Raw genomic sequence first — 138,581 nt, forward strand, 5'->3', positions numbered from 1 at the left:
CAGTAGTACCTCCCTGCTCCTGTACTCAAATCCTCTCGCTATAAATGCCAGCATACCATTCGTCTTTTTCACCGCCTGCTGTACCTGCATGCCCACTTTCAATGACTGGTGTATAATGACACCCAGGTCTCGTTGCACCTCCCCTTTTCCTAATCGGCCACCATTCAGATAATAATCTGTTTTCCTATTTTTGCCACCAAAGTGGATAACTTCACATTTAACCACATTAAATTGCATCTGCCATGAATTTGCCCACTCACCCAACATATCCAAGTCACCCTGCATCCTCTTAGCATCCTCCTCACAGCTAACACTGCCGCCCAGCTTCGTGTCATCCGCAAACTTGGAGATGCTGCATTTAATTCCCTCATCCAAGTCATTAATATATATTGTAAACAACTGGGGTCCCAGCACTGAGCCTTGCGGTACCCCACTAGTCACTGCCTGCCATTCTGAAAAGATCCCATTTATTCCCACTCTTTGCTTCCTGTCTGCTAACCAATTCTCTATCCACATCAATACCTTACCCCCAATACCGTGTGCTTTAAGTTTGCACACTAATCTCCTGTGTGGGACCTTGTCAACAGCCTTTTGAAAATCCAAATATACCACATCCACTGGTTCTCCCCTATCCACTCTCCTAGTTACATCCTCAAAAAATTCTATGAGATTCGTCAGACATGATATTCCTTTCACAAATCCATGCTGACTTTGTCCCATCATTTCACTGCTTTCCAAATGTGCTGTTATCACATCTTTGATAACTGACTCCAGCAGATTCCCCACCACCGATGTTAGGCTAACCGGTCTATAATTTCCCGGTTTCTCTCTCCCTCCTTTTCTAAAAAGAGGGGTTACATTAGCCACTCTCCAATCCTCAGGAACTAGTCCAGAATCTAACGAGTTTTGAAAAATTATCACTAATGCATCCACTATTTCTTGGGCTACTTCCTTAAGCACTCTGGGATGCAGACCATCTGGCCCTGGGGATGTATCTGCCTTTAATCCCTTCAATTTACCTAACACCACTTCCCTACTAACATGTATTTCGCTCAATTCCTCCATCTCACTGGACCCTCTGTCCCCTACTATTTCTGGAAGATTATTTATGTCCTCCTTAGTGAAGACAGAACCAAAGTAATTATTCAATTGGTCTGCCATGTTCTTGCTCCCCATAATCAATTCACCTGTTTCTGTCTGTAGGGGACCTACATTTGTCTTTACCAGTCTTTTCCTTTTTACATATCTATAAAAGCTTTTACAGTCAGTTTTTATGTTCCCTGCCAGTTTTCTCTCATAATCTTTTTTCCCCTTCCTAATTAAGCCCTTTGTCCTCCTCTGCTGAACTCTGAATTTCTCCCAGTCCTCAGGTGAGCCACTTTTTCTGGCTAATTTGTACGCTTCTTCTTTGGAATTGATACTATCCCTAATTTCTCTTGTCAGCCACGGGTGCACTACCTTCCTTGATTTATTCTTTTGCCAAACTGGGATGAACAATTGTTGTAGTTCATCCATGCAATCTTTAAATGCTTGCCATTGCATATCCACCGTCAATCCTTTAAGTGTCATTTGCCAGTCTATCTTAGCTAATTCACGTCTCATACCTTCAAAGTTACCCCTCTTTAAGTTCAGAACCTTTGTTTCTGAATTAACTATGTCACTCTCCATCTTAATGAAGAATTCCACCATATTATGGTCACTCTTACCCAAAGGGCCTCTCACGACAAGATTGCTAATTAACCCTTCCTCATTGCTCAAAACCCAGTCTAGAATAGCCTGCTCTCTAGTTGGTTCCTCGACATGTTGGTTCAAAAAACCATCCCGCATACATTCCAAGAAATCCTCTTCCTCAGCACCTTTACCAATTTGGTTCACCCAATCTACATGTAGATTGAAGTCACCCATTATAACTGCTGTTCCATTATTGCACACATTTCTAATTTCCTGTTTAATACCATCTCCGACCTCACTACTACTGTTAGGTGGCCTGTACACAACTCCCACTAGCGTTTTCTGCCCCTTAGTATTATGCAGCTCTACCCATATCGATTCCACATCTTCCCGGCTTATGTCCTTCCTTTCTATTGCGTTAATCTCCTCTTTAACCAGCAACGCCACCCCACCTCCTTTTCTTTCATGTCTATCCCTCCTGAATATTGAATATCCCTGAATGTTGAGCTCTCATCCTTGGTCACCCTGGAGCCATGTCTCTGTGATCCCAACTATATCATAATCATTAATAACAATTTGCACTTTCAATTCATCCGCCTTGTTACGAATGTTCCTTGCATTGACACACAAAGCCTTCAGGCGCTCTTTTACAACTCTCTTAGCCCTTATACAATTATGTTGAAAAGTGGCCCTTTTTGATGCTTTCCCTGGATTTGTCGGCCTGCCACTTTTACTTTTCTCCTTACTACTTTTTGCTTCTACCCTCACTTTACACCCCTCTGTCTCTCTGAACTGGTTCCCATCCCCCTGTTGTGAACTAACCTCCTCTCACCTAGCCTCTTTAATTTGATTCCCACCCCACAACCATTCTAGTTTAAAGTCACCTCAGTAGCCCTCGCTAATCTCCCTGCCAGGATATTGGTCCCCCTAGGATTCAAGTGTAACCCGTCCTTTTTGTACAGGTCACGCCTGCGCCAAAAGAGGTCCCAATGATCCAAAAACTTGAATCCCTGCCTCCTGCTCCAATCCCTCAGCCACGCATTTATCCTCCACCTCATCGCATTCCTACTCTCACTGTCGCGTGGCACATAACATAACATAGAAACACAAAATGAAAAGTCAGCAAGTCAGGTGGCATCCATGGAAAGAGAAACAGTGCCTGCTCTGTTGTGTGCACTTTATGCAGTCCTGGGTAGGTCTGTAGTCCAGTGTAGTTTTATGTTTTTTTTATGTAGTTCAGTGTAGGTTTTGTATTGTTCATGTAGCACCATGGTCCTGAAAAACGTCTCGTTTTTACTGTGTACTGTACCAGCAGTTATGGTCGAAATGACAATGAAAAGTGACTTGACTTGACTTGACTTAATCCCTCATAAGAACTGAGAGAGACAAAAAAAACAAGTTAATCAAGATAGCAGAGAAGACAGGATAGTGCATTGTGTAGACAATAAGAATATTGGTGCTACAGTGAAATAATGTAGACTTTAGGGAAAGGTTAACTTCCATTGCCTGCATAATATCTTCCTAATGTTCTGGCACCAGAATGTGTGGTGATACTTGTGGGCTGCCCCCAGCGAATATTTAGTCTGTGCTGGTTGTTAACACAAACTTTGCATTTCCCTGATTTAAATATGTTAAGTAAATGAATTGGAATTGAAATCTAATGTTGTAAAGTATAAATAGTGTTGGCGCGTGGCCAAGTGGTTAAGGCATTCGTCTAGCGATCTGAAGGTCGCTAGTTTGAGCCTTGGCTGAGGCAGCGTGTTGTGTCCTTGGCACTTAACCACACATTGCTCTGCCATGACACTGGTGCCAAGCTGTATGGGTCCTAATACCCTTCCCTTGGACAACATCGGTGGCGTGGAGAGGGGAGACTTGCAGCATGGGCAACTGCCGGTCCTCCATACAACATTGCCCAGGCCCGCGGCCTGGAAACCTTCCCAGGTGCAAATCTACGGTGCCACGAGACTAACGGATGCCTATGAAAAAGTATAAATATTGTTGCATTGTCTGGGATTTCTTTGTTGATTTGCAGATTTAATACTTCAGTTCAATAATATTGCCTTCAAGGAACAGTTAAGCTCCTAGATCATTGACCTGAAACATTTTTTTCTCATTACAGCCATTGGCTGCCCTACTGAATTACTTCAGACATATAAACATATATATTTTAGAAAACTACTTACTACCTGTAGTTACTCCCATTTCTCTTGTTTGGAGGCTTCTGGTATTAAATTAAAACTAATGTAGTTTTATTAAAAGTAACCATCCAGAATTGCAAAACGAAAGTCTAAAGACTTTAATGGCGCTATTAAAACGCAATCTAAAATCTTTCCCTTCTATGAAGACATAGTCATGCATTTAAAGCAGGAATTAAAAAAATGTTTCATAATAATTGAACAGAGTTTAGTTGAATTTTGCTATAACTATTCCAAAGACGGGCGCTTTCGGTTTAACTGTGCATAACTTTAATTTTGGCAAACGTTAACAATTTTTTTGATACCACTTCACAAGATAATTAAAATTCAAAAAATGGAGTTGTTCAATTTCCTCTCAGTGCATCGGAAAGATTAAATAAAAGTATTAAATTAAAAAGCTATTTTTCTCTTAAATTGATATGAAATTACTTCCGAAAAATTATCTTTCTACTGTAAACTGATATAAATGAATGTCGTAATAATTAGCTATCCCCTAAGCCGTCTTTTGTACTAATAAACTCTCAGACAATAAACCACTGCATCAGCAAAATACCGCTACCGGCCAGCATGGCCTCACCCGGGACCACGCAACCTGCTTACTATTTCGCAGAACATTTGCGAGTAGTAAAGTTTATCAAATCTGCCCGCAAAAAAGTCCACACCCCTTTAAAGTCCACCTATTGAGAAGAAGATAAAGATTTCCGTGCAGAAACAATCTCGAGGTAGGGCATGATGGTAGGTACAATGAATGATTTCCCACAGTATATAATTGTCGCTTAATTCTACACATTTTGATTACTCCGTTGCATGCATATTTGACGGTATGGATTTTGTTGCAGAATATTAAAAATCGTGTGGTGTTCGATAACAACTTGCTGATGGAGGAATCCGCTTGCAAGTTGGCGTGAACTACTCACAGTAGATTGATGCATGCGCAATTAGAATGCACCAGGATTTACAAAGCCGAAGAGCAATTCTGAACACCCGGATTTCTGCTATTTTAAACGCAGCTGTTGGGGTTGTTTCTTCTCATAACCCAAAGTATTCTGATTCCGTGATCAATGGTTCCCCAAACCACAAGGTTAACAGGATGTTTCACAGCTTTTCACAGATGACGCTGCGAAACAAAATTCGGCACCAGTCACAGACGGAGATGTTGGGCAGGTGAGTAATTTTTTAGTTGTGTCTTTAGGAAGGAAGTTGTAGTGTGGCGAATGGGTATGAGGAGGGTATTGCAGGAGTTTGACCGAGAGGCAACCGCAGGCATGGCCTTGGGAGGCGAAGCCAGTGTAATCTAATATAGCGAAGATATAAGGAGATCGCATGGGAGAAAGCAAATGGAAAGGGCGCGGGCAGGAATGTGACATTGAACTCGTTTAAGCTTCTGTTTTCTCGTGATATTCCTGTTCAAACAGGAAGTATAAATTTATCCCAAACAGCTGTGTTTATTTGCCAATTATAGAAAGCTTGGCTTTAAACATAAGGCTCCATATTAAAAATAACCCAGACCAACAACTAACAAAACCGAGAGTAGCACAGGAAATGAACACGCGTGATTCTGATCGTTTACATAGCAATTCTTCACATTTATAAATAGACAAGCGGGGGAGGAGTTTACTGAATGGGCTTCAAGTACCATTCACGCTGCGCTTTACGCCACTGCAATTCTGCATGGGCACGATTTTGCCCAATAGTTTCCATGACAGTGCTCATCGACTGAAATTTTACAGCCTTCAATTTGATAAGGAATAGAAAATATTGCAATGCAACACAGAAAGGGATCACACATTCCTTTTATTTAAATGGTGAACACTTTGTTGTTACTTTACGCATCTATAATTCACTGGAATTCATTACCACTAACGTCTGTGGAGGCTGTCACTGCGTAAACTAAGACGGAGGTTGATGGGTTCCTGATTAGTGAGGGTGTCAAAGATTACGGGCAGAAGGCAAGTGAATGGTACTGAAAGGAAAAATAAATCAGACATGCTGGGACGGTGTATTAAACTCAATGAGCCAAATGGCCTAATTCTGCTCCTGTCTTATGATCTTATAACTAGTTATCTACCAATCCGTTTGTATTTCTATCTAGAAAGAGATTTATTAACTTCCTGCTTAGCTGGCATACTCTCCATCTTGTGAGTGGAGCAGGCATCAACTTGTTGCTAATTGCCATGTAACCAGAGAAATATGTATTAGCTTTGTGAGTTTCAAAACCAGCTGATAGTCAGAAAAATTGGAGAATTCATTTCTGCGTGGAGTGGGAAGGAAAACAGAAAATACTATATAGAATCACTGAAATTTATAATGGGGGGGGTGCATGCAGTCCTTTGCAGTCAATGTTTGCAAGAAATGGAACAGATTAGGTGAGGTTCCCTCCCCAGCTGTTGGGTCAGGGCTCCTAGTTACAATTTTTCAAATATTCGTTCACTGGGTAGGTTTCAAATGCACTGTAAGGTTCTGTTTTAACCACTCTTTCCGGTTTGAGTTCTAGAACCCTGGTACTCCTTGGATGAATGAAAAATCTTCCTCAGTCCCCTCTAATCCATTTACCAATTAGCATTAACATATGTCCCTTATAGAGTCACAGATGCATAGAACACCATTGCACAGAATCTGGCCTTTTGGCCCATCTACTCTGTGCCTAACCATTAATGTTTGGGAAATTTCCCCCATTTTTCCTTTTCCAACTAATTAATGTTCAGAAAAGGGGAAATCTTGCCTGACAAATCTATAGGGATTCTTTGAGGAAATAACAAGCAGGATAGACAAAGGAAAATCAGTGGATGTTGTGTACTTGGATTTTCAGAAGACCTTTGACAAGTTGTCGCATGTGAGGGTACTTAACAAGATAAGAGTCTCGTAGGTGGTATTACAGGAAAGACATTACATAGATGGAGCATTAGCTGATTGGCATGAGGCAAAGACTGGAAATAAAGGAAGTCTTTCTGGATTGGCTGCCAGGTAACTAGTGTTGTTCCGCAGGAGTCAGTGTTGGGACTGCTTCTTTTTACATTGTATGTCAGTGATTTGGATGATGGATTTGATGTCTCTGTGGCCAAATTTGCAGATGATACACAGATAGGAGGAGGTGCATGTAGTGTTGTGGAAACAGCAAGGCTGCAGAAGGACTTCGACAGATTAGAAGAATGCAGACATCCCACCTCTCCCGGAAGTTCCGGGAGTCTCCCGCATATGAATAGTGGCTCCCTGATGCCCGCAAATTATATATAATATCACGGAAATCAATTTTTTTGAGAGCGAGTGAGAGAAAGCAAGAGAGAGCACGGGAGTGACCGCGAGAGAGAGCGTGCGCGAGAGAGAGAGCGAGAGAGAGCGAGCGAGAGAGAAAGCAAGCGGGGGCGCTTGAGAGCACGCGAGCGACCATGAGAGAGAGAGAGAGAGACAGCGCGAGCAAGAGCGCACCATGGCAGAGTATTCCAAAAAAAAACCTACGTCACCCCAGACTACACTAAAGTGTACCCCTGCCTAATAGGGGTCAAAATAATGACAGTGTTGCTCACTGCACTGTTTGCAACAGTGACTTTTCTATTACCCATGGTGGGTTAAAATGTAAAAGACATGTTGAGGTGAGTTTAACAGGTGTCATTTGTTCATTAGCATAGCTAACGTTTATATTAAACTAGCTGGCCAGCTGCTAAGGAGCTACTCTATTGCAGACATCCCACCTCTCCCGGAAGTGTACCGCAAATTGATGGTGCTACCTCCCTGAAATGAGGTTTTGCAGGGTGGGATGTCTGAGAATGGGCAATGACATGGTAGGTGGAATACAGAGTCGGGATATGAATGGTCATCACTTTAGTAGTAGGAATAAAGGCACAGACTATTTCCTAAACAGGGAGAAAATTCAAAAATTTGAGGTGGAAAGACACTTGGAATTCTTCATGCAGGACTCCCTAAAGTTTAACTTGTTTGAGTCAGTGGTGAGGAAGGTAAATGCAATGTTAGCATTAATTTCAAGAAGACTAGAATATAAAAGCATGGAAGCAATGATAAGGCTTTATAAGGCATTGGTGAGTTCTCACGTGGAGTATTGTGAGTAGTTTTGGGCCCATTGACATTGGAGATTGTTCAAAGGAAGTTCACAAAATGATTCTGGGAATGAAAGGTTTATCATATGAGGATCGTTTAATGGCTCTGGGCCTGTACTCACTGGAATTTAGAAGGACGGTGGGGGGGGGGGTGGATTCACATTGAAACCTGTCAAATGTTAGAAGGCCTAGACAGAGTGAACATGGTGAGGATGTTTCCTATAGTGGAGGGGTCTAGGACCAGAGGACACAACATCAGAATACAGGGAAGTCCATTTAGAATGAAGATTGTGAGGAATTTCATTAGCCAGAGAGTGGTTCATCTGTGGAATTCATTGCCATAGGCAGCTGTGCAGGCCAGGTCACTGGGTGTTTTTAAGATGGAGGTTGATAAATTCTTGATAAGTCAGGGTGTGAAAGGTTATGAGGAGAACGCAGGAGAACAAGCTTGAGAGTGAAATAGATCATCCATAATCAAATGGCAGAGCTGACTCAATGGGCAGAATGGCCTGAATCTGCTCGTGTCTTAATGGTGTTATTAATCCACCTATTCCCTCAACCTGCCCTCCATACCCCTCCCATCCATGTCCCTATCCAAATTTCTCTTACATATTGAAAACTGATCCCACACCTATCACTTGCACTGGCAGCTTGTCCCATACTCAACCACCCTCTGAGAGAAGAAACTCCCCCTCATGTTCCTCTTAAACATTTCACCATTCATCCTTAACCCATGACCTCTCGTTGTGGTCTCACCCAATCTCTGTAGGAAAATCTGCTTGCATTTACTCTATCTATTCACCTAATTTTCCACACCTCTATTAAATCTCCCCTCATTTTCCTACACTCTAGAAAACAAAGTCCTAACCTATTCAACTTTTCTCTATACTCAGACCCGCAAGTCCTGGCAACATCCTTCTGAATTTTCTCTGCCATCTTTCAATCTTGGTACATCCTTCCAATAGGTATGTGATCAGAACTGGATACAATACTCCAGATTAGGCCTCACCATACAAGTTAAACTTAACATCCCAACTCCTGGATTCAATATATTGATTTATGAAGGCCAATGTGCCAAAAGCTGGCGTTAAAGCCCTATCTACCTGTGACGCCACTTTTAAGGAATTATGGACTACCCCATTCACTTCTTTTGAACTCTCTCTCCCTCCGTGCAATCCAGTGATCCAGTGTTACCTAGGGATTGCAGAGCACAAAAGTCCAGATTGCCCCCCCTTGCTTCTTTTAAACTCTCTCTCCTTCAACTCAATTTGAGGTCACCTCGGGACGGCAGCATGCAAGATGTGCTGACTGTTCCAGCTTGCTTCTTTTAAACTCTCTGTCCCTTTACACACTCTGGTGTTTCCTCAGGACTGCAGCGCACAAAATGTGCCGACTGTCCCCTCAATGCAATCTGGTTTCTGCTTATGACGGTGACACAAAAAGAGAAATAAATCTTCCCTATTTACCTTACCTAGGTTTCCCATAACTTTGTTCACCTTAAAGAGATCTCCTTTTAGCCTCCTTTCTTCCAATGAAAGCAATCCAGCCTGGACATTTTCTGCTCGGATCTATAATTCCTCAGCTCAGGTAACATCCTTGCACGTCTCTTCTGCATATTTCTGCTGCAAATTCTTTTAGGAGCATTTTAAAGAGAACTATACAAAATACTCCATCCTGTACTATAAAAAGAGTTTTCTATACTTCTATCATTACCTTCCTAGTTTGCCAATAAAGCCAAATTTTCTACATGATCTCCTATCCATTTTATGTATCTGGCCCTTTACTTTTGGGGATCTGTGGACAGGCGGTTCAAGTTCCTTTTAAGTTCTTGACATCCTGTCATTTATCATGTAATCCCTCACCTTTTTTTGTTCTCCTCAAAAACATTACCACACATTTCTTAGATTGAATGCCCTTTACAACTTCTACTGTATGTTCAGCTAACTATTCCGCAGATACAGTATTCCCCTGCAGCCTAGAACCGTCTTTCTCTCCAATAACATAATTTTCTTATCATCATCAAATTTTATAATCAAGTACACTGTATTTATATCCAAATCTTAATATATATTTAGGGCTGAGTCTTTGAAACCCTACTACCATCAATCTCATGGCATTAACTCTCCCTTTGAGCCCAACTCCTAGCTTTGTTCCACTGAGCTAGTCTATAATCCAACTAACACACATCAAAGTTGCTGGTGAATGCAGCAGGCCAGGCAGCATCTCTAGGAAGAGGTACAGTTGACGTTTCAGGCCGAGAGGTCTCGGTCTCGGCCTGAAACGTCGACTGTACCTCTTCCTAGAGATGCTGCCTGGCCTGCTGCGTTCACCAGCAACTTTGATGTGTGTTGCTTGAATTTCCAGCATCTGCAGAATTCCTCATGTTTGCTATAACCCAACTACCACTTTGCCTTGGATCCCATGAGTGTTCATTGCCATATGGCCTCCAACCAATTGGTGGGAGTAGTCAAGGATATTTTCAATCTCTCACTACTATGGTCCGAAGTTCCCACCTGTTTCAAAAGGGAAAGAATTATACCAGTGCCCAAGAAGAGTAGTATGAGCTACCTTAATGACTATCATCTAGCAGCATTCACATCCACAGTAAGAAAATACTTTGAGAGGTTGGTTATGGCTAGAATCAACTCCTACCCTCAGCAAGGACCTGGACCCACTGCAATTAGCCTGTCACCATAATAGGTCTATGGTAGATGCAATTTCAGTGGCTCTTCAAATGGCCCTAGATCACTTGGACAATACAAACACCTAGGTCAGGATGCTGTTCATTGACTATATCTCAGCATTTAATACCATCATTCCTACAGTCCTGATCTGATCGATAAGCTACAGAACCTGGAACTCTGTGCTCTGTAATTGGATCCTCGACTTACTAACTGGAAGACAGCAACTCTGTGTGGCTTGGTAATAATATCTCTTCCTCACTGATAGTCAACACTGGCGCACCTCAGGGATGTGTGCTTAGCCCACTGCTCTGCTCTCTCTATACCCGTGACTATGTGGCTAGGTTTGGCTCAAATGGCATCTATAAATTTGCTGATGATATAACCATTATTGGTAGAATCTCAGATGGGGATGAGAGGGCGTACAAGAGCGAGGTATGCCAACTAGCGGAGTTGTGTCGCAGCAACAACCTTGCACTCAATCTCAGTGAGGCTAAAGAGCTGATTATGGACTTCAGGAAGGGTAAGACAAGGGAACATAAACTAATCTTAATACAGGGATCAGAAGTGGAGAGAGTAGACAGTTTCATGTTCCTAGCTGTCAACATTTCTGAGGATCTAATCTGGTCCCAACCTATCGATGCAGCTATAAATAAGGCAAGGCAGTGGCTATATTTCATTAGGAGTTTGAGGAGATTTGGTTTGTCACATAAAACACTCAAAAACTTCTACAGATGTACCGTGGAGAGCATTCGTACGGGCTGCATCACTGTCTGGTATGTGTGGTGGGGGGGGGGGGCCACTGCACAGAATGGAAAGAAGCTACTGAATGTTGTTAAATTAGTCAGTTCCATCATAGGTACTAATCTCCGTAGTATCCAAAACATCTTCAAGGAGCGTCCATCATTAAGGAATCCCATCACCCAGGACATGCCCCCTCTCATTGTTACCATCAGGAAGGAGGTACAGAAGCCTGAAAGCACACAATCAGCAATTCAGGAACCGCTTCTTCCCCTCTGCCATCTGATTTCTAAATGGACATTGAACCCATGAACACTACCTTAGTTTTCTTTATATTATTTCTATTTTTGCACTATTTTAATTAAACTTTCTAATATATATATATTTATTGTAACTGGCTTACTTATTTTTTTCTATGCTATCATGTATTGTACAGCTGCTGATAAATTTACAAATTTCACAACATATGCTGATGATAGTAAAACTGATTCTGATCATTATCCGTCACTTTGTTCTAAAATCCATACAGAATACCTCAAACACACTGTCCTAATTAGGAATTCTTGTTACCTCCTCTAAATATTCATTCATTTGTCAGACCATTAACAAATTCAAGCTGATTGTCCCTGAATAATCTCTGGCACGCTAAATGCTGATTAATACCGTGCTTCAGAATTAGTTCCAATCAATACCCACTACTTATTTTCAGCCAACTAGTTTTAGTTGTGTAATTTTGCAAAGTTACCTGGGTACACTCAAATGTTAAAGTAGGTATTCATAGTAATTGAAACTGTAGTTAATTGTTTATTACTATCTCTATGTTCAAAACATATAACACATCACTGTTCTGTGAGTGTTGAGAGAGAAGAAACAGATTCTGCAGAAGATCTGCTTTTGTTGAAAAAATACCTTTTACATCTACACTGGGTTTAGTCACCACAGTCACAGTTCTTGGTGATTTGTAGCTGTTTATTGACATCACAATAACACAATTAGAAATGGTGACCTATGATTTGTTTGGGTTTACTTTGTAGATGAACAGCATGATAGACAATCAGCCAGGCCGTTGCTGCCATCAGGCTAGGTTGAACCACAGCCAAGATTCCTGTTTCAACTGCTGTCATCAGGTCATCCACATAGGTAAAGCTCCAAATACTTGGATAGATTTGATGGGCAATTTGTGTGTAAAAATTAAAGAACAGCGATGTCAATACACTTCCCTGCGGTAGGTTATAGCACTATAATTGTCAGCTGCTGCATTCTCCTCCATGTTCAATACTAAAGCAATTGTTTTCCATAAATAATTGGATTATAAAAACCAGCTGATTGTCTTCCATTATGTTGGAGGTCTTCCAAAGCAATGTTCAATGCTGCCAATGAGTCAATGTATGCATCACCAATAACAAGATTCTTCTTGAAGTCAGTTATGATGCATTGTATAAGATGGTGCACAAGTTGTCTGGTTTATAAGGTTATGAGTTGCTTTTTGCAATGGCTAAGAACGATAGCATTGGACAACAGGAAATTAGGAGCAGATGAAAACCTCTTAGCTTCTCAAGCCTGCCCTGCCATTCAATATGATCATGACTGATCTGCCTCGACCCTCAACTCCTCTTCCATGCTAGCTGTAAATAGCTATCAATCTCTCAATCTTTCAAAAATATTTACACCTCAGGATCTTATAAATTTCAACATAATCACCCCTCATACTAGAAAATTCTAAAAATAGATTTAATTTGTCTAGTCACTTTTGATAGGATAAATGCCAGGAATTTGCCCAGTAAATCTCTTTTTGACTACTTTCAATGTCAGTGTATCCTTTCTTGAAAAAGGGAACCAAAATTGTGCACACACTCGAGATGTTACCTCACTCACAGTATTTTCTATCTTCTAAACTCCAAGCCCCTTTCAAAACATGTTCAATAATGGTGAATCAGACTACAGGAAGGAGATAGAGAGCTTAGTGACATGGTGTCATGACAACAACTTTTCTCGCAATGTCAACAAAAGAGCTGGTTATTTCACTTCAGGAAAAGGGGCAGTGTGCAAGCAAAACACACAAAATGCCAGAGGAGCTCAGCAGGCCAGGCAGCATCTGTGGAAAAGAGTACAGTTGACATTTCAGGCTGAGACCATTCGGCAAGACGAGCAATATGCATGCTCTTGTCTACATCGACGGTATTGAGGTTGAGAGGGTTGAGAGCTTCAGGTTCTGAGGAGTGAACGTCACCAATGGCCTATCCCGGTCCAACCACCACCAAGAAAGCCCACCAGCACCTCTACTTCCTCAGGAGGAAGAAGGTACTTGGTATGTTCCTGCAGACCCTTTTATTTTTTATGATGCACTATAGAAAGTATTCTATCTGGATGCATAATGGCTTAGCATGGCATTTCTCAGAACGTGACCGTAAGAAACTGCAGAGAGTTGTGGACGACGCTCAGCGCATCACAGAAACCAGCCTCCCCTCTATGGAATCTGTCTGTACTTCTTGCTCCCTCAGTAAAGCAGCAGGCATAATCAATGACCCCACCCACTCTGGGCATTCTCCCCTCTTACCCCCACCTCCCATCAGGCAGAAGATACAAAAGCCTGAAAACACATACTACCTTGCTCAAAGACAGCTTCTATGCCACTATTATCGAACTCTTGAATGGACCTCTTGTACAATAAAATATACACTTTGACTTCACAATCTACCTCATTATGATCTTGCAATTTATTATTTACCTGCACTGCACTTCCTCTGTCTGTTTTAAATTTTATCCTGCATCGTTAATTGTTTTACCTTGTTCTACCCCAGCGTTCTGTGTAATGATTTGATATGTATGAATAACATGCAAGTCAAGCTTTTCACTGCATCTTGGTACATGTGACAATAAGAAACCAAAAAAAAAACAAAGGCCTAAACACCATTTGCCTTTCTAAACTCCTGCTGCATTTGTCTTAATTTTTTTTTTAATTCTTGTAAGTTTTTATAGAATAGTCATAAAGCAACATACTCCTTGTTAATCTGCAACTGGTTTTGAAATGTTTATCCTCATTTATGAACCCCCCTATAAACACAAGAGATTCTGAAAATGCTGGAAGTTCAGAGTAACACACACAAAACGCTATAGGAACTCAGCAGGTCAGGCAGCATCTATGGAATTGAATAAACAGTCAATGTTTCTGGCTGAGGCCCTTCATTAGGACTGGAAAGGAAAAGGGAAATAAACCAGAATAAGAATGTAGGGGGAATGAAAAGAGGAGGGACATCAGAGGGAGGTGGCAGGTAGGTGCAAAGAAGATAAGGAGTAACAGGGAAGTCAGAATGGGGAATGGAAAATGAGTGAGGAGGACTGACCTCCTCCTGCCGTATAACTGAGACACGTGCTCTTCTAATTCATGAATTCTGCTCATCCCCAAATTCCATCCTTTTACTGTTTGTGGCCACTCATAGTCTTCAGCTGCCAAGAACACAAACCCTTCTCAATCATCCCAATAAGACATTTCCTTTTTTCCCTACCTCTGACTTATCTGTCTGACCATCTCCTTCTGTGTTCTGTTCTTCAGTGGTCAACCACAGCCCTGTGAAGCCCCTTTAGATATTTTGAAAATGTTAATGGAAGTTTGGGTGGTGGGCTGGAGATAAGTCTCTACCAAATGAGGTGTAAGGCACCCCTTCACTCTGCTAGCCTACAGGTCACCCTTGGGCAAGGTGTAGAACCTGCTTAGCCCTCCCACCTCCCAAACTGTGTCCATGAAGCCATGGGAGCAGGTAATGGATGGTCGTATGAGCAGTTGATGCATTTCTCAGGTCCTGGATATGCAACCACTGATGCCAGGCAGACAATCTGTGAAGAGTATCGATAATGGTTGGGGTCACCCTGTATTGTAAAGACACTGCCCAGAAGAAGGTAATGCTGATGATGATGATTGGAAGTTGATGTTGAATGCATTTCCGCATGTCCCTAAGAAATCATGTAAATAATGTGATATTGCATGAGATTGGTAGCGGTGCTGGTTGGGCAGCAGTCCAGTGATGCAGGTTCAAATCCGTGTTGTGTGTGTGAGATTTGCATTTCCTCCTCAGGTGCTCTGGTTTCTTCCCACATCCCAAAGAATAAAGGTTGTTCGCTTAACTGGTTACTGTTCCATTGCTTTGTTTGGTTATACAGCATGTGTACAAGCAGGTGACAATACACTTAACTACTGTACAAATGCACTTATGCTAACACCATCTAGAAAACAAGGGCACTTATGTCAGAATGCTGCTTCAGGATTTCATTTTGGCATTCAACACTATTAACCCACAGACCTTGGTGAACAAACTCCTAGTTATTGGTGTAAGTACACCACTGGGTGTTGGGACTTCCAAACCAAACAGACCTCAGATAGTCAGCATGCTCAACTGCTGCTCCTACCCCCAGCAGTAGGAGTGCCCCTCAGGGTTGTGTGCCGAGCCCTTTGTTGTGCACTCTGTTCACACATGAATGCATGGACAAACACCCGAGTAATCACATTGTTTGGTTCACTAATGGCACAACAGTGGTGGGGCTCATCAGCAACGACAATGAGACGGCCTGCAAAGAAGAGGTGGTGCCAGGCAAATAAACTCTTCTTCAATGTCAGCAAGACAAAGGAGGTGGTTATCGAATTCAGGAGAACTTGCACCACACACACCCTTCTTTATATCGGCAGCACAACAATGGAAACTGCAAGCAGTTTCAAATTCCTAGGAGTGCACATCTCACGCAACCTCTCATGGTCCCAGAACACATCCTACACAAAGCTCACTAATGCCTCTACCTTCTGAGGAGAGCTGGACTATGTACATCTATACTCATGTCATCCTACAGATATGCAGTAGAGAGCATCCTAACAAGTTACATCACTGCATGGTACAGAAACTCCACTGCAGTGGACAGGAAGGCTCTATAACAAGTGGTCAAAACTGCCCAACGTATTACTCGCACAAGCCGACCCATCTTCAAGGAACGTGACAGAAACATCATGAAGGGTTTCACCCACATCACTTATGGACTGTGTGTCCCACTCCCATCAGGGAGGAGCCTATGTAGCATCCACACCCGGACCACTAGACTCAAAAACAGTTATCTTCCCCAAGCAGTAAGGCTGATCAAAACCCCCACCCACTAACTCACCCCAACCATCACTGCTTTATTATTTCCAGTCAGTCATCTATGTATGACACTCCTGTACCTAGTGTCACTTTATGGACATACAATCAGTCCATGTATATAAGCTATAGACTCATAGAAAAGTACAGCACAGAAACAGGTTCTTTAGCCCATCTGGTCTGTGCCAAAATAATTAATCTGCTAAGTCCCATCGACCTGCACTGGGACCATAGCCCTCCATACCCCTACCATCCACGGACCTATCCAAACTTCTCTTAAACGTTAAAAATCGAGTTTTCATGCACCAATTGCACTGGCAGCTCATTCCACACTCTCACAACCCTCCGAATGAAGAAATTTCCCCTCATGTTCCCTTAAAACTTTTCACCTTTTAGCCTTAACCCATGACCTCTGCTTGTTGCCCTCCCCCACCTCAGTGGAAAAAGCCTGCTTGCATTTTCCCTATCTATACCCCTCCTAACTTCGTATACTTCCATCAAATATCCCCTTATGTAGTTGTATTTATTGTGCTTTAAGTTATTGTGTTCTTTATCTTCTCGCGTTTTTTCTTGTGCAGCGGCAGATCCAGAGTAACAATTATTTCGTTCTCCTTTACACTTATGTACTAGAAATGACACTAAACAATCTTGAATCTATTATCCCTGATATAAAGGTGGCTGGTAGGAGAATCAGGACGCTGTTAATAGCAATACGTGTGTAGGAGATACGAAGGTGAATAAGAGGGGAATGGGATTGGGAGGATGATTCTAAGAGTCAACCTGGACCTGATGGGCCAAATGTCGTTCTACGTCATAAAGAAGTATGAATATGAAACTTTCTGTGTGCGTTTTGAGAGAATGTTTATGCACAGGGAGTGACTGAGTTGAACAGTTCAGACAGGCTAGATAAGCACATTAAGCAACAACAGAACCAGTTACTCTGCCAAATCAGGTAGGCGGATGAGGCTGCTGTCGAGCAGAAGCGCAAACATGTCAAACGGGCTATTCCTGTGGCCGTGTGTTAGTGAAAATATAAACAACGTGACGCCAGTATGCCCAACAGCGCGCTTGACAGTATGTATGTCGATCAAAACATACCTAAATGGAGAGATGAGGACAGAGTGAGAACGCCCTCACACAGTCTGCTGTGAATTTCCGCGTATTGAGCTGTAACAAAGACTGGGCAGCAGATGTGACAGGTTTGCAGTAACAGCAGACATTGACCTCGTGGAGATGGGTATGCGTCCTGCCAGCAATATTCTATTACCATTCTGCAGGAAGTGCGTTCTTTGCACGGTTTGTGGCTGAAATAATTTCCGGGATACATCCCAGCAGAGTAAGGTTAGCTTGGTATACATCTTAGTATTTGTTCTTATGTTGTTAAGAGGGCTCCGATGTGTACTTAATGTAAGGCGGAGCCTTCTGCAGGCAACCCATCCGCCTGCCAACCAGACGTTACGTCGGACTTTGCAAATCCATTTTAATGTTTAACTGTAAAGCAAAAACCATCTCAGTTCCCACTAATGAACTCGACAATGCTCGCATAGGGAGGCTGGGGGTGGTGGGAAGGTAACTTAGTTTGAACTAACTCCAATGAGAAACAAGATGCAGAAAAAAAACACGAACAAATTAATGTAATTCCTGTTTTCTTAATCATCAGGAAGCAGCATCGAAACTTCCTGGTACAGAGGAGAGAGTTTCAGAAAACGCCCGTGACTTTATGCGAGTATCCTGTCTGATCATGATGACCTGTACTTGTGCCCAACTCTGTGTTTGACAAACACTAAATACCAGCAGTTTGGCATTGGCTGCATTTGGATTCAAATTTCTTTCGAGTGTGCCAATGGCTGATGAAGAGACCCAGAGCTATTTCGTCTGGTCTTTCCTGTCCTGGGTCGCGACCTTCTTCATGGTGTTCGGGGGCGCGGCTCCTTACATCCCGCAATACCGCGAGATCCAAAAAAGTGGCAATACCGAGGGCTTCTCCACACATGTGTGCCTGGTGCTGCTGGTAGCGAATATTCTCCGCCTCTTCTTCTGGTGAGTGCCTACTTAATTCGCCTTCACTTATTCCTAGCTCCTGTTTTCATGTATAGTACAGGACGTGCTTTCTCTTCTCATCGCCACTCTGATCCTACTGGAGTTCTTCAAATTCAATGCTAGCAACTCGTATGGAGTGACTGTTGAGTCGTCATAATGGGCGAGCAAGATTGATCACAAAATAATTTCAGATCAGGAAAGTCTTTTGGACCATTTTAATCTTTAACACAAGAACACAAGGAGAAAGAAAGAAACAAGAGTAGCCCACTCAACCCTACATTCATTATGACCATGGCTGATCAACCCAGATATCGGAGGAACTCAGCAGGTCAGGCAGCGTCTGTAGAGAGAAATGAACAGTTGCCATTTTGGGTTAAGACTTTTCATCTGGGTACTCTGATATTCTGAGTTTCTTCAACAGTTTGATTTCTTTTGGTCCTATATCAGCAGTTGCTTGTGTCTCAGCCCCAGATGTCAACCCTTTCTCTGTGTCAGAACAAAAGTAAGCCCTAATAAAAAAAACCAAAAGCATTGCAGATGCAGAAATCTGTGAAAATAATGTGCTGAAAATACTCAGCAGATGAGGCATCATCTCTGTAGAGGGAAATGGTTGATGGGCTGAATGGTCATGGTTACCATTAGTGATGCTTGTGTGCACCTTGAAATACATGTTGGAGACCTATTTTTGATTTGATGATGGTACACAATCTTCTTTGTTCTTAGATAGTTCCTCATGATTAAGATATATTTGACCCTCTTCCGCCATTACGAGGAATAAAAGACTGTGTATGCATTTACTTTTAAGGCGAATGGCTGTTGCTTACATTACCACAGGACCTTGAAAGTTGACATGGTCCAAAGGTAAGGAGGTCCTGTGGTAATGTAAGCAACAGCCATTCACCTTAAAAGTAAATGCATACACAATCTTTTATTCCTTGTAATGGGGGAAGAGGGTCAAATATATCTTAATCATGAGGAACTATCTAAGAACAAAGAAGATTTTGTACCATCATCAAATCAAAAATACATCTCCAACATCTGCACCCGCACACACATGTGATATTATCCATGCTATCTTAAAAGTACATTTATTATCGGGTACATATATGTTACCATATACTAACTTGAGATTCACTTTCTTGCAGGCATTTCCAGAAAAAAAGTATTATAATAGAATTTATGAAAAGTGATTACTTAAACAAAGACTGAAAACCAATGTGCAAAAGAAGACGAAATGTGCAAATGAACAAAATACTGAGAACATGAGTTGTAAAGAGCCCTTGAATATCTGTAGGTTTTAGAATCAGTTCAGAGTAGTGATTGCTCTCAACTCCTTTTTTCTAAAATTATCTGACCTTTGAGTTCTCCCACTGCTTTATGCATTCAGACAAAATATCATTGTCTTACGCTCAACATTTAAAATAATACCAAGCTTTGACTTTGCGTACTCTTTCCAAGGCTTAATTTCATGAGTCACTTACAGTGGCTGAAAAATATACTGACATAGATCTATTTGCACATATTTGCTTCATAGAATTAACATAATCAGGCTCCTCTACTTACCTTGCGACATAATTTAATACCTTACATGTGATAGAGTCATATCTCGGTTGGTTTACTTCAAAGTCAAAGATGTCAAATTCTTGCATATTTTCCCCACAATTTATATTTCCTTTTGTTCATGGAATTAAGCATCTTAAACTCTTCATACAAAACAGAGATCAATATTTATAATCAAGATTTATGAAGTCATTCAGCACGGAAACCCACCAAGTTCACTCCTACCAGAAAGCAGTCATTTACATTAATGGTATACAAAACTATTTAATTCTTCCCACATTTCCATCACTCCCAGGCACCCACACACAGCGGGTATTTACACTGGCCAACTAATCTGCCGAAATACATATCCTGGTCATATGAGAAGGCATGGTAACACTTAGAGAAAACACCCATGGTCACAGGGAGAATGGGGAAAGCACACACACCACGCCAGAGATTAGAACATAGAACAATATAGTACAATACAAATCATTCGACCCACAATGTTGTGTCAAGCTTTTAACTTACTCCAAGGTCATTCTGACTCTTCCCTCCCACGTAGCCCTGTATTTGTCTTTCATCCCTGTGCCTACCTGAGAGTTTCTTAAATATCCTTAATGTGTCTGCATCTATCACCAACCATGTCAGTGCATTCCATGCACTTAGCACTCTTTGTGTAAAAAAAACGTACGTCTAATAACCCTCTATACTGCAATCACCTTAAAATTATGCCTTCTTGCATTAGTCATTGTTATCCTGGTTAAAAAGCACTGACTGTTCACTCTATCAATGCCTTTTATCTATACACCTCTATTGTCACCCCTGATCCTCCTTTGCTCCAAGAGACAAGCCCTGGCCCAGTCAACTTTTCCACATAAGACATGTTCTCTAATCCAGGCAGCATCCTCACAAATCTCCTCTGCATGCTCTGTAAAGCTTCCACATTCTTCCTATAATGAGGCGATCACAACTGAACACAATACTCCAAGTAACACACATCAAAGTTGCTGGTGAACGCAGCAGGCCAAGCAGCATCTATAGGAAGAGGCGCAGTCGACGTTTCAGGCCGAGACCCTTCGTCAGGACTAACTGAAGGAAGAGTGAGTAAGGGATTTCTTCCTTCAATTAGTCCTGACGAAGGGTCTCGGCCTGAAACGTCGACTGCGCCTCTTCCTATAGATGCTGCTTGGCCTGCTGCGTTCACCAGCAACTTTGATATGTGTTGCTTGAATTTCCAGCATCTGCAGAATTCCTGTTGTTTGCGTTTAAAAACAATACTCCAAGTGTGGTCTATGCAGAGTTTTATAGAGCTGCAGTATTACTTCATGGCTCTTGAACTCAATCCCCAGACACATGCCTCCTTAATTTCTGCGGCAACTTTGAGGGATCCGTGGACATGGACCCCAAGATCCTTGTGTTCCTCGACACTACGAAGAATCCTGCCATTAGCCCAGTGCTCTGCATTCAAGTTTGACCTTTCAGAGTGCATTGCTTCACACTTTTCCAGATTAAACCATCTGCCACTTCTCAGCACAACTCTGCATCCCATCAATATACTGCTGTAAACTACGACAACACCACCAATTTAGGTCGGTGGAGTTGTGAGATCACAGCTCAACATGCCAACATCATTGTGCCACCCAAATGCTGGAAAATGGCACTGAGATGGAGAGTCAAGTTTAACAGACAGGACAGCTCACTTGTTCTATTTGTTATGGTCTATGTCCTCCAATTAGTAAAATTGGCTTCTTTTTTTGTTCAGTCCTAACTTCTGGTGCTACCTCTGTGGAGTTTGCATGTTCTACTTGTAATTGTGTGATTTTCCTCTGTGTGCCCTGGTTTCCTTCCACACGTCAGAGACATGCAGGGATCAATGGCGCCTTCAAACCAGTCAGATTAGGCAGAAGGGGCTTATCAGCCATGGTTGGCAGCTCATCTAGGAGAAAGAAAACTCTGATCTCAAACCCCTGCTACCTTGTGGTGATACCCACTATTGGGAAATGCTTCAGGAGTAAACCCCAGGGAGAAATCCAGAGCTGGAGTCCCTAAGGCAGTGGTACGTTGAGTTCAACGGTGACTGATAATTCCTGCGATACCCCTAGTGCAAAATGTATTGGTCTCTGCCGTTGCTTTGGGGGTGCTGCATGGGCAATATAGTTTGCTCTCCGTATTGTTCTGTCCTATTTCTCAAAGAGCTAGGATGCATCGTCCATGGTTGACCCCAACTGACAGACACACACACAACAAAATATGTATGGTGTTCAATCACCATATATCAATCATTTTTGAAAAAAAGGGTATTCAAATTAATTGAAGTAGTAAACTCTTATTCACACTACCTACAAAGCCAGAATCAGTTTTACAATGTTATTCACAATATGTTCTTGGAGGGAGCTTGACAGAAGTATATGTTTGAATTATAAAGAAAAAAATCTAGTTATTTAGATAAAATGCCTTTTATTTCTCTAATCACCATTTTTATTTGTAATAGCAACACTCGTAATACATGGAACTCAACTGTAATGGGATAGTAGTATCTTGTTATGGTTTAACTGACAGAATAGGAAACAGCGAGTTATACAACTTGCAGTAGTGCCTTATTTAAGAAAAGAGACCTATACATTCAGTGGTCAATTTATTAGGTATCTCCTGTATCTAATTAAGTGACCATTGGGTGGTATGTTCATGATGTGCTGCTGCTATAGCCTGTCCATTTCAAGGTTTGGGGTATTGTGCATTTGGAGATGCTCTTCTGCATATCACTGTCGTAGTACCTGGTTACTTGAGTTACTATCACCTTCTTGTCAACTTGAACCAGTCTGATCATTCTCTTCTGACTTCTGTCATTAACAAGGCATTTTTGCCTACAGAACAGCTGCTCACTAGTTTTTTTTTTGCTTTTCGTACCATTCTCTGTAAACTGTAGAGACTGTTGTGCGTGAAAATCCCAGGAGATCAGCGGTTTCTGAGATATTCAAACCATCCTGTAAGGCATCAGCAATCATTTCATAGTCAATGTCACTTAGGTCTCATTTCTTCACCAGTCTGATCAACAACTGAACATCTTGACCCTATCTATGCTTTTATGCATAGAGTTGTTGCCACATGATTGGCTGATTAGATATTTTCATTAATGCTTTGTTTATTAATTCTTTTTTTTCATTAATGACCTGGATGAGGAAGTGGAGGGATGGGTTAGTAAGTTTGCTGATGACACAAAGGTTGGAGGTGTTGTGGATAGTGTGGAGGACTGTCAGAGATTACAGCGGGAACATTGATAGGATGCAAAACTGGGCTGAGAAATGGCAGATGGAGTTCAACCCAGATAAGTATGAAGTGGTTCATTTTGGTAGGTCAAATATGATGGCAGAATCTCGTATTAATGGTAAGACTCTTGGCAGTGTGGAGGATCAGAGGGATCTTGGGGTCTGAGTTCATAGGATACTCAAAGCAGCTACGCAGGTTGACTCTGTGGTTAAGAAGGCATACAGTGTATTGGCCTTCATCAATTGTGGAATTGAATTTAGGAGCCGAGAGGTAATGTTGCAGCTATATAGGACCCTGGTCAGAACCCACTTGGAATACTGTATATAAAAGTTGCTGGTGAATGCAGCAGGCCAGACAGCATCTCTAGGAAGAGGGACAGTCGACGTTTTGGGCCGAGACCCTTCGTCAGGACTAACTGAAAGAAGAACTAGTAAGAGATTTGAAAGTGGGAAGGGGAGGGGGAGATTGGAAATGATAGGAGAAGACAGGAGGGGGAGAGATGGAGCCAAGAGCTGGACAATTGATTGGCAAAAGGGATATGAGAAGATCATGGGACAGGAGGCCTACGGAGAAAGAAAAGAGGGCGGGAGGAAGCCCAGAGGATGGGCAAGGGGTATAGTAAGAGGGACAGAGGGAGAAAAAGGAGAGAGAGAAAAAGAATGTGTGTATATAAATAAATAAATAACGGATGGGGTACAAGGGGGAGCTGAGGCATTAGCGGAAGTTTGAGAAGTCAGTGTTCTTGCCATCAGGTTGGAGGCTACCCAGACGGAATATAAGGTGTTGTTCCTCCAACCTGAGTGTGGCTTCATCTTTACAGTAGAGGAGACCGTGGATAGACATATCAGAATGGGAATGGGATGTGGAATTAAAATGTGTGGCCACTGGGAGATCCTGCTTTCGCTGGCGGACAGAGCGTAGGTGTTCAGCGAAACGATCTCCCAGTCTGTGTCGGGTCTCGCCAATATATAGAAGGCCACATTGGGAGCACCGGACGCAGTATTTCACCCAAGCTGACTCACAGGTGAAGTGTTGCCTCACCTGGAAGGACTGTCTGGGGCCCTGAATGGTGGTGAGGGAGGAAGTGTAAGTGCATGTGTAGGACTTGTTCTGCTTACAAGGATAAGTGCCAGGAGGGAGATCGGTGGGGAAGGATGGTGGGGGTGGGGGGGGAAACGAATGGACAAGGGAGTCGTGTAGGGAGCGATCCCTGTGGAAAGCGGGGGGGGGGGAGGGAAAGATGTGCTAAGTGGTGGGATCCCGTTGGAGGCGGCGGAAGTTACGGAGAATTATATGTTGGACCCGGAGGCTGGTGGGGTGGTAGGTGAGGACAAGGGGAACCCTATTCCTAGTGAGGTGACGGGAGGGTGGAGTGAGAGCAGATGTGCTTGAAATGGGGGAGATGCGTTTGAGAGCAGAGTTGATGGTGGAAGAAGGGAAGCCCCATTCTTTAAAAAAGGAGGACATCTTCGTCCTGGAATGAAAAGCTTCATCCTGAGAGCAGATGCGGCGGAGACGGAGGAATTGTGAAAAAACTTACGCTAATGCCCTACCTCCCCCTCATACCCCATCCGTTATTTATTTATTTATGTACACACTTTCTTTTTCTCTCTCTTTTTTCTCCCTCTGTCCCTCTCACTATACCCCTTGCCCATCCTCTGGGCTTCCTCCCTCCCCCTTTTTTTCTCCCTAAGCCTCCTTGTCCCATGATCCTCTCATATCCTTTTTGCCAATCAACTGTCCAGCTCTTGGCTCCATTCCTCTCCCTCCTGTCTTCTCCCATCATTTCAGATCTCCCTCTCCCCCTCCCCTCCCACTTTCAAATCTCTTACTGGCTCTTCTTTTAGTTAGTCCTGATGAAGGGTCTCGGCCCGAAAGGTCAACTGTACCTCTTCCTAGAGATGCTGCCTGGCCTGCTGCGTTCACCAGCAACTCTTATGTGTGTTGCTTGAAATTCCAGCATCTGCAGATTTCCTTGTGTTTGGAGTACTGTGCTCAGTTCCGGTTGCCTCACTACAGGAAGGATGTGGAAGCCATAGAAAGGGTGCAGAGGAGATTTACAATGATGTTGCCTGGATTGGGGAGCATGCCTTATGAAAACAGGTTGAGTGATCTTGGCCTTACTCCTTGGAGCGACAGAGGATGAGAGATGACCTGATAGAGGTGTATAAGATCATGAGAAGCATTGATTGTGTGGACAGTCAGAGGCTTTTTCCCAGGGCTGAAATAGGGGTTGCCACAAGAGGACACAGGTTTAAGATGCTGGGGAGTAGGTACAGAGGAGATGTCAGGGGTAAGTTTTTTACTCAGAGTGGTGAGTGCATGGAATGGGCTGCCATCAACGGTGGTGGAGGCGGATGTGATAGGGTCTTTTAAGAGACTTTTGGATAGGTACATGGAGCTTAGAAAAATAGAGGGCTGTGGGTAACCCTAGGTAATTTCTAAGGTAGGGACATGTTCGGCACAACTTTGTGGGCCGAAGAGCCTGTATTGTGCTGTAGGTTTTCTATGTTTCTAACGAGTAGATGTACAGTTGCACCTAATAAAGTGTCCAAATCAGTGATTTAAAGCCAATTTTACTTTCTGGCAACCTTTATTATTCTCCCCTCTGGGAAGTTTGTCTCCATAGAGAATATGGTTTACATGTTGTTGAATATCCTTTGGTATTTATCTAAGTGATAGGAATAAATAGATAAGCTTTAAAAGTAACCGACAACGAGTTCTCCAGTCATAAGAAGTCATTAACCAACACCTATTGTCCTTGACAAAAAAGATCTTTTTTATTAAATTATTAAATGCCAATGAACCAGCAGTCTAGTAGATTTGATTCTCAAATTGAGGTCTTTAGTCTGCCCCATGCATATTAAGGTTGAGGTTGGCTAATTCAACAAAGCGAAGATGTTTGCAAAAATACACTTGAACCCACACAATCAGCACCTGTCAGTACCTCCGGTTGAACTTTGTCTTTTTGTGTGTTTTCCCCCTAGCTGTCAGTCTGTGGCGTTGTATTGCCATGTGCTCCTGTCCCTACTCCTGCTCTACTCCGGCCCCTGTATTACTAAGTACTCTGTCTCTCATCTGTTTCTCATTATTACCTGTATTGTTTCCACCTGTGTCTCATTGTGCTCCACCTATCATCTGCATCTCTGTTTATTGTTTCAGTCCTGTGGTTTCACCTGTTTGTTAAACACCAGACAGGATTGTGCGAGGAATGTCAGGAAGAGGAGTCAGTAGAACATGTAGTTTTGTGTTGTAGGAAGTATGGGAGACAGAGAGAGATGATGAGAATTAAACTAAGGGAGTTGGGGGTGCAGGAATTCACATTAAAAGGGTTGCTGGGCATGGGTGAGAGAGCACAAGTCCGGGTATTTTTAGCATTTTTAAGGGGTACAGGGGTTTTTTTTATAGGATATGATGGATAAACAGGAATAGGGTACAAGGATGGTCAAAGATGGGAGGGTAAAGTGTAGGGGTGTGTGTGTGTGTGTGTACACGATTGGGTGAAGGGATTTAGAATATATGTCCAGTGCACATTCCAGAGCAGAGGGTGGCGGTAATGCACCATTAAGCTGGATGCCGACTGCCGTAAAACAAGATACAGACAGACAGACAGACAGACACCTGTTTGTGGCCAGATTGTACCAGTGAATTTTCCTGAGCCTTTCCAGCATTCATATCTGTATTGTGTCTGTCTGAATCTCGACTCTGCCTGTCTTCTGATTCTGGTTTTTGGATTTCTCTGGATGTTTTGATCTCTGCCTGAACTTTGACACTGACTTTTTTTACACCTTGGAATTTGTTACTCAATTAATATCACTGTGTACACAGTAGTGGGTCTATGATTGGATCCCTGCTCCAACCTCTGACAGCACCTCTTGATCTACATTTAGCAGAGCTCTCAGATCTCACATTAGCTACCTGAATGAGGTTGGAAGAAAATTATCCTTAACTCTGAGGAACGGTGAAGTAGAGTGAGATTATGCCCAAGTTATGTTGGGTTTTTTTTGTTGTCAGCGAGTCAATGGATAAATTATGTAGACTAGCATAGAACAATTTTGCATTCAATATTTTGCGCCGAGACTCTTCATCAGGACTGGAGAAAAAAGATGAGAAGGCAGAGTAAGGAGGTGGGGGGGTGCGGAAGGAAGAAGTACATGATAGTAGGTGAAACTGGGAGGGGGGGAGGGATGAGGTGAAGAGCTAGGAAGTAGATTAGTGAAAGATAAAGGGCTGGAGGAGGGGGAATCTGATAGGAGTGGACAGAAGACCATGAAAGAAAGGGGAGGAGAAGGAGCACCAGAGGGAGGTGATGGGCAGGTAAGGAGATAAGGCGAATGGGAATTGGGAATGATGGAGTGAGGGGCATTACTAGAAGTTCGAGAAATCAACATTCGTGTCATCGGTTTGGAGGCTAACCAGACGGATTATAAGGTGTTGCTCATTCAACCTGAATGTGGTCTCATCCCAGCAGTAGGGGAGGCCATGGACTGAATGGGAAGAGGACGCAGAATTAAAATGTGTAGACGCTGGGAGATCCCGCTTTTTAAGGCGGACGGAGCATAGGTGCTCAGCGATGTGGTCTCCCAATCTATGTCAGGTCTCACCAATGTACAGGAGGCCAAACTGGGAACACCAGATATAGTAGATGACCCCAACAGACTCACAGATAGCCTCCAACCTTGTGGCATGAACACTGATTTCTCGAACTTCCGGTAATGGCCTCCCCCTCTCCTTCATGATGCCCCATTCCTATTTCCCTCTCTCACCTTATCTGCTTTCCTGCCCAACACCTCCCTCTGGCGCTCCTCCCCCTTTCTTTCTCCCATGGCCACCTGTCCTCTCCTATGAGATTTCCCCCTTCTCCAGTCATCAATCAACTTTCCAGCTTTTTACTTCACCCTTTCCCCTCCTGATTTCACCTATCTCCTACTACCTTGTATTTCTTCCTCCCCTCCCTCCCCCCCAACCTTCTTACTCTTGACATTTTTTTTCTCCTGTTTTGATGAAGGGTCTCGGCCCAAAACATCTTTTCCATAGATGCTGCCCGGCCTACTAAGTTCCTCCACATATTGTGCGTGTTGCTTGGTTTCCAGCATCTGCAGATTTTCTGTTTGTGATCAATTTTGCATTTATATTTTGGTAAAATATTGTGTAATAGGTGCAAATTACTGATAATATCACTGATTTTTTTTACTACAGGTTTGGAAGAAATTTTGATGTGACCCTCGTATGGCAAAGCATTGTCTTGATAATCACCATGCTGGCCTTGTTGTACTTGTGCTGTGATCTACAGCAATCATCCAGGATGAGCACCAGTATACACCGTTTCACAGGTCTGAACTCTCATTTTGATAATCATATCTCCATAATTATGAATAATTGACTATTTTACTTTCCAATGAAGAGAAGCTGTTACACATTTCCATGAACTTGTTAAAACAGCATAAAATGCTTTTTAAAATCTGTTTGAGTTGTGTTGTGTATGTTAAAATCTCTCCCTGTTCAGAATTGCACAGAATTGATTCAGATTAGTGTTCGTTTAAAATGCAATATTGATAGATTCTGATTAATTAGGCCATTGGTTAATCAGGACAGCTGCTTATATGGGACAACTTTTTAAAGAACAAAAATGAAATGACAAAATAGCTGGGATTTCCTTCGTTTACTTGGGACATTATGCTACTTAAGTGGGACAGGACATTGTTGCTGAACTGTTTCTAATTAGCATCTCTCGCGTTCACTTGTGTGGCCATCGGACACTACACCGTGCTCAGAGTGAACAGCTTTAATAGCTTTAGTTGCATGTGTCTGTTTTCAAAAACAGTGATTTCTGTCACTGATAGTTGGTGAGAAATAAGCAGAAAGACAATTCAGAACTGTTTTGCTCACCACGATTTCTAGCATTCAGGCTCAAAGATGCCAGAAATGGCTGGGAGCCAAAATGAAATGATTTCAATACTTCAGCAAGTTAGGAACTATGAAGAATTTGAAGGTATCAACAATCATCTTGTATGTTACAATGAAAATGATTTGGAGGATGCAGTCTTCGAAAACTAGTCCATTACCTGTACTAGGTGTCTGCACTGAATTTGTTCATTTACAGTCAATCAAAAGAACACCGCAGCGTGCATTGCATGAATTCCTCCATTGATAACTGTGGTTGGTTATCCATTTTGGCTGACAATGACAGGAAACCTGTGCAGGAGAGTTGCTTTTACTGGAAAAGCTGTTACACTGGGGCAGTGCCACTCTCTCGACCTCGAAAGTCCAGATCTAGTGGTACGAGTAGTCATCACAACCAGGGTCATCAGAATCAGGTTTATTATCACCGGCATGTGACGTGAAATCTGTTAACTTAGCAGCAGCAGTTCAATGCAATACATAATCTAGCAGAGAAAAATAATAATAAATACTAAACAAGTAAATCAATTACATATTTTGAATAGATTTAAAAATGAAAAAACAGAAATACTGTATACTTTTTTTAAAAAGTGGTTGTAAGCAATGACCATGACTTCTGCTTCATCATGCTCTTTGCTCTCCATGGGGTGTTGCAGAACCACCTTTTGGCCATTAGATCCCATTGTAGATCTCATCTGCCCAGTCTGCAGGAACCGACTTCACATGCTAGGACAGGTATACCCCTATCTCACCAAGATATGAGGGTGCCGTCACCTGGTTTAGCCTGCCTGTCGAAGCGTTGTGATTGCTGTTGCATGCAAGCAGCTACTTGAAGCCACAGGTGAGAGCTGAATGTCCGATGGAGCCCAAAGGTGAGTGAGCTGCCCCAGAATAGAAAAGACAAGCTGCTTCAGCAGAGGAGCTACCCCTCCCCCTGGACACCCCACACTCCATCGATATCTATTAGGAACTAATACACAGTTTTATAGTATTGTAGTGTAATTGGTAGTGTTCTAATTTGTTCTGTATTTCATTTAATACATATTTTTAATTAGTTAAATGGTAGTTGTCTTTTTTTATTCCTTTTACTGTTTCCACAAAGCTTCAGCTATTTGGGTCAAAATGTATGGGTCCTGATGTCAATTAACCATATCCAATTTAAATTCCAGATCTGTGGCATTCTGGCCTAAAGTATATTGTGTTTCTTTTGACTTGATGCTAATGCATGAGATGGGACATGCATACAGTTTGTTAGCTTTTGATGTTCACTCAGCCAGAATCACATTTCATATGACAGAAAGAATGACGGAAATCTGTAGGAGTGCTTTGCAACTAAAGATAGATGTGAAAGTTTTTAATGATATCTTGAGAACATTTGGTTTAAGCTTGGAGGAGAGTGGGGTGGGTTTTCAGAGTTTACGTAATTATAAACTATTTAGCCAGCTAAGAGATCAATAATTGAGGATCTACACATGTGACGTAATTGGTAGAAGAACTGGGGAACACTTTTCATCCAGAGAATTGGATGGGGGATGTGACTGGGTTTTTAAACAAAAAATCATTGATAGGATGTGAACTTAGTATGATGGGCCAAATGCCCTAATTCTGCTCTTATATTATATAGCCTTATAACATTATAAAATGCCCCAAGGTGCTTCACAGCAGCATAATCAGGCTGAATTTGGTCATGTACTATGGAGAACTATTTCATAAGTGATAAATATCCAGAACAAGGTGATGGATTTAGTGGGATATCACAAGAAATTCCTGCACCCAGAGCATGCCCTTTTCTCGCTGTTACCATCAGGTGGGAGGTACAGAAACCTGAAGACACCCACTCAGCGATTCAGGAACAGCTTCACCCCCTCTGCCATCCATTTCCTAAATGGACATTGAACCCATGGACACTATCTCACTTTTTAAATATATTGTATTCCTGTGTTATTGCACAATTCTTAATCTATTCAATATATGTATACTATAATTTTTTTTTTACGTATTACTTTAAACTGCTGCTGCTAAGTTAACAAATTTCATGTCACATGCTCGTGATAATAAACCTGATTCTGATATTGCAGCAGAGAGGCCTTGTGGGGGGGAAATGTAGAAAATGGGTGAAGGGGGTCTTAGTACTAATTAACGGAAGCTGTGGAGTATCAAAAGAGCCCAAGGTGAGAGTTGCTGCATGAATGCTTTGGAGTAGCCTAATTGGGAGGTGTTAGAGGCATGGATGAGGTTTCAGTAGATAATAGGCCAAGGCAGGGAGCTAGGCATTGCAATTAAAAACATACAGTGAAATGTGTCGTTTGAATCAAATCAGTGGGAAATGTGCTGGGCAGCCTGCAAGTGTCACTACATTTCCGGTACCAAAATAGTATACCCACAATTCACTAACCCTAAGTGTAGGTCTTTCCAAATATGGGAGGAAACCAGAGCACCTGGAGGAAATCCAAGTAGTCACAGGGAGAACATACAAGTTCCTTACAGACAGCTGTTAGCTGTGTTGTAAAGCATATTGCTAACCACTGTGCCACCACATTGCTGTATTGAGGATGAAACTAAGTATCCTTTATGAAGGAGACAGGATGTGTGTGAATACTAACAAAATTGTTCCAAAAGCACAACTGCAAATAGATACCTATTGTGAGGTAGAGTCACTTTAAGTGGAGATGAATTGAAGAATAAAGCAATCTCTTTTAGCAGTGTTCAAGCAGAATGAAAGGCTATGATCATTTGTATGGGTCAAGCTCCAATGACTGAATAGATGAGAAGAGCTCTTCCTATTAATGGATGGTTCAGAGATCAGGGAACACAGGTTTAAAGTGAAGGGTAAAGGAGAAAAGGAACATATAAGGAAAGAAATCATTTTTGCATACTGTAGCAATGGTTTGGAAGTCAGTGTGTGTAAGGTGATGGAAACATTCTCTCAGAGCTTTGAGAAGCAAATTGGATAGCCACTTGATAGAAAGTGATTACAGGATTTTTAGAGAAAGAATATAGTGGGACTAAATGGAGTGTTTTAAAGGTAGCTGTTGTGACTAGATGTACCAAATGGCCTCCACTGCTATATGAATTCTGCAATTTTATGCTACTTTCCCCTAAAACCATTATTGCATGTGCCATCATGATCATTTTGCAGGTTTCATTAAGTAAGAAATTCATACCGGTATGTTTCCCTACAACTGCTGCATGAAATAGCATTTGTAAAGAGCATATGGTTGTATACTGTTCCTGTGTGGGATCATGTTCAGTAGAAATGATAGTTCCAGAAAAGCTGCTAGTGTCTTGTTGAGGGGCGGGGGGAGGCGAGGGAAGCATATGTTTACTATTGTCTTTTCATTAAAGTGAAATATCAATCCTGTTAATTTAGTTAGTATAGCTCTCAAGTGTGGACAACAGATCTCTGTTAAAACATAAAAATGCAACACTGTTTTTAAACATAGTGTACACCTTTTATTCAGTTTTGCACTTTCAAATGAGTGGCAATATGCGGTGATAGGGCTTCAATTTTGATTTTAGAACTTTTCTGTACTTTTATGAATAATGCATACTTCTATTCATTCATTTCGATTCTGATTAAATGCAAGAATGTGTTTATGGAAGCAGATAAATCATGAAAATTTCCATTTAGTCTAAAAATATTTCACAGCTGTGTGTAACTTCATACAAATATTCATGTATTTGAATATTGAAGAAAAATCTATATTCTGTGGGAGACTGGAAGAGAAATTCTAAACATATTAGTTTTAATATTGTTCAGCTTCAGTACCTTAGTCGCGAGATGTCCTTCAATATGAATGTTAACAAAGGTAAAATGAAGTAGAAAGTGTTAATTAATTTGAAAATAAAATAATTAATATTTAATTGCATCCTACTAATTCAGTTCCAAAGAACCCATTGTAATTTCATTATCCATGAGTTTCAGAAATAATAATGCAAATACATATCATTTATCATTTAAATTGTCAATGGGTCGTCACTGGAGTGCAAGCATAGTACAGTATTCAAGGTTAGAGAATGTAGTGCACTGGCTTGTCCGCATCTCATGTTTAGGGATCTATCCTTTCTCAATCACAAACACTGTTAGAGTTTGATGTGCAGTTTTGAACTGCAGCATTAAGTAATGACCATTTCGACCTTTACAAGATGCCAATATACACTGCGTGTATATTTGCGGTCTTCTGCTGCTGTAGCCTATCCACTTCAAGGCATGATGTGTTGTGCATTCAGAGATGCTCTACTGCACACCACGGTTGAAATAACTGCATGGTTATTTGAGATACTGTCACCTTCCTGTCAGCTTGAACCAGTCTGGCTATTCTCCTCTGATCTCTCTCATTAACAAGCTGCCACTGACTGGATGTTTTTTTTTCTGTTTTGTTTTCGTATCATTCTCTGTAAACTCTAGAGACTGTGTGAAAATCCCAGGAGATCAGCACTTTCTGAGATACTCAAACCATTCCGTCTAGCACCAATGGTCAACGGTCGTTCCATGGTCAAAGTCACTTAGATCACATTTCTTCCCCATTCCATTGTTTGCTCTGAGCAACAATTGACAATTGAACTTCTTGACCATGTTTGCATGCTTTTAAGCATCAAGTTGCTGTCACACGATTGGCTGAATAAATGCCATAATGAGCAGGTGTACCCAATAAAGTGGCCACTGAGTGTTTGGCTTCAGTACCTCAGTAATGGGATGTACTTCATTTTGCCTTTGTTAACAGTTGTATTGATGTTAAAATATTAATTTCTAAACAGAACAATTAAAATTTAATAGCATCACTCAAGTTAATTTCTAAAGAAGCCATTGTAATTTCATTATACATGAGCTTTAGAAATATAATGTAAATATCATTTAAATTGTCAATCAGTCACCACTGGAGTGCAAACATTGTATTCAAGGTTAGAGAATACAGTGCACTGGTTTGTCTGAGTCTCATGTTTAGAGATATCCTTTCTCAATCACAAACACTCTTAGTTTGACGTGCAATTTTGAACTGCAGCGTTCAATAAATGACTATTTCTACCTTTACATGAAGTAGATATAGTTATAAGGCACATTAAAATGCATCTGGCTGTTCATCCACAGCTATAGTCATTTCATAGTCCATATGAAAACCTCATTGTGAAGTGGTTGGAATTGCTAATGATATCAAACCAAGAGGAAGAGGAACATTGATATCAGAGGGGACAACTCAGATGCTACAGGAATATTTGTAGAAACGAAGTAAAGAGACAGATCAATGGACTTTTAGTGTAGAGAAGGTTTAAGTAAAAAGGAAAAATAAGCAATGGTAGAACCATTTAAGGTTCAAGGTACATTTATTATCAAAGTGTATATGCAGTATACAGCTCTAAGATTTGTCTTCACCAGCATTAGCAAGTGGATACGGAAACTGGAGGACCATATAGTCTAAATGAATGAGTTGTAATGGGTTGTAGGACGTTCCCAGTCATTGTTATCTGGTGAATTATACTGTATCTTGAAGGCCAGTGTTATCCAGTGTTTCTCTTATATACACATAGATCGTCTTATTTCACGAGAATGATTCCAGGAATGAAAGGGTTACCGTATGAGGAACGTCTGGCAGCTCTTGGGCTGTATTCCCTGGAGGAGAATGGGGGTGGGGGGGATCTCATAGAAACATTCTGAATGTTAAAAGGCCTGAACAGATTAGATCTGGCAAAGTTATTTTCCCATGGTAGGGGATTCTAGGACAAGAAGGCACGACGTGAGGATTGAAGGATGTCCTTTTAGAACTGAGATCCAGAGAAATTACTTTAGTCAAAGGGTGGTAAAACTGTGGAATTCGTTGCCGTGAGTGGCTGTGGAGGTTAAGTCATTGGGTGTATTTATGGCAGAGATAGGTTCTTGATTAGCCAGGGCATCAAAGTGTATGGGGTGAAAGCAGGGGAGTGGGGATGACTGGAAGAATTGGATCAGCCCATGATTGAATGGTGGAACAGACCTGATGGGCTGAATGGCCTACTGCTCCTATATCTTATGGATTAGCTCATCTTTGGTGAATTATAATAAATATACAGAGCAGGGGTTCCCAACCTGGGTCCACAGCCCCCTTCTTAATGGTATTTGTGCATGGCTTAAAAAAAGTTGGGAATCCGTGATCTAAAGGGAGATCCTGTTGTAATGAGACTAAAGCCAGAGAAGGAATCTCCAGCCTCATTGCATGTGAGAAGTGAGAATACAGGTAGGACTGGTTATCCCTGGTATATAACACATGGATCTCCGTAGCATTGGAAAATCTCATCAGCTAACTGCAAATAAATTCCAGAAAAGAAATGCTTAAGGATTACTGGAGGCAGGAGGACTCTTAATGGACCAAAACACAACATTTTGCAGATGTTGGAAATCTTAGAAACAAACACAAAATGCTGGAGGAACTCAGGAAGTCAAGTAGCACTGATGGAGAGGAAGTAGCAGTTGACATTTCAGGCTGAGAACTCCTGATGAAGGAGGTCTCGAAGGTTTCTCCAGCATCTTGTGTGTGTTCTTAATGGACCAGCACTGGCAAAGTAGGTTCTTGCATTTATGAGCATTTTATCTCCCAAGAAGTTAATCTTACTGGAAATAAAAACCCTTGGGCTGCCTTGCATAATAAAGGTGTTTTTATTTAGAGATACAGAATTAGGGAAAAGGCTTGTTAGGGAAAATATTACAGCAGTGCTCAGGCAGGACAGATTAGAGGGCTTATCTACTGAGTCCTTATGGGTGGAGCTGAGAAACAGGAAAGGTATGGCCACATTAGTGGGATTGTATTACAGACCACCCAATAGTCAACGAGACTTGGAAGAGCAAATCTGCAGAGAGATAGCAGGCAACTGCAGGAAACATAAAGTTGTGGTGGTAGGGGATTTTAATTTTCTATACATTGATTGGGACTCCCATACTGTTAGGGGTCTAGATGGTTTAGAGTTTGTAAAATGTGCTCAGGAAAGTTTTCTAAATCAATATATAGAGGGACTGACTAGAGGGGATGCAATATTGGATCTCCTGTTAGGTAATGAATTAGGGCAAGTGACAGAAGTCTGTGTAGGGGAGCACTTTGGATCCAGTGATCATAACACCATTAGTTTCAATTTGATCATGGACAAGGATAGATCTGGTCCTAGGGTTGAGGTTCTGAACTGGAAGAAGGCCAAATTTGAAGAAATGAGAAAGGATCTAAAGAGCGTGGATTGGGACAGGTTGTTCTCTGGCAAAGATGTGATTGGTAGGTGGGAAGCCTTCAAAGGGGAAATTTTGAGAGTGCAGAGTTTGTATGTTCCTGGCAGGATTAAAGGCAAATTGAATAGGAATAAGGAACCTTGGTTCTCAAGGGATATTGCAACTCTGATAAAGAAGAAATGGGAGTTGTATGAAATGTATAGGAAACGGAGTAAATCAGGTGCTTGAGGAGTATAAGAAGTGCCAGAAAATACATAAGAAAGAAATCAGGAGGGCAAAAAGAAGACATGAGGTTGCCTTGGCAGTCAAAGTGAAGGATAATCCAAAGAGCTTTTACAAGTATATTAAGAGCAAAAGGATTGTAAGGGATAAAATTGGTCCTCTTGAAGATCAGAGTGGTCGGCTTTGTGCGGAACCAAAGGAAATGGGGGAGATCTTAAATAGGTTTTTTGCGTCTGTATTTACTAAGGAAGCTGGCATGAAATCTGTGGAATTGAGGGAATCAAGTAGTGAGACCATGGAAACTGTACAGATTGAAAAGGAGGAGGTGCTTACTGTCTTGAGGAAAATTAAAGTGGATAAATCCCCGGGACCTGACAGGGTGTTCCCTCGGACCTTGAAGGAGACTAGTGTTGAAATTGCGGGGGCCCTGGCAGAAATATTTAAAATGTCGCTGTCTACGGGTGAAATGCCGGAGGATTGGAGAGTGGCTCATGTTGTTCCGTTGTTTAAAAAAGGATTGAAAAGTAATCCGGGAAATTATAGTCCGGTGAGTTTAACGTCAGTAGTAGGTAAGTTATTGGAGGGAGTACTAAGAGACAGAATCTACAAGCATTTGGATAGACAGGGGCTTATTAGGGAGAGTCAACATGGCTTTGTGCGTGGTAGGTCATGTTTGACCAATCTATTGGAGTTTTTCGAGGAGGTTACCAGGAAAGTGGATGAAGGGAAGGCAGTGGATACTGCCTACATGGACTTCAGTAAGGCCTTTGACAAGGTCCCGCATGGGAGGTTAGTTAGGAAAATTCAGTCGCTAGGTATACATGGAGAGGTGGTAAATTGGATTAGACATTGGCTCGATAGAAGAAGCCAGAGAGTGGTGGTAGAGAATTGCTTCTCTGAGTGGAGGCCTGTGACTAGTGGTGTGCCACAGGGATCAGTGCTGGGTCCATTGTTATTTGTCATCTATATCAATGATCTGGATGATAATGTGGTAAATTGGATCAGCAAGTTTGCTGATGATACAAAGATTGGAGGTGTAGTAGACAGTGAGGAAGGTTTTCAGAGCCTGCAGAGGGACTTGGACCATCTGGAAAAATGGGCTGAAAAATGGCAGATGGAGTTTAATACTGACAAGTGTGAGGTATTGCACGTTGGAAGGACAAACCAACGTAGAACATACAGGGTTGATGGTAAGGCACCGAGGAGTGCAGTGGAACAGAGGGATCTGGGAATACAGATACAAAATTCCCTAAAAGTGGCGTCACAGGTAGATAGGGTCGTAAAGAGAGCTTTTGGTACATTGGCCTTTATTAATCAAAGTATTGAGTATAAGAGCTGGAATGTTATGATGAGGTTGTATAAGGCATTGGTGAAGCTGAATCTGGAGTATTGTGTTCAGTTTTGGTCACCAAATTACAGGAAGGATATAAATAAGGTTGAAAGAGTGCAGAGAAGGTTTACAAGGATGTTGCCGGGACTTGAGAAACTCAGTTACAGAGAAAGGTTAAATAGGTTAGGACTTTATTCCCTGGAGCGTAGAAGAATGAGGGGAGATTTGATAGAGGTATATAAAATTATGATGGGTATACATAGAGTGAATGCAAGTAGGCTTTTTCCACTGAGGCAAGGGGAAAAGAAAACCAGAGGACATGGGTTAAGGGTGAGGGGGGAAAAGTTTAAAGGGAACATTAGGGGGGGCTTCTTCACACAGAGAGTGGTGGGAGTATGGAATGAGCTGCCAGACGAGGTGGTAAATGCGGGTTCTTTTTTAACATTTAAGAATAAATTGGACAGATACATGGATGGGAGGTGTATGGAGGGATATGGTCCGTGTGCAGGTCAGTGGGACTAGGCAGAAAATGGTTCGGCACAGCCAAGAAGGGCCAAAGGGCCTGTTTCTGTGCTGTAGTTTCTATGGTTTCTATGGTTCTAATGGTAACAGCCCCAACAAGCCCATGCTGCTCGATTACACCAATGTGTCCAATTTATGTACTAACTCGTACATCTTCGGAATGTGGGAAGAAACTGGAACACGCAGAGGAAACCCATGCAGTCACAGGAAGAATGTAGAAGCACCTTATAGATGGTGCTGGAATTGAACCTGGGTCATTGGTGCTAAGCACTATGTTACCAAGACAGCCAAGTGCACGCAGACCTAAAGAGCCGCTCAGTTGCCTTACTTTCAAAGTAAATCCTTATGAAAGGTCTCAGCCCAAAATAATCAACTCTTTACTCCTTTCCATAGATGCTACCTGACCTGCTGAGTTCCTCCAGTATTTTTGTGTTCCTGATTTTCAAATCCCTCCATGATGTTGACTGTCCTTTATTTCATCCAAAAGTCTGCAAGATAGCGGCACGTATGTGAAACAAAGCCTTCTGCAATGCTGATTTTTAATTACTTTACAAATGGTCACCTTGTGTTTAGTGCCCGAGGTCCCCACTCGATTCATTTCTTCCTGTAAACTATATCATGGACTGAGTTTATTGATAACTACTCTCCTTACATGCTATGGACTTGGCTTTTATTTAGGTGCTTCTGAGAAGTACGTTGGAACGCTTTGCTGGATTAAAGAAAGTAATTCTTGGTTATAATTGGATTCAGTTTGCTTCCTTTAAGCAAGGGTAGTTAATCAGCAACCTGGCATTTGGAATGTAAGATTATTTAACAGTCAGAAGACAGTATTAAAATGATTATGTAGACAAAACAAGTTAAAAGGAAGTGACATAAACTCGAAATAGTTATAAAGGCCAGAGTTGAAAGAGGAAGGAAAGGCTTGGGATATGGCAGAAGAAGCATAATGATCACACCACACTTGTTGGGAAAGTTGATATCTGCAGTTTCTGCTTTCTTTTGTTTTCTGGTGGAACTGAGACATTATGACTTGCTTTGTAACTGTAAAAGTCAAAAACTCTGAACAAATGAGGTACATTTAAGATTTTTAATTACCCAGTGACTGAAAACTAAGGAATTAAAAAGAAATTGGGCCCTTACACCTGTTTTGGAGAGAAGTTTTTTTTAAACTAACTTTCTAAGTATCAATTGAGGCCCACAGTATCTGGTCTAAATTAAAGCACGTAGAGCAGAGTTTTGAACAAGTTCAGAGACAGCAGGCAAGGGAGTCCAGGCAGGACTACATTGCAAGTCAAATTCCACACAAGTAGATGTCAAATGTGTCCGCGTGCACTCATCCTGTTCTCCAATCCGACACAATCAAGAAAGAGGCTGAAGAGAGCTGGACTTTGCATATCTATACACACATTCTACAGATGCACTGTGGAGAGTATCTTAACAGTGTATGCTACAGAAACTGTACTGTGGTGGACAGAAAGTCTCTACAGTGGGTAATTAAAACTGCCCAATTCTTTACCCACACCAGACTACCTACTTTCAAGGACATGTATACTGAAATGTGTCAGTAAAAGGCCAGCAATATCATGAAGGATTCCACCTACACTGTTCATGGACTGTTTTTTCTTCCCCCCACTCACATCAAGGAAGAGGTATCCATGCCAGGATCACAGACTGTCAAACAATTAATTCCCTCAACCCATCAGGCTGATCACCACCTCCAACCACTAGCCCACCCCATGCCCCTATCACCACATCCGACCACTAACCCACCCTGCCACACCCCCAACCACCAGCTCACCACCCCCGCCACACCCCCGACCACCAGCTCACCCCTGCTTTATTATTTCCTGTCAGTCACCTTATGTACAGATCCCTATGATCTAGCATCACTTTATGGTCATACAAACAGTCTATGTACAGTATATAAACTACCTTGTGCATTTATATTGATTTTTTTTCTCTATTATTGTGTTCTTGTGGTTTTTTTGTACTGCATCTGATTTGGAGTAACAATTACATTGTTCGCCTTTATACTTGTGTACTGGAAATGACATTCAAGCTTGAATTTAAAAATCTTGAATCCTTTTGGACCTCCCTGACATTGGATCAAGACGAACTTTGTTAAGTACATATGGCAGCTGGTTTGCAATGGCCACCCCCCCCCCCCACCCCATTTAAAAAAAATTACACCCAGGTATCTTCCATTCCTCAGAAGTGGAGTAGAAGTAAATCCCCCTCGATCCAGAGAGATTACCTAAAGAGATAGCTTTCCCAGAATGAACTCTAGAGTTTCCCGCTCCAGTTCAGATCTTAGTCTTTATTAGGATAGTGACAGACAGCGGTTAGCCTGTTGGATCCTTGTCAGCTCCTGATAGAACAATCCATTAGCTTAGCAATGTCCCAAGCCAGTTAAACCTAATGCACAGGAAAGTTGACTTTGCTCCATTGTGACCTACACGACTATAGAGCTGCTTATTGGATAGAGGAGTTCAATACTATTGTAATTCAAAGGAACTTTTTAATAGAATGCTTAGTGGCAAATCTTTTTGAGATTGTTTGCCCAAATTGGCAATAATATTTTTAAAGATTCTCTCTAGTGCCATGGTAAATCTGAGCAGAGATTATCTTCGATTAATTAAGTAGTTATAATAATTATGAATCTCTATAAGGAAAAAGAATAAGTCCTGTTGTTTATTTACATATATGCACTGTTTTAGTATTAGTAAAGTATAACAGAGATTGAAATAAATGTCGTATTCTAGAAAACCTGTTCAAAGATTATTAGTATTAATCTTCTGAAATGACAATTAAAAAATAACAATTTCTCAATAGTATTGTTATTGTACCTCATATATATAATAAGAAATTTCAACATGAAATTATAAGCTTTGGTGAATATTCATAATGATCTAGAAAAAGAAAATAAATACAATTTACTCTGTGAGACTTTAGTTGCTACATTAACAAGGTAAATATCCAGCTTGTATTTGTTTATTCCAAAAGCTATGCATGTAGCACTAGCTTAATCATAAGTCTACTTCTAAAATTATATTTCACCAAATTCATCACTGAACACAATGATACACATTAATATGTCAATAAAAATGCTGTTCATATTGCTATTGCAAGATTTTTCCAGACCGTTAAGTTTCAGGAATGGAATTACAGAATTGCAGAATCTTATCTAGATTTTTACTCAGTCATTAATCAATCTCTTCAAATAGTTTTTTTTCTAAAAGTTGTCATATGTTTGCTTCCAAATTGAACTTTATTAATTAATCAATTACATTTCAAAATTATCCAAATCATTTCATTGCAACATTTCCAAATTCAGTTTGTCTAATGTTACACTTTTTTCTGAATTTTGTAGTTTCTTCAAATGAGCTGAACTTAGCAAATCTTTTTAAAAAAATGTTCAGTAGTTGAACCAGTGGTGCTCAAAAATTGCATGGGAAGACTCTAAATGTTTCTTTTCAGGACATGTTTTTTTTTTAAGTTTGGAAGATATTTAAATATGCCCTTTTCAACATCATGTTTATGTACCTCCAGTTTAATTTCAAAGGGTTTTATATTATCAAGCACTTTTGCCACATCCTTGTAATTTGGTGTTCAAATCACTAAGATGAGAGGAGAAATCAGTTTTAAAAAAAACAGTCTACAAATCCAGATAACGTCATTTAATTCTTGACAAGAAAAGTTTTCATTTACCATTTAAGCACAGAACTTCTACTAAGCCAACAGATATTGTTGTACATAAGTAGTAGAATTCACCCTTCTTGGTAAATTCTGAAATTGTCTTTTTTTTTGAAGTATTCCCAGAAATAAAATGAATTACTTTGGTTACAATTTTCATCACTTCTTTAAGGTCCTTAAGGCCAACTTTTGCACACAAAGCCTCCTCATGTCCTATACAATGAAAGCTTATTAGCAGATGTTCAACATATTTGGAAAACAGATGGACAAAACCTGTATCTTTACCAATCATGCTGGGTGCACCATCAGTTGTCATTGAAACTATTTTTGAAAGGTTAATTTGTTGATCAGACAATTCTTTTTCTACTGCCTTACATATTTCACTCGCTGTGGTATGTTCAGGTAACATTATCATGTTAACCAGTCCTTTGCTTATTTCACCACCCCTATAGAATCAAGCAGTAATAGCTAGTCTGGCTGATGATGCAGCAAGACAAATGGAAAGAAATCTGCCTGAACTAATATCTTCTGTTAGTTGTCCTACTATGCTTGTTCCCATTATTAATAATATATTTTTAACTGAGATTCTGTTCACCAATTCATTGAGTATTGTTTTGGTTTGGAAAACTGTCAAAATGGAAAAGGAGCTCACTCCAGCCCTGATGTTTCAACATATTCCCCATCACTGAGTACTTTTCCATGTTGAGCAATAATCTTTGAAACTACATAGCGAGCAGCAACTAAGTTGGAACACATGAAATAAATGTCATTAAAATATTTTCTTGCATTTTTCATTGTTGTTTTCTCAAGAAACGCATTCTTTTTGTTATTGCTCACTTTTATCACACAGCCATTTATGAACAGTTTGATAATACCATTTTACAGACTAAGTCCTGCACTCCACATTTTTGGAACAAGTGATGCATAGTGCTTTATCACCCTTTTCAATCATACCAAATCTTTCACCACACCACTCTTAAAAATCTCTGCTGCTTCTTCCACCATTTGAACATTCTTGTTTCTTTGCTGTCGTATTTGACATTCTGAACAAGTAAAAGAGTAAACACAATTTTAAAATATTGCACCAATAAACTTAAATGACATTGTTTTTACTAATATAAGGAAAATATTTATGGTGGTAAATTAAATATTCATGGAGGCGTTAAATGGCATAGAGCATTTGCCATTATTTTCACTGCCTCACAAGCTGATCAAAACCAATGTCAACTGGCTCAACTGTTTATTATCCAAATATGGATGTATGCACCAGCTCTGAAGATTTCAAAATGTATTATCCAGCGTCACGTGCTCTTGTAACCATCTAGCTGGTGCCAAGGCATTTCCTGTGAAAACATCTCCCTGCCCTCAGGTTCATTTGGCAATAAAGATAATCATTATGTACCTTTTAATTATGAATGAGGTTTAAAGAATCAAGGGGTGACACTCCACACCGCATGCTAACAAAGTTTTGGATGTCTCATCTTGAGCACACATGCTCAAAATGGAAAAGGAGCTCACTCCAGCCCTGATGTTTCAACATATTCCCCATCACTGAGTACTTTTCCATGTTGAGCAATAATCTTTGAAACTACATAGCGAGCAGCTATGGTTCACTACTCCTAGATCAGTCAATATTTATCCACTTTGAAATGATAAAAAAAAGAGCCTATATCTGCATTCACAATCAACTAGATTCATTGATCTACAAGAGACTTTTTTTTATGTCCTACCTGTATTGATGCAGCTATGAAGAAGGCAAGAGAGCAGCTATATTTCATTAGGAGTTCGAGGAGACTTGGTTTATCAACTAAAGCACTCAAAAGCTGCTTCATGGAGAACATTCTGACTCACTGCATCACTGTCTGATATGGGGAAGCTACTGCACAAGATTGAAATAAGTTGCAGAAACTTGTAAAAATAGTCAACTCTATCATGGGTACTAGTCTCCGTAGTATCTAAGACATCTTCAAGGAGTGGTGCCTTAGAAAGGCAGTATCCATCACTAAGGATCTCACCACACAGGACCTACTCCCTCTTCACTCTGTTACTGTTGAAAAAGGGGTACAAAAGTTTGAAGGCACATACTCAGTGATTCATGAACAGCTTCTTCCCCTCTAACATCTGATTTCTAAATGGACATTGAATTCTTGAAGACTACCTCACTACATTTTTTATTTCTGTTATTTTGTACTACTTAACTATTTGATAGACATATATACACTTAATGTAACTCAGATTTTTTTCTCTATATTTATTTATCATGTAGTTCATTGTACTGCTGCTGTAAAGTTAACAAATTTCACGACATTTACTGGTGATATTAAATCTGATTCTGATTCTGCAGCAGGAAGGCATCCTCATTAATTTAAAATGATCAGACATAACTGCAGGGCTGGTAGCTAGTTTTCATACTGTTCATCTTTCATGTTTTTTTAATACTGTGAAAGTACAGTTTATTTACAATGTATAATATTTTATTCATGGTGTGTCATACTACATTGTTGATAATTAGCTGCCTTCGAGAATGACAGTCATGTGAGAAACTCAGCTAGTGGTAAAGAAGGAAGAGGAGGGCGTTGTTTAGAAAGTCACACTACGTTGAGTATTTTGTAATCAATTTCCCTTCATTGCCTTTACCAAGGGGTAATGTTCTTTGTTCCACAATAAAAAAAAATCTGTTGCAAGTTTGTGTCTCTTGTTGTATCAGCACAACAGCGCATGGGCAGTATTGCCTGTGGCTGTAAAAGTCCCCACAGCTTCCACATCATGCTAAACTCTGCAATACCTTGTACAAGGAGCCAGTAGCAGCCCTGAAACTCCAATGATTTCCTGTGACAGAGTAAAGCAAGGTTTAAAAAAAAATTATTTCTGAAGGGTGGAGCCACATTGTCTACCAGCAGATGGACCATCTGCTGCCTTTGCAGGTGGCCTGTGACCACAGACAGGAGTGCGGCTTGTTCTTCCTGTGGTCACCGTGATGGATTTAACTACATTATTCAAAGCTAACAAGATACAGGCTGGTACCTGGCAGTAAGGGTCTCCTCTTTCTGACATTGCTCATGCCATTTGTCATGATGCCAATCGAGACTTTCGAATGAGGCAGAAACCAGGTTATGAAAGTGGAGGGAGGGGAACAAGTACAAGCCGGCAGGTGATAGGTGAGATCAGGCGAGGGGGAAGGTGGGTGGAAGAGGAGTTGTTGACCTTACAGGCCAAGACCCTGCATCAGGACCTGAAATATTGACAATTCTTCATTCCCCCCCCCCACCCCCGATGCTGCTTGACTTGCTGAGTTCCTCCAGTAAGTTGTTTTTTTGCTACCCTAGTCCGTGAGCCAGTAGAGTTGGTCTGTACCATCTGAGGGGAATAATGCTCATAATGATTTTTGGCAAGGTATACATCTCTAGAGTTAGAAAATATGTGATAGTATCGTACTAGTGGTAGCTTTATTACTTCAAATATGTAGTCACTTTTTGTATATATTCCAGATTTACATCAATACAGCAGAAAATGTTACCCCCCCCCCCCACCCCACCCCTGGTAAAAAATCTCATTTGGAGAGATTTCTGGAGTTTTTTCTATGTCATAATATTTTCCATATTGTTGTATCAAATCAAAACAATCTTAAGATTTTGTCATAGCATATAGAATTATGGTACAATAATTCAAATGTGGGGTTCCAGATAGCCATGACCTAGGCCCCATTTGGTTGTAAAATGAATATATTTAATCAAAGACTGCTTTCCATACTTTGTTTTCCATACTTTCATAACCTATTAATAATCATAATTGTCCAAGTCTTCCACATCTTCCTCATCTTCATATGAACTTTCCACACTCTCTGAGGTGGATGCCTGGTTCTCACAGTCTGCCAGTCTACACATGTCAGTACACCTGAGGCCATTTGCAACACACATACATCTTGGGAGTGAACATTTTTTTGGACAGTTACAGGCCAGTAGATCCAGGATGGCATCGGGTGCTGGCTGGCCGTCCATCCAGTGCACCACCAACTGTTCAGCTTCCTCTTTTCTCTCCATCTTCCATCCTCTGCCAACAGGGCTTGGCACTTGTGGGTCCTTCTCCAAACATCCTCTCCATATACCAGCCTGGTAGTTGGCTTGCTGTGGGTCTTCTTCTGGTCTCTCATCCTTGAAGGTTGTATAGCATTGCTCACCAATCTCATATGCCTTCATCAGGTCGGAGGCAATGTCCCTGGGGGCACCCTTTGCTGTAGAGATGCTAATAAGGTCCCGCTTCTCTGCAAATGGGTTGACCCATTCATATATGAGGCTAACTACTGCTGAAACTGCTTCCTCAACTTTCTGGATTCTTGGCCGTTATAGCTCCGCATGACAAAGCTCTGGTTTGTTGCCTTGCACCATCCCCCTTAAATGTTCCAGGAATGCATTGCACTGCTCAGCTGTTATGTAGTAACGCTTGACAGCTCCAGTGTTCAGGCTGAACCGTGATGTGCCTCCAGGAGTCTGTGTGTCTTTGTTCACTGTGGCTTCAATAGCCTGGTCCACAGGGATCTGCCCAAAGGGGTTGTTACTTGACAGCTGCACTGAGAATTGGCCTGTCTTGAAGGCCTCATACACAGAAGGATTCGTCTCTGGGAGGTTCATCATCTGAGCAAAGTAAGGAGACAGGTACCTGGCATAATTCATCTTATCATAGGCAAAGCACCATGGGATCATGGTTCTTATAGCATGGAGGTGCAACTCCCAGTCCCCCTCACAGAAAGCTACCACCACTGCAATACTATCACATATTTTCTAGCACATTGCCAAAAATCACTATAAGAATTATTCCCCCCAGATGGTACCGGTGGCCCAAATTTGGGGTCCTGGCTCACGAACTACTTCAAACTCATCCTTAAAATGTGCCCCTGAGTTAAAATATGACTAAGAGTCACAATCCACTGCTTACGGCTCCAGTGCCATCACAGCAGCAGCAGTACACCTGGAGGGATGGAGGCCCTTTATGTGGGTCAGAGAAATTTAATGTCTGACGTACTAAAATATTATAGCCATTGAGTAGCATAACTGATGTCTTTTAATGACTCATGCATTGTTTTCTGTATTTCATGGCTATCTGGAGAAAATGGTTATCAGAGTTGTATTGTACATGTGTACTTAGACAATGAGCTGAACCTTTGAACTGTACACCAGAGGCTGCACAAGTATTAAAATATGGTTAATATTTTCATTGCAATATTCAAGGAAAGTTAAAAATTTAGAAGTTCCAGGAATAGAATTCCAGAATTTCAGAATCTCATTGTCTGGATTTTTATCCAGTTAGTAACTGATCACAAAACATAGAGGTACCTTAACGAACTCCCACAGCCCGACGACCCTGTGATTTCAGTCCCTGAGGCTGACATGAGAGCATCCTTCAGAACTCATGGAAAGCATCCAGCCCAGACAGGGTGCCTGATTGAGTGTTGAAGACCTGTACTAATCAACTGACTGGAGTGTTCACTGATATCTTTAACCTCTTGCTTCAGCAGTCTGAAATACCCACATGCTTCAAGCAGACTTCAAATATACCAGTGCCCAATAAGAATGTGGTAACCAGTTTCAATGACTATCATGTAGTTGTACTTATAGCCACTGTGATGAAGTGCTTTGAGAGGTTAGTGATGAAATATATCAACTCCTGCCTGAGGAGTGACGTGAATCTGCTCCACTTTGCCCACTGTCACAATAGGTCAACATCAGATGCCTTTTCATTGGCTCTTTGCTGAATATCTGGACAGTGAAGATTCATACATCAGGATGCTCGTCGTGCAGAGCTCTAATCAATGAAGAGGAGGGTGTTGTTTTAAAAAGTCACAACACATTGAGCACTTTGTAATCAGTTCCCCTACATTCACCGCTGTCATCCACTCAAAGCTGATCAGTAAGCTCCAATCCCTCAGGACCTCCTTGTGCAACTGGATCCTCAAATTCTGCAGACCCCAGTCAGTTTGGATTAATAACATCTCCTCCACAATTACCATCAGCACAGGCGCACCACAAGGTTGTGTGCCTAGCTCTGATCTACTCAATTTATACTTAAGACTGTGAGGCGAAGTACAGCTCCAGTGCCATATTTAAGCTTTCAGATGACACCACGTGGGCTGAATCAAAGGTGGTGATGAATCAGTATATAGGAGGGAGATTGAAAATCTGGCTGTGTGGTGCCACAACTACACTGTCTCACTCAACATCAGCAAAACACAGGAGCTAAATATTGGTACAGGAGGAGGAAGCCAGAGATCCATGAACCAGTCCTTTGGAGAGGGTAGGCATATTCAAATTCCTTGGTCTAATCATTTCAGAGGATCTGTCCTGGGCCCAGCACATAAGTGCCATTTCAAAAATGGCATAGCAGCACCTCTACTTCCTTACATGTTTTCACGGATTCAGCATGTCATTTAAAGCTTTGACAAACTTCTCTGGATGTGCAGTGGAGAGTATGCTGACTGATTACATTTTGTAGGTCTTTCCATCCAATATCCTTGAATAGAAAAACCTACAAAAAGTTGCAGACAGATCCCAGACCATCATGGACGAAGCCCTCCCCACCGTTGAGCATACCTACAAGAAGCATTATCGCAGAAAAGCAGCATCGATCATCCAGGCCCCTCATCATCCTGGCCATGCTCTCGCCTCGCTACTGCCATCAGGAAGGAGAAACAGGAGCCTCAGGTCCCACACCACCAGTTTCAGTAACAGTTATTATCCCTCAACCATTAGGAACCTGAACCAGAGTGGTTAACTTCACTCAACACAATAGTGTTGATTCCACAACCTATGGACTCCCTCTCAAAGACTTTCAATCTCATGTTTTCAATATGTATTGTTTGTTTTTTTTTGTATTTGAACAGTTTATTGTATTTTGCATATTGGTTGTTTGTCCATCTTTGCTGTGTATGGTTTTATATTGAGTCCAGTGGATTTACTGTGAATTTATTTTGTATTTACTGTGAATGCCTATGAGAAAATGAATTTCAGGTAGTATATGATGACATACCCATTGCAAGAAAAAGTTTGTGAACCCTTTGCAATTACATGGTTTTCAGCATTAATTAATCATAAAATGTGGTCTGATTTTCATCATAATCACAATAATGGACAAACAATTTTTCTATACCAATAACACACGATCAGTTGCACTTTTCATGTCTTTGTTGAACATGTTGTTTAATGATTCACAGTCCAGGTTGGAAAAAGTATGTGAACTCTTGTACTTAATAACTGGTAGAACTTCCTTTAGCAGCAATAACCTTCAGCAAACATTTCCTGTAGTTGCTGATCAGACTTGCACAATGGCGAGGAGGAATTTTAGACCATTCCTCCATACAAAGTTGTTTCAGTTCGTCAATATTTTTGAGTTACCTTGCATGTTAAGCCCTCTTCAGGTTATGCTGCATCATCTCAATTGGGTTAAGTCTGGACTCTGACTTGGCCATTCCAAAACAAAAGTTTTCTTCTTTTTAAACCATTCTGTTGTTGATTTACTATTGTGTTTCGGATCATTATCTTGTTGCATCATCCAACTTCTATTAAGCTTAAGGTGATGGACTGCTACCCTGACATTCTCCTGTAAAATGTCTTGATACAATTTTGAATTCATTTTCCCCTCAATGATTGCAAGCTGTCCAGGTCCTGAGGCAGCAAAGCAGCCCCAAACCATGATGCTCCTTCCACCGTGCTTCACAGCTGGGATAAGGTTTTGGAGTTGGTGTTCAGTGCCCCTTTTCCTCCAAACATAGCAGTGTACATTTCTGCCAAAAAGTTCAACTTTTGTCTCATCTGTCCACAGAACATTGTTGCAGAAGCCTTGTGGAATATCCAGGTTGTCTTTTGCAAATTTGAGACATGCAGCAATTTTTGAGTGCAGTGGTTTCCTCCATAGTGTCCTTCCATGAACACCATTCTTGTTCAGAGTTTTCCTGCTAGTGGCCATACGAACAGAGATCTTTGCAAGTTCTCGAGATTTTCTCTGGTTTTTTGCAATCACCCTTGGGTTCTTTTTCACCTTCTTCAGCATTGCACCTCGTGCTATTGGTGTGATCCTTGCAGGATGCCCACCCCTAGGGAGAGTAGTAACAGTACTAAGTTTCTGCCATTTATAGACAATTTCCCTTACTATGGACTGATGAACACTCAGGTTTTTAGAAGTGCTTTTGTAGCCTTTTCCAGCTTAATGCAACAATTCTTCTCCTAAGGTCTTCTGAAAGTTGTTTTGATTGAGGAATAGTGCACATCAAGTGTGTTAGTTTATAGGGCAGGGTGCCTGTACAACCCACACCTCCAATCTCATCTTATTCATTTGAACACCTGACTCCATATAGATTTTGTAGAAGGTATTTCCCCTGAGGTTCACATACGTTTTTGAACTTAGACTGTGATGGTTTAAATGGTATACTCAGTATTGACAAGAAGTACAATTGTTTGTGTGTTAATAGTTTAGACAGATTGTGTTTGTCTATTATTACGACTTAGATGAAGATCAGAACACATTTTATGAGTAATGAATGTAGAAAACCAGGTAATTGCAAAGGGTTCACAAACTTTTCTTGCAACTGCATATGTCCTTTGAGAATAAATTTACTATGAACTTTTAAACTTTTGAACTTTTGACCTTCAATAATTTCTAGTCCAGTCATCAAATTTTTGCTTCCAAATTTAATTTTGTAAATCAACTAATTGCATTTCAAAATTATTCAAATCAATCCATGCAACATTTCCAAATTCAGTGTGTCTAATGTTACACTATTCTGCTGTTTCTTCAGATGACCTGAATTTAGCATATCTGAAAGAAAATTGTTCAGTTCTTGGATGGGAAAGCTCTGAATGTCTGTCCTTTCAGGAATTTCAATATCTGTCATGTGTTTTAGGTTTGTGAAGTATTTAAATGTGCCATTTTCGGCATCACATTTAAATACTTCCAGTTTAATTTCAAAAGCTCTTAAATTATCAAGCATAACATTGAGTGTTTTGCCAGATCCCTGTAACTTGCTGTTCAAATAATTTAAATGTGAGGAGAAATCTGCAAAAAGTCATTAATTTACAAATCCAGACAACACTATTCTTGAAAAGAACATTTTTCATTTGTCAAAAAGAGACAAGTTCCATCCAGACACTCAAATTCTTTAAGGACAGAACCTTGATTCTTGGTTCTTGATTCTCCAAAATATTCTGCATGGAATTTAAACTGGAGGTGGCAGAGGGTGGACTTAGGAAAGAGATTTTTGAAGAAGAAAAGCTGCCTTAAATTTAATTGGGTTTTGTTGTGTGACTATGGTAGGATCAAGATTATTCCATGCTTTAATTGTGCGGGGGAAAAATGAATTGCTGTACACATCGACTTGGTAGTTTGGTAGTTAGTGTTTCAAATTGAATTGGGTGCCCTCGTCTGCTCCTAATAAGTTTGGGTTTGATGTGGGATTGGTATTCTATGTTGAGCTGACCATTTAACATTTTGTAAAAACAGGTCAGGCGCTGTGCTTCACGTCTATCTTGCAGAGAGTTCCACTTTAATGAATTTAAAAGTTGAGTGACACTCACTTCTCTCTCATAGGTATTTGTGACAAATCGGGCTGCCTGTCTTTGGACTTGCTCGATTGAAGTAGTGTTTTTGTTTGTGTATGGGTCCCATGCAGCAACTGCATGTTCCAAATATGGTCTAACAAGGTGAGGTACAGCTTCTCCTTGACTGAAGTTAAATAATGATGAAAATTGCATCGCAAAAAACTTAGGACTCCTGTTGCATTCACTGTTTCATGATGCATCTGACTATTTAAGCGTAGATCATTCTGGATTTTGATACCAAGATGCTTGATCTGTTTGGTTTCTTCAAGGGTGACACCCAGGATTTTATATGATGCTTTACCTGGTTTTCTCTTCCTGGTGACACGCATGGTTTCACATTTGGAAGGATTGAACTACATGCCCCATTGTTGTGACCACTCAACCATACTATCAAGATCTTTTTGGAGAGCATCTTCATCATCAGCTGGCTTAATTGGATGGTATATCAAACAATCATCAGCAAGTAGTCTGGTGGTGCTTGTGACCTTTTTGTGGATGTCATTAATGTAAAGTAAACACAAATGTGGGCCCAACGCTGTGCCCTGGGGTGTACCACTTAACATTGGATGCCATTTAGAGCTTTTTCCATTCACGCACACACGCTGAAGACATTTTGTCAAGAAACTAGAAATCCATCTTTTAGTATTGGAGCGAACACCATAGACGTCGAGCTTCCTAAGTAACCTTTGGAGGGGAATAACATCAAATGCTTTGGAGAAGTCGAGCACTACTAAATCATTGATGACATTGTTATCAGAATTCATGGCCAGGTCATTTATTGTCAGGATAAGCTGAGACTCGCATGATCTATGCTTCCTAAAAGCATGCTGGTTGTCACCAAGAATATTGTGTCTGCTAAGGTACCTCATCAGATTGTAAGGAACCTCTGTTAAGACAATGAACATTGTTGTAGTTAAGTAGTCCTCTGTACACCAAATTCACGTCGCTCAGTAAGTTATAAAATTTTCTACTTTTCAAACCATGCCCAGAAATAAAATTAATTACCATGATTACAATTTTCATCACTTCAAGTTCCTTAAGGCCAGCTTTTGTACACCGTACCTCCTCATAAACTACAATGAAAGCTTATCAGTGGATGTCCAACATACTTTGCAAACAGATGGACAAAACTTCTTTACCAGTCCTGCTGGGTGCAGTATCAGTTGTCACAGAAGCTATTTCTGAAAGGTTAAGTTGTTGACCAGACAGTTCTTGCTGAGTTTCTCCAGCAGCTTGTCTGTTGCTCCTTCAAACTCATCCTTGAAGTCTGAGCCCCCTGAGATAAAATGTGACTGTGAGCCCAATCTACTGCTTGGACCAGTGCCATCACAGCAGCAGTACACCGAGAGAGATGGAAGCCCTTTATATGGGTCAGAGAAATTTAATGTCCGACGCATCAAAATATTTCTGCCAATGAGTGGCATAACTGCACACCTTTGGCTGCACAAATATTGTATGCAGGATCAATGTCAAAGCATACATCTTTTCCATGTTAGAACTGCTTGGAGTAACAACAGTTAGAGAAGAAAAATAATAAATAATAAGAGAAAAATAATAGGTTGCTTTGCACATAATTAGGATAGAGGAGCTATCAACAAGGATATTTACAAACATTTGTAAATGTATACCTTCAGATTTTTGCAATATTTATTTAGAAACTTTCATAAAAACCTTTTTCAAAAGGATTACAAAACGGATTTTCTTCAATAACCCTAGTTAATAACCATATAACAATTACAGCACGGAAACAGGCCACCTTGGCCCTTCTAGTTCGTGCCGAACTCTTACTCTCAATATTTCTTGTTTCATGTGCTGTGGTCAAAAAGTATATATTTTAAAATTTCCTTCATTTGTACCGATGCCAAAGAAGAATATGGTAACCTGTCCCAATGACTATCATCCAGTAGCACTTACATCCACAGTGATGAAGTGCTTTGAGAGGTTGGCGATGAAACATATCAACATCTGCCTGAGAACCGAATTGGATCCCTCCGCACCAATTTGCCTACCAACGCAACGGGTCCACAGCAGATATCATCTCATTGGCTTTTCACTCAACCCTGGAACATCTGGACAGCAAAGATGTATACATCAGGGTGGTCTTTATTGACTGCAGCTGGCCTGGCAGTCAATACTATCATCTCCTTAATAAGCTTCAAGACCATAGCCTCAATACCTCCTGGTGCAATTGGATCCTCCATTTCCCCACTTGCAGACCCTAGTCAGTTTGAATTGGCAACAACATCTCCTCCACAATCTCCATCAGCACAGGTGCACCACAAGGCTATGTACTTAGCCCCCTATTCTATTCGCTTTACACTTATGACCGTGTGGCTAAGCACAGATCTAATGCCATTTTCAAGTTTACTGGCAGCATGCTGTATTAGGCCAAATCAAAGGTGGTGACAAATCATCATGTGTGGGAGGGATTAAAAATCTGGCTGAGTGGTGCGCCAACTACAGTCTCTTACTCAATGTCAACAAGACGAAGGAGCTGATTATTGACTTCAGGAGGAGGAAACCAGGGGTGCATGAGTCAGTTCTCATCGGAGGATCAGAGGTGGAGAGGGTCAGCAACTTTAAATTCCTCTGTGTTATCAGGTCAGAGGACCTGTCCTGGCCCCAGCACATAAATGCAATTACGCAGACAGCATAGCAATGCCTCCACTTCCTTAGGAGTTTGTGAAGACTTGGAATTACATCTAAAACTTTGACAAACTTCTATAGATGTGTGGTGGAGAGTATATTGACTGGCTGTATCACAGCCTGGTATGGAAACACTAATGCCCTTGAGCAGAAAATCATACAAAGGGTATTGAATACAGTCCAGTACATCATCATCTACGTGAAACATTGCAGTAGGAAGCAGCATCCGTCATCACAGTTCCTCACCACCCAGGCTATGCTCTTTTCTAGCTACTGCCAGCAGGTAGAAGGTACAGGTGCCTCAGAACTCGCACCATCAGGTGCAAAAACAGTTACAAACCCTCAACCAACAGGCTCTTGAACAAAAGAGGATAACTACACTCATTCTATTTCTGGTGTTCCCACAACCAGTGATCTCACTTTAAGGACTCTTTATCTGGTTATTGGACTTTTTATCTTGTTATTTCTTTTCTTTCTTTTCAATCTTTTTATTAATATCAAAATGTTAAACATAACAAAGTATTAATACAAAGCTATTGGGATTACATTGTTAATAATTAACATATATAAATATAAACTCAGTTGACACACAGGTATTAGAATCTCCCAAAATCGTACAAAATACGAATATAATATACAAAAAAAAGAAATAGCATGAAAAAGGGGGAAAAATAAAAATACCCCCCAAAAATTTCTAACAATGCTAACCAACTAAACAAAGGAAAAGAAAAAGACATGGGCTGTTGTATAACACCAAAAAGAGCCATTAGTGTCTTTAACAGAGTCAAAGAGCCATTAGTGTCATTGACTCCACTCCTCTCTGTATATATTTAAAAGAAATAGAATAGGTTTGGAAAAGGTCAAATTACATCATATGGAAATGTTGAATAAATGGCCTCCAAGTCTGTTCGAATTTAATAGAAGGATCATAAATGACACTTCTAATTTTTTTCTAAATTTAAACGCAAGGGTAAAAAAAAAAGATATAATAGGACTTGCTAGCATAAATTGATTCAGCCCAAAAAATTTTCGAAATTGAAACCATATTCGTAAAGTATATTTAACTATTGGATTTTCCATTTGTTTTTGCAATTTAGAAAGAGCAAAGGGAAGCGAAGTCCCTAAGATAGAACCCAGTGAAAACCCTTCTACAGATTTACATTCAAGATTTACCCAATGTGGGCTTGAAATTATGTCCAAGTCCCATGAACAAAATTTTAAATATTGAATATTAATTGCCCCATAGTAAAATCTAAAGTTTGGCAATGCCAGACCACCCTCCTTTTTAGACTTGTGTAAATACCTTTTACCTAATCTAGGATTTTTATTCTGCCATATGTATGAAGAAATTTTAGAATCAACTTTATCAAAAAAAGGATTTCGGAAAAAAAATTGGCACCGCTTGAAGTAAATATAAGAATTTAGGTAAAATAATCATCTTGATAGCATTAATCTGACCTATCAATGATAGAGACATTGGTGACCATTTAGTAAACAGATGTTTAATCTGATCAATTAAAGGTTAAAAAAAAGCTATAAATAAATCCTTTTGCTTCATCTTGTTATTTCTTGATCTAGTTATTTATTGCCATCTATTTATGCTTGCATTTACACAGTTTGTTGTTCATTGATCCTGTTTACAGTTACTGTTGTATAGATTTGTGGAGTATGCCTGCAGTAAAATGAATCTCAGGATTGTATGTACTCTGATAATGAATTTTACTTTGAGCTTTTGAACTTTGAATGGAAAATCCTACAAAAAGTAATGGATAGGACCCAGTCTATGACAGGTAAAGCCCTCCTGACTGTTGAGCAAATCTATATGTAGCATTGTCACAGGAGAGCAGTATCCATCATCAGTGATGCCCAACCTCCAGGTCGTGCTCTTGACTTGCTGCTGCCAGAAGGTACAGGAGCCTCAGGACTCACACCACAAGGTTCAAGAACAGTTATTACCCCTCAACCATCAGGCTCTTGAACCAAAGAGTTATCCTCTTCACTTACCCCATCACTGAAATGTTCCCACAACTATGGGCTCACTTCCAAGGACTCTTCATCACATGTACTATGCAGTTATTGCTTATTTATGCATTATTATTCTTTCTTTCTTTTAGTATTTGCACATTTGGTGTCTTTTGCAAACTAGTCGAATGCCCAGTTGTTTTTTTATTCTATCGTGGTTATTGTTCTGTTATTAGATTTATTGAGAATGCCTGCAAGAAAATGAATCTCAGGATTGCATATCGTGCATATATGTGCTTTGATAATAAATTTACTTTGAACTTTGAAGAGAGCACTAACAATTAGATTATGCAGCATATCTAGGTGGTTTTAAAACTAATATAAATCTATTAATATTTTCATTAATAAACAAGCTGGGCCTGACAAATGTAAGGGGGTATTGGGGATATTTTTCTCTCAATTTGAGCTGAAATTGCCAAGATCGGAGTCAGAAGAGTAGGAGCAGCAACAATGATTTGCATTCATATTGCACCTTTAGACCAAAGCAATTCTGAGAGGCTATATAGCAGTGGTCCCCAACCTCCGGGCCCCGGACCGATACATTGCCGCGAAGAATGCAGCGGTGCAGCGGTGGCCAGAACGCACCCAGCACATCTTTAAGAAAAAAGCCGAAATAAACAAGCTGGCCTGCACCTAATTAATTAGCTTGTTTACTTCGGCTTTTTTCTTAAAGATGTGCTGGGTGCGTTCCGGCCACCGCTGCATTCTTCGCAGCAATGTATCGGTCCGCGGCCCGGAGGCTGGGGACCACTGCTATATAGAGTCAAAATTGGGCACCAGACCTTTATATTAATTTTATCAGTTTCTTTATCAGATCTGTGCACTCACTTCATCCTGTTAACATTAGAATATCATGAGTAAAAACAGGAGTAGGCCAGTTGGTTTCTTATGAGCTGCTCCACCATTCAGTGAGATCATCCATCTTCTTCATGTGAGCAATGCTTTCCTGCACTAACCACACATCTCTTCATTCCCTTAATTTTTGTCAAATTATATCTCAAATCTACTTAGTGACAGAGACGCTGCACTCACCTTAGAGGGAGAATTCCAAAGATGTGGTACTCTTCAGGTGAAAGAATTTCCCCTCACCTCTGTCCTGAATAACCAACTGCTTATCCTGAGCTATGACCCCTGGTTGTAAACACCCGACTCTCTCGGAAATTGCGTGTTTCAATAACACCTCTTGTTCTTCTAACCTCAAAGAAGGTAAAGGTCAATCCTGCTTTCTTGATCACTACTTGAGCATCTTGGTCTTAACGTCTCCATTAGTTCTGATCATGAATCCAAGTGCAAATACACCCATCTCTAAAATTCATCCTCTCAACTTCACCATGTTTCTCGGTCAGAGGTTCCCAACCTTTTTTATGCCATGGACCCCTACCATTAGCCGAGGGGTCTGTGTAACAGGGAACCCCTGTTCTAGGTCAACTTTAAGGTGCTTCAATAAAAATGTTTCATCGTTCAAATTAAAATCAACAGGGATTTGGATAGGAGAGTCTGCAAGAAACATTTTGCATATATCATAGGTAGATAAACCTAGAGGATATATATTTAGGGGAATGATTTACAGATTTAGAGGGGATCTGATGGGTGTCTTTTCACCTAGAGAGTGGTGATTACCTTCAACGTACTGCTTTAGTGAGTGGTGGAAGCAGTCACTGACAGCATTTAAGAAGGGATAAATATGAATGGGTCCCCAGATACTGATGCAGACATGGCAGACCATTTATATGTCATCTTTTTCCTTGCTTTCATCATGTATAATTATTTTGGCAGATTGGCAGACTAGTGAGATAAAAGCTATAGGAGGGAACTTTCAGTATTTAAAATGACGATGTCATACTGCAAATGTGAAATAAGAATTAATTCTAGGCTTAGCCTCACAAATCTTTTTCATTGTACAAGTTACCAAACATCTGTTTAGTCATATAATAAATTGCATATGTCCCGCATTATTTCTGAATGTCTTGTGTTATAGAAAAGGTAATGAAACAGTAAAATATCTAAAAATTAAAGCAGAGAATGCTAGAAGCATTGAGCGTGTCAGGAAGCATCTTAGAATAGATTAGATTAGATTCAATTTTATTGTCGTTGTGCTGAGTACAGATACAAAGACCACAAGACAGGAGCAGAAGTCGGCCATTCGGCCCATTAAGTCTGCTCTGCCATTTTATCATAAGCTGATCCATTTTCCCATTTAGTCCCACTCCCCCACCTTCTCACCATAACCTTTGATGCCCTGGCTACTCAGATACCTATCAATCTCTGCCTTAAATACACCCAATGACTTGGCCTGCACTGCTGCCTGTGGCAACAAATTCCATAGATTCACTACCTACTGGCTAAAAAAATTTCTTCACATCTCTGTTCTGAATGGGCGCCCTTCAATCCTTAAATTATGCCCTCTCATACTAGACTCCCCCATCATGAGAAACAATTTTACCACACCCACTCTGTCCGTGCCTTTCAACATTCGAAATGTTTCTATGAGGTCCCCCTGATTCTTCTAAACTCCAAGGGATACAGTCCAAGAGTGGACAAACGTTCCTCATATGTTAACCCTCTCATCCCCGGAATCATTCTAGTGAATCTTCTCTGTACTCTCTCCAACGTCAGCACATCTTTTCTTAAATAAGGAGCCCAAAACTGCCCACAGTACTCCAAGTGAGGTCTCACCAGCGCCTTATAGAGCCTCAACATCACATCCCTGCTCCTATACTCTATTCCTCTAGAAATGAATGCCAACATTGCATTCGCCTTCTTCACCAGCAACTCAACCTGAAGGTTAACCTTAAGGGTATCCCGCACGAGGACTCCCAAGTCCCGTTGCATCTCAGAACTTTGAATTCTCTCCCTATTTAAATAACAGGCTGCCCGTTTATTTCTTCTGCCAAAGTGCATAGCCATACACTTTCCAACATTGTATTTCATTTGCCACTTCTTTGCCCATTCCTCCAATCTATCCAAGTCTCTCTGCAGACTCTCTGTTTCCTCAGCACTACCGGCCCCTCCACCTATCTTTGTATCATCAGCAAACTTAGCCACAAAGCCATCTATTCCATAATCTAAATCGTTGATGTACAATGTAAAAAGAAGCGGCCCCAACACGGACCCCTGTGGAACACCACTGGTAACCAGCAGCCAACCAGAATAGGATCCTTTTATTCCCACTCTCTGTTTCCTGCCAATCAGCCAATGCTCTATCAACGTTTGTAACTTTCCCGTAATTCCATGGGCTCTTATCTTGTTAGGTAGCCTCATGTGTGGCACCTTGTCAAAGGCCTTCTGAAAATATATACAACATCCACTGCATCTCCCTTGCCTAGCCTGCTTGTAATTTTCTCAAAAAATTGCAATAGGTTTGTCAGGCAGGATTTTCCTTTAAGGAAACCATGCTGAGTTCTGCTGATCTTGTCATATGCCTCCAGGTACTCTGTAACCTCATCCTTGACAATCAACTCCAACAACTTCTCAACCATGGATGTCAAGCTAACAGGTCTATAATTTCCTTTTTGCTTCCTTGCCCCCTTCTTAAATAGTGGAGTGACATTTGCAATCTTCCAGTCCTCTGGAACCATGCCAGAATCTATTGACTTTTGAAAGATCATTGCTAATGCCTCCACAATCTCCATAGCTACTTCCTTCAGAGCACGAGGGTGCATTCCATCTGGTCCGGGAGATTTAGCTATCCTTAGACTATTCAACTTCCTGAGTACTTTCTCTGTCGCAATTATGACTGCGCACACTTCTCTTCCCTGCCACCCTTGAGTGTCCGGTATACTGCTGATGTCTTCCGCAGTGAAGACTGATGCAAAATACTCATTCAGTTCCTCCGCCATCTCCTTATCTCCCATTGCAATTTCTCCAGCATTATTTTCTATTGGTCCTATATCTACTCTCACCTGTCTTTTATTCTTTATATACTTGAAAAAGCTTTTAGTATCCTCTTTGATATTATTTGCTAGCTTCCCTTCATAGTTCATCTTATCCCTCTTAATGACCTTCTTAGTTTCCATTTGTAAGCTTTTAAAAACTTCCTAATCCTCTGTCTTCCCACTAATGTTTGCTTCCTTGTATGCCCTCTCCTTTGCTTTAACTTTGGCTTTGACTTCTCTTGTCAGCCATGGTTGCATCCTTTTTCCATTCGAAAATTTCTTCTTTTTTGGAATATACCTGCCTTGCACCGTCCTCACTTCTCACATAAACTCCAGCCACTGCTGCTCTGCCGTCCTTCCCTCTAGTGTTCCTTTCCAGTCAACTTTGGCCAGTTCCTCTCTCATGCCCCTGTAATTTCCTTTACTCCACTGAAATACAGACACATCGGATTTCGGCTTCTCTTTCTCAAATTTCACAGTGAACTCAATCACGTTATGATCACTGTCTTCTGAGGGTTCCTTCACCTTAATCTCTCTAATCATCTCTGGTTCATTACACAATACCTATTCCAGTACAGCCAATCCCCTAGGGGCTCAGCAACAAGTTGTTCTAAAAGCCATCTCGCAGACATTCTACAAATTCTCTCTCTTGAGATCCAGTGCCGACCTGATTTTCCCAATCCACTGGCATGTTAAAATCCCCCACAATTATCATAACACTGCCCTTCTGACAAGCCTTTCCTGGATTTCAAGAAAATGAAATGCAGTTAGCATCTAACCAGAAATGCAAAAAATAGTGTTATTTACAAAATAACTGTGAATAAAAAGTAAGTGCTATAGCACACAAATATAAAAGTACTGAGACAGTACAATATGGGTGCAATACTGCTTAGCGCTGTGATGTGAGGTTCAGCAGGGTCACAGCCTCAGGGAAGAAGCTCTTCCTGTGCCTGCTGGTGTGGGAGCGGAGGCTTCTGTAGTGCCTACTGGATGGGAGGAGAGTAAAAGGTCCATGGTTAGGGTGAGATGCATCCTTGATAATGCTTTACTTCCTGCCCAGGCAGCATTTATGTAGATGTTCTCAATGGTGGGCAATTGTGTGCCAGTAATCCGCTGGACAGTTTTCACTACATGCTGGAGTGCTTTGCGGTCCAATATGGGACAATTGCCATACCACAGGGGTCCCCAACCTTTTTTGCACCGCGGACCGGTTTAATATTGACAATATTCTTGTGGCCCGGCCGACCGGGGGTGGGGGGGGGTGGTGTTAATCACGACTGGAATATAGGTTATAAGTCACTTATAAGTGGCTAATACACTCAACTTCATTTCTAAAGGGGCTTATCTAACGAATTTAATATTAAACACACAGCACATATTTTCCTCGCATGAATGTAGTGATAAGACAATTATAACAGGGGTCCCCAATCTTTTTTGCACCGCGGACCGGTTTAATATTGACAATATTCTTGCCGCATATCACACTGATATGCAAAGAGATGCATAGTTAACATTTTATGCTGGTGATTTTTCATCCAAATGTTTATTTAACATTTGCATTTCATTCATGATGACATTGTGTGCTTCCATTTAATGCTATCATTGGTCCCATACCATAGAACCCATGCGGGTGTAAGTCCAGTGGGCAAAGTGTGATTAATAAAGGATGCAGAAGTGTATGCATCTCCAGCCAGAGGGTGGTGAATCTGTAGAATTCATTGCCACAGACAGCTGTAGAGGCCAAGTCATTGGATATATTTAAAGCAGAGGTTGATGGGTTCTTGGTTAGGGGGTCAAAGGTTACGGGGAGGAGGCAGGAGAATGAGGCTGAGAAGGATAATAAATCAGCCATGGGGTGGAATAGTGGAGTATTTGCATGGTTTGCTGTCTTTTGTACATTAGTTCTTTGTCTGCCCTGTTGGGTATGGTCTTGCCTTGATTCTATTGTGTTTCTTGGATTTACTGTGTATACCCGCAAGAAAATGAACCTCAGGTACATATATGGTGACTTTACTTTGTATTTACTATTAAGCACTGTTCAACAGAGGTTTCCACGCTCGCTGTGGAAGGAGTGATCCCTCTCTCCCCCTTGTTAGTGAGAGAGAGCCAATGGCATGTTGAACTGTTTGAGGAACACAGAGGGTCAGGCAGCATCTATGGAAAGGAATAAAGTTGATGTTTCAGGTCGAGGCCCTTCATCAGGACTGGAAGAGAAGGAGGAAGAGTAAGGAGGTAAGGGGAAGGAAAGGAGTAGGTGAAGCCGGATGAGGGAGTGGAAGAGGCAGTGGGAGTAGGTGGGGGAGGGGAATGAAGTGAGGACCTGGGAAGTGTTAAGTGGAAAAGGTAAAGGGCTAAAGAAAAAGGAATCTGATAGATTTTTCCCACGGATTCTGTCTGACCTGCTGCGTTCCTCCAGCATTTTGTGTCTATTACTCCGGATTTCCAGCATCTGCAGATTCTCATGTTTAAATCATGTTCCCTGCAACTCCATTGCTTTTTGTTTGCACGACAGTAATGAGAACCTCAATCTGCTTCACAGCTCTTTAACTCTGAGAAGGACTTTGTGGTTAGATCTCAAACACGAGGAATTCTGCAGATGCTGGAAATTCAAACAACACACATCAAAGTTGCTGGTGAATGCAGCAGGCCAGGCAGCATCTCTAGGAAGAGGTACAGTCGACGTTTTGGGCCGAGACCCTTCGTCAGGACTAACTGAAAGAAGAGCTAGTAAGAGATTTGAAAGTGGGAGGAGGAGGGGAGATCCAAAATGATAGGAGAAGACAGGAGGGGGAGGGATGGATCCAAAATGATAGGAGAAGACAGGAGTGGGAGGGATGGATCCAAAATGATAGGAGAAGACAGGAGGGGGAGGGATTGATCCAAAACGATAGGAGAAAACAGGAGGGGGAGGGATGGATCCAAAAACGGGATCCCACCACTAAGCACATCTTTCCCTCCCCCCCACCGCTCCCTCCGCGACTCCCTTGTCCATACGTCCCCCCCATCTCTCCCTACTGATCTCCCTCCTGGCACTTATCCTTGTAAGCGGAACAAGTGCTACACATGCCCTTACGCTTCCTCCCTTACCACTATTCAGGGCCCCAGGCAGTCCTTCCAGGTGAGGTGACATTTCACCTGTGAGTCGGCTGGGGTGATATACTGCGTCCAGTGCTCCCGATGTGGCCTTTTATATATTGGTGAGACCCGACGCAGACTGGGAGACCGCTTTGCTGAACATCTACGCTCTGTCCGCCAGAGAAAGCAGGATCTCCCAGTGGCCACACATTTTAATTCCACGTCCCATTCCCATTCTGATATGTCTATCCACGGCCTCCTCTACTGTAAAGATGAAGCCACACTCAGGTTGGAGGAACAACACCTTATATTCCATCTGGGTAGCCTCCAACCTGATGGCATGAACATTGACTTCTCTAACTTCCGCTAATGCCCCACCTCCCCCCGTACCCCATCCATTATTTATTTATATATACGCCTTTTTCTCTCTCTCCTTTTTCTCCCTCTGTCCCTCTCACTATACCCCTTGCCCATCCTCTGGGTTTTTTCCCCCCTCCCCCTTTTCTTTCTCCTGGGCCTCCTGTCCCATGATCCTCTCATATCCCTTTTGCCAATCAACTGTCCAGCTCTTGGCTCCATCCCTTCCCCTCCTGTCTTCTCCTATCATTTTGGATCTCCTATCATTGTGGTTAGATCTATCCATTTTATTATAGTCCATTATGAAGTCCAATAATATAATATGCACCAGATGGCTGCTATTATAGTCGAGAGGAATTTGGCTTAAATATTGCTTTGAATAAATGTGGCCTTCAACCATTTGAAATACACGGAAGAGAGGAATTTTTTTGAAAACGAACTCATCCAGAAATCTTGCTGGCCATGCTCACGTTCCTAATCACTCACAACATTTGTGACCATTAACCCACATTTGCTGTCAGTTAAATAACACTGCAATTTTAAAATTCTCTTCTGGGTTGTACCCCACAATCCCCATAAGTCACAGCATTTCTCTGAGAAAACCATGATTCTTGTAATATTTATCCTGAATTGAATCACTCCACCATGAGCTGCCATGTTTTAGCCACCAAAGGCAGCAGTCTGGAATTTTTTCTCAAATTACCGTATTTCCTTACAACATACAAGGAAACAAGTTTAGTCCATCAAACTTATCCCAGCTCACATTCCCACTAACTTTCCCTGCAGCTATTCTCACTGTGATGTCATCAATTCTGTCCAGATTCTACCAGTTACTCACAATTTCAAGACAATTTATGGCTGCTATTTAGTGTACCAACACTGACAGATAGGGGAGGAAACCAGAGCACCCAGAGACATTCTCTTTTTCTGTCCAACTCTTATCCTGTAAGATACTGATCAGAGCTTCTTCACCCTTTGACCACATCCGCTTAAAATCCTATTTTATTGCTTCCTATTAAATATTGTTGGGAATTTGTGTCAAATAACTTGTTCAAAGTTCAAAGTGTTTTTGATTGTTATTGATAGAGATATTCATAAGGTACTTAGCAGTTTTCTTTGGTTTGTTTTTTACTGCCGATAAGTAGTTGCTGGTGCCATCTTAAACCAGAGCTTCGCCATCTTAAACTTGTAATGCTTTGCAGTCCTCTATCAGTTGTTCTTATTGAAATACACATGCAATTCATACTTCTAAAGCTTTTCTCTATGCTTTAAATTACGGGCGGCACAGTTAGCATAATACTATTACAGTGCCAATGACCCAGATTTGATTACTGCCTTTGTCTGTAAGGAGTTTGTAAATTCTCTCCTGGATACTGATTGTGGATGATCAGCCATGATCACAGTGAATGGCAGTGCTGGCTCGAAGGGCCGAATAGCCTACTCCTGCACCTATTGTCTATTGTCTATGTGCACGTGGGTTTCTTCCAGGTGCTCCAATCTTGTTCCCAATAATCCAAACATGTAGGCTAATTGGTTGCTTGGGTGTAATTGGGTGGCATGGGTTGATTGGGCTGGAGGGGTCTGTCATTGTGCCCTTTCTCGAAATAAAAATAAAATAGATTCCTCTGCTTTCCTTTTCTGGGTAAAATTAAACATTCAGTTTTAATTACAGATGTGATCTCTATTGAAAAGAAACATGTATGCTGCCTTAAAATTCCATTGTTAACATAGCCTCACTTAACAACTTGGTAATCAAAGGACTACTTATCTTTGTGGCCAAGATAAATTCACAGTGCATATTTGTTTTAGAATGCCAGTAGTTACAAAACAATCAAAACTGAGAATTGCTTTCATAATTTGTTTAGATAAGTATTCTGTATCTTTATTGATACCTATCTTTAAGTAAATGTTAGGGTAAAGTGTAAAGTATGGTGCACTGGGATTACATACAGCAGGTTTGCTCAGTGTGATATCTGGAAGCCAGAGACAACATTGTGCAGATGCTGGAACTCAGAAATAAAAAGCAAGAATAGACAGCAAGTCAGAGAGCAAAAACACTGTTAAGATTTTCAGATTGTTGGTACTGTATTTCATAAGAATTAACACAAGGACTCTCGGTTGTATTATTCATTTATTTCCAGGAAAACAGTTTCTATAGTTTAAATGCAAAGGGAGCCAACAAATCTATAGCATAGCATACCATAGACCTAAGCAGATTAGGGGGCCGCTTTGTCAAGCACCTTCACTCTGTCTGCCGCAATAGGTAGGATCTCTCTATTGCTACCTATTTCAATTTGACTTCCCATTCTGATTCTGATATGTCTGTCCTTGATGTCCTCTGCTGTCAAGATGAGGCCAGGCTCTGGCTGGAGGAGCAACACCTCATATTCCATCTAGGTAACCTCCAGCCTGATAGCATGAACATCAATTTCTCCAACTTTTGATAATTTCTCCTCCCTCCCTCCTTCTCTCTTTTTCTATACCCTGTTTTGGTTACCCTCTTATCCCCTCTCTTCTCACCTGCCCATCACCTCCCTCTGTTTTCCCTCCTCCATCCCTTTCTGTCATGGTTTACTCTCCTCTCTCATTATATTCCTTCTTCTACAGCCCTTTAACTCTTTTACCTATCCCTTTACAGCTTCTTACTTCATCCTTCCTTCCCCTTCTCCCTCACCTGGTCTCATCTATCATCTGCCAGCTACTACTCCTTCCCCTCCTCACACCTTCTTACTCTGGCTTATACCCCCTTCGCTTCCGGCCCTGGTAAGAGTCTCATCTTGAAATGTCAACTGTTTATTTCACTCCACAGATGCTGCCTTACTGAGCTCCTCTGGCATTTTGTGTGTGTTCATAGCATAAAGAGACCGTGAGGCAGATTAGTTTATTAATGAGCATCATTCTGTGCCACGTCGCATGAGGTGGGCAATCGTGGTTTCTGATCATGATTGTTCTTGCCAAATATTCCTACAGATGTGGTTTGCCATTGCTTTCTTCTGGGCATTGGCTTTACCAGAGGGGTGACTTCTGCCAGTATCAACCTCTTCAGAGATTGCCTTCCTGGTGTCAGTGGTTGCATAACCAGGACTTGTGATCTGAATCAGCTGCTCATAGGACCATCCATCACCTGCTCCCATTACTTCAGATGACCTTGATCGGGGTGGGAGGCTAAACAAGTGCTACACCTTGCCCAAAGATGAACTACAGGCTAGCAGAGGGAAGCAGCACCTTATACTTCCTTTGTTAGAGTCATATCTGCCCACACCCAGGTTGTCCTTTATATCACACAGAGCAAGCACATCAAATTAAATCAAAAACAGAAGTAGAAATGGTGGAAACACACAGTAGGCCTGTAGGCCTCTTGTAAAGAGGACAGATTTACGAACATCTCAGGTACTGATTCTTCTTTAGAGTAGTCAATTAACACCCATTACATTGCTGTGTTTCCCACCATTGCATTTGCTTCAATTTTCAGCACTGACATCTGTAGTACTTTGCTCTTAATGGATGACACACTCTCAATCGTTCCTGGCAGATCGCTACAATAATGATCAGTATTATTGATTACAGCAGCTGTAAATCTACCGATACAAGTTATTCTATTTATTTCCAGACCCTACACCTTCCTTTGAACACAGGGTTGCTTTTGCCCCTTTTATGGTTTCTATGTTACTTCCAGATTATCCATCCAGAATGTACAGATAGCTTGCTCCTGCCTCTGTCAGTTCCTCATTTTCCATGCCATCAAGAGACTTCTAAAGCAGAGACTCTCCTGAAGTATTTTGTTCTTCTTTCTCTCCCCGCCCCAAAAGATCACTTAGCCTCAGCTCAGCAAGTTCACACCAGGTGACCAAAATTACTGAGATGGAATATTGGACATCTGTCCACAGGGCTGCACCTTGGTGTAGTGGTTAGTACAGTGCTTTACAATATGAGCAGCCTGTGTTCAATTCCCACCGTTACCTGTAAGGAGTTTATACGTTCTCCCTGTGTCTGTGTGTGTTTCCTCCCACAGTCCAAAGACTTACCGGTTCAAAGGTTAATTGGTCATTGTAAATTGTCCCATGATTTAGCTAGGATTAAGTTGCAGAGTTGCTGGACAGCATGGCTCGAAGGGCCAGAAGGGCCTATTCCACACAGTATCCCAATAAATAAAAATAAATCTAACTTTTAATATGCATTTTTGCATATTTGTTGCCCAAACAAGGCATTAGTATTATGATTCGCAAATTGCATTGCACGCAAATCACATTTTGTTATAAAGTGTAACGGTTTCCTGTTCTACTAATTCAGGTTATTGAGATTTGAATGGAGATAGTGGTAGTTACCTGCTAGTCTTTACCAAACCGCAGGAGTGCAACCAGGCCTTTAGTTAAGGTTGACCTGAATTTTTCTCAGTTCTTTGGTCCCTAAACTCAAGTTTTCAATTTATCATTGACAAGTTAAATTAAGATTCTGTTATTACACATGTACACTTCTGCATTCAGATTTTCTAAATCGCATATACAATTCTGCATTTAAATCTATTAAGTTTGAATCAGTCTGCACTCCCTCAGCTTGGCTGATAGTTGCTGTGTGTAGACATTGCTCAAAAAGTCATATTGGGCCTTGTGTACTTTTGTCAAATCGGCTGAATAGATTTATTCCTCGGCTGGCATAAAATCATTTGATATAGGAGCAGAATTAGGCCATTTGACTCATTGAGTATGCACCACCATTCCAAAATGGCTGAGTTATTATCCATCTGAACCCCATTCTCCTGCCTTCTCCCGGTAACCTTTAACGCACTCACTAATCCAGAGCTTTCAGCCTTCACTTTAAATCTACCCATGATTTGGCCTCCACAGCCATCTTTGGCAATGAATTCCACACATTCTCCATCCTCTGGCTAAAGAAATTCCTCCTCATTTCTGTTCTAAGTGGACATCCTTGTATTCTGAAACTGTGTTTCTGATCTTTGAGACCCCCACATAAACAAACGTTCTCTCCACATCTACTCTGTCTATGTCTTTCAATATTGGGTAGGTTTCAATGAGATCCCCCTACCCCACCACCATTCTTCTAAACTTCAGTGAGTACAAACCCGGAGCCATCAAATGCTTATCATACCTTTTCATTCCTGGGATCATTATTGTGAACTTCCTCTGGATCCTCTAATGCTAGCATATCCATTCTCAGATGAAGGACCCACAGTACTCCTAGTGCAGTCTGGCCAATGCCTTATAAAGCCTCATACTGCAGCCTATATTGGCCTTTCCTTCCGTGCTTCATTCTCACCTTCCACTGCTCTCTATATGTAATTAGCTACCTGATAGATTATCCAGACCCTGCTCTTCACAATGTATTATGTGGATATGACCCAATCCATCACGGGTAATACCCTCCCTTCAACTGAGCATATCTACACAGAGCATTGTCACAGGAAACCAGCATCCATCATTAGGGATCCATCATCACCACCTAGATCTCCACCACACCACTCTCTTCTCACTGCCTATCAGAAAGAAGGTACAGGAGCCTCAGGAATAACACCACCAGGTTCAGGAACAGTTATTACCCATTAACCATCAAGCTCTTGAACCAGAGGGGATAATTTCACTGAATTTCACTTGCCTCAACACTGAATTATTCCCACAACGTCTGGATGCATTTTCAAAGACTCCTCATCTCATGTTCTTGATATTTATTGCTTATTTATTTATTTTTTATTATTAGTTTCTTTTTTTTTTGTATTTGCGCAGTTTGTTGTCTTTTGCACACTGGATGTTAACCCTGTTGATGTGGATTTTCATTGATTCTGTTATGTTTATTGGATTTATTGAGTATGCCCACAAGAAAATAAATCTCAGAGTTGTATATATTATTCCTGAGGCTCCTGTACCTCCTTTGATAATAAAAATAAATCCATGGGGTCATTGTCTTTCACAATGTAGCATAACCACAATTGAAGCTTCTGGTTAGCTTCAGTTATGTGTGTTTCTATACGTTTTTCTCTGAAATACAAGAGTAAATAATTAATTATATCATCCCAGCAAATGGGATTGCCTGGTCTGTAGACATGGCAAGTTGTTAAGCATTATCTTAGCTAATCAGGAAAACATTTTCAGAGCAGTTCGATGTATCAGATAATTGAAGAAGATTTTAGTAATTGACACAAAATGCAGAAATGGACATAGTTTAAAGTAGTTATTTTGTAATATAATGAATCTCAAAACTAGGCTTCTGGTTAGTTCTTTTAAGAAATTCTTGAAAAGTACTCACCCGAACTGTTCCTGATGAGACACCCCAATTGTTTGCTGCAGCCTATTAATATTGTCCATTGTAATGTGGATTTGTGTACTATTCTACACACAGGCATGTCATCGAAAGTGGTAGTTGAACAAAGAAGTATACTGTATACTACTTTGGGGCAGCAGGGTTACATAGTATTTAGCACAATACTTTACAGTTCAATTCCCGCCACTGCGCGTAAGGAGCTTGTACGTTCTCCCTGTGACCGCGTGGGTCTCCTTCAGGTGTTCCAATTTCCTCCCACGTTCCGAAGACGTGCGGGTTAGTAGGGCAATTGGTCATTGTAAATTGACCCATGATTAGGCTAGGGTTAAACTGAGGATTGCTGGGCAGCGCAGCTCGAAATACCGGAAGGGCCTTCTCTGTGCTGTATCTCAATAAATCAATAAATAAATCTAATTGCAACATATTCATGTTTAACTGCAGATGTCACATCAATAAAAGAAAATATGAGAAGGTAAAGACTACCTGCACCATCCCCTTGGTCCTGCTATTCAGTGTGAATAATCCTAACCTAACCTGCTCCAGTTCAATTCCTCCACTTTTCTAGTTCCCTGTGGCCCTCAATTCTCTCATTTCCCATTCTTTCAAAAACGTGTTTGACTCTTCCTTAACTAGTACCCATAGGCGAGCAGGGAAGAGCATTTAGGAGATTCAATGACCGTGATCCGTCACTTCCTCTGGCTTTCAGCTTACAATAAAGACGTAATGAGACTTATCTGCATAACTGTAGTGTTACAATATCTTTTGGTGCACCAAATATGCGTTGTATTTAGCAGCCTTGCTTAGATAGATTTCAAGCAAAATCTCATAAAGCTGGCTGGAATTCTATTAAATGTAACACTCTTAAACGTTTGCACAGAGAATTGTGACTAAATTAGCATCTGTGCAGGACCTTTATGGAATGCTGTGGTAAGAGGTGATGTGGACGTGAGAAAATGCGTGAAAAGGGGAAGGGGGTACGACAGTCTCATGGTTTTCCTAGGCAGCCCCCCACTCCCCCATGGGATGGTCTGTGTTCATTGACTCCCATGGTGTAGATGCCCCCACTACACAAAGTGTAAACTAATCAAAAAACTTGGTAGCACAGCAGGGATCATAACACTACTGCAACTCCAGCAAGCCAAGTTCAATTCCACCACTGTCTAAAAGGAGTTTGTACGTTCTCCCCGTGACCGTGTGACTTTCATCTGGATGCTCTGGTTTCCTCCCACATTCCAGAGACATACGGAGTTAATTAATCATAGAAGTGCAGTTGGGCAGCGCCGGTTCTTTGGGCTGGATTGGAACTGTTCTCTGTGTCCAAATAAATGAAATAAATAAAAGCCGTTGATTTCTAAACTATGAATACTACCTCACTATTTTGCTCTTTTTGCACTTTTTTACTTTTTATAAGTTTCTTATTTTTGTCTATTGTACTGTACTGTTGCTGCAAAACAATTAATTCCACAACAACACACACAAAAGTTGCTGGTGAACGCAGCAGACCAGGCAGCATCTCTAGGAAGAGGTACAGTTGACGTTTCAGGCCGAGACCCTTCGTCAGGACTAACTGAAAGAAGAGCTAGTAAGAGATTTGGGAGGGGGAGGGGAGATCCAAAATGATAGGAGAAGACAGGAGGGGGAGGGATGGAGCCCAGAGCTGGACAGGTGATTGGCAAAAGGGATATGAGAGGATCATGGGACAGGAGGCCGAGGGAGAAAGAAAAGGGGGAGGGGGGAAAAGCTCAGAGGATGGGCAAGGGGTATAGTGAGAGGGACAGAGGGAGAAAAAGGGGAGAGAGAGAAAAAGAATGTGTGTATATAAATAAATATCGGATGGGGTACGAGGGGGAGGTGGGGCATTAGCGGAAGTTAGAGAAGTCAATGTTCATGCCATCAGGTTGGAGGCTACCCAGACGGAATATAAGGTGTTGTTCCTCCAACCTGAACATGGCTTCATCTTTACCGTAGAGGAGGCCGTGGATAGACATATCAGAATGGGAATAGGGCGCGGTATTAAAATGTGTGTCCACTGGGAGATCCTGCTTTCTCTGGCGGACAGAGCGTAGGTATTCAGCGAAACGATCTCCCAGTCTGCGTCGGATCTCGTCAATATATAGAAGGCAGCATCGGGAGCACCAGACGCAGTATATCACCCCAGCCGACTCACAGGTGAAGTGTCGCCTCACCTGGAAGGACTGTCTGGGGCCCTGAATGGTGGTAAGGGAGGAAGTGTAAGGGCATGTGTAGCACTTGTTCCACTTGCAAGGATAAGTGCCAGGAAGGAGATCGGTGGGGAGGGATGGGGGGGACGAATGGACAAGGGAGTCACATAGGGAGTGATCCCTGCAGAAAACAGAGAGAGAGGGGGCAGGGAAAGATGTGCTTAGTGGTGGGATGTTCCACATTCCACAACAATGTCGGTGATAATAAGCCTGATTTGTACAGACGGACTCCCAACACGCAAGGGTCAGCAGTGTTGCGGATTCAATTATCTGACCATCGAAAGCTGATGCTAACAGATTTTGCGTGCAAGACATCAATGTCACAGGGTTGACTCTTTAATTAATGTCTTGTCAGTCCCTGGATGATGTGCTCCTGCTGTTTTTTAAGGATAATCATTGCCATGCCCATGAAGGAAATGTGCAGTTCATGGCCTGTGATGTAATTCAAGTCTAAAACTGACCTTGGGAAAACGACTGCCATATTAAAGTGAATCACACACAGAAATATCCAGCTAGGTTTAGCATACTTTCACCCAGAAGTAACCAGTAGTGCATTTTAACTCCGCTGTATGCATGGTTTGTCAAGTTGGAGTATTCCAGTCATTAAGCACTACAACACTGAGAGAGGCCATTTGGTCCATCTAGTCATAGTCATAGTCATACTTTATTGATCTCGGGGGAAACTGGTTTTCGTTATAGTTGCACCGTAAATAATAAATAGTAATAGAACCATAAATAGTTAAATAGTAATATGTAAATTATGCCAGTAAATTATGAAATAAGTCCAGGACCAGCCTATTGGCTCAGGGTGTCTGACCCTCCAAGGGAGGAGTTGTAAAGTTTGATGGCCACAGGCAGGAATGACTTCCTATGACGCTCTGTGCTGCATCTCGGTGGAATGAGTCTCTGGCTGAATGTACTCCTGTGCCCACCCAGTACATTATGTAGTGGATGGGAGACATTGACCAAGATGGCTTCCAACTTAGACAGCATCTTCTTTTCAGACACCACCGTCAGAGAGTCCAGTTCCATCCGCACATCATCACTGGCCTTACGAATGAGTTTGTTGATTCTGTTGGTGTCTGCCACCCTCAGCCTCCTAGTGCATGCCAGACTGTTATTCTGCCTGAACCCATTGACCTGTACTTGGACATGACCCTCCAGTCCATGTACCTATCCAGACTTCTCTTATATGTTTAAATCGAGCATGCACTTGTTGACTCTTTTACTGAAGTATACCGGCAGATTTGACTTGTACTGAGCTCCTGGAAGACAAAGGACGTCTGCCAATCTGAACTCTGTACAGCACTGATCATTCACTATTTAAGAGGTACAATGAGACTCTGGAAAACAACGGTGGCTCTCTATACCTTGGGTGCCGCCTCCTAGCACAGACCAACACTGATGACAGATTCATTGCTAACTCCCGTGTAGCAGTGCAGCCTTCAGAGAGTAAGATGTCAGACCCAGTACTAAGTTCAAGGTCTCTCAAGCAGCTTGATTTTCACTGTCCTGTATGCTTAGGTGCTGTGGATAATCAATAATAAGTACCTTAAAGATTTGGAGTATTATCATCAATGCTCAAAACCAGTATCGCAATCAAGTTTATTATCATTGAAATATGTTGTGAAATTTGTTGTTTTATGGCAACAATACATTACAAGACATTAAAAAAATTACAATAATTTACAACAAAACTAAAAAGTAGTGCATAGAAGTAGTAGTGGGCCAATGTTCACGGGTTCATGGACTGTTCAGAAATCTGATGGCAGAGGAGAAGAAGCTGTTCCTAAGAGGCTGAGTGTGCATCTTCAGACTCCAGTACCTCCTCCCTGATAATGGATACCACTTTCTTGAGGATGTCCTTGATAGTGAGAAGGCTTGTGTAGGTGATGAGGAATTGAGTCTGTAACCCTTTGCATACCCTTTTGATCCTGTGCATGGGAGTCTCTGTACCAGGCAGTAAAGCAACTGCTTGGAATACTATCTACCCTACCTCAGTAGAAATTGCCTAGTGATTTCAGTAACATACTAAATCTTACGTCTCAAAATCGTCCTTACCCAGTGACAGGATAGATGAAACAACATCAGCATCCTCTCCCAGGCAACACCCCAAACATTAAGCCTCTGATGACACTCAAACAGTGGATTGTTTACACTGTCACATGCCTGACAGTAGACTCCCAAATCAAATATGCTACTATGATTTCCAGGAACACAGAGAAAACAGTTCAAGAATGTTTTCAACCTCTCCTTGAGAAAATGTGCAACTTTCTAATGGACTCAAGAGAGCCCCTAGCCTGTGACCACTCAAAATGAAGAAACAACATCTGGAAGTGCACGGAACATCTGGGTGAGGTCACATGGAGACCAGCCATAAACACAAAAAGAGCACAGGACACGCCGATCAGTTCACCCGCTGTACTGTGAAACATTAGTCTGAGGATCCTGTGGATGACTCATTGGCCACAGAAGTCAGGTGGAAGCTTAACAAGGGGCTGTGAAAGATGCTACCCTCACACCTGACTTTGATCCCCAACTTGGAGTTGATGAGACAGGGAGCTTGCTGACCCCCTTACTGTGGTTGTGATTGATTTTTTCCGCATAATTTAACTATCCAGTCACTTGCAGGTTAATTGTTCTTGGTAACCACCTGAACCAAATTTGATAAGTGGATAAAATTAGCATTTGGAAGACATTGACCTCCTTTGGATCTGTTTTAAGTTTAACCTGATCAGTTTTAGGAAACTGATCCTAAAAAACTAACCATGTACCTATAGCCCATCTAATTTTCCTTCTTATAGAACATGATAAACAAAAATAAAATTAAGACAGGATGTAAAATGCATGGTTGTTCTGGTCTGGTCTGTCAGTATTTTAATAAGCCAGGCTAAAATAACCTCTATATCTCGAATGTAAAGAGTGGAATTTTACTGGACAGCCAATAGCATCACCAAGTGAACCATCCGGTGTAACATGCACCAAGTGCTGGATCCTGCTGGTCAGGCAGCATCAGTGGAGAGGAATGAACAGTTGATGGTTTGGGCCAAGACCCTTCACCAGGACTGGAAAGGATAGGGAAAGAAGCCAGAATAAGAAGATGGTGAGGGGGAGGAGGAGGAAGGAGTACAATCTGAAAGGAGTTAGGTGCAAGATGGCAGCAGAGACCAATTCTCAGAAAAGACGTGGCTGTGATAGCAGACTGGATGAATACATCATGAAAAAATCAGACGGCAGCATGATTGGCTTAACTCAAAGAGACTTCATAGTGGAGCAGCACCATTCAGCTCCTTCTGAAACAAAGCAGTTATTTTCTGTAGTTTTCAGAGTCTGAATCACTGATCTTAACAGAGGCACTTCTTGGATATTATATTTCAAGATGGTTCAATGTGTTACATAACAATTTCCACAGAAGCTTTTGAATGAATAATGCTTCTGTCAGTTGATCAGAATTTCCAGCTGATTAACAAGAAGCTTCAGTGGTTTGTACAAAAATAAATCGATCTCCATTGGGGAAGAGAGATTGCAGAGTATTGTTTTAGACAAAAATCAATAACTTCAAAACCATTGAACTGAAAATGGAAAAACAGATTAATATGAAATATTCATGGATTCAGGTAGGCCTTTAACAAATATGGAGACGGCATTAGGCCATTAAATCCTTCATATTAATGCTAAATTCCGCAAGATAATTAGCCTGTAACCTAACTATATGTATCTGTCCTTGTTATGTATTCCATTATAACTTTGCTTAATAAACACCTTCCATTCTTAGATATAAAATTAGCAATAGACCTAGTGCCAATTGCCATTCACAGAAGAGGATTCTAAACTAATACCACATTTCACTGATAGAAAATGTCCTGTATTTGCATATGTTCAGTTGTGATACAAGACAATTCAGTGTTTCTGAGAGTGTTTTAAGACCATAAGGCATAGGAACAGAATTAGGTCATTCTGCTCTACCATTTAATCATGGCTGGTTCAATTTCTCTCGCAACTCTATTCTCCCTTCTCCCCTTTGACACCTTTACTAATCAAGTACTACTTTAAATTTACCCAATGATTCGGCCTCCAAAACTGTGTATGGCAATGAATTCCACAGATTCACCACCCTGGCTAAAGAAATTACTCATCTGTGCTTTAAAGGGACATCCTTCTATTTTAAGGCTGTAACCTCTGGTCCTAGACTCTTCCACTTTTGAAAACATCCTTTCTATGTCCACACTACCTAGGCTTTTCATTATTCAATAGGTATCATTGAGATACCCCTTCATTCCTCCTTATCTGTTCTTACCTGATACATACCTGTGCCTTCTTTCTGAAGTCTATTGACCCAAAGCCTCAGATCCCAGACTGCTCCACTAGCCCATTCACTCAGTAGCTGGTCCAAAATGAGCTCCGTGACCATGGCCTCCACTTCTTCTCACTGAAGCCTCTTGAGCCAAGGCTTTTGTTTCCCACTCTGACTCTGCCCACTCACACTATAACTGCTCCCACAATGGCCTCTTTATTTAACCTCCCTTGTCACTGCTGCTATCAAGAAGAAGGTAGTGGTGCCTCAGGACTTGCACCACCAGGTTCAGGAACAGTTACTACCCCTCAACCATCAAGCGCTTGAACCTAAGGGGATAACTTCACCCTACTTCGCTTGCCCCATCATTGAAATGTTCCCATTACCAATAGACTCACTTTCAAGGACTCTTCATCTCACGTTCTTGATATTTATTGATTATTTATTTATATTTTGTTTCTTCTTTTTTGCATTTGCACAGTTTGTTGTCTTCTGCACTCTGGTCTTATGCACTAATTAGGCAGTCTTTCATTGATCCTGTTATAGTTATTATTCTATAGATTTGTTGGGTGTGCCCAGAAGAAAATAAATCTGAGAGCGGTCTATGGTGACATATATGTACTTCGTTAATAAAATTTACTTTGAACTTTTATTGCCCCAAGTAAAACCCACACACTATGAGACTTGCTCATTCCTATGGTTCCTGCTCTTGCTCAAATCTCGTTCTCACTGTTCTGAAGTGAAAAAAAAACTTTGAAGGGAAGAAATCTACTAACTTCAATAAATTTATCGGGGTTTGCTCATTAAAGTAGGTCCTTAAACATCCCCACTTTTGAAAGGTAAGATAAACAGAAATGATCTCTGCCAAAGACCACTGGGTAAGTCAGCTTTCCTTTTGCATTTTTGCCCAATGTAATAATGTACTCTTGATGAAAGACTGTAGCAGGATTTGTTTGATTAACCTGTGCCATATATTCCAATCCTTTGTGCTATTGTTGATTCTACACATCAATGCCATTTTAAAATTATTCTAGTTGGTAAATGACTGTTAGATGCTAATACAACTCGAGCTCTTTCATGTTAATTGGACAACACTAAAGGCAGGGCTATGTCAGGTCAGTTCAGGTTTAATTGTCATTCAACCACACATGAATACAGCTAAATGAAACAGTGTTACTCCGGGGCCAAGGTGCAATCGCAGTACCAACAGTCCCACATAGAACACGGTGCATACAGCACATAATTCACGATAGCAGTATAACATGCAGTCACAAGAAAATAATAATAATCCCTGCTGAAGTACTGTTTTATTGGCTTTGAGAGCATGGAGGGGTACAGACCAGACCAGGAAAATATTAAACCCCATTCGCATAGGGCTCCACACCACCATGAGCATAACAGCTTTCAAAAATCAACTCTCCCTACAAATCCAAGTTCTAGAGGATAGTTTCCTCAGTGCCTTCTGGTTCTTTCTCGTAGCCTGACGTCCTGCTGTCTTCCATCCACCAGTTTCCCCATTTGCTGTCTACACCAGGTCCAGGAGTTACACAACCTCATGTGGCCAGATTTCTGTAGCTTTTCTGCATGTGCCTGTCATCTCCCACCACATCCCTGCCCAAGTTAAAAGCTCTGTTCAAATCAGTTTGGATGAAAATGCTGTTTCGGAAGTGAGGTTTGCAATCAGCATAAACAAAAAGAGCTCTCAAAGTGCCTCATATGTAATCCAGGTATGTAAAACTGCATTGAAACCATGCTGATTTGCAAAATCAGTGAGACCATGTAATTTATATTTGGTGGTATTGTTTGAGAGAGGAGCACAAACCAAAAAGAAAACTCACTGTTCTTTTAGTAATAGCCCAGTCAATAATTACCTAATTAAAACAGATAAATACATTCTTTGATTAATGTTTCATCTAAGGACAGTATGTCTAGTAATGTTGCACATCCTTGACACTATGCTGCTCAAAATACCTCCTTTCATATTCATTCTGGAATGAGTCTTATGTTTGTGATGTTCTTAATTGATGGCAATGATGCCAACAGCAGCTTGCAGTGTGCCTTTGGTGCAGATAATTATCCCAGAATGCTTTGAGGAACATCTTCAATCAACATTTGACACCATGCTTCATAATGAAATGTGCTCGGGTAAAATGGAAGGATTTAAAAAATACCTTAAAAATGGACTTACAGTGCTTGCTTACTTGGGCCTTAAGCTCCCAAGTGGAACATAGGCCATCAGTGACCTCCCATCTCTATTGTCCTCTGAAGTCGATGGTATAATTAGAGTTTATCAATGTTTCAGTAATCCATTGTATCCACTCTAGTGGGTATTGGCCTGTACATCTTCACCAGGGTCCTGTTGGCCAGCCTTACCCATTTCCATCTCTCACAACTTAGTGCTTAAAGGTGGAAACTGAACCAAAATGTTTGGGGTTAGAATTCCTGACCTTAAGGCATTGGCTTCCTTTTATACCGAAACAATTAAAATCAAGAATTAATAAGGTAACAGAGACTTCCGGGGTTGAGTATGGAGTGACTCAGTGCGTGTGAGTGTGGCTCCCGATTTTTAATGAAAATCTACCTGTTTATCTTTGTTGTATGCTCGAGATAACTGAATATTTACCATTGTGAACAACACAGGACATAGCTGGACATTTAAATGGCAGGTAGAATGTACCTTCGAAGTAAAACTGGGGAAAAAGATAGCGAAGCCTCGAGCAAGAAGGCGAATGTTACAGTAATGGCGCCGTTGCATGCTGCTGGACCTGGACCTGGACCTGGACCTGCGCTACCCGATGACTTGGAGAGGCTTCGTTTCGTACTTATTACTGACATGACGCAAGCGGTGCTTTCTGCCCTAAAAAGAGAACTTGAAGATGCTTTATCACCAGTGAATGCTACCATGGAACAAATTATATCTTCTTACGAGTCACACGATGAACGCATTCGTGGGGTTGAAGATGGCCTGAATGATTACAATGACCGACTGGTGGGCGCTGAAGCCGCCATTGCAGCGTTGCAGAGTGAAAACGCATTTCTGAAGGAAAAGCTTGATGACCTCGAAAATCGGTCACGGAGATCCAATTTGAGAGTGGTCAGCATTCCTGAAAATTTGGAAGGTTCGGACCCTGTTAAATTTATGACCGAGTTTTTTGACGAAGTGCTGGGGACAGATTTTTTCCCAAGGCCTCTCGTACTTTCGCGTGCTCACTGAGTCGGACGTAAACCATCCGGTGTCTCTGAAGCCAAGCAAACGAGACCAAGAACGTTCCTGGTTTGCTTTCACTCCTTTCAAGATAAGCAACGCATCATCAACAGACGGAAGCAGGAGCTGTATTTCCGCGGACACCGCGTGTTTTTTTATGAAGATTTTAGTGCGGAGCCGGGTAAAAAACGAGCAGCTTTCAAGGAGGTGAAATCCCTGCTTTACGGGAAAGGGGTCAGGCTTGGCCTGTTGTATCCTGCCCAGCTCCAGGTCATACATGAAGGTAAAAAGCATTATTTCCATACACCAGAGGCGGCCAAAGAGTTTTACCATTCGCGCTGAGGAGAAGAAGAACGAGAAGAGCATTGACTTTTTTTTAGGTTATTCATGCAGCATTGAAGGGGCCTCATGCCGAGGCAAACTGTTAATTTTCACAATCCACTTCTTTGTTCATTTTTTCCAGTTTAATTTGTGGAACTGGATCGGGTCGAACTGCTATGCTGCTGAAACTGATTAACAAAAACTTTCAACCAGCAAAATGTAAATATTTGGGATTTATATCTCGGGTGTTTAAGTTGCCCAGTGTGTTTTTTGTTTTTAATGCTTAGCTTGACCTGTGTTATCTTTAGCCTATATGTTATATTAAAGGTAGTATAAGTGATAGGATAAATTTTAAGGAGGGGAGCCACCCTAGATTAGATTGAAAATTGGGCTGTATGGGGAACGCCTTGGAAGTTTTTTGTTGGGTACTGCCTGCGATCATCCTCAATTGGGGAGGTAGATCTAGGTTTCGGGGGTTAATTGGGTTTTTTTGTTTGTGTAAAGGGGTGGGGGGAGTGTTTTGGGGGATTACCATGACAGTTTATTCTTTTGTGTGTTACGGATTGATCAGACTTTCTTTTCATTGTGCGTTATTGTGTGCAGCTTATGCCCTTGCACTGTTTTGGATTGTAGGCCCTGTGTGCCTTTTGATATGGTTAACGTGAGTGCTGCTGACGGAGGCCACCCTGTGAGGTTTTTGAATCCATCAGTTAGGCAATTCTCTTTCTTTTCTCATGTTCACCACTCCTATTCCAGGCTAGACTATTTCTTTATAGATAACTCCTTGATACCAATGATTAGACAAATTGAATACACTGCTATAGTTATATTTGATCACTTGCCCGTGAAACTGGACTTATGTTTTCCTTCAAATGTTAGAGAACGGCCTCTGTGGAGACTTAACCCCCTTTTGCTTTCTAATGAGAAATTTTGTAGTTATATATCGGCTAACATTGACACATTCTTCGAGACTAACAAAACTGAGTCAGTATCGTACTCTTTACTTTGGGAAATTTTAAAAGGTTACTTGAGGGGTCAAATAATATCTTATACTTCACATGCCAATAAAGAACTTAGGAAGGAAATGCAAGTGTTATTGCAATCTATTTTGGACCTGGATAGAAAATACTCTGAGGCACCCACTGCGGAATTATATAAAAGCCGGGTTGATTTGCAAGCGAAGTTTAATCTTCTATCTACAAACCTATCAGAACAATTAATTCTTAAGACACGTGGCGTCTATTACGAATATGGTGACAAGGCGAGCCAGCTTATGGCTCATCAGTTGAAACGTCAAGCTGCATCACGACTTATTCCCCAGATAAAAGACACGCACCAGAACTTGACAAGCAATCCAAAAGAAATTAATAACATCTTTGCAACTTTTTATTCCTCTCTGTATGCCTCAGAGTTTCCCTCAGATAAAACAAATATGGAACGTTTTTTAGATAATTTGGAAATACCAACTCTTGAACCAGAGGAGGTGGAGAACCTAGAACAGGCTCTTGGGCAGGAAGAGATTAATAATGCCATTATGGCTATGCAGAGTGGTAAGTCCCCAGGTCCTGATGGTTATCCAATAGAATTTTATAAGAAATTTAAGGATAAGCTGATACCGGTCCTTCTAGAAGTGTTTCAGGAATCTTTGGAGAACGGCTCCTCACCCCCTTCTCTTTCACAGGCAGCTATTTCACTACTTCTTAAAAAGGACAAGGACCCAACTCAATGTGGATCACATCGCCCCATCTCACTTTTGAATGTAGATGTGAAAATTTTGGCTAAAGTGCTTGCATGTCGTTTAGAACGTCCCCTTCCCAAGATAATTTCAGATGATCAAACAGGTTTTATTAAAAATTGCTATTCTTTTTTTAATATCCGTTGACTGGCTGATGTGGTTTATCCACCCAGTGATTCTCCAAGTCCAGAGGTTGTTATCTCCTTGGACGCGGAGAAGATGTTTGATAGAGTGGAGTGGGTATACTTGTTTAGTGTTTTGGAGAAATTTGGATTTGGCAGAACATTTATAGCTTGGGTTAAGCTATTATACCACTCGCCTTTAGCATGTATACAGACAAATTATTTTCGATCTGACTATTTCCCATTAACGCGTGGCACTCGCCAAGGCTGCCCATTGTCCCCTCTTCTTTTTGCAATTGCAATTGAAATTGAGCCTCTTTCTCTTGCATTTAAGTCAACTACATTATTTCAAGGTGTTAGAAAAGGGGACATGGAACACCGTGTTTTCCTATATGCTGGTGACCTCTTACTTTATGTTAGCAACCCTGTTGGTAGTAGTCCTGCTATTGTGTCATTATTAGGTCAATTTGGAGCCTTCTCTGGCTATAAACTGAACTTTCAAAAAAGAAAATGCTTTCCCATTAATAACTTGACTCTACAGATCCGACAGGAATCTTTGCCTTTTCCTTTATCTCAAGATGGTTTTGTATACCTAGGAATATATATTACTCACTCTTTTACATCTCTGTTTGAAGCTAACTACAGGCCTCAGGTTAGCCAAATGAAGGCTGATTTCGAGAGATGGCGCAGTTTACCCCTTACTGTAGCTGGGAGAATTCAGTCAGTGAAAATGACTATACTTCCTAGATTTCTTTATTTGTTTCAGTGTTTGCCAGTTTTCTTATTGAAGTTATTTTTTAAATCAGTCGACCAAGCTATAACCTCCTTTATTTGGGAAAATAAGGTCCCAAGGGTTAATAAGCACACTCTCCAAAGAGGTCGTGACGTAGGTGGAATGGGTCTTCCCAGCTTTATTCATTATTACTGGGCATCGAACATTCAAAAAGCATTATTTTGGCTCCACCGGCCAGATATAATCTGGTGCCTGCTTGAGTCACGGTCTTGCCACTCTTCGTCTCTCCCAGCTTTGGTGTATTCTTCCTTACCATTGAAATCCTCTCAATTCACATCTAACCCGGTCGTGCTCTCTACCCTCAAAATTTTTAATCAATTTCGCTGCCACTATAAGTTCCTATCAGCTTCAGTTTTGGGCCCCATTCATAAAAACCATTTATTTCCTCCCTCCACATTCGATTCAGCTTTCAGACAATGCGGTCTTATGCGCATTAAGGATTTGTATACTGATAACATATTTGATAGTTTTGATAACCTGCGTGGTAAGTATGGCCTTCCGCATAATCATTTTTTTAAATACCTGCAGATTCACCACTTTGTCAAGGAAAAATTTGCCTCTTTTCCTGTTCTATCACCTGCTATGTTATGGGAAAAACTCACTCTTAGCTTTAACAATAAAGGGCTGATCTCTGAACTATACTCTCAGCTGATGTCTTTGGGAGTTCAAGATCTAAACAAAACTAAGAGTAGGTGGGAGGATGACGTCGGTATGGATCTGGCGGAGGAGTATTGGGCAAAAGTATTGAATAGGGTTCATTTCTCATCATTGTGCTAGACTGGGGCTCATACAATTTAAAGTTTTTCACAGGGTACATTTAAGTAAAGCCAGACTTGCAGACATATACCCTAGGACAGACGCTGGCTGAGACAGGTGTTCCTTCTCTCCGGCTGGTTTAGTACATGCATTTTGGTCATGCCCTCGGCTTGGTGACTATTGGGCACTGGTTTTTAAAATTATCATTGAGGTTTTGGGGTGACTCTGAGACCTTGTCCGCTTATAGCTGTATTTGGTGTGGCAGATGATGATTTGGGTTTAAATGCAAGCCAGTCGGATATCATTGCATTGGAAATCTGCCACTCCCCCAACTGCTGCTGCTTGCTTAGAAGATGTTATGATTTTTCTGAAATTAGAAAAGATTAAATTCACTTTGAGGGGGTCTGTGAAAAAGTTCTATTCGAAATGGGGACCTTTCTTATCATATTTTGGGAGTCTTAAGGAATTACCTACTAGTTGAGGGCATTTGATTGTACTTGGGAAGTTGCCTCCCATTTAACACGCTTATAATTTACCTCAGAGGGTGGTTGATGAATTGTAAATATGAGTGTATATTGGATATCTGACATGTTGCAGATGTGTGTGAGCCGTCGTCTTGAAGTAGTGTGGGGGTATGGTTGTGAAATGTCCGTACTTGTATTTATGAATTGTTGTGTTGTAAATATATTAGCTGCAATGATATGTTCAGGGAGGGCGGGTGGGGGGAGGTTTGTTTTGGGGGTACGATACTAAAGCAAAATGGAGGAAAATGTAATCTATTATATATTCTGTATTGTTGCATTCCTTCAATAAAAATAAATAAAATTAAAAAAAAGGTAACAGAATTGAAAAAGTACAAAGAACTCTCAGGGCAAGAGGGATAATGAAGTGTATTGAGTCACGGACAGACATGTAAGAGAACCTTAAAAAGAAAACAATGCTTAAACTGGCATTCTGGGTAGGTTCGTGAAGGTTGGAGTAAATCAGCATGGATAGGAGTTAAGATGCAAGTGTCAATTTTGTTTGAGCTTAGGTTTATAGTTGTTAGGTAAATGGAGGCCTCACAATGTGTGTTGAACTAAAAGTGACAAAGATTTAGCAGCAGATGGTAGTAATGGAGTGGTGATGGGCAGTGGGCACGAAATGGCTTGTGTGTGGTGGGAAGATCAGTTTAGGGCTCAGTAAAAGAAACTGGAAAGATAAAATGATGGAGGAACTCCTGTCTTGTCAGAGGTTAGGATTGCACCTTAACTCTTCTGGAAAAGCTAAGTTGAAATAAAAACCTAAAATTGTAGAAAAACTCAAGAGGTCAAGCTGTATCTATAGAAAGAAACAACAAACATTTCAGGTCAAAAATCCTTCAGTACTGCTGAATGGAGGAAAATAACCTCAGAAGAAAACTAGCAGATGTTCACATTGGAACTTGATGCCAAAGTGAATATTGAATCAGTTCAAGGTTGTGCACAGAGTAGGGAACCATTGTTTCTGATGTGGAATGTTTCTACATCTACAGGGTACACCTCTGGAATTAACTGGTACTACTAGGTCTGCTGACTGATGTCTCAGCTTCCTTGCATTCATCCAGTGTCTGAATGCCGCCACAGAGGCAGGCCGGCTGTCGTCGTGGCTCTGGATCCCAGTGTGCAAATGGACTCTCAGTGTGAAACTCATGAAGAGTTGTTCCTAACAGACCTGCCTCTGAAGCACACTGCTAATATGGGTACCTTTTGCTGATTCTTCTTCCATGATATGTCCTAAAATATGCACAGTGTTTGTATCTGAACTGGTGGATGTCAGTGTGAAATTGAATTATGGTGTGCATTATCTCCAGTGCCAAGGCGAATTGATATTTTGCGGAATCAAATAAATAAGTAGAGAAGGGCCAGGTTATAGTGAGGGAGAAGACAATGTAAGATCATGTTTGCATCAGTCATAGCTTCTCAGACTGTAAAATGAAGGAGAGATTGATTGAGAGGGGACAGATTAAAGAGTGGGGCATCACTTTGTCAGTTGCTTCGAATTCTGATAAGGTTCAGCACCATCATTCTCCATGGTATGGGGTGTGAGGGGTAAGGAAGTGGGGAATGGAAGGTTAGAGTGCTTTTCTCCCATTCTCATTGGAAGGTGGATGATGTGACATGCACAATTGGCCGTGTGTGCAAGCTGAAAGATACTGATTTGAGGCTTGCATTAGTGCTGAGGGTGAAATGGAACACTTAAACCTGATGGTTGGTGAAGGCATAATCGACCAGTGTCTGGGGCACTGGTGGGATGTGGCACTTGGGGGTGTGATGGGTACTAGCCTCCATAGTATTCATGACATCTTCAAGGAATGGTGCCTTAGGAAAGTGGTGTCTATCTATCATTAAAGACCCCCACCTTCCAAGACATTCCCTCTTCTTATTGTTACTATCAGGAAGGAGGTACAGATGCCTGAAGGCACAAACTCAGCAATCTAGGAACAGCTTCTTCTCCTATGCCATCCAATATCCAATTTCTGAAAGAAAATTGAACCCGTGAACACTACCTCACTACTTTTTCATTTCTTTTTTTAAACTACTTGTTTTAATTTAACTATTTAATAGATATATATCAGTTTTTTTCTCTATATTTATCAAGTCTTTTATTGTATTTCTGCTGTAACGTTAACAAACTTCACAACATATGCTAGTGATATGAAATCTGATTCTGATGCCTGATGCTGTAGTTATGGCGTTGACTTCCTTCACTGCCTCTTGCTTTCTGATCTGGGTCTCCTATATATCCTCCACTGCCTCCTCCATACCATTCCCTCAATGTGCAAGTGGTAGTTTACCTTTACCTCTCCTCGAACAGACTCCACTGCTGCCCCCAATCGTGGTGCCTGTTCATTTCCATGACCAGACATTATTGACGGTACCACTGGACCCCAACCCACACAGTAGTCACAAAATGGCTTGTTTTTGACTGATTTAGACCAACTTTAATGTAATATTATCCATTCATAGATCTGGTTCCTGGTAGATTCTTACACTGTCGACATGCAGATATCGTGGAAACCCACAGGCAAGATGCATTTTACTTCCATTCCCATCTGCACTTGTAATGATTAAAGATAAAGATTAACTTTATTTGTCATGTACATTGAAATATGTCGCTTGTATCACATCAAATCAGCGAAGATTGTGCTGGGGCAACCCGCAAGTGTCACCACACTTCCAGCGCCAGCAAAGCATGTCCACAAGTTACTACACCTAAAGCCGGATTTATACTTGTGTGTACTGGCTACGCCGTAGGCTTGATTTATACTTTTGCGTAGCCCTACGCCGTAGCGAGCATACGTAGTTGTGTCTGCATCGCTCTGCAGTTCACCGCCAAAACGCTAGTTGGCAGTGGGGTTTCTATGCCACTGTGTTGAGTTTCTTTCTGAGAGACATGGGCGAGGAAATGCATTTCAAATACTTTCAGATGTTGGCAGGTAGATTTGACAATTTGATTCGTCGTCTCCAACCATTTATTTCGCATCAGTGTACAGACATGGCGAAGAAAAGCAACCAAGGAAATGCGATGCTGCCAAGCGGACCAATCACAGTTGTTGCGGTCTGCGTCGCCGCGACACGTGAGTTACATTTTTGGGGAGGTGCATGTCACCCTACGGCGTAGCGTATGCGGTACCTACGGCTTACATTTGACGCAGAAGTATAAATTGGGCTTAACTCGTATGACTTTTGGAAAGTGGGAGGAAACTGGGGCACCCAGAAGAAACCCACACAGTCTTGGGGAGAACATACAAACACCTTATAGACCATGGCAGGAATCAAACCCCAGTCAGTGACCACTGGCGATGTAAAACGGTTGCGACAACTATTACACTACCATGCTGTTCTGTGTGGTTTAGTTGTACAACAAAATTCCTGTGCCCAGCCTCTAATAGCCAATTTAACATCCTACAGCATAGATCACCATCTCTAATATCTAAAGAATGTTTAAATCTTTACTGGCTTTCAGTTTGAAGTATTAAATTTGTAAAGTTACACGGTAACATTTTGTGATTCTTTTTGAACTTCACAGGATATAACATTCGCCACTGAATTGACTGTGAATCTTCATAGTTAACTGACTCTCTGAAGCAGATCAAATGCAGCATCTTTAAAATGAAAGGAACAATGAGGCTAATTTTCCAATTTCACTGCAGGGCAAACGTAAAGATCTCCTCATTAATTTTAGTAGCTAGAAAATAGAGGCTTAGATGTGCAGCTTCATCATGTGAGCTCTGTTCATGAACTAACTGCAAAGCAAAGAAAATTTGCCTTTGTCTAATTTGGCAGCTTAGCTGTACTAAAAAATGCTGTGTTGGCATGGTTTGTCTTCTTGTTTTATTTTTTTTTATTTAAAAAAAACCCTTAGGGATGTGATTATGTGTACCACTTGTTTCCTTAATAAGGAAATGGTGTTGTTCAGAAATGAATCACATCTTCTGTGTTTGAAGTCTTTGTGGCTGTAACTGAATTTTAAAATGGACTCTGTTTCTTAATCCTAGGAAAAGCACGGAGTTTGTTTCTGCTCTTGGCTAGTTGTTTAAAGTTTCTGTTGTTGTTCACTATGTATAGGAACTAATTTAGCTTGAATATAACTCACTGATGTATTCTTAGTCTTTCCTCTCTTCTATCTCTTCTCTGTTTCCTTGCTGTACTGTACAGCATTGAACTTTTATCTCCTTAGTTCTATAGTCACTTCCAATGCAAAAGCTCTCAGTAACTATTAACCACGTAAGTGGAAACTTTTATTTTACAGGATCAATAGTTGCTGAAAAGTCATTTTGGCTCGTTAATTGTGCTTAAATAAGTATTTGCAAATATTCTTCAGATTTTCTTTGGGAATGAACAGTGCCACTGATTGGGGCAGGAACATTGTCAACATACATCACTAAATTGCACAGGAAGAAGAAAGTTTGGAGAATATTGGAATAAAAGTAAAGGCATCCGTTAGTCTTGCGAGACCATGGATCTGTGCCTGGAAAGTCTTCACTCTCCAGGGCGCAGGCCTGGGCAAGGTTGTATGGAAGACCAGCAGTTGCCCATGCTGCAAGTTTCCCCTCTCTACGACATTAATGTTGTCCAAGGACAGGGCATTAGGACCCATACAGCTTGGCACCAGTGTCGTCGCAGAGCAATGTGTGATTAACTGCCTTGCTCAAGGACACAATACGAGTTGCCTCACTGGGGCTCGAACTCACGACCTTCAGGTCACTAGTCCAATGCCTTAACCACTTGGCCACTTGCTCACACTTATATTGGGATGGGGAGATAAATTATGATCGCCCACACCTCAGCGAGTTCCGTGTTCGCCATGATGCAGAACTTTTCTTCCGCCGTCTCCGTCTCCGAGCCTACTTCTTCGGCAAGGACTCTTCCACCCCCACCGATGACCCCTTCTCCCGTCTTCAACCCTCCTCTTCTTCATGGACACCCCGCTCTGGTCTTCTGCCTGCTCTGGATCTCTTTATTGCCAACTGCCGACGGGACATCAACCGTCTCGACTTCACCGCACCTTGTCCCCATTCCAACCTCACTCCTTCGGAACGCTCTGCTCTCCACTCCCTCCGCACTAATCCTAACATTATTATTAAACCCGCTGATAAAGGGGGTGCTGTTGTAGTCTGGCGTACTGACCTCTACCTTGCCGAGGCACAGTGACAACTCGCGGATACCTCCTCTTATTTACCCCTCGATCGTGACCCCACTAAGGAGCACCAGGCCATTGTCTCCCACACTATCAACGACTTTATCCGCTCAGGGGATCTCCCATCCACTGCTACCAACCTTATAGTTCCCACACCCCGCACTTCCCGTTTCTACCTCCTACCCAAGATCCACAAACCTGCCTGTCCTGGCCGACCTATTGTCTCAGCTTGCTCCTGCCCCACCGAACTCGTTTCTGCATACCTCGACACTGTTTTATCACCCCTTGTTCAATCCCTTCCGACCTATGTTCGTGACACTTCTCACGCTCTTAAACTTTTCGATGATTTTAAGTTCCCTGGCCCCCACCGCTTTATTTTCACCATGGATGTCCAGTCCCTATATACTTCCATCCCCCATCAGGAAGGTCTCAAAGCTCTACGCTTCTTTTTGGATTCCAGACCTAATCAGTTCCCCTCTACCACCACTCTGCTCCGTCTAGCGGAATTAGTCCTTACTCTTAATAATTTCTCCTTTTGCTCCTCCCATTTCCTCCAAACTAAAGGTGTAGCTATGGGCACCCGTATGGGTCCTAGCTATGCCTGCCTTTTTGTTGGGTTTGTGGAACAATCTATGTTCCGTGCCTATTCTGGTATCTGTCCCCCACTTTTCCTTCGCTACATCGACGACTGCATTGGCGCTGCTTCCTGCACGCATGCAGAACTTGTTGACTTTATTAACTTTGCCTCCAACTTTCACCCTGCCCTCAAGTTTATCTGGTCCATTTCCGACACCTCCCTCCCCTTTCTAGATCTTTCTGTCTCTGTCTCTGGAGACAGCTTATCCACTGATGTCTACTATAAGCCTACTGACTCTCACAGCTATCTGGACTATTCCTCTTCTCACCCTGTCTCTTGCAAAAACGCCATCCCCTTCTCGCAATTCCTTCGTCTCCGCCGCATCTGCTCTCAGGATGAGGCTTTTCATTCTAGGACGAGGGAGATGTCTTCATTTTTTAAAGAAAGGGGCTTCCCTTCCTCCACTATCAACTCTGCTCTTAAACGCATCTCCCCCATTTCACGTACATCTGCTCTCACTCCATCCTCCCACCACCCCACTAGGAATAGGGTTCCCCTGGTCCTCACCTACCACCCCACCAGCCTCTGGGTCCAACATATTATTCTCCGTAACTTCCGCCACCTCCAACGGGATCCCACCACTAAGCACATCTTTCCCTCCCCACCTCTCTCTGCATTCCGCAGGGATCGCTCCCTACACAACTCCCTTGACCATTCGTCCCCCCCATCCCTCCCCACTGATCTCCCTCCTGGCACTTATCCGTGTAAGCGGAACAAGTGCTACACATGCCCTTACACTTCCTCCCTTACCACCATTCAGGGCCCCAAACAGTCCTTCCAGGTGAGGCATCACTTCACCTGTGAGTCGACTGGGGTGATATACTGCGTCCGGTGCTCCTGATGTGGCCTTTTATATATTGGTGAGACCCGACGCAGACTGGGAGACCGCTTTGCTGAACATCTACGCTCTGTCCGCCAGAGAAAGCAGGATCTCCCAGTGGCCACACATTTTAATTCCACATCCCATTCCCATTCTGACATGTCTATCCACGGCCTCCTCTACTGTAAAGATGAAGCCACACTCAGGTTGGAGGAACAACACCTTATATTCCGTATGGGTAGCCTCCAACCTGATGGCATGAACATTGACTTCTCTAACTTCCGCTAGGCCCCACCTCCCCCTCGTACCCCATCTGCTACTCTTTTTTATGCACACATTCTTTCTCTCACTCTCCTTTTTCTCCCTCTGTCCCTCTGAATATACCTCTTGCCCATCCTCTGGGTCACCCCCCCCCGTCTTTCTTCCCGGACCTCCTGTCCCATGATCCTCTCGTATCCCCTTCTGACTATCACCTGTCCAGCTCTCGGCTCTATCCCTCCCCCTCCTGTCTTCTCCTATCATTTTGCATCTCCCCCTCCCCCTCCCCCTCCAGCTTTCAAATCCCTTACTCACTCTTCCTTCAGTTAGTCCTGACGAAGGGTCTCGGCCTGAAACGTCGACTGCGCCTCTTCCTATAGATGCTGCCTGGCCTGCTGCGTTCACCAGCAACTTTGATGTGTGTTGATAGGAATCATTTGCTCATTATGGAGAGTAAACAATGTGCACTGGTTGGAGCCAGCAGCCTAGTTCCTTGCCTATTATACACAGATAAATGTTTACAGCTGATAGGTCATGACGCAAAGGGGAGGTTTACACATTTTTTTGTATGTTATATGTCCATGCATTTCCTCTGCCGATTCTGTGATATTTTTAATTTAAGTGTACTATTTCCTCTCTTTCAAATAATAAATATTACCTTGTGCTATTAATGAGAATGGTGATAAAAATAAAAAATGGTCATAAACTGAGATTCAGTGGAGCTGTGGCTAATCAAAACCTTCTGTTGCTTTTTCCACATAGATTTTGATCCCAGATATTTTTGGGCCTGGAGCCGCTTTCTTGATTACATCCAGTTTTGTTTATCCTTTACTGTGGCGTGCCTCTTTGTGACGTACCTCCTAATCGACTCTCAACTCTTTGTGGAAACTCTTGGCTTCTCGGCTGTCCTCACTGAAGCCATGTTGGGGTTGCCTCAGCTTTGGCGGAACTTCAAGAACAAGTCAACAGCAGGGATGAGGTGCGTAAAAATGTTCTCTCAAGTTAAAACTCGAATATTTAGAATGTTGCTACAAAGAAGAGGCGTGCCTTATGTTAAAATGTAGCATAGAGGTAGCAAAGACATTGTCTAAAGCAGCAGGGGACCACTCACTTCAGCAAGGTAGTCATGATCTCCTGGAACCTAGCAGTAGAATTCCAGCTTCGCTATCCCGGGAGATCCGTAGGATAATACTTCATTGAAATGGACGAACCTACACCTAATGCAGGTTCATTCATTTCAATAGGGAAAAATAGCTGCCAGAAATAGAATTAAATTTCACATAATTTATATGTTTTTCTTAAATTAATTGAGTTAATTTAGATGTATTAAATTTTAAATTAAAACAAGCAGTTTCTAGTGCTTTTAGTCTTATTAGTTGTTGAATTTTTTTAGTAGTTTTGTAATATATTTGAATGTTTGTAAACTCAAGCTCCTTACAGTTCTGACATAAAGAAGGTTGTGGTTTACTCTGCCATCAGAGTATAAGTTGCCATGCAAGTTGATAGGGTGATTAAGAAGGCATATGGTGTATTGGCCTTTATTAATGGGGGATTGGGTTAAGAGCCATGAGGTAAGGTTGCAGCTCTATAAAACCCTGATTAAAGCACATTTGAAATATTGTGCTCAGTTCTGTCACCTCATTATAGAAAGGATGTAAAAGCTTTAGAGAGGATGCCGAGATTTACCAGGATGCTGCCCGGAGTGGAGATCATGTCTTATGAGGGTAGGATGAACGAGCCAGGGCTTTTCTCTTTGGAGCGAAGGAGGATCAGGGTTGACTTCATGAGGTGCACAAGATCAGGGGTCCCCAACCTTTTTTGCACTGCGGACCGGCTGACGGGAGGGGGTGTTCAAGTAGGGTTGCCAACTTTCTCACTCCCAAATAAGGGACAAAAGTAGCAGTCAAATACGGGACACTTGTGTTTACCCCGAGAAAGACTGCCATGACCATGAAGCCTTGCACAGGCACCTGTGTCGCAGGTGTGACGTGTGCATGCGTGTACGTGCTGATTTTTTTCTACAAATCGGTTTTGACTTAATCTTCCCGATTCTGTTAAGTGAAACTACACTGTACATACATTATTTCTACTTTATATAGGCTGTGTATTTATCAAATCATTCCTGCTTTTACTATATGTTAGTGTTATTTTAGGTTTTATGTGTTATTTGGTATGATTTGGTAGATTATTTTTTGGGTTTGGGAACGCTCAAAAATTTTTCCCATATAAATTAATGGTAATTGCTTCTTTGCTTTACGCCATTTCGGCACAAAAGGTTTCATAGGAACGTTCTACCTTAGCGGGGGAAATACGGGACAGGTGCGGTCCCATATGGGACAAACCAATTTAGCCCAATATACGGGATGTCCTGGCTAATACAGGACAGTTGGCAACTCTATGTTCAAGTTCAACAGTGCGTGACAGGGAATGAGGAAAGGTGCAGCTGACTCATATCATTTCCTATCGCCAAATCATATAGTTTCCTCGCGGCCTGGTAACACATGCTTTGCGGCCTGGTGGTTGGGGACCACTGCACAAGATGATTAGAGGCATAGATCAATTGGACAGCCAGAGACATTATTCCCAGGGCAAAAATGGCTAACACCAGGGGTTGTAATTGTAATGTGATTGGAAAAGAGCTTGGGAGATGTCAGAGGTATTTTGTTTTACACAGAGAGTGGTAATAGAAGCAGATGCATTAGGGCAGGGATTCTCCAACCTGGGGTTCATGGACCCCTTGCTTAATGGTATTGGTTCATGAAAAAGAAAGGTTGCAAACTCCTGTATTAGGGGCATTTAATAAATTCTTGGGCACATGGATGATAGGTAAATGGAGGCTATGTATGAGGAAGCGGTAAGTTGATCTTAGTGTAGGTTAAAGAGCCTGCACAACATCGTGGGACAAAAGGTCTGTACTGTGTGTAGTGTTGTGGAGTTGGACTTTGCCATCACCTGACTGGCCAGACTCCACACTATGGAAGGCTTGAACATATGGACCTTTCTCCAGGTACGTGCAGGTGTGAGATATTGTTCACCACTGGTAGAAGGAAAAATTCACTGTAGAAAAATAGAAACTAAAGCGGACAATTACTATTGGAAAGGTTTAAGTTCAAAAAACATTCATTATCAATGCACGTATACTATATACAACTTTGAGATTCATCTCATTATTTTTGTTTGCCACCAGCAAGTAGTCAGTGTGCTTCATTGGCACCATCTTAAACTGGTAGTCCTTACAGATAATAGTGAATGATTACTGAATCTGGATCATGCACGAGTGCATTTAATCAAAAATAGCATCACGTGCAAATAACCTTTGATGTTTGTGTGTCCTGTATAATCTTGCACAAGACAGAAAGGAAGATGATTGAAAAATTGTGTAATAAGATTGTAAATACTGTAGGTATTTCTGCATATTAAGGGTACCTATGCAAATTTCAAGAATCAAGAGGAAATACCATAAAATTAATATCAGGGTTTGGGAGTTGTTGAATGGTTTTCACTGCCAGTTGGTAAACCCAGAGTTTTGAATTGGCGGAGTACAAAAGAGACTGCAGATGCTGAAATCTAGGGAAAAAAAGAACATAACGCTCGGAGATCTCAGCAGGTCATGTATCATCTGCGGGTGGGGAGGGGGAAGGTTTATGTTAATATTTTGTTTTGTGAATTGGCTGCCTGTAGCATGTGTCAGTAATTTTCCTTTCATTGAATCAATACAAAACTGGGTAGGATATGGAAAGGATCATCTATCGCATCCAGTGCTGCTGCTGCCGTCTCCTCCACATTGGTGAGATCCAACGCAGGTTCGTCAAGCACCTTTGCTCTGGCTGATGCTAAAGGCAGTATTTCTCAGTGGCTCCCCATTTCAAATCAACTTCCCATTCCCATTTTGACATGTCTGTCTGTGGCCTCTTCTACTGCCCTGATGAGGTCAAACTTAGGTTGGAGGAACGTAACCACATGTTCTGTCTGGTAGCCTCCAACATGATATGGCATGAACATTGATTTCTCCAACTTCTGGTAATTTCAACCTCCCACTTTCCATTCTGGTTACCCTCTCACCTCTTCTTTTTCTTCCATTTTATCCACTGTCCTCTTTTATTAGATTCCTTCTTTTTCAGCCCCTTAAATCTTCTACCTATCACCTCCCAGCTTCTTACTTCATCCTCCTCACCTGGTCTCATCTATCACCTGCCGGCTTGTATTCCTTCATCTTCCCCCACATCCTTAATTTGATTTAAAAATTACAGTACTTAATTGTTCTCAGATTTACCAAATTTTACTAACCTTGTCTCCTGGAAACTGTACTGGTTAGGGATTAACATTCAATCAGCCATCACCATTTAGTCTCCATCATTACCAATGTCTATTACCTCGAGTGAGCCACTGTACCACACGTGTGCCTTGGGTTTTCTTATTTATTCATTATTCAGAATGTAAGTGTATGTGGTAAAACCCGTATTTATTCATAATTGTCATTGAGAGGGTGATAGTGAGGCAACCTCTTGATCTATTGCAGGAGGAGGTCAGGATCATAGTCAGTCTCAGCTTCTTAATATTGGCCACGTCTCACCGTTTTTTGCTTATTGCTGCAGCCACAGACTCCATATTCAAGGGGAGGTGACATCATCTACTTTATCTCCTTTCCCCTGGAGCAAGCACGGATACTTTCATGCTTTTTTAAGATTTTCCAAAGTGCAGACAGGCGAAGAATGTGTTCATGTCTTTATAGAGGTTTCATTGCAACCTTTTGCCCAGAGCACTTGGCTATAATGGTAGAGCAGGGGTTTCCAACCTTTCTTGTGCCATGGATCCCTACCAATTAACCGAGGGGTCAGTGGACCCAAAGTTTGGAACCGCTGCTCTAGGGTATTCCTTTTTGCCCCCATCTACAAGGGAAATGCCTCCCACAGAAACAATCTTTAATAGCTTGTCGTTCTTTCTGACTCTTGAGAGTAACTGGCAGATTATTCCTTGCATTGTGCTATGATGCTCTTGACAGTCCTCTGCCAAGACCTTGCCTGCCAGGTGACCTGTTTTCAACTTTTAAGAACTTGAAATATACCAGTGGGAAATGCTACAGTGATACTAACAGTGTACCATTACACATTGTAGACAAGGGGGGATGACATATGTTGCAATCTGGAGCAGCAAACAATCTACTGGAGAAACTCATTGGGTCGAGCAGCAAATGTGGAGGGAAAAGGAATAGTCGCAATGCTTTAGATCAAAAGTCTGCATCAGATCCAAGTGTGGAAAGGGAAGAAAGCCTTAGGAGAGGGGCAGTGCTAAGGCAGGAGGCAGGAGGCAAGTGGTAGTTTACTCATTGTAAGATGGCATTAACGACCCATTAGCTTTCTGGTCTTTATGCAGCTTTCACACAAGCAGTGGAGTGACCCACAATGTTATTTTAGCACCAGAAGTTGGCATTCAGCTGCTTCTTGACCCAATTGTCTTGCTGGCACTCTGAACACACAGACTCTGAATTTACTGATAGCTGCTTGCTGTCCATATTCCGCATGCCTCTGAACTTCCTTCAACCAAATCTGCCCATCTGGAGCTGAGGGCCGGGTCCCAGAGTAATGTGAGGGGCTCATTATACACTTTTCACAAACACTTTGAAAGCGGTGGATGCTGTCTTCAGTTTTGCTGGCTCTTCCAGCTGCTAAGTCTTTTTGATACCCCTGATAAAGAAGCTATGTGTAAGTAATTCAGAATTAGGTTTATTATCTCTGACATATGTCGAGAAATCTGTTGTTTTACAACAGCAGTACAGTAGAATACATGAATAATACTGTAAATCACAAAAAAAATCCCCAGCATATGTGCTGGGGCATTTCAACAAAGTTTTTCTCTGGAGCCCAGCCAGCAGATGGCTGGTGGATGAATCTGTGAATCCTGTGTGACTCAAATCTTAATCATTTTTTAAAGTGAGAAGTGACAGCAGATTAGTGTGGGACTTTGAGCAAACCACCAGAGATTCAGACTATAGCCACCTAGCCATCAATCTAGTAAATGATTTAAGAAGTCTGTTTTATAGTTGCTTCATATCCTATTTCAGTGTTGGAACTCTCATATTGTTTAATTTAGTGATGGAATTTGGTATGCCATATTAAATGGCTGAATACTGCTCCATTAGTAAAGATAGTTCAAGATCAAGTTCAGTTTATTGTCATTCAACCGTAGACATGTTGAAACAGTGTTCTTGTGGACCAAGGTGCACAACACAGTACATATAACTTAAACACACAGCACATAAAGTAATATTACCACAAATAAATTAAAAAATAATAAGATGCATGTATGTGATAAAAAAGTAAACAGTATATACGTGATGAGACCTGGGTGTTGGCAGGGAGTTCAGTAATCTTATAGCCTGGGTGAAGAAGCTGTTTCTCAACCTAACAGTTCTTGTCCTAATGCTCTGGTACCTCCTGCCTGACGTTAGGGGGTAAAAGAGATTGTTGGACGAATTGGTTGGATCATGACAATGATAGGCACCCTGTATACGCAGCGCTCCTGATAAGTATCTTTGATAGGTAGGAGAGAGACCCCGAAGATCCTCTCAGCAGTCCTTGAAACCCTTGTAGGGACTTGCAATCAGATACTTTGCAATTTCCATACCAGATGGTGATGCAGCTGGTCAGGAGAACATCCAGATAAACGCAAGCCGAAAATGTTGAGAATTTGCCGGCGACGGTGGTAGAGGCAGATACGATAGGGTCTTTTAAGAGACTCCTGGATAGGTACATGGGGCTTAGAAAAATTGAGGACTATAGGTAACCTTAGATAATTTCTAAGTAAGTACATGTTCGACATAGCATTGTGGGCCGAAGGGCCTGTATTGTGCTGTAGGTTTTCTACGTTTCTATGTTTCTTGTAACTTTTCAAGTGGTAGTCATTTGCTTTTCTTGGAGAATCAATTTTCTCTTCAGCCCTTCCCAAATTATTACCTAAAATCAATATTGTATAGGTAACCTCCACATTAATACTGTTGGAGTTATTGTTATATTTGCTAACCATTACCCAAAAATCCAAGTTACAGAGTAAAATTTAATCTATGTTGGAAAGTAAATTAAAAAAAATAAAGATTGCAAAAGGAACAACAAATTTTTTCTACATTATTTTTAACTCTCATTCCTTGATACACGTGGTATTTTTAGTAGGTTTCTTTTGCCATGTAGCAAATTTATTTTTATGAGCTTTCCATATTATTTACCCTCAGTTGTTTGAAACAGGTCCAGTGAGTTTAACCTGAATGACCACTGTGATTTGCTGTAAGTTATATCATTATCTACATCTGATATTTAAAAGTGTTTCTCTCCATTCAATTGTTACTCGTGTCTCCAAATGTGGCTGCTGATCACTTTACTTTGGAAACTGACAAAGTGGCTCTCTGCCATGAACCAGCAGCTGCGGCATTATCAACACTATTAAGGGAAAATCGTCTGTAGACATCCATTTACACTTTCAACATGGAATTCAGTGGGATATAGTGTTTCATGTTATGGCAAATTGCAATACAAATGGTTTTCTTGGAATACAGCTTCTTGGTAACATGGGGGTCACCTTTATTTCTTAAACTGCTTGATTATGAAACTATTCAGGTGTTGTGAATGCACAGGAATAGACCTTCAGCCCACGACATGATGCCGAACCAAATAAATTAGTAATCAAATGGTCAACTAAGCTAATCCTCTATGCCTACACAATGTCCATATCCCCCCATTTTTCTCACATTCATGTGCCTATCAAAACATCTCTTAAAAGTCCCAACCTTGGCAGCGCTTACCAGGCATCTGCCTCTCAGTGTGTAAAAAAAACTCGCCTGTAACACCTCCTTTAAAATTACTTCCTCTCACTTTCAATGCATGCCCTCTGGTATTAGACATTTTAACTCTGGGAAAAATATACAGTCTGATTACTCAACCTATATCCTTTATAACCTTATAAACCTCTGTCAGATCTCCTCTCAGACTCTACCACTCCAGAGAAAACAACCTAAGTTTGTCCAACCTGTCATTATAGCACATGCCCCCTAATCCAGACAGCATCCTGGTAAACTTATTCTACATGCTTTGCGAACCTTCGACAACATTCTTATAATGGGTGATCAGAACCGAATGCAATCCTCTAGATGCAGCCTAACTAGAGTTTTATAAAGATGCAACATAACTTCCTGACTTTTGAACTCAGTGCCATTTGCCTTCTTGACCACCCTATCAACCTGTGTAGCTACTTTCAATGAGCTATGAACTTGGACCCCAAGATCCCTCTGCTCATCAACACTGTTAAGGGTCTTGCTCTTAACAGGGTACTGTCTCTACTTTTGACTTACCGAGGTACAACACTCCACATTTGGCCAGGTTAAAATCCATCTGCCATTTCTCAGCCCATATCTGCAACTGACCTATATCCCGCCAATCATCTACACAATCCACAATGCCACCAATCTTTGTATCATCTGCAAACTTATTAATCCACCCATCTACACTTTCATCTGGGTCATTTACATATATCACAAACAGTAGAGGTCCTAATCTCCACAGAACACCACTGATCTCAGATTTTCAGCAAAAATGTCCCTTCAACCACTTCTATGGTAGGGTTTCCCAATCTTTTTTATACCATGGACCAGCACCATTAAGCAAGGCGCCCAAGGACACCAGGTTGGGACCCCTGTTCTATGGGCAAGCCAGTTCGAATCCAAAGGGTCAATTCACCATTGATCCCATGCATATTAATCTACTGGATGAGGGACCTTTTCGGACGCCTTACTAAAATCCATGTTGACACCATCCATAGCTCTGCCTTCATCAAGCACCCTCATCAGATAGTCAAATACTCAATTATGTTAGTAAGACACAACTTGCCCCACAGAAAGTCATGCTGGCTCTCCCGAATTAGGCCATGGTTTTGCAAGTGCTCATAAATCCTATCCCTAGGAATTCTTTCCAGTAACTTCCCTACCACTGGCATAAGACTCACCAGTCCATAGTTTCCAGGATTATCCCTGGTTCACTTCCTGAATAATAGAACTACTATTAGCTACTTGCCATTTCTCCAGGACCTCATCAACTAATCAAGAACTTGTCAACTTCTGCTTTAAATATATCCAATATACTGTACAGAGTATCAAATATACAGTAAGAGTTCAGCAAAAAGTGCTTAAAGGGTTTGGAAGCTAAATGGTATTTCAATTGCATTATTAGTACAAACTTTGTTGATGTTTTCTATTCATGGGAGAGTCCAGAGTGTGGAGACAGAACATCAGAATAATGACTTTGTCCATTTAAGACACTGATGAGTAAGAATTTTTTTCCCCTTAAATGACTGTGAATGTTCGGAATTCCTTACCCCCAGAGCACCACAGAGACTGTATTATTGATTTTGCACTTAAGGGGAATTCAAGAGTTTTGGGAGTACAGGCAGACAGCTCACACATGATCTTGTTGAATGGTGGAGCAAACTCAGGCAGCTCTATGGTCTACTCTTTCTTCTATTTCTTACATGTTTTACTTTTTAATTTTTACACCGTCTCTGTGCCCTTGAGGCTCATTCTCGCTTTGCCTTGTCTCCTCAGACTGTTCATACTTCATCCTACCAGATGTGTTTGCATCACACTGCACCTCCTCACTTTCTGCGGTCCACTTCCCATTGCCCTTCTCTGTCTGGTTCACCCTGCTGCAGATCGTTGATGCTCATTCCTTTCTTTCTCAGCTGCCCCTTTTCACCTATGTTCATGCACCTGATTCACCGTGTATTTAAATGGCAGTTAGACCAAAAGAACATAAGACACAGGAGCAGAATTAAGCCATATGGTCCATCGAATCTGCTCCACCATTCAATCATGGCTGATCCTTTATTCCCCTTCTCGGTCGCATTCCCCAGCCTTCTGCACTCTGATGCCATGACCAATCAAGAATCAATCTCCGCCTTAAATATACCCAATGATCTGGTCTCCACAGCTGTCTGTGGTAACAAATTACACAAATTCACCACCTTTTGGCTAAAGAAATTTCTCTGCATCTCTGTTTTAAATGGACACCCTTTCTATCCTGAGGCTGTGCCTTCTTGCCCTAGACTCCTCCACCATGGGAAACATCCTTACCACGTCTACTTTGTCTAAGCCTTTCAACATTCAAAAGGTTTCAATGGGATCTTCCCTCACCCTTCTGAATTCCAGTGAGTATAGGACTAGAACCATCAAAAATCCCTCATATGATACCCAGAATCATTCTTGTGAACCTCCTCTAAAACTTCTCCAATGCCAGTACATCTTTTCTTGGATGAGGAGCCCAAAACTGTTCACAATACTCAAGGTGAGGCCTCACCACTGCCTTATAAAGCCTCAGCATCACATTCCTGCTCTTGTATTCTAGACATCTTGAAATAAATGCTAACATTGTATTTGCCTTTGTCACCACTGACTCAACCTGCAAGTTAACCTTTAGGATGTTTTGCACAAGGACTCCTAAGTTCCTTTGCATCTCAGAATTTTGGATATTATCCCGATTTAGAAAATAGTCTGCACATTTATTTCTTCTACGAAAGTGCATGACCATGCATTTTCCAACATTGTATTACATTTGCTACTTTCTTACCCATTCTTCTAATCTGTTTAAGTTCTTCTGCAGCCATCCTGTTTCCTCAACAGGCAAGTGCCCCTCCACCAATCTTTGTATCATCTACAAACTTGGCAACAAAGCCATCTATTCCATCATCAAAATCATTGATATATAGCATAAAAAGAACCAGTCCCCACACTGACCCCTGCAGAACACTATTAGTCACTGGCAGCCAACAAGAAAAGGATCCTTTTATTCCCACTCGCTGCTTCCTACCGATCAGCCAATGCTTTAACAATGTAAGTAACTTTCCTATAGTGCCATGGGCTCTTAACTTGGTAAGCAGCCTCATGTATGGCATCTTGTCAAACACCTTCTGAAAATCCAAATATATAACATCCACTGCATCCCCTTTATCTATCCTACTTGTAATCTCTTCAAAGAATTCCAACAGTTTCGTTAGACCAGATTTCCCTTAAGGAAACTATGCTGACTTTGATCTATCTTGTCTTTCCAAGTACTCCATGATATCATCCTTAATAATTGATTCCAACATCTTCCCAATGACTGACGTCAGGCAAAAGGGTCTATAATTTCCTTTCTGCTGTCTTCTTCCTTTCTTAAAGAGTGAGTGACCTTTGCAATTTTCCAGTCCTCCGGAACCATGTCAAAGTCCAGTGATTCCTGAAAGATCACTACTAATGCCTCCACAGTCTCTACCACTACCTCTTTCAGAACCCATAGGTTGCATATAATGTGGTCTGGGTGACTCATGTACTTTTGCGTCTTTCAGCTTTTTGAGCATCTTCTCCCTCATAATAGTAACTGCACCCACTTCTCTTCCCTCACACCCTTCAACACCTGGCACACTACTAGTGTCTTCCACAGTGAAGACTGATGAAAATACTAATTTAGTTCATCTGCCATCTCCTTGTCCCCCATTATTATTTCTCCGGCCTCACTTTCTTGCGGTCCTATATCCACCCTCATCTCTCTTTTACTTTTTTATATACTTGAAAAAACACTCACTATCCACTTTGATATTGTTTGCTAGCTTGCTTTCATATTTATTCTTTTCCCCCAGATGATTCTTTTAGTTGCTCTCTGTAGTTTTTTAAAAAGCTTTGCAAACCTCTATCTTCCCGCTAATGTTTGCCTTCTCTTGTTTTCACATTGGCTTTGACTTCCCTTGTCAGCCATGGTTGTACCATTTTTCCATTTGAGTATTTCTTTCTTTTTGGAATACATTGATCCTGCACCGTCCTCATTTTTCCCAGAAACTCAAGCCATTGCTGCTCTGCTGTCATCCTTGCCAGCATCTCCTTCCAATTTACTTTAGCCAGCTTCTCTCTCATGCCACTGTACTCCACCAAAGTACTGTTCTGTCAGACTTTACTTTCTCCCTATCAAATTTCAAGTTGAACTCAATCATATTGTGATCACTGGCTCCTAAGGGTTCTTTTACCTTAAGGTCCCTAATCGCCCCCAGTTCATTACACAATGCCTAATCCAGTATAGCTGATCCCTAGTAGGCTCAACAACAAACTACTCTAAAAAACCATCTCGTGGGCATTCAACAACTCACTGTCTTGAGATCCATTACCAGCATGATTTTCCCAATCTACCTGCATGTTAAAATCTCCCATGACTATCATGACATTGCCCTTTTAACATGCCTTTTCTATTTCCCATTGTAATCTGTGGTCCACATCCCAGCAACTGTTTGGAGGCCTGTATATGACTGCCATCAGGGTCCTTTTACCCTTGTAGCTTCTTAACTCAATCCACAAGTATTCAACATCTTCCAATCCTATGACACATCTTTCTAATGATTTGATGCCATTCTTTACCAGCAGAGCCACACCTTCCCCTCCGCCTACCTTCCTATCCCTCTGATACAATGGTAACCTTGGACATTCAGCTCCCAACTACAACCATACTTCAGCCATGATTCAGTGATGGCCACAATGTCAAACCTAACAATCTGTAAAAGTGCAACAAGATAATATTTCGTGCATTGAGATACAACACTTTTTGAGTAGTGTATTTGCTACCCTTTTTGATTCTGCATCCCTAATGCACTGATACTCACCCTGCTGGCTGCAATTTTGACCTATCATCTGCCTGCCCTTGCTGACAGTCTGACTGCATGCTATTTTTGCTTTTTTACCATCTGTCCTATTCTGAGTTCCTTCACTCAGGTTCCCAGCCCCCTGCCAAGTTCATTTAAACCCTCCCCAACAGCTCTAACAAACCTGCTCATGAGAATATTGGTCCCCTTTGAGTTCAGGTGCAACCCATCACTTTTGTACAGGTCATACCTCCCCCAGAAGAGATCCTAATTATTCAAGAACCTGAAGTTCTGCCCCTGCACCAGATTCTCAGTCATGCTTTAATCTGCCAAACAGTTCTGTTTATACTCTCACTGGTGCATGGCCCAAGCAGCAATCCAGATGTTACTACCCGGGAGGTCCTGCTTCTCAGTTTTTTTGCCCTGTTCTCTAAATTCTGTCTTTAGGGCCTCTTTGCTTTTCCTTCCCATATCTTTGGTATCAATATGTACCAAGACATCTGGCTGCACTCCTTCTCCCTCCAAAATGCTGTGGACACAATCCAAGATATCCCTGACCCTGACACCTGGTAGGCAACATACTATCTCGGTGTCCCGTTCAGGAGGCATAAATGGCGGTGGAAAGCAGGTGGAGCACCACCAAACATGTTGGGTTCTTTCCCTTGTGTGTTTATTTTTTAAATCATAAGAGAGAGATAGGGTCCAGCAGAATGGCTATCATCGAAGCAATAGTTAGAGTCAGAGTGGGAACTTAGAGGCTTTGACTCAAGAGGCTTCAACAAGAAGAGGCTGGGGCCAAAGAAACAGGTAAGAAAGGTAGGTTTTTCCATTCATTATTACTGATTTGGTCTTGGTTGCCCGTATTACAGTGCAGGCAGGATGGCAGATATGGCAGTGGAATGCTGCTCCTGTAGGACATGGGAATTCATGGAACTTGATGGTCTCCCTGATGACTACACCTACAGGAAGTGCAGCCAACTTCAGCTCTTGAAAGATCACATTAAGGAGTCAGAGCAGCAGTTGGATGAACTAAGGATCATCCTTGAGGGAGAGCAATTGATAAGACTTTTGATCAGGTGGTTCACCCAGATTACAGAATTCAGGGAGTAGATGGGTGAACACCAAGAGGGATAAAGGGAGAAGGAAGTGAGTTCAGGGTCCCCCTGTGGCCATTTCCCTCAGCAACAGGTATACCCCTATGGATACTGCTGAGGGAAATGACCTATCTGAGCAATGCAGTGGCAACCAAGCACTGTGATCAGCTCTGAGCCTTAGAAGGGTAGGGTGAAGTCTGGCAGAGCAAGTCATAGGGGACTCGATAGTTAGGGGGACAGGTAGGGGATTCTGCAGCGGCAAAAGAGATGCCAACATAGTGCATTGCCTCCCGGATGCTAAGGTCCAGGATATCTCTGAACAGTTGCAAAATATTCTTGAAGGGGAGGTGAGCAGTCAGAGGTCATGGTACACGTTGGTGCCAATGACATAGGCAGGAGAGGGGTAGAAGTCCTGCGCAGTAAGTTTGGGAAGTTAGGAAGGAGGCTGAAGAACAGGACCTCCAAGGTAGTAATCTCCGGATTACTCCTGGTGCAATGAGCTAGGGGAGGTCAGAACAGGAAGATAGCAGAGACGAATGAGTGGCTGACAAGATGGCGCAGGGGGCAGGGTTTGAAGTTCTTGGATCATTGGAACCTTTTCTGGGGAAGGGGTGACCTGTACAAGTGGGACAGGTTGCCTCTGAACTGGAGGGGAACCAATATCCTGGGAGGGAGGTTTGCTGATGCTATTGGGAAGGCTTTAAACCAGATTTGCAGGGGGGTGGGAACCAAAGTGAAGAGGCAGAGGAAGGGGCAGTAGGTGCACAAGCAGAGACAGCTTGTACGGAGTTTGTGAGGAAGGATAGGTAGATGATAGAGCAAAGATGCACTCAGCCAGATGGTTTGTTATATGCCTATTTTAATGGAAGGAGTATCCTAAACAAGGCAGATGAACTTAAAGTGTGGATCAAAGCATGGAACTATGACGTTGACACCGTCACAGAAATTTAGATGTCATAGGGCAGGAGTGGCTGCTGAGTGTGCCAGGCTTTTGATGTTTCAAGAAGGAGGGAGGCGAAAGAGGTGGGGCGGAGAGTTGCAAATCAGGAATAGTATCATGGCTGCAGAAAAGGAGGAAGTCATGGAAGTATTGTCTACTGACTCAGCGTGGGTGGAAGTTAGAAACAGGATGGGGGCAATAACTCTACTGTGTTCTTTACAGGCTTCCCCATTAGTAGTAGAGACATCTAGGAGCAGATAGGAAGGCATATTCTGGAAGGATGCAATAATTATAGGGTTGTTGTGTTTGGTGATTTTAACTTTCCTAATATTGACTGATATCTCCTTAGAGCAAGGGTTTGGATGGTGTGGAGTTTGTCGGGTGTGTTCAGGATGGTTTCCTTATGCAATATGTAGATAAATCACTAGAGGAGAAGCTGTACTTGATCTGATATTGGAAAATGAACCTGTTAGGTATCGGATCTCTCGGTAGGAGAGTATTTTGAAGGTAGTGATCACAACTCTATCCCCTTTACCGTAGCACTGGACAGGGATAGGAGCAGACAATTTGGGAAAACATTTAATTGGGGTAGGGGGAAATATGATGGTATTAGGCAGGAACTTGAGAGCATAAATTGGGGGCAGATGTTCTCAGAGAAATGCACTGCAGAAATGTGGCAAATGTTCAGGGAACATTTGCATGGATTCTGCATAGGTATGTTCCATTGAGGCAGGGGAAGTATGGCAGGGTAAAAGAACCATGGTGTACAAAGGATGTGGAAAATCTAGTTAAGAAGAAATTAAAAGCTTATGACAGGTTCAAGAAACTAGGTACTGTTAGAGCTCTGGAAAGTTATAAGATTGCCAGAAAGGAGGTTAAGAATGAAATTAAGGAGAGCTAGAAGGGGCCATGAGAAGGCCTTGATTAGCAGGATTAAGAAAACCCCCCAAGGCATTCTACAAGTATGTGAAGAGCAAGAGGATGAGCTGTGTGAGAATAGGACTAATCAGGTGTGATAGTGGTAATATGTGCATGGAGTTGGAGGAGGTAGCGGAGGTGCTTAATGAATACTTTGCTTCAATATTCACCAGGGAAAAGGACCTTGGCAATTGTAGGGATGACTTACAGCAGACTGAAATGCTTGAGCATGTAGATATTAATTAAGAGGATGTGCTGGAGCTTTTGAAAAGAACTAAGTTAAATGAGATATACCCCAGACTACTGTGGGAAGTGAGGGAGGAGATTGCTGAGCCTCTGGCTATGATCTCTGCATCATCAATAGGGACGGGAGAAATAGCAGAGAATGGAGGGTTACAAATGTTGTTCCCTTGTTCAAGAAAGGGAGTAGAGATAGCCCAGGAAATTATAGACCAGTTAGTCTCACTTCAGTGGTGGGCAAATTGTTGGAGAAGATCCTGAGAGGCAGGATTTATGAGCATTTGGAGAGACATAATCTGATTAGGGATAGTTAGTGTGGCTTTGTCAAGGGCAGGTTGTGCATTACAAGCCTGACTGAATTCTTTGAGGATGTAACAAAACACAATGATGAAGGTAGTGTATATGGATTTCATTAAGGCATTTGATAAGATTCCCCATGTGAGGCTCATTCAGAAAGTATAGAGGCATGGAGTCCAAGGAGACCTTCCTTTGTGGCTCCAGATTTGGCTTGCCCACAGAAGGCAAAGGGTGGTTGTAGATGGTTCATATTCTGCATGGAGGACAGTGACCAGTGGTGTTCCACAGGGATCTGTTCTGGGACCCCACCTCTTTGTGATTTTCATAAATGACCTGCATGAGGAAGTAGAAGGGTAGGTTAGTAAGTTTGCCACTGAAAAGTTGAGGGTGTTGTGATAGTCAGGAGGGTTGTCAGAGGTTACAGCGGGACATCAAGAGGATACTGAACTGGACTGAGAAGTGACAGATGGAGTTCAACCCTGATAAGTGTAATGGTTCATTTTGGCAGGTCAAGTTTGAAGACTAAATATAACACTAATGGTAAGACTCTTGGCAGTGCAGAGGGTCAGCCAGATCTTGGGGTCTGTGTCCATAGGACACTCAAAGCTGCTGCACCGGTTGACAGTGTTGTTAAGAAGGCATATGGTGTATTGGCCTTCATCGACTGTGGAATTGAGTTCAAGAGCTGAGAGGTAATGTTACAGCTATATAAGACCTTAGTTAGACCCCACTTGGAGTACTGTGTTCAGTTCTGGTCACCTCATTATAGGAAGGATGTGGATACAATAGAGAGAGTGTAGGGGAGATTTACAAGGATGTTGCCTGGATTGGGGAGCATGCCTTATGAGAATAGGTTGAGTGAACTTGGCCTTTTCTCCTTGGAGTGACGGAGGATGTGAGATGACCTGACAGAGGTGTATAAGATGATGAGAGGCATTGATTGCATGGATAGCCAGAGGCTTTTTCCCAGGGCTGAAATGACTAACACGAGGGGGCGCATCGTTTTAAGGTGCTAGGAATTAGGCACAAGGGGGATGTCAGAGGCAAGTTTTTCCACACAGAGGATGGTGGGTGTGTGGAATGCACTGCCAGTGATGGTGGTAGGGGTGGATACAATAGGGTCTTTTAAGAGTCTCTTAGATAGGTGCAAGGAGCTTAGAAAAACAGAAGGCTATGCAATAGGGTAATTCTAGGCAGTTTCTAGAGTAGGTTACATGGTCGACACAATATTGTGGGCTGAAGGTCCTGTAATGTGTTGTAGATTTCTATGTTCATGTCCACAGAACCTCCTATCTGTCTGACTGTTGAGTCCCCTTTCATTACTGCTTCCCTCTTCATCCTCTTTCCCTTCTGCACTGTGGATCATGCTCACTGCCAATAACCTGGTTTCCATGGCATTCCCCTGGGAGGTCATCCCCCACAGCAGTATCCAAAACAGTATACTTATTATTGAGGGGAATGGCCACGGGAGTGCTCTGCACTAACTGCCTATTCACCTTTCCATTCCTTCTCCTGACAGTCACCCGGCTACCTGCCTCTGCAACTTAGGGGTAACTGCTTCCCTATAACTCCGATCGATGATCTCCTCACTCTCCCGTACAAGACCGTCGTGAGACAGGTTAGTTTTACCCTGCTGAGAATGTGTTGCTGCAGTTGTGCTCCATTTAAATCTCAGCTGCACCCAAACCCTCTTACTTACCCCTCCAAATTAAAATACTCAGCTCTTTAAAACTCAAAATTTGCAGTAAGTGGAAGCAACTATCAAAATCAGGCTTCCATTATTTAATTACACATGTTCTAAATATTACAATTTTCAATAATTTAGTACTTACTGATAATGCTCTTAGAAAGTTAGGAAGCCTAGAGGAATATTTGCAAGATAGCAGAACAGTAGTGTAGTGGCTGGTGTATCATACAGACCAGCAATTGGGGTTCAGTTTCTGCCACTGCCTCTAAGGAGTTTGTACATGTTCCTGTGGCTGCATGGGTTTGCTCTGGGTGCTCCAGTTTCTTCCCCATGTTCTAAAGACATACAGCTGTGGGCGTGCTATGTTGGCACCGGAAACGAGGCAACACTTGCAGGCTACCCAGCACAATCCTCATTGATTGATTTGAGACAAATGACTCATTTCACTGCATGTTGCAATGTGCAAGTGACAAATAAAGTCATACCGGTTTCCCAGCGCTTCTCAGCTTTGTTCAACTACACTATGCAGTATTTGTAGAAGTAAAACATTAATGCATTGCTAACTTATGATTGTACTCTTCGTTCACCATTTTACGTCTTTATGTCCTGTTGTAATTCTTAAATGATTGAAGGATATACTAAGGGTTCTTGACAATGCCTATTAGAAGTTGTTCAGTATCATATCTTTCAGTTTCATTGCAGGAAAGCAGAAGAATGACTGAACATTGTATATGAAGAGTATCACACTGAATTGACTAAAGGCAACAGAACTAGTTTGCTGACATACTTGCAGTAGCCACTCTATTGCTCATTAATGCAAATAACTAATCGGCCAATCATATGCCAGCAGAAAAGCATGCAGACATGGTCAAGAGATTCGTTTGTTGTTCAGAATGGGGAAGAAATGTGGTCTAAGGGACTTTGACCGTGGAATGATTGTTGGTGCCAGACAGGGTGGTTTGAGTATCCTAGAAACTGCTGATCTAGTATTTTCATGCACAACAGCCTCTAGAGTTTACAGAGAATGGTGCGAGAAACAAAACATCCAGTGATCAACAGTTCTGTGGTTGAAAATGCCTTGTTAATGAGAGAAGTCAGAGGAGAATGTCCAGACTGGTTCAAGCTGATAAGAAGGCAACAGTAACTTAAATAATAACACATTACCATACTAGTGTGCAAAAGAACACATCTGAATGCACAACACATAAAAACTTGAAGTGGATAGGCTACTGCAGCAGAAGACCACAAGCATACACTCAGTGGCCAGTTTATTAGGTACAGGAATTACCTGATTAAGTGCCCATTGAGTGTATATTCATGGTAACAATGAAAACTGGGTTTTCATTGTGCAATTCATAGGATTCACGCTGACTTAGCAGTTTGGTGCAATGCACACGAAATGCTGGAGGAACTCAGCAGGTCAGGCAGCATATATGGGAGTGAATAAACAGTCGATGTTTTGGGCTGAAACCCGTCTTTAGGACTGGGAAAAAAGGTGCAAAATGCCAGCAGAAAAAAGTGGGGGGTGGGAGACAAAGCTAGAAAGTGAAAGATGAAGTACGTTGATTGCAGAATTGGCTTGACTATGGAAGACTATGGTGGTGGAAGGGTGTTATTCTGACTGGAGGTCCATGATCAGTTTTTCTGCAGGGATTAGTGTTGGGTCCTCTGTTGTTTGTGGCTTGGATGAAAATGTAGATGGATGCATTAATAAGTTTGCAAATAGAACAAAGATTAATGGAATTTTAGACAATGTAGAGGGCTGTCTGAGAATGTCACAGAATATAGATCAGGTACAGATATGGGGAGAGAAAAATCGCACGTGGAGTTTAATCCCAGAAGTGTTGCATTTTGGGATGTTAAGCCTAAAGGGAAAGTATGCAGTAAAAGACAGGATCCTTAAAAGTGTTGACGTACAAAGGGCTCAAAGTCCCAGTCCATCGCACCTTTAAAGTGGCCACAAGGGTGATAAAGAAAGCATATGGCATGCTTGCCTGCAGTTAATTGGTTAGGCATAGAGTGCAAGAGTAACAATGTCATGTTGCAGATGTAGAAAGTTTTGGTTAGCTCCTCTTGGAGTACTATGTTAGTGAGATTGGACAAACTTGGTTGTGAAAATCTTGGAAATCCAAGCAACACACACAATGCTGGAGGAACTCAGCAGGCCAGGCAGCATCTATGGAAAACGTAAACAGTTGACATTTCAGGTCGAGACCCTTCAACAGGACTGGAAAAAAACTGAAAGTGATAATCTCAGTAACACAATTCACCAAGAGGAACCTAACCAGTCCTGACGAAGGGTTTCAGCTGGAAACATCGTTTGTTTACACTTTTCCATTGACGCTGCCTGACCTGCTGTGTTTTTCCAGCATTTTCAGTGTGTTGCTTGGACAAACGTGGGTTGTTTTCTGTGGGACATCAGAGGCTGAGGGGATATGTGGAAGATTTATAAAAGCATGAGAGGCATAAATAGGGAAGACAGTCAGAATCTTTATCCCAATGTGGAAATGTTGAGTACTATAGGACATGCATTTAAGTTGAGGGGAGATGTGCAAGGCAAGTTTTTTTTTAAACTCAGAGTGTAGCTGCCTAGAACAGGTGGTAGAATCCAATATAACGGTGGCATATAAGAGGCTGTTAGATAGACACATGAATATGCAGAGAACGGAAGGGTATGGATCATGAACAGGCAGGAGAGATGTAGTTTAATTCAGCATCATATTTGGCACAGACATCAAGAAGTGAGGGCTGTACTCTTCTGTGTGCCATTTCAAAGTCACAGACTGTGGCCAACTGTTACTGCGTGTTCTGTTTTTTCTAAATTGGCTTAATTATTCCACAGTCTATTTTGTTTTGCACCAATAGAAGCCAATCAAGTAGTTGCCAGTACTTAACATTGCTCATGTACTTGCACAATTTATCTCATTTGAATAAAATCGTGATTAATCTTATTACAGCATTCCTATAACTCTGTTAATGCATGGTGTGAGGCAGCTTCATCTCTCTCCATTGCATGCCTCACCCACACAGCTCCCACCGTTAGGTAAGCAGACAGTTAAAACTGCAACTGGTTATGATATTTGTTCATAGCTATAAGCTGCCCTGGGGATGCGAGAATTTGACAGCTTCTCATTTTGGGTCACTTTGTTGGCCCAGAAGTCAACGTGTCCCTTTTCCACGTGTGCCCGTAATGTCGTCAGGATCCAGTTTCAATTTTAACTCAATCTCTCAGGCAAAGGAGCACAGTGAGAGCAGGAATGTACTCAGTAATCAAAGCAAAGTTTGAAAGGTTTTTTTTTTCAAAAAAAAACTCCTGTGGGCTTGACAAGGAAATCAGAGTGTTGCAGACTGGTCTTGCCTCCAGTCACTATTTTGTACTCCCAGCTCCCAACCCTAACCTCACATCTGATATTATAACCAAAATCCAGAACATTTTATTTTCCATTTTTCTCACGGATTTCTGGTTGGGATTTAGATGGAAGGCGAGAATTTAAAATTAAATCTGAATTTGCTGTGCAGAAATCTAAAAGCAATGAAATTGTAAATGATGGAAATTTGAAACAAAAACTGGAAATTCTGGAAATGCTCAGCAGGTCAACAGTGAATGTCCGTGGTGTTTCTCAATGAAGACAGCAACAACAGAAGAAGAGCTGGAGAAATGCAAAATAAATATTTTAAAATTATTGATACTCTGATTTATGATAGAGGGTTATTGTGTGAGCTCAGTATTCAGTACTTGTGAAAATACAGTATCAGCCCAGCTTTATCTTATAGTTGTTGTGCTGTTTAATTTATATCACACATTTTGGACCTCAACAGCTTGTACTAAAAATTGTGGTGATGAAATGCAAATCGCTGACAATATATTGGTCAGCCCACTGTTTTCACATACCTTGTGATTGCTTATTTTAGAATATAGTTGGTTTCAAACACTTCTGTCATGAAAAACACAGTTGAGGCTTAGACATATGTATTGATGATAAGAAGAGGAATAGAAGAGCATATATTTATCATTTATATGATCTGAGAATGTTGAGAGAATAGAGATAAGCAGGTCTGTGCCTGGGTGAGCTACAGAAATGCTGGTGTCAGAAGTAAGAATGTACAGTCAGTGGGAGCTTAAGATAATTGGCAAAGGAACCAAAGGGGAGTTGAAGAGAAATTGTTTTACACAGCAAGGAATCCATAGCCTGAAAGGGTTGTTGAAATACATTAAGTTTCATTTTTAACAGCAAATATAAAGAAGTGCAAGAAAATGAAAAGACATGTGGAAAGTGTCAGGAATGAAACCAATTAGTTCATTTGAAGTGCTGTTCCTAGCATAACTTATTGAATCCCTGTCTCCTGTGATGTAATTTACTGCAAAGTTGTTCTAACTTTTTTTTAAAAAGAAGTATTGGTTTTGGTCGGGTTCAACCAAAAATATCAAGCTCATGTAATTTCTCCAAATTACTCACTTCTTGATCTTAATGGGGAAGAGGGGAACAAGCTTACATGGTTTGGGGAGATACTATACATTGTCTCTTTGAATTGGCCAGATTTCGCTGATACTCATTTGGAATGCAGAAAGAATCGACTTGTTTCTATTTAACTAGGCAAGTAATAGTGTTCTTCATCAACATCTGAGCCAAAATTATAACTTCCTCCAGTGCACTCCAAATGAACACGTATCCCAATCTATTAATTAGACTCCTTTAGGATGGAGGCTTTGCTGGAAGGGGAAAATATACAGACTTCCCTCAAACAAAACTCTTACCTTTCCACTGGCAAAATGTGCCCCAGTCATTACTGGGTTCACTGATTCTCTGACTGTTACTTTGCTATCGAGCACTTTTAATACTCACGACCTTGTACAGATGTGCAGTAGAGAGCATCCTGACATTCTACATCACTGCATGGTACAGAACCTGCACTGAGACAGACAAGAAGGCTGTACAACAGGTGGTCAAAACTGCCCAATGCATCACTAGCACACGCACTATCAAGGAGATATATATAAAAGGGCTAGTAACATCATGAAGGATCCCACCCACCTTCTTTCCAACTCTCATCAGGGAGGAGGCCACGTAGTATCCACACCACAACCACATGACCATGACTCAAAACTGTAAATTTCCTCAAGCAGTAAGGCTGATCAAAACCTCCACCCACTAACCCACCCCTCCACAACCCCCAACACCACTACTTTATCATTTCTTGTCAGAGTCAGACAATTAACGTATACAAGCTACCCTATGTTTTAATACTTTTGCATTATTCTTAATTATTGTGTTTTTTTTTAATCTTATTTGTGTTTTTGTACTGCATTGGATCTGAAATTACAATTATTTTGTTCTCCTTTACACTTGTGTACTGGAAATGTTATTAAACAATCGAAGATCCTATGCTCTAAATTTCTTTCGAAATCCATCTGTCTCTTCCCTCTCCCATTACTCATTTAAGATACTCTTAATATTCATAATTTGGTCACCCCTTGAAATATTTTCTCCTTCAATGGCATACCCTTTATGGCCTTTACAGTTCTGTGTACGTCTTGTGAAGTTTCCGAAGTCAAAGTTGAGTTTATAGTCATACGCCCAAATATTTGTATGCACAGGTGCAGTGAAAAACTTGCAGCAGCATCACTGGCACATAGCACATAAGCAGCATAAGAAAACCATAAATTAAGCATAAATTATACACATTTTTACAAGAAAGGACATAATTAAAACAAAAAAAGACGGTCCATTTTAGTGCAATGTGAACATAGTTATTGCGGTGTTGCTAAACTGTTGAGATTAGGCTTTTGCTTCTCAGTTAAAAGTAGTATATAAAATGTAAGTGTTCCTCCTTTTTAATATTTGACAGTATTGACATTTTATAAATCTCATGGAGTTAGTACAACATAATATTTTTGTTTTCTTTTTCCAGTGTTAACATGGTGCTCCTGTGGACCCTGGGCGACGTCTTTAAGACTGCGTACTTCATAATTAATGCAACCCCAGTGCAATTCTGGGTTTGTGGGACTCTTCAGATTTGCATTGATATCGCAATTTTCTTTCAGGTGTTCACCTACAGGAAAGGAGAGCATGAAAAATATACCTAACAAAACTGCACAGTGAATGACTGCCTGCCTGAGCCACATGACACTGTGTGGGACATGCCAAGAAGTTTGTTTTCCTTCCTTATTCAGGGAAGAATGTCCTATGGTATGACTAGTATGCTAAAGTGCCTTAGCCAAAGAACGCATTTCCTATTAAAATTTCTTGTCTACAGGATGTACACTCACGATATTGAAGATCTCCAACAGGCAAGAGAGAAGAGTTAGCTTTATATAATTCACCATTCAGTTTTCAAAAAGAGGAGGCATAAAAAGGCAGCAGAAAAACAGGCTGATCTTTGTCACTCTGCGTTTCATAAGGGCTGACCAGATAATTACTGCTAAGTTCTGTGAATGGTTCTGAAATTCTCCTTGCACCTTAATATAACTTCAACTTCATCAAAAAGTTTTCTGTTTCCACACTGGGACAGGGACTTTTGCTAGCATCAAGTGTCGCCTGTCATTTCTTGCTGCATGCTATGTTGTGAGGCTCCACTGTGTCAGCACCTAATCAGAAAATTACCTTGCATCTCATTCTTTTAATACTTCTTGGGCAAGTGCTTAAAATTGAATTATAATTGATATGACTTTATGCTCTTTATAATATGCAGATAATGTTTAATGGGCATTCTTTGTACTATTTTGGATAAACTAATGATATAAACTGAAAAAAAATCTACAATTCATTGGAAATGTATTCCAATGTAATCCAGTAAAGGATTCATTACATTATGTTGTTGATTGGGAAACTGGTAATAGTCCTTGTTGATGCTCTGCTCTCTCCTTTTCCAATTTTGCTTGTGTTTCATATTGTTAGACTTGTTTTTATATCATTTATGGGCCTTTATTTTTTGGTGTGTTTCCCAACCATTTTATCATTTGCTTGTGGACGTTGGGGAATTTCCAAATCACATATACCGAGCTGCATGAAAGCTAATTTACTGTACTCCGCATTTATGGTGCATACAAATAACCCCGTGAGAGGATATTGGATAATAAGTAATACAAATATAAAATGCTAGTATCCTCCTAATGTTTTGAAGCACCATTGAAAAAGAAGCAGAGCTGAAATGTCAGCTTAATGACCTTCTTTGGACTCTAGATTTTTATTTCTGGGTTTATTACTTTTTTAAAAATTTATTCATGGACATCATGACTAAGAACTGTATTTGATTCCAAACCTTAATGGTTTTCAAAGGTGGTGTCAAGCTGCCTTCTTTAACCCTTGTGATCTTTATGCAGCAGACACTTCCACAGTGCTTTACCGTACAGTGTTCCTAGATTTACTGACAATCAAAGAACAGCATTTACAAGAAAAGGTAGTAAGTTGGGGAGGAACTTTGCATGGACCCTCTGTGCTTCTTTTGTATCCATTATGAATGATGACACAGTTAACAGATTTGGGAGTTGATGCAATTTTTATTACTAAAATATTGTTTTAGAAGTTATTTTATTGTGTTATGATTTTTGGCAAGTGGAACGTGAATATTTTCTCTACTAACACTGCTAGATAGGATAAACAAGAAGTTTGACCTTAAAACTAAAAAATGCATTTTTTTTTCTGTTGCTGTGACATTACTGAGATGGAAATAAACTCCATTGTACCATATTGAAGGGTACAATGCTGGGAAGGGCACTCCAAGGCTGAATATTTCTACGTACTAATTTTAAGCATTATTGACTTGATAGATTGATGGATTTTTTTAATGTCACATACTGTAGTTGAACTGAGCGCTATACTTTTCTTGCTGTAATTTGACTGGTTGTAGAGTTGGGTAGGGGAAAAAGGGTTAGTGTGCATTTCTGACCATATAGACCACAAGGGCAGCTGCAGCCCTCCCACATTCCCCAAGTCCTGAGGGAGTTGTATTTGGCTTATTATCAGATGAAAAAGAACCAACTGGTCCCCAGACTGAGCTGTGGGCCAGGGTAGGATTCTGTCTCTGAGAAGGGGCTCAGGCTAGAGACATCTGGTTACATCTTCTGCCCCAAGAGAAAGAAACACTTTCCTCAGCTGCTTTGTGAGCAACCTCAGGTAGTCCCCAAATGGTCTCCGATCAATTTGCACTATGTCTTTTATAAATGGGTGCAGTGGCAACCTGAAAATTACATTGTGCCCTGGAGTACCAGTTTTTATATTTAGCCATCCTCCTTTCTTTTGATGATGAGTAGGCTGCTCAACGCCAGGAGATTCCATGAAGCAAGCACAATAGGTGAATGATAAAATTTACCCTCCTCTCCATCTTCCCCACAATCTATTAGTTGTGCTAGAAAGGGCCACCAGCTTCGGAACTCCATAAAGACCTTTGGATCATTAATTAGAAATATTTTCCCAGTATCCTTATACCACTGTGATCTGAAAAAAAGTTTTATTAGCAATAACAATGAAATGAAAGACTGTTAGTCACTTTAGTCATTTTTAAAATCTAGTCCATTGAGTTCTATCAGATTATCTAAGCAGTTACAATTTTTTTTTATCCATAATGTCATCCAAAAAAATGTTACTGTAGTTTTAAAATTGTGGAATCTACCTCTGCCTTAACCTTTCTCATTCGCTGTACAAATACAGTCAGTAACATCAATCAAATATTACTATTTCCATATTTTTGCACCAATACCCGATTCCTTCATCTCAGGATGTGCTGTGCTGGATTTTCTCAGTTGTACTGCCAACATTCCACAGTACTACTGGCAAGAGTCCAATGGACAACTTTGGAAAATAGCCAGCAATTATAGTCATAGAGGAACACAGAACAGAAACTGGCCCTTCAACCCAACTCATCCATGCTGACCAAGGCATCCACCTAAGGTAGTCTCATTTGCTCGTGTTTTACTTGAATCCTTCTTAATCTTTCCTATCCGTATGCTTATCCAGATGTCTTTTAAATGGTGATATTGCTACAACTACTTCCTCTGGCAGCTTGATCCATATCTCACCATCTTCAGTGTGAAGAAGTTATCCCTCAGGCCCCTTTTATATCTTTCTCCTCTCACCTTAAATCAATACTCCCTAGTTTTACATTCCCTTTCCCCAAGAAAACACCTTTCATATTCTCCCTGTCTAGGTCCTTTAAGATTTTATGCACCTCTATAAGGTCACCCCTGCATCTCCTACATTCCAATGAAGCCCTGACTGGCTCTGCCTCTCCCTACAACTCAGGCTCTTGAGTCTTGGCAGCATTCTTGTAAATTTTCTTTGCAGCAGTTGTTATAAAATTGCTTCTGCTCTTCTAAAGGGCAGGACCTCAATCTCTTCAGGGGGTATTTAAGAAGGTCACTTCATAGGGCAGGTACTGACAATGGCTAATTCCCTAAGGCATCTTCATTCATTGGAGATAGATATGCAGGATCAGAACGCTAGGGCTGCCCGACTGCAGATGGTGAGACTGCACAAGATTCCCTGAGTGTAGTAAAGGAGGTCATTTACCACCATTTTTGAATGAAGGTGGAGTCTTTATTTCTTCATGTTGCCCCACTTACCCCAACAATGGGTGTCACTGCGGTGGTACGGGATAGGCAGTTTTCAGGCACAAGACAACAGTGTAACGGGCTTACTGCAAATGATGCATCTTCCTTTGACTTCCCAAAGATTCTGGCTGAGTCATTGCTGTAGTGTACCATCAGAAAAATACCAGTGCAGCTGTTGGGATCATAGTCTGCATGTTCCTATAGCTTTGGGATTTCTTTTTTATTGATTTTTGCAAAGAAAGACTCAGCACGGCCTTCCAAAAATACATCTGTTACATAAGCAGATTCTTCTAGTGCATTGTGAAAATGAATGTCAGATGATTTGTGCATGTGCAATTATAGGTGGTTAAGTTTTTCCTCACCTTCTCCAGGGCTTGATTTGTTAGTCTGCACCATTACAGAATGTACTGCCACTGTGATTCTCAGGTTCAATTGCATTGGACTCCAGCAGGGCTGGGTGACTTGGCTAGTACATTATTAATCATGGCTTTTTTTTAAATGGGTCAGACTTTGGCAGTGATTTTTCCTGTCAGTGTCAATAATTGTCAGGTACATTGTTTCTGCACCGAAGCCTACAACATGCTTTAATATAGCAATACTGGGCTAGCTTTTGAAGACTTGCCGAACATTACAGTCCACAATATGACATCTATAATTTTCTTTGTCAAAACCTTTTGATAAAATAAAGATGCTCTGAACAGAATAGAACTTTTCATGCATGAAATATTCCATAGTTCTGTTCAGAATAGTTTATTTTGATATATTTTTAATATTTAGGCACAGATAAACCCTACAGCCACTGCATTATATAACAATTCTAATGCTGCAGTGAGTTACTTCAAACACAATTCACCAGACAGAATGGCCAGCTTTGGTTATTATATGTGATACAGCAGCACTTAAGTTTAATTCAATTACATTTTCACTTATGCATGGCTGAGTTTTATTTTCAGCAGCTTGATGGTAGATGTAATTCTGTAAACCAGGACAATTTTTCTTTATAGTCACTTGTAACACAACATACAGTGGCTAAACAAGCATATTCTAACTGAGAATGTTCAAAAATTGTTAACAGTAGGCACATAAAATACTGGATAGTTTTCAATGAATTTAACATGGTAGCTATAATTCATGCTGATGAGCAACACCAGAAGAATTTAAGCCAGATCCTGGTTTAAACCTGGGTCCTCTGTGCTGGTACAGAGGATTAAGTACAACTCTTGTCCATATGATTCTCACCCAGATTCCCTTGTTACTTAGAACTTGTGTAGAGATTTTAAGATGCAGTTAATTATCACTTGCCTGAATCAGAATCGTTGGAACTCATCACTGAGAAATCCAAGACTTGTTTGATGTTTTGTGTGCTGTGCCAGGATCACTGGTGTCAAAATATGTAAGAAATTCATTATGTTTCCAGTTGCACCAGTTGGAATATGTTATTGTCCCTCACACTAACCTAAAATGAAAGCCTAATATAGTCTCTCAGGGCGACCATCCATTGAATGGTATCCAGTAGAAAATAGGTTATTTATTAATTTACACTCCCAGTACATTGAATGGGCCACATTATTGATCTTACAGCACAACATCCCTCTCCTAACCCACATGACCATCTATTCGAGCTTTATGTCACAGTCCCTATAAAAATTATACACCCCCCTTGGGACTTTTCCTATTTTATTGTTTTACAACATTGAATCGCAGTGGATTTAATTTGGCTTTTTTGACACTGATCAACAGAAAAGACTCTTTCAAATCAAAGTGAAATCAAATTTCTACAATTTGGTCTAAATTTATTACAATTATTAAACACAAGATAAGCGATTGCTAATTACTCACCCCCTTCAAGTCAGTATTTAGTAGATGTACCTTCGGCAGCAATTGCAGTCTTGGGTCTGTGTGGATAGATCTGTATCAGGTTTGCACATCTGGACACTACAATTTACAAAACTACTCAAGTTCCGCCAGATTGCATGGGGATTGTGACTGAACAGCCCTTTTCAAAGTCTAGTCACAAATTCTCAATTGGATTGAGGTCCGGATTCTGACTTGGCGACTCCAAGACATTAACTTTGTTGTTTTTAAGCTATTCCTGTGTAGCTTTGGCTTTAAGCTTGGGGTCATTGTCTTGATGGAAAACAAATCTTCTCCCTAGTCATAGTTCTCTTGAAGACTGCATCAGGTTTTTCTCCAAGATTTCCCTGCATTCATTTTACCCTCTACTTCCACAAGTTTTCCTAAGCCTACTGCAGTGAAGCATCCCCACAGCATGATGCAGTCACCATGCTTCACAGTAGGAATGGTGTGTTTTTGATGATGTGAGGTATTTGGCTTACACCAAACGTAGCATTTAGTCAGATGGCCAAAAAGCTCAATTTTGGTTTCATCTGACCATAGAAACCTCTTCCAGTTGACTTCTGAGTAACTCTAACCAAGATTTCATGTGAGTATTTTTCAACAGTGGCTTTCTCTTTGCCACTCTCCCATAAAGCACCCAGGCGACAGTCGTGTGCCTAGTCTCTCCCATCTCAGTCATTGAAGCTTGTAATTCCACCTGAGTTGTCATAGGTCTCTTGGTGGCCTCCCTCAGTAGTCCCGTTCTTACACAGTCACTCAGTTTTTGAGGACAACCTAATCTAGGCAGATTTACAGCTGTGCCATATTCTTTCCATTTCTTGATAATTGACTTAACTGTACTCCAAGGGATATTCAGTGACTTGGACATTTTCTTGTACTTTCTTGTATTCTCCTGACTTGTGCTTTTCAATAACCTTTCCACAGAATTGCTTAGAGTGTTCCTTTGTCTTCATGGTGTAGTTTTTGCCAGGATACTGACTCACCAGCAGTTGGCCCTTCCAAATACAGGTGTATTTTTACTATGATCAATTGAAACACCTTGACTGCAAATAGATGATCTCTATTTAACTAATTATGTGACTTCTAAAAACAATTGGCTGCACCAGTGATGTTTTGGTGTGTCATATTAAATGGGGTGAATACTGATACAATCAGTTATTTTGTGTTTTACATTTGTATTTAATTTAGATTATTTTGTAGAGATCTATTTTCACTTAAACACAAAAAGCCTTTTTCTGTTGATCAGTGTAAAAAAAAAGCCAAATTCAATCCACTGTGACTCCATGTTGTAAAACAATAAAACATGAAAACTTCCAAGGGGGGTGAATACTTTTATAGGCACTTTATTCACAGTGGAAAGATTACACAATTATTCCTTGTGTGTGTGTACATAGTGAGTGTAAACTTAATGCTGCATTCTGCTGTTAATGATTTTAAGTTGTTTTCCTTTTTATCAGAAAAAGAGTTCAGATAAAACTTACAAATATTGTATCTTAAAAAAAACTTGTTATTCTGTTAAATTGCTTAAAACATTGCATTTTGATGTGTCTTTATCTCATTACTTATATGATAAAGTACAGGAGTACAGTATTAAAAAGCTTAATTTATTTCATTACTGAATGGAATTTATTAATTTCTCTATAGTTAAATCAATGTAGTGATATAATTTTAAATGCCAAGCTATTTTCTGCTTTGTGAAGGTGACACAAGATTGGCAATACTCCTCCCCATGCGTGAAAAGTATATAATTGGAGAAAAATTCTCGAATTCAACCCCAACTTTGCTGTGCCAAAAAGTACAACCTGCGTAAACTCCCTTGCAATTCCCTGCAAACATTTTGCTTCTCATTTCTTTTTCCAGAACCTGGATGTTGCCAGCAAGATCAGTGTTTAATCCCTAAATACCCTTGAGGAGGTGACGATGAGCTGTGTTCTTGGGCAGCTGCAATACCCAGAAGCAAAGTCACTCCCACAGTGTTGTAGGACAGAGACTTCCTGATTTAAACCAAGTAACGAGGAAGGACAGCTAATATATTTCCAAAGTGGTGTGGCAGCCAACATGCAGAGAGTCTGCTGATGATGATGTTCCCTTGCACCTATTGTCCTTGTTCTTTTTGATAGTAGACATTTTGGATTTGGGCGGTATGTTTTGTGAATGGCACATTCTGCAGAATTCTAATACGTAGTACTGCTTTGCCAAATGAAACAGATGGCCTGATTTAAAAACTCAAGTAAATCAAATCCATTGATTCATTCTTAATAAGACGATGCAAATAATGAAGATGTTGGCAAGTAAAACACTGATAATCAACAAACACAGGAAAAGTAGGCTTGGAATTACAGAATTTAATATCCACACTGTAGGATCAAACTGAATTTAGAATATTTTAAAGAATATTCAGCAGATGCTGGAAATCTAGATAGTCATAGTCAAACTTTATTGATCCCGGGGAAAACTGGTTTTCGTTACAGTTGCACCATAAATAATAAATAGTAATAGAACCATAAATAGTTAAATAGTAATATGTAAATTATGCCAGTAAATTATGAAATAAGTCCAGGACCAGCCTATTGGCTCAGGGTGTCTGACCTGCCAAGGGAGGAGTTGTAAAGTTTGATGGCCACAGGCAGGAATGGCTTCCTATGACGCTCTGTGTTGCATCTCGGTGGAATGAGTCTCTGGCTGAATGTACTCCTGTGCCCACCCAGTATATTATGTAGTGGATGGGAGACACTGACCAAGATGGCATGCAACTTAGACAGCATCCTCTTTTCAGACACAACCGTGAGAGAGTCCAGTTCCAACCCCACAACATCACTGGCCTTACGAATGAGTTTGTTGATTCTGTTAGTGTCTGCTACCCTCAGCCTGTTGCCCCAGCAAACATGATAGCACTGGCCACCACAGACTCGTAGAACATCCTCAGCATCATCCGGCAGATGTTAAAGGACTCAGTCTCCTCAGGAAATAGAGACGGCTCTGTCCCTTCTTGTAGACAGCCTCAGTGTTCTTTGACCAGTCCAGTTTATTGTCAATTCGTATCCCCAGGTATCTGTAATCATCCACCATGTGCACACTGACCCTCTGGATGGAAACAGGGGTCACCGGTACCTTAGCTCTCCTCAAGTCTACCACCAGCTCCTTTAGTCTTTTTCACATTAAGCTGCAGATAATTCTGCTCACACCATGTGACAAAGTTTCCTACCGTAGCCCTGTACTCAGCCTCATCTCCCTTGCTGATGCATCCAACTATGGCACTAGTTGGAAGTACTAGCTGGCAAGTGATGGGTGAGACCAGACACAGGGGTGGGCGAGTGGGGGCGGGGGATGATGTGAGAAGCTGGGAGCTGAAGAAGGAATCTGATAGGAAATGACAGTGGACCATGAATAAAAGGAAGGAGGTGGGGGCAGGAGAAAAGGGATGCATGCAACTAGAATGGGGGTGAGGGCGAGGGGCAAAAAAAAAAGCAAAAAGGAAGGCAGAGGGGAAGATATTACTGGAAATTAGAGAAATCAATGTTCGTGCTGTCAGGTTGGAGACTTCCCAGATGGAATATGAGGTGTTGCTCCTCCAACCTGAGTTTGGCCTCATCACGGCAGTAAATGAGGCAATGGACAGACATGTTAGTGTGGGAATGGAAATCATTTTTGCCTCTGCAGTGACTTTCAGAAGATTATACCAAGCAATTTGGCTCACCCATAATATATATTCCTACCTCCCTATTTTGATATCACCAGGATTTCTCTTGTCCGTGTGCTTCATAATAGTGCAAAATTGAACTATTTCTACATCTTCCCTATTTTACGTAGGTGGTTGTGTAACCAGAAGTACCCGATTGTCCAAGATAATTTTGTGTTAACTAATTCTATTAGTCTGGCAGTCTACCTAGGGAAGGATATATAATTGGTTGACTTTTAATGACCTTCTGAAGTGTCCCAGCAAGCTGCTCAGTTCGAGGGCAATTAGGCAGGCCAAGCTGGCCTTGTCAATAGTGTCCACATCCTGTCAATGAATAAGTAAAAAGTAAATAAATAAATAATGCAGAGCACTGGCTCAAAAAAGGTTCTAGCATAAATTTCTGCAGTGAAACATTCCTTGAGCAACTTTACAAAAGTAAAAGCTGTAGGAAAATATCCCATTCTGTTAGCTGTTATATAGATAAAGACAGTATTTGTTTATAGTAATGTGCTAAATATTGACTAAATACATAGATCTTGTGGTGTTGACAGGGGATGGATGGAAGTTATCAAAGAAATGAGCTCTAATAAAGGGTGTACCTGACAGCTGTCACCAGTGTTATGACATTCACTTGCTTTTCACACTGGGTATATAAAATGCAAGGCACTCAAACTGTGAAAAAATACTGCTGTTTTATATCTGAGATTTTTTCCTACCAATGGCCTGCTGCTCTGGGGTGTTGTAGAACCATTTCTCCTGCAGCAATAGCGGCATATGTAGGAAGTATGCATAAGAAATCTTCCACCCAACACCACACTTTCACTGTTGCATAGCCCGCTGGACCCTGAAATATGAGTGGTCAGATTTGAGGCATTCTGTGTGGGGTGGGAGGACTCGTAAGATGAGTCTCAGATGGAATAGTTACAGGGTCACGGAAATGTAATGGACAATCTCTTCTACTATGCACTAAAAATACTTGATGAAGATCATTAATGTTCTTGTGTAGTTTCACTCCCCTTGGAGGTGACATAATCAGTCATTGCAACTCTTGTAACTTGCAAGTGCTTATTCAGATCTCTCCACCCATCAGACTTCCCCCATCGGTGAACTCAGTCAAAACCGCAAGTAACATCCTATGCTGACTGCGACAAAGGTGCAAGATAATCTGATAGCTTCTCGGTTTCTGGCACAGTGGTCTTGGCACCCTCCTCTAGTGCACTGCTCCATTTTCCACCAGAGGAAGACAGAATTCACCTACTGCTTCTCTGACAGTCATTGGCAGAGGAATTTCTGCAGTGGTTTCACTCTCACTGGACATCATTTCTTCTGAATTCCTTCCAGAATCCACTGTACATTTTTTTTTTGTCTTTTCTCGATTACTGACAAAGGTATCTTCACTCTCTGCACATTTCTGCTCCATATAAGATTAAGATAAGCTTTTGTTGTCACATGTACATTGAAACATGAAGTGAAATGTGCTGTTTGCATCAAATCAGATCAGCGAGGATTGTGTCTGCAAATGTCACCACACTTCCAGCACCAATGTAGAATGCCCACAACTGTACACTTTGAAATGTGGGAAAACACCAGAGCAGCCAAAGGAAACCAACAGAATCACAAGGAGAATACGAGGGGTGATTGATAAGTTTGTGGCCTAAGGTAGAAGGAGTCGATTTTAGAAAACCTAGCACATTTATTTTTCAACATAGTCCCCTCCTACATTTACACACTTAGTCCAGCGGTCGTGGAGCATACGTATCTTGGACCTCCAGAAAATGTCTGCAGCAGGGGTGATTGATAAGTTCGTGGCCTAAGGTAAACGGAGATTAATTATACGGCTCTCGTTACATGCACATGCAGATCAACTCTTTGAGTGATTATGCAGAAAGTTTGAAGTTAATTCTACTGTAGGCCACGAATTGATCAATCACCCCTGCTGTGGATACATTTTCTGCAGGTCCAAGATCCGTATGCTCCATGACCGCTGAACTAAGTGTGTAAATGTAGGAGGGGACTATGTTGAAAAATAAACGTGCTAGGTTTTCTAAAATTGACTTCTTCTACCTTAGGCCACAAACTTATCAATCACCCTTCGTATACAAACTTCTTATATGCAGTGGTGAGAACTGAACCCCGATCAGTAATTGCTGGCACTGTAAGTTAGGTACTGCCTGGTATACTACTGGTGTTTAGGGCAGCAATGAAGGTCCTCCATTTCTGCCTGTCCTTGGCTATCCTTTCTATTGTACCCAGATGTGTTTCAGGGTCCTCATTTCTGCCTGTAAAGCAATGCAACTAATGGCCCTATTCGGCTATCAGTTCCAATTTTGTCAAATTTTGCAACTTTATATTCCTGTAAACTACTTCATGCATTTACAGTGATGTATAAATGCAAATTGTTAGAGTTGTTAACATAATGTCTAATGAACTCTGTTTTTAACAAGGTGTTCTAATATTGAAGAAATAATGGAACTTTTTTTAAAAATAAGGAACTTAGACGATCTATTGATAGATATATACATAATATTATTGTTATTCATGGTTCATACTTTCCAAATTGATCTTTGAATATTTGAGACTAATGCAAAACAACTCTCTAAATCTTCATTTATTGACTTCCTTTGAGACTACAAACCTAATTTCACAGTTGATTATGAATAATGCATTTCTATTTCAAAATAATTGAAGCAAATAATATTACACAGACAGCTGTTCATGATGCAAGATCTTTATACAAATTTCAAAGTTTGCTACAGTTAAGATTTCAAAAATTTTTTTTCTTCAGTAATAAAGAACTACCCCCTACTGGAGCCACAATTCTGGACATGGATCGGATAGGTGTCCCAGTTCCCTAAGTCGGGAACATGGTAATGGAGCGATGGAGGTCTCACCAAGAATGATCCCAGGAATTCAGTTGTAAGCAAAGGGTTATCAGGGCTGACATAATCTCAGCTCATGTAATCCTGCTGATGACTTTTCTCCAATGTTCACAGTACTGAAACAGTATTACAGTGCAAGCAACCAGGGTTCATTTCTGCCATTGTTTGGAAGGAGTTTGTACCTTCTCGCCATGACTGTGTCAATTTTCTCCGGGTGCTCTGGTTTCCTCCCACATTCCCAAACACGAATGGGTGCGAGGTAGTAAGTTGTAGGCATGCTTATGTTGGTGCTAGAAGCAAGGCAACCTTGCACTTTCACCATAGCACATCCTCAGAGTGTGTTGTCCATACATGGCCTCCTCTACTGCCATGATGAGGATAAACTCAGGTTGGAAGAGCAACACCTCATATACCGTCCAGGTAGTCTCCAGCCCCTTGGTATGAACATAGCATTCTCCAACTTCCGGTAATTCCTTCCCCCTCCCTTCCCCTATCCCTATGTCACTCTGCCCCCTCCCCCAGCTGCCTATCACCTCCCTCATGGTTCCACCTCCTTCTACTACCCATTGTGCTTTCTCCTATTCTTTCTTCACCTTTCCTGCCTATCACCTCCCTGCCTCCCCTCCCCCTCCCCTTTATCTTTCCCCTTACTGGTTTTTCACCTGGAACCTTCCAGCCTTCTCCTTCCCACCCTCCCCCCACCTTCTTTATAGGGCCTCTGCCCCTTCCCCCTACAGTGCTGACGAAGGGTTCTGGCCCGAAACGTCGACCGATCATTTCCACGGTTGCTGCCCGACCTGCTGAGTTCCTCCAGCGTGTTGTGAGTGGCCGTTGATGTAAATGACTCATTTCACTCAATGTTTCAATATACATGTTACAAATAAAATGAGTTATATCCTTTAAAAAACAGGAGAATTTTGCCATTAGTCTCAAGCTTTCAGTGTAAGCAAATCATATTTGCTTTCACACGTTTGGTTCCAATAACCTCAAATGTGATATTAGTTTAAAATTGCAATTTACACATTTAACATCTCCTGGCCGCAATAAAACTAAACTACCTGCTCAGTAGAAACTGCAATAGATTGTGTTAGTTATTATCCATGGCTCAAGGTTGTTGCATTCTCACCTCTGACAGAAGGCTAGGGGTTCAAGAAAATCGAAGTTGATACTCCTGTGTGGTGAGAAAGCTACGATGTCACAAAGGTCACATTTTTAGGTCAGATTTTAAATCTATTCCCAATCACATATTGGTCCCATTACACTGTTATATTATGCCAGCCAACTGTTGCCTCAACCAACATCCCATGAAGATTTAGTCGTCATTATTGTGTTGTTTTTCATAGGAGCTATTGACAATTGATCTTTCCAATTAAACTGATTGCACTCCAGAAACATTTCATTTGCTGCGAAGTACAATAGGTTAGCCTAGTTTATGAAAAACACACCTTCCAACCCCAACTCCCCTTTATTTCAGATTAGCCACTCATTATAAACCCCACAGGAGTCTACTCCCATGCTGTCATCAATAGGCTCTTGGACCCATGTCAGGATGCTGTTCATCGACTAGAGCTCAGTATTTAATAACATCATTCCCACAATCCTGATTGAGAAGTTGCAGAACCTGGGCCTCCGTACCTCCCTCTGCAATTTGATCCATGACTTCCTAACCGGAAGACCACAATCTGCACGAATTGGTGTAACATATCCTCCTCGCTGACGATCAACACTGGCACACCTCAGGGATGTGTGCTTAGCCCACTGCTCTACTTATACTCATGTCTGTGTGGCTAGGCATAGCTCAAGTACCATCTATAAATTTGCTGATGATACAACCATTGTTGGTGGAATCTCAGCTGGTGACGAGGGGGTGTACAGGAGTGAGATAAACCAACTAGTGGAGTGGTGCTGCAGCAATAATCTGACTCAGTGTCAGTAAGACGAAAGAGCTGATTGTGGACTTCAGAAAGGGTAAGATGAAGGAACACATACCATCCTCATAGAGGGATCAAATGTGGAGAGAGTGAGCAGTTTCAAGTTCCTGGGTGTCAAGATCTCTGAGGATCTAACCTGGTCCCAACATATCAATGTAGTTATAAAGAAGGCAAGACAGCTTTGGCATATCACCAAATATACTCAAAAACTTCTATAGATGTACCGTGGGGAGCATTCTGACAGGCTGTATCACTGGTATGGTGGGGGGGCGGGGGCTACTGCACAGGACCGAAAGAAGCTGCAGAAGGTTGTAAATCTAGTCAGCTCCATCTTGGGTACTAGCCTACAAAGTACCCAGGACATCATCAAGGAGCGGTGTCTCAGAAAGGCAGTGTCCATTATTAAGGACCTCCAGCACCCAGGGTATGCCTTTTCACACTGTTACCATCAGGCAGGAGGTACAGAAGCCTGAAGGCACACACTCAGCGATTCAAGAACAGCTTCTTCCCCTCTGTCATCTGATTCCTAAATGGACATTGAACCCTTGGACACTAACTCACTCTTTTAATATACAGTATTTCTGTTTTTTGCACATTTTAAAATCTATTCCACATATACTGTAATTGATTTATTTATTATTATTATTTTCTCTTCTCTATTATGTACTGCATTAAACTGTTACTGCTAAGTTAAGAAATTTCACGTCACATGCCGGTGATAATAAACCTGATTCTGACTTTGGTAACACTTTATCATGCAAGGAATTGAGTGTCATTGCTCTGCACACAGAACCCTTGCACTTAGCATCATGCAATGCCCAACTTTATTTATGCACCATGCTGAATTATTAAAAAAGAGTTCAAACAAATCAAATATGGAGACACATTCATCTCAGAACTATGTAACTTACTCCAATATGCACGATGTTCTCCTGACATTGAAGGCAATCATTTTATGTAGCCAAATACATTGGACTGTTTACGGCATGAATACCTATTTTAGGTTAATAGGTTATTTTAGGTGTTGGTTAATGGAAGAATGTGAACCTGAAAATTGGGAGAATTCCCTGAATGGGAACATGGGATAATTTGTATTCACAGGAGGCAGCAAACAGATTTTGGAAGACTCATCTGAAAGAAGGAAAAGCTTTATTGTCTAGATAATGCACATAAATGAAAGCCTGGTATTTCAGAAAGTCAATGACATTTACCCTCTGTTCAATTCAAATAAAGGAAGCTCTGGCAAATTCAGTTGACAACATGCCATCTTCTCTGCCGATTATCTGTTAGAGATCCTCCAGAGGGTATTTGACATCTATGTGAAAAAATATAAATCTACCACTGCTCTAACACGAGACTGCAGACTCAGTATTCAACTTTGAACTAAGCAAGTCAGATAATCATCCATTCCTGGTATTTTTGACATTCAGTTCTTTTCCTCTTTCCCTTTATCAAAATTTCAGATGACATTAATTTGCTCCTTCCCTTACCAACAAAGTTTCTGTTCCTCGTTAGCCTCTACTCACTGCTTTCAGATAACACCATCAAATGTTCAGTCATTGAATCACTCCCAATCTACACTCTTTTTTTTGCTTCATAACTAGATCCTCATCCCTCATTCCCTACTGACCACTAGACCTTTCTCAGCAACTGGAAACTCATTTTATCAGTAACTTCCCAATTCTCATGAAACATCACTGGATTGAAATGTTAATTTTGTTCCTTGCTACTTAGAAGATGCCCGATTTGCCAAATATTTCTATTACTTTTGTTTTTCATACTGCTTAGATATGTGTCAAAGTAAACTTTACATAACTCTTCCTCTATTCCAGGGATTCTCAACTAGGGTCCAATCTTTGGTTAATGATAAGGCTCCATGGCATGAAAAAAGGTTGGGAACCCTTGCCCTATTCATCTTTGAAGAATGATGCAGCTTTTCTGTGGAAATTGAATACACGTAACTGTGGAGGTTTCCCAGGGAGTTCCATTTTCTCCTCACATTCTAAAGGCATGCTTTTTGTCTGGTTAAGTACCAGTTCTTAATCATCCCTTGTATCGGAGGCTTGTGGAACATTTCTGGGAGAGGGAGGTAATGGTAAACAATAACTTTTAGAGAAAGAAATAGGGGAATGAGGTTGTCCTAAGAGATGACATAAACTTAATGGACTGAATAGCTTCCTTTTTCTCACTGTGAAATAGAAAAGCAGCCCTCTGACCTTCAGAATAGCTGAGACAGTTTGTCCTTGTCAAGCTGAGTAGTGGCACATGGTTTACTGTGCAAAAAGAAAATGTTTCCTGGAGCAGCTATAGAAATCCCAGAAATTTACCAGGAATGTAAATATTTGACTTGTACTGCTTAAAGAAAAACGTGAACTACAAATGCTCTAAATGTTTCCTAGGGAATTAAAACTCGAGAAACACAATATAATTTGTACAAGTTTCGACTTGAAGAAACCTGCAAAGCCATTGATAATGTGAAACTGAATTGTAAATCTGCTCTATCTGTTGGGAGTTTAATGATGTAAATTCACCTCTTCTTCCAGTGAATAACTTACTGGTTTTCTCCAGAGTCTTTATTAATTTGATTTAGATTGTGTTGATTGCCTTTGTTTTGTTACTATTCATAAAATTGGTGATTTTTTTTGATTGTACACGATCACATAAAAAGGACAATTGGGTATCAGCTGGTCGGTTCCGCGTGCTGCAACCTGACATGCTGCAGTTTCAATACATTTTCACTTACGCATACATTGAGCTCTGGGGACTGCAGCAGCTGCCAGCCTGAAAGATGAACAAGAAAACCTTGACTAACTGTGAATTAACTCCACTGCTGCACTTTCCTTCTGAAGTTCGCTAAGTAAGACTCCGCCTGAACATTGATCGGCTTGTTTGCACTGACGCAAACTCGGTGGCCGCTCTATTACCTGTGTGTTGGAACACCTGTCTGCCGGCTCCGACGATGACGTTAAAACCTGTGCGGGAGGAGTTTTATAGTGAAAAAGCCATTGCACTGGGGCTGTTCCACTCTCTAGGCCTCAAAAATCTTGATTCGCCCAGTCCGCCGGCTTTGCATGCTGGGGTAGGCATATTTCTATTTCACCAGAGTTGGAGGTTCCTGGCAAACCAACAGAGTTTAGCTCGCCTGTCAAAGTGATTTACTGGGAGTGTGGCCACTTCCATATGTAGTTACTTGGAGCCAAAGTTGAGAGCTGGGTGGCAGGTGGGGGATCAAAGGTGGAGGAGTTGCCCCTGGGCAGAGCCCGCGACCAGAGGTGCTACCCCTCCCAGGACACCTGCACAGACATCCCACCTCTCCCGGAAGATCCGGGAGTCTCCCGCATATTGATAGTGGCTCCCTGACGCCCGGAAATTATATACAATATCCCGGAAATAGATTTTTTTGAAAGGGAGAGCGAGCATCCTGATTGGTCTCTCTTCGTGCTAAGAGTGGTCCCCAACCACAGGGCCGTGAGGAAACACTTTGATTTGGCGATGTGAAACGATACGAGTCATTTGCACCTTTCCTCATTCCCTGTCACGCCCACTGTTGAGCTTGAACGCACGCGAGGTCACTACGCACGCGTCATCCATGTCAGCGCGGCAAGAAGATCAACTCCTCGAGCTTGCAAATGACGGTGTGCTGAAAAGTATGTTTGATATAACATCTCTGCCCGCATTCTGGATCAAAGTCAAGGCTAAATATCCTGAGAGAGCCACGGAAGCACTGAAAACGTTGCTTCCATTTCCAACATCATATCGCTGCGAAGCGGAGTTTTCTGCAATGAATGCAACGAAAACTAAATTGCGGAATAGACTGGACATAAGGAACCCCCTTCGAGTATCGCTGTCTCCCATCACCCCTCGATGGGACCGTCTTGTTGCAGGAAAACAAGCCCAGGGCTCCCACTGATTCAGCGATATTGGTGTGTTGCAATGATTTTATATGTTCATGCTGTGTGTTTAATATCCAAACGTTACTTAAAATGTTATGATGCTATTGATTATAATCTGGTCGTGACTAACACCCCACCCCCGGTCGGCCGGTCCGCAAGAATATTGTCAATATTAAACGGGTCTGCTTTGCAAAAAGTGTTGGGGACCCCTGCTAAGTAGACCAATCAGTTTTCTCTGTGGGCGGGCTTTACAGTCGACCTCAAAAATAATGACAGCGCTGCTCGCTGCGCTGTTTGCAACAGTGACTTTTCTATTGCCCATGGTGGGTTAAAATGTAAAAGACATGTTGAGGTGAATTTAACAGGTGTCATTACAGCATAGCTAAGGTTATTTAAACTAGCTGGCGAGCTGCTGAGGAGCTACTCTATTGATGTCCTACGTGATGAGGCCAAACTCCCTGTAGACTTGCTTAAAGTTATATTAGAATAAACATTATAATATAATATAAGGACATATTTTAATGTCACATTTGCTGTATATACCCAACTTGGTTTACAGATTAGACAAACTAACTAAACAAAGTATTACATACACCCTTGGAGGTCGATGGGGGCGGGGGGGCGGTGCGAGATATGGTGTTGCGGGGGGGGGTGCTACCTCCCTGAAATGGTGGTGATACCTCCGTGAAATGAGTTTTTGCAGGGTGGGATGTCTGCCTGCAGAACTGCTCATTAATGTAAATATCTAATCAGCCAATCACGCGGCAGCAACTCAATGCATAAAGGCATGCAAACTTGATCAAATAGTTCAGTTGTTGTTCAGGCCAAACATCAGGGTGGGGAAGAAATTCGTTCTAAATGAATTTGACGGTAGAATTATTGTTGGTTTGAGTATCTTAGAAACTGCTAATCTCCTGGGATTTCCGCACACAACAGTCTCTAGATTTTACAGAGGCAGAAAACAGTAAATGGACAGTGAGCAGCAGTTATGTGATAATAAGAGAGGTCAGAGGAGAACGCTGAGAGTGGTTCAAGCTGACAGAAAGGTGAAAGTAACTCAAATAGCCACATGTTACAACACTGGTATGCAGAAGAGCATCTTTGAATGCACAATACATCAAACCTTGAAGTGTATGAGCTACAGCAGGCGAAGACTACTGCAGGCTCCACTCTTGTACCTAATAAAATGGCCACACAAGTGTTGAACTTTCTCTCACAAGAGGTGATTCTGGGGGCCTCAACTTGGTCTTTGTTATTTATACTTGTTGTCTTTGGACTTTGCTAACTTCCCTAACCTGAATAACCAACACACCTGAGTTAAGTCCAATCTCTTCATTAAAGTTCTACAGATCCATTAGTCTGAGGATCCTTAAATCTGCCAACTTCATCCAAATCCCTTTCCAAGATGTCTAAATTTCTCTCTCAGATGAAAGGGCTGGATAGGATATTGTAAATGTGCCTTAACTAACAGAATTCTTCTTACATTGCAAGTTGCTATAAATCCTGATACTGATAATTATTTGTCCTCAATGATCCACAATGGCTCCTGCTCCACATTCATTGACATTTTAAAAATGTTCACACTTAATTTGAAATCCTTTCACGTGGCTTTTCCCCCTGCTGTTTCCTTCAGGCCTGTAATCTGCCAACGAATCTCAAATTCAAACCTTTGAACTTTCCTTTTTATATTTGATGGCTAAGCCTTCAGCTGCAGAGGTTCTAAGCACTGGAGTTGCCTCATCAGTCATTCCAATTTCTACCTCAGTCTTTTAAACAAAAACTTTTCTTAAAATTAGTATTTGCCTTAATATCTCTTTAATTGTTTAATGTCAAATTATAGTTGAGATAACTGCTATCACAAAACCTTTTATTGCACCTAAAATACTATATAAATGCATGTTGTTATTACATTGGATTACTCACTGTACACAGTTCCAATTTTGAGACTTAGAAGCATAGAAACATAGAAAACCTACAGCACAATACAGGCCTTTCAGCCTACCAAATTGTGCCAAACATGTCCCTACCTTAGAAATTACTAGGCTTACCCATAGCCCTCTATTTTTCTAAGCTCCATGTACCTGTCCAAAAGTCTCTTAAAAGACCTTATCGTATCCGCCTCCACCACCGTTGCTCGCAGCCCATTCCATGCACTCACCGCTCTCTGCGTATAAAAAAACTTACCTCTGACATCTCCTCTGTACCTACTCCCCAGCACCTTAAACCCGTGTCCTCTTGTGGCAACCATTTCAGCCCTGGGAAAAAGCCTCTGACTATCCACACGATCAATGCAAACTTGGTCTTATCCAATATCCAGCCTGTCCATGCCAACCATGGTGCCCATAAAACTTGCCTCAATGATTAATATTTATTTACTTAGAAGTACAGCGCAGACAGGTCCTTCCATCCCAATGAGCCAGGTCGCCCAGCATCTCAACTGTTTAACACTGGCACAATCACAGGGAAATTTACAATGATTTAATTTAAACTAGTAACTGGTACGTCTTTAAACCAGAACACTTGGTGGAAACTCATGCACTCATGGGGAGAATGCACAAACCCCTTACAGACAGCACCGGAACTGAATTCCAAACTCTTTGACATCCCAAGCGGTGATAAGAGTTGCGCTAACCACTACATTTCTGTGGCACCCATATTCCTAATATGTTTTTGATATTGAGAAACTAATGGGTAGCAGCAGAAACAGTCAATGGTGATATCCACTATTTCTTCTACTTTTTGAAACACCTTCAAATACTATATGGCTTATGGCAGCCTCTTTTATAAATTACTTAATAGCAGAAAATTGATCCATGACAAGGACCTACACTAAGATTTTAATTCCCTTCCCAAACTATTTTCTTCACAATCTACCTTTCACTTGCCATCCTTGTCTCTCCCAGAGGCTAATGAGTTTATAGATTTACTCATCTCCAGAAACCTTGAAGTGCAACTTTCTTTAATCCTGATTGGAAAATAATTTATCGTTTATTCAGAAGCTTTTATCATGTTCAAACTTCTCAGTGTATTCATGAAAATATTTTAATAAGTGAAGATAGTTTAAAAAACTGCAGTGCTGCAAACTTGAAACAAAAATGTGACCTAAGTCCTGCTCAGAGGAATTTCAGGAAAGGTCTCAGTGAAGGCTAGAGCGGCAGGGAGGGTCAGGGAAGAATTTTAAGAGCTTGTGGAATGCACGATGTGACAGGAATATGATGAATGAGGTAAGACCAGAGTCAGAGGCAAAGAGAGTACTTGAGGAATTCTGGGGATAAAGATTACCTTTGTAGAAATTTAGTAATACAATTTAAGCAATGATAATTTCATGTTTTTAAAACTGCATGTAAGACAACCTGAAAAAAGGTGACTCAATATAAAGTAAAAAAAACCAAAAATATTTAAGGTTTGGGGCATAGGATCAAAGAGTAACCCCCGACAGAAGCCAGCCTTTTGCCCCAACTTATCCATGCCAACCACAGAGCTCATGCCCATTCTTTTTTATACTGAGTGGCTAATAGACACCAATGAAAGCAAAGTCAAGGATTTTATTAAAAAATAATAATGCAAAGTCTCGAATCTATTTAGTAAGCTCAACCTTTCCCATAGGGGTCTTCAAACACAGAGGCATTGAAATTTCAAATAAACTATCTTAGCAAAAACAATTAAGTTCCCAGCCATAATCACGACTATCTTTAAAAAAGAAAAACAATCCAATCTGGGCCGGATGGCGTCACTGGCTGTATGCCCAGATCCTGCCCTGTCAGCAGTGATCATTGCTTATATAGTAGTATTTTCAGACATTTTTAACCACTTCTGGCTTCAGTCTCAGCTTCCTCTCTGCCTCAAGAAGATCAGTGTTATCCCAGTGCCTATCAAAACCAGGTAATGTGCCTTAATGATTACCACCCAGTTGTTCTGATATCCACCATCATTAAAGCATTTTGAAAGGCTGATCATGGCATTTCAACCTTGATACATTGCAGTTTACCTACTACTGAAACAAGTCTATGGCACACACCATGTCCTTGACCCTACAAGAGATCTTGATCTCCGAGTCATCAGGACATTAGACACCTACATTAAACTATTTTTTATTGACTACAGCTGCACCTTGAATAGTATAATTCCAAGCAAAGTCATCTCCAAACTTCTAGACCTGTGACTCAACACCTCCCCTTGCAAGTGGATTCTTGATTTCCTGAGCAACAGACTGCAGTCAGTAAAGATAGACAGCAACACCTCCACCATGATAATCCTCAATACTGATAACCCACAAGACCTCATTATCAACCCACTGCTCCATTCTCTATACTGTCACAACTGTGTGAGCACATTCTGATCTAGTTCCACCTCCAAGTTTTAGCTCCTCTGTTGAGATCGTCAAGAGCACCAAATTTCTTGGTGTTCACCTGGCGGAGAATCTCACCTGGTCCCTCAACATCAGCTCTATAGCAAAGAAAGCTCAGCAGCGTCTCTACTTTCTGCGAAGGCTGAGAAAAGTCTATCTCCCACCCCCCATCCTCACCACATTCTACAGAAGTTGTATTGAGAGTATCCTGAGCAGCTGTTTCACTGCCTGGTTCAGAAATTCCACCATCTCAGATCGCAAGACCCTGCAGCGGATAGTGAGGTCAACTGAGAAGATCGTCGGGGTCTCTCTTCCCGCTATTACAGTCATTTACACCACACGCTACACCTGTAAAGCTAACAGTATTGTGAAGGACCCCACTCACCCCTCACACAAACTCTTCTCCCTCCTGCCATCTGGCAAAAGATACCGAAGCATTCGGGATCTCACGACCAGACTGTGCAATAGTTTCTTCCCCCAAGCCATCAGACTCCTCAATACTCAAGAGTCTAGACTGACATCTACATCATTTATTATTATATTGTAATTTGTCCTCTACTGTGCCTATTATCTTGTTTATTAATTATTGTACTGCCCTGCACTGTTTTGTGCACTTTATGTAGTCCTGTGCAGGTCTGTAGTCTAGTGCAGTTTTTATGTTGTTTTACGTAGTCTAGTGTAGGCTTGCGTTGTCTCACATAGTCTAGTATAGTTTTGTGTTGTTTCATGTAGCACCAGGGTCCAGGAGGAACGCTGTTTCGTTTTTACTGTGTACTGTACCAGCAGCTTATGGTCGAAATGACAATAAACTTGACTTGATAACATCAACATAGCGGGTCATATCTCAAATAACAAGTCAGAACATAGAAAGAAGATATAGAGCCCAGTGATAATGGTGTCATGACAACAATCTTTCCCTCAATGTCAGCAAAACTTCAGGAAGAAGGGCGGTGCACATGCTCCTATCTCCATCAAGGTTGAGAGAGTTGAGAGTTTAAAGTTCCTAGGAATAAATATCACCAATATCCTGCCCAGTCCGACTATATAGATACCACAACTAAGAAAGCTCACCAGCACTTCTACTTCCTCAGGAGGCTAAAGAAATTTGGCATGTCCCTTTTGATCCTTACCAATTTTCATTTATGCTCATAAAAAGCATCCTATTTGGATGCATCACAGCTTGGTAAGGCAATTGCTCTGCCTGAGACTGCTGGAAACTACAGAGTTGTAGACAGATCTCAGCACATCATGGAAATCAGCCTTCTCTCCAAGAACTCTTTCTAAACTTCTTGCAACCTTGGTACAGCAGCCAGGACCCCACCTACCCAGGACATTCTCTCTTCTCCCTCTCTCATTGGGCAGAAGATATGAAAGCCTGAAAGCACATAACACCAGACTGAAGAAGAGCTTCTATTCCCCCTATTATAAGACAATTGAATAGCTCCCTGGTATAAAATGGACCAATTTGCAAAGAACTAACGATGCAAATACAGAAGATAGTAAAGGAAATAATAATAAATAAATAAGCAATAAGTATTGAGAACATGAGATGAAGAGTCCTTGAAAAAGAGGTCAATTGGTTGTGGGAACAGTTCAGTGATGGGGCAAGTGAAGTTATCCATTCTAGCTCAAGAGCCTGATGGTTGAGGGATAATAATTGTTCTTGTATATGGTGGAGTGAGTCCTAAGGCTCCTATGCTACCTTCTTGATGGCAGCAGCAAGAACAGAACATGATCTGGGTGGTGGAGGTCCCTGATGATGGATGCTGTTCTCCTGTGATGATAGTCCATGAAGATGTGCTCAGTGGTTGGG

The 138,581-nt window shown here is 41.4% G+C and overlaps 1 protein-coding gene across 6 annotated transcripts; it reads left to right on the top strand.

Moving 5' to 3' along the window:
- The first annotated feature begins 4,812 nt into the window (after window positions 1-4,812).
- si:dkey-246g23.2 (solute carrier family 66 member 2) lies at window positions 4,813-121,612 on the top strand. 6 transcript variants are annotated; one of them, XM_063067147.1, is made up of 6 exons: window positions 4,813-5,030; window positions 12,375-12,480; window positions 18,121-18,500; window positions 28,509-28,642; window positions 91,582-91,798; window positions 114,545-121,612. In XM_063067147.1, the coding sequence occupies exons 3-6, from the start codon at window positions 18,304-18,306 to the stop codon at window positions 114,717-114,719; spliced, it is 723 nt and encodes a 240-aa protein (XP_062923217.1). In that variant the 5' UTR covers window positions 4,813-5,030; window positions 12,375-12,480; window positions 18,121-18,303; the 3' UTR covers window positions 114,720-121,612. The 6 variants fall into 6 exon arrangements, with proteins under 6 accessions (XP_062923217.1, XP_062923219.1, XP_062923216.1 ...); XM_063067149.1 differs by lacking the exon at window positions 12,375-12,480; XM_063067146.1 differs by lacking the exons at window positions 4,813-5,030; window positions 12,375-12,480 and adding an exon at window positions 17,564-17,801.
- The last annotated feature ends 16,969 nt before the right edge of the window (window positions 121,613-138,581 follow it).

The sequence above is a fragment of the Mobula hypostoma genome, chromosome 14, assembly GCF_963921235.1.
Source record: "Mobula hypostoma chromosome 14, sMobHyp1.1, whole genome shotgun sequence".
In the NCBI taxonomy this organism is placed as follows: Eukaryota; Metazoa; Chordata; class Chondrichthyes; order Myliobatiformes; family Myliobatidae; genus Mobula; species Mobula hypostoma.

Bases quoted from the DNA above. Each gene is read 5' to 3' on its own strand.
- si:dkey-246g23.2 (XM_063067147.1), top strand. From the start codon at position 18,304: ATGGCTGATGAAGAGACCCAGAGCTATTTCGTCTGGTCTTTCCTGTCC. The intron at 18,501-28,508 runs GTGAGTGCCTAC...TTTTTACTACAG, and splicing joins ATTCTCCGCCTCTTCTTCTG to GTTTGGAAGAAATTTTGATG. The intron at 91,799-114,544 runs GTGCGTAAAAAT...TTCTTTTTCCAG, and splicing joins AAGTCAACAGCAGGGATGAG to TGTTAACATGGTGCTCCTGT.